Genomic DNA, 144,179 nt, shown 5'->3' with positions numbered 1-144,179 from the left:
CACATCATTCAAACAGTTTTAGAAACTTCAGTGTTTTCTATCCAAATATACTAATAATATGCATATATTAGCAACTGGACCTGAGTAGCAGGCAGTTTACTCTGGGCACCTTATTCATCCAAGCTACTCAATACTGCCCCCAGCCATAAGAAGTTTTGTTCTAAAGCTGTAACCGTACCCATTGGATGCAATGATCACAATATAGTGGCTATATCTAGGAAAGCCACATTTTCAAAACTGGACCTAAAATTGTGTATAAGAGATCGTCCAAATGATACATTTTTGGGGGGTCTGATACAATTAATAAGGTGCATCCAGATGCTACACTGAAATTGCTTCTTCCAATAATTGCTAAACATGCACCTGTTAAGAAACTGACTGTTAAGGCTCCATGGAATTGAAAAAATGCATGGTTGAAAGAGATGGCTACTAAGTCAGCTGCACATCTGACTGGCTGACTTACTGTGAATGAATTCATTATGTGACTAGATTCAACAACAACAAGAAGAACCTGTATTATGAAGCCAAGATCAATGACATGAAGAATAAAGGAAAACAACTTAAGTACAGAAAGGCAAATTCAGCTCTATCTTTCATTGAATCAGATGGCTTATTCATCACAAAACCATTTGATGTTGCCAATTAGTTTAATGATTATTTCATTGGCAAAGTGGGCAAACTTAGGCAGGAAATGCCAACAACGAATAGTGAGTCATTATATTCATGCATAAAGAAACAAATAATGAAAGAAATGCATTGCAAGTTTGAATTATTGTTATGCTCAATTAATGACAAACCTCCTGGCACTGACAACTTAGATGGAACGTTGCTGCCGGCTCTTAGCAAACTGTTGGGGAAAATGGTGCTTGACCAAATACAATTTCTCTGTAAACAAATTGACAACAGACTTTCAGAATGCTTATAGAGAAGGGCACTCAACTTGTAATGCACGGACACAAATGACTGATGATTGGTTGAAATAAATAGATAATAAGAAGATTGTGGGAGCTGAGACTTCAGTACAGCCTTTGATATTATTGACCATAACTAGGGCTGTGTCAGTCATGCAATTTTGTCAGCTGGTTATTGTCATGCAAAAGAGTGCCGGTCTCACTGTATTTGACCGTTAATTAACATAAATACGTTTAGCATCTCCAGGCCTCCCTGAATACAAGCCGCCGATGTGCACGCCTTTGGAACATGATTTTATTTCATATGATTGTATAGTAAGAAGAATATAGTTGAATTTAGCTGAATAAAATAGAAAGGATATTTTTCACCTTAATTATTAGGGCTCAAATCCCAACATCCGGTGAAATGGCAGAGCTTCAAATGATTATTTTTACTATGAATATTAAACTTTTGTGAAATCACACATGCAATACACCAAATTAAAGCTACACTTGTTGTTAATCCAGTCAACGTCTCAGATTTCAAAAAGGCTTGACGGCGAAAGCACACCATGTGATTATGTTAGGACAGTGCATAGCCACAGAACCATACAGCCATTTTCCAGCCAAGGAGAGGGCTCACAAAAGTCAGAAATAGAGATTAAATTAATCACTAACCTTTGATGATCTTCATCTGGTGGCTCTCCCAGGACTCCATGTTACATCATTTGTTTTGTTCAATAAAGTCCCTCTTTCTGTCCAAAAACCTCAGTTTAAATTGGCGTGTTATGTTCAGTAATGCATTGTCTCAAATAACATCAGTTGAAATTGCAGAGAGCCAAATCAAATTACAGAAATACTCATCATAAACATTGATGAAAGATACAAGTGTTATACATAGGATTAAAGATACACTTCTTGTTAATCCAGCCAATGTGTCAGATTTCAAAAAGGCTTTACGGCGAAAGCAAACCATGCTATTATCTGAGAATAGCACCCCATCAAACAAATTTTTTATTTTTTTTATTTCACCTTTATTTAACCAGGTAGGCTAGTTGAGAACAAGTTCTCATTTGCAACTGCGACCTGGCCAAGATAAAGCATAGCAGTGTGAGCATACAACAAAGAGTTACACATGGAGTAAACAATTAACAAGTCTATAACACAGTAGAAAACGAAGGGGGGGTCTATATACAATGTGTGCAAAAGGCATGAGGAGGTAGGCAAATAATTACAATTTTGCAGATTAACACTGGAGTGATAAAAGATCAGATGGTCATGTACAGGTAGAGATATTGGTGTGCAGAAGAGCAGAAAAGTAAATAAATAGAAACAGTACGGGGATGAGGTAGGTGAAAAGGGTGGGCTATTTACCAATAGACTATGTACAGCTGCAGCGATCGGTTAGCTGCTCAGATAGCTGATGTTTGAAGTTGGTGAGGGAGATAAAAGTCTCCAACTTCAGCGATTTTTGCAATTCGTTCCAGTCACAGGCAGCAGACAATCATAATTCAACCCACCAGGCACAACACGAAACTCAGAAATAAAGATATAATTCATGCCTTACCTACCTTTGACGTCCCATAAACATCACAAATGGTCCTTTTGTTCAATTAATTCCGTCGTTATATATCCAAAATGTCCATTTATTTGGCGCGTTTGATCCAGAAAAACACCGGTTCCAACTCGCGCCACATGACTACAAAATATCTCATAAATTAACTGTAATCTTTGTCCAAACATTTCAAACAACTTTCCTAATACAACTTTAGGTATTTTTTTTTAGTAAATAATCAATAGAATTTAAGACTGTGTTCAATACCGGAAGAAAACAAAGGTCGTGCGCGTTTCTATCAAACAGTACACTTCACTTGACCCTTGTTCTGGACAGCCGTACTTCTTCATTACTCAAAAGAAAAACATCAACTGATCTCTAAAGACGGGTGACATCCAGTGGAAGCGATAGGAACTGCAAGGAACTGCCTTAATTCTAAATTCCCAATGAAAACCCATTGAAAAAGAGAGTGACCTCAAATGTTTTTCCTGGATAGTTTGTCCGCGGGGTTTCGCCTGCCAAATACGTTCTGTTATACTCACAGACATCATTCAAACCGTTTTCCATCCAAATCTATTAATAATATGCATATCCTAGCTTCTGGGCCTGAGTAGCAGGCAGTTTACTTTGGACATGCTTTTCATCCGGATGTGAAAATACTGCCCAATAGCATAAGAAGTGGCTATGTTGAGCTTTAAAAGTGCTCATTTGAAAAAGGTCCTTTATTAGGTTTAGTTAATTGGCAACTTTAGTTGTGAATGATTCAACCAGTATAATGTCATAGAAATCAAAACGCATAAGGGCTGTAAGGTGCGACTATTGAAAGTAGCAAAAAAAGTTTGTGCTCTAATCAAGAGATCATATTTTCACCCATCAGACTCTTCTCAATATAACCTCAGCTTTACTAATATGTAAAATTAGTTTTGATTTAGAATGGCCGATTTATCAAATGGGCAGTATCAGGGGCAAGCGGAAAAAGACATTTCATAGGTATGCACTCGAATAGCGAATGGAAGCCACGTACTTTCCCACCGGTCTGTTTTGTAGGCTACTTTCAGATTGATAGCGGAGGATCATGTGCTTAATATGAGCAGCTGAGAAATAAATATTAGAACACTTATATCATTCCGCTCATCAACCGCTGTTTGAGGAGCGTGCTCTCACTGCCCCGACAGGTGATATTCCGTCTAAGCCATGAACTCTCCAACCTTGCAGCTACCCAGTGCTTAATTTGGGAAACCAAGTGAAATCTGTTCGGGAACATCGCAGCAAACATATTTCACTAAACTGAAAGCCTGTCTGTGTGCTCAAGAATGGAATAAAAGAGAGAGAGGAGATGGAAAAGCATGGTGGTGAGATACAGTATTCTGTATAGGTAATGGTTAAGGTAATGTGTAGGCTATTCAAATCCAAATTCACCAACGGTAAGCCACCCTGCACAATCAATGAACCAACAGCATCGCCTAGGGCTATACATTCTCTCCCAGACTCATGGATATACATGTTGGAGCATAGCACAAGTTAACCAGTCCATCCAGTATATGTAATAATACAGACCACACTCAAAGGTGATTACTCAAATGTGTTTAATTTTGGAGTATAGACTAGATCAATTATGTACCGGAAACATCTTAAATCAGTTTTGTTTAATGATTTATGCCACGCCTTATATGTGGTAAGCAGGGTTGGGTAGGTTACTTTCTAAATGTAATCTGTTACAGTTTGTAACGGTTCTCTTCTATCTCCTCCTCTGACGAAGAGGTGGAACAAGGATCGGACCAAAATGCAGCGTGATGATGATTCATGATATTTTAATAAAGGAAAAAACTATACATGAAATGTGAAAACCGAAACAGCCCTATCTGGTGCAAACACAAAGACAGGAACAATCACCCACAAACACACAGTGAAACCCAGGCTATCTAAATATGGTTCCCAATCAGAGACAATGACTAACACCTGCCTCTGATTGAGAACCATATCAGGCCAGACATAGAAATAGACAAACTAGACATGAAACATAGAAGGCCCACTCAGCTCACACCCTGACCAACCAAAACATACAAAGCAAACTATGGTCAGGGTGTGACAGTAACCCCCCCCCCCCCAAGGTGCGGGCTCCGGCCGCAAAACCTGAACCTATAGGGGAGGGTCTGGGTGGGCATCTGTCCGCGGTGGCGGCTCTGGTGCTGGACGTGGCCCCCACTTCACCGTTGTCTTAGTCCCCCACCTTGTCCGCTTCCGTGACCTCCTAGCCACGGCAACCCTACTTAATAACACGGGACAGAGGGGCAGCTCGGGACAGAGGGGCTCCTCAGACTCCGGCAGCACAGGAGAGGAGGAAGGCTCTGGCAGATCCTGGCTGACGGGCGGATCTGGAAGAGTCTGGCTGACTGGCGGATCTGGAAGAGTCTGGCTGACTGGCGGATCTGGAAGAGTCTGGCTGACTGGCGGATCTGGAAGAGTCTGGCTGACTGGCGGATCTGGAAGAGTCTGGCTGACTGGCTGCTCCATGCTGACTGGCGGCTCTGGCTGCTCCTTGCAGACTGGCAGCTCCTTGCAGACTGGCAGCTCCGGCTGCTCCATGCAGACTGGCAGCGCCGGGCTGCTCCATGCAGACTGGCATCTCCGGCTGCTCCATGCAGACTGGCAGCTCCGGCTGCTCCATGCAGACTGGCAGCTCTGGCAGCTCCTTGCAGACTGGCGGCTCCTTGCAGACTGGCAGCTCTGGCGGCTCCTTGCAGACTGGCAGCTCTGGCAGCTCCTTGCAGACTGGCAGCTCCTTGCAGACTGGCAGCTCCGGCTGCTCCATGCAGACTGGCAGCTCCGGCTGCTCCATGCAGACTGACAGCTCTGGCTACTCCATGAAGACTGACAGCTCTGGCTGCTCCATGCAGACTGACAGCTCTGGCTGCTCCATGCAGACTGACAGCTCTGGCTGCTCCAAACAGGCAGGAGACTCCGGCAACGCTGTAGAGGCGGAAGGCTCTGGCAGCGCTAAACAGGCGGGAGACTCCAGCAGCGCAGGAGAGGAGGAAGGCTCTGGCAGCGCTGGAGAGGCGAGGCGCACTGTAGGCCTGATGCGTGGTGCTGGCACTGGTGGTACTGGGCCGAGGACACACACAGGAAGCCTGGTGCGGGGAGCTGCCACCGGAGGGCTGGTGTGTGGAGGTGGTACTGAGTAGACCGGAACGTGCAGGCGCACTGGAGCTCTTGAGCACCGAGCCTGCCCAACCTTACCTGGTTGAATACTCCCAGTCGCTCTGCCAGTGCGGCAAGGTGGAATAGCCCGCACTGGGCTATGTAGGCGAACCGGGGACACCGTGCGCAAGGCTGGTGCCATGTAAGCCGGCCCAAGGAGACGCACTGGGGATCAGATGCGTAGAGCCGGCTTCATGGCATTTGGCTCGACGCTCAATCTAGCCCGGCCGATACGCGGAGCTGGAATATACCGCACCGGGCTATGCACCCGCACTGGGGACACCGTGTGCACCACTGCATAACATGGTGCCTGCCCGGTCTCTCTAGCCCCCCGGTAACCACAGGAAGTTGGCGTAGGTCTCCTACCTAGCGTCGCCATGCTCCATGGAGCCCCCCCAATACATTTTTGGGACTGACTCTCGGGCTTCCATCTGCTTCGCCGTGCTGCCTCCTCATACCTGCGCCTCGCAGCTTTCATCGCCTCCAGTTCTTCTTTGGGGCGGCGATATTCTCCAGGCTGAGTCCAGGGTCCTTCACCGTCCAGTTCGTCCTCCCATGTCCATTCCTTCTCTTGCTGCACCTTGGGGCGGCTACACTCCCCTGGTTTAGCCCAGGGTCCTCTCCTGTCGAGGATTTCCTCCCAAGTCCAGAAATTCTTGTCACGCTGCTCCTGCTGCTGTTGTTGCCTGTTACCACGCCACTTGGTCCTGTTGTGGTGGGTGATTCTGTAATGGTTCTCTTCTATCTCCTCCTCTGACGAAGAGGTGGAACAAGGATCGGACCAAAATGCAGCGTGATGATGATTCATGATATTTTAATAAAGGAAAAAACTATACATGAATAAACTACAAAATAATGAAATGTGAAAACCGAAACAGCCCTATCTGGTGCAAACACAGAGACAGGAACAATCACCCACAAACACACAGTGAAACCCAGGCTACCTAAATATGGTTCCCAATCAGAGACAATGACTAACACCTGCCTCTGATTGAGAACCATATCAGGCCAGACATAGAAATAGACAAACTAGACATGAAACATAGAATGCCCACTCAGCTCACACCCTGACCAACCAAAACATAGAAACATACAAAGCAAACTATGGTCAGGGTGTGACACAGTTTAGTTACCAATCCAAAATTGTAGTTAGTGACGTATCTTTTGGATTACCCAAACTCAGTAACAATCTGATTACTTTCCCCTTAAGAGGCACGAGAAGAAGACAAAAATGTACGTTACCAATTGAACGACATCTATTGCAGGATAATTCTATGTTAAAGTTTACATTCCTGGCCATATATAGATGTAAAATTTGACTTTATGGTTTGGTTATGTAGGCTTCTTTTTAACCCATCGCTTTCTACTACATATAATAATACAATTAAATTATTTAATTAATTTAATTAATTACAATTAAATTAAATCTTTACATTAAAAACCAAAGTTTATGAGAATTCCAGTCATTCCAATAAATGTAATACGCCTTGATCTTCAAGAATAGGACTTAGAAATATGGAAGTAGAGAGAGGCCAAATTGTTTTACTTGAGCATAACCCCAAAACTAAGGACTTATTAGCCAGCCCTACTCTGCTGTTTATTGTAAATGCTGCGCTCATGGAATGGCATGCTTTGAGCCCTACTGAAATGTACTGTATATGATGAACAGAGAGTAGCAGTAGCGTAAAAGAGTGGTTGGCGGGTGGTGGGTGGGACAAAATGCAAATAGTCCGGTTAGCCAATGTGCAGGAGCGCTGGTTGGTCAGCCCAATTGAGGTAGTATGTACATGAGTGTATAGTTATAGTGACTATGCATATATAAGAAACAGAGAGTAGCAGCAGCGTAAAAAAGGGATTGCGGGGGGTTGGGAGGGGGCTCACAATGCAAATAGTCAGAGTAGCCATTTGATTACCTGTTCAGGAGTCTTATGGCTTGGGGGTAAAAACTGTTGAGAAGCCTTTTTTGTCCTAGACTTGGCACTCCGGTACCGCTTGCCATGCGGTAGTAGAGAGAACAATCTTTGACTGGGGTGGCTGGGGTCTTCGACAATTTTTCCTTTGACACCGCCTGGTGTAGAGGTCCTGAATGGCAAGCAGCTTAGCCCCAGTGATGTACTGGGCCGTAGGCACTACCCTCTGTAGTGCCTTGCGGTCAGAGGCTGAGCAAATGATGGCAGTGATGCAACCACTCAGGCTCGAGATGTTGCAGCTGTAGAACCTTTTGAGAATCTCAGGACCCATGCCAAATCTTTTTAGTTTCCCGATGGGGAATAGGCTTTGTCGTGCCCTCTTCACAACTGTCTTGGTGTGTTTGGAACATTCTAGTTTGTTGGTGATGTGGACACCAAGGAACTTGAAGCTCTCAACCTGCTCCACTACTGCCCCGTCAATAACAATGGGGGTGTGCTCGGTCCTCCTTTTCCTGTAGTCCACAATCATCTCCTTAGTCTTGGTTATGTTGAGGGATAGGTTGTTATTTTGCCACCACATGGCCAGGTCTCTGACCTCCTCCCTATAGGCTGTCTCCTCGTTGTCGGTGATCAGGCTGTTGCGTTGTCTGCAAACTTAATGATGGTGTTGGAGTCGTAACAGGGAGTACAGGAGGGGACTGAGCACGCACCCCTGGGGAGCTCCAGTGTTGAGGATCAGCGTGGCAGATGTGTTGCCACCTACCCTCACCACCTGGGGGCGGCCCTTCAGGAAGTCCAGGATCCAGTTGCAGGGGGAGGTGTTTAGTCCCAGGATCCTTAGCTTAGTGATGAGCTTTGAGGGTACTATGGTGTTGAACGCTGAGTTGTAGTTAATGAATAGCATTCTCACATAAGTGTTCCTTTTGCCCAGGTGGGGAAGGGCAGTGTGGAGTGCAATAGAGATTGCATCATCTGTTTGAGCGGTATGCAAATTGGAGAGGGTCTAGGGTTTCTGGGATAATGGTGTTGATGTGAGCCATTACCAAACTTTCAAAGCACTTCATGGCTATGGACGTGGGTGCTACGGGTCTGTAGTCATTTAGGCAGGTTGCCATTGTGTTCTTGGGCACAGACTCAATCAGGGACATGTTGAAAATGTCAGTGAAGACACCTGCCAGTTGGTCAGCACACGTCCTGGTAATCCGTCTGGCTCCGCAGCCTTGTGTATGTTGACCTGTTTAAAGGTCTTACTCACGTCGACTACGGAGAGCATGATCACACAGTCATCCGGAACAGCTGATGCTCTCATGCATGCCTCAGTGTTGCTTGCCTTGAAGCGAGCATAGAAGTGATTTAGCTCGTCTGGTAGGCTCGTGTCACTGGGCAGCTCGTGGCTGTGCTTTCCTTTGTAGCCTGTAATACTTTGCAAGCCCTGCCACATAAGACGAGCGTCAGAGCCGGTGTAGTATGATTCAATCTTAGTCCTGCATTGACGCTTTGCCTGATTGATGGTTCGTCGCAGGGCATAGCAGGATTTCTTGTAAGCTTCCGGGTTCGAGTCCCGCACCTTGAAAGCGGCAGCTCTAGCCTTTAGCTCAGTGCGAATGTTGCCTGTAATCCATGGTTTCTGGTTGGGGTATGTACGTATAGTCACTGTGGGGACAACGTCCTCAATGCACTTATTGATAAGGCCAGTGACTGATGTGGTGTACTCCTCAATGCCATCGGAAGAATCCCGGAACATGTTCCAGTCTCTGATAGCAAAACAGTCCTGTAGTTTAGCATCTGCTTCATCTGACCACTTTTTCATAGACCGAGTCACTGGTGCTTCCTGTTAAAAAAAAATATTGGAAGCAGGAATCAGGAGGATAGAGTTGTGGTTGGATATTTGTTGTACCGCAGCTCTCTAGGCCCTCTACTGTTTTCTATTTTTACCAATGACCTGCCACTGGCATTAAACAAAGCCTGTGTGTCTATGTATGCTGATGTCTCAACCATATTCTCTACCGTTCAAAAGTTTGGGGTCAGTTAGAAATGTCCTTGTTTTTGAAAGAAAAGCAAAAAAAATTGTCCATGAAAATAACATAACATTTATCAGAAATAAAGTGTAGACATTGGTAATATTGTAAATGAGTATTGTAGCTGGAAACTGCTGATTTTAATGAATATCTACATAGGCGTACAGAGGCCCATTATCAGCAACCATCACTCCTGTGTTCCAATGGCATGTTGTGTTAGCTAATCCAAGTTTATAATTTAAAAGGCTAATTTATCATGAGAAAACCCTTTCGTACTTATGTTAGCACAGCTGAAAACTGTTGTACTGATTAAAGAAGCAATACAACTGGCCTTCTTTGGACTAGTTGAGTATCTGGAGCATCAGCATTTGTGGCTTTGATTACAGGCTCAAAATGTCCAGAAACAAAGACCTTTCTTCTGAAACTCATCAGTCTATTCAATGCTGGCCAGACTAGTTCTGGAGCTGGATTAGCCATAAGCTTTTAGGGAAAACATGACCACAGATAGAAACCAGTATCTTTGACTTTGCCATTTATTGTTAATGTCCAAAGTTTTGGCATCTTTCATTAGAGACATGCATTTTTGTACATTGTAATGGACACGTTGCTACCTTTGGTATGTAGGCTGCTGACAGGCTTTGTCTGTGGTACAGCAAAGCCAAATCAGCCCCTGCTCATGGTTCTCACAGGGGAAGTTTATCTGCACCAATCAAAGCAGTGAAGACTTAAATGGTCAAAACCATTCAACTTGGGGTGATGGGGGAGCAGAGTTGCAAAATGCAATCATAACACTCAATTATACCATACATAAAATTGTCAGATATACAGTATATATGTTTTAATACAGACTAGCTCAAAATAAGCACCTGTGCTACCACCGTAGCATACTCCTGGGCTACAATACCCGGGCCCACGACCGGTCTATCGATGTCACCGCATGAAGAGGAATAAACAGACTCACCCCATCGTGACGTCCCCCAAAGGCTAACTCTCTAGCCCTCGCTATCTCCCTGCTTGCTAATTCGGCCTGCTAACTGCTAGCTTGTCTAGCTCCGGTCCGCTAACTGCTACCTTGTTTAGCCCGGGCCTACGAACTGTTAGCTTGTTAGCACAGGCCTGCTAACCGTCTGAATCGCCGCGCCCCAAACACTCACTGGACCTATATTTACTTTCTGTCTCTTTTTGATTTTTAATTTGTTTATACCTTACGGAAACCTGCCTCACCCAATGTGATATAGAATCGCTATTATTTTTAATTTTTAGAACACACTCAAGAACCTCCAGAAGCTAACCAGCTAACTAGCTACAAGCTATTTAGTCATTGTTAGTTTTTTTTTTTACCTGGATAATACTCGCCAGTCCAGCTTCCCTGCCCCATCCACCGCTGCCCCCTGGACACTGATCTCTTGGCTACATAGCTGATGCACGCTGGACTGTCCATTAATCACGGTACTCCATTCTGCTTGTTTGTTTTATCTGTTGGCCCCGTTGCCTAGTCAATGCCATTTTACCTGCTGTTGTTGTGCTAGCTGATTAGCTGTTGTTGTCTCACCTACTGTTTTAGCTAGCTTTCCCAATTCAACACCTGTGATTACTGTATGCCTCGCTGTATGTCTCTTTCAAATGTCAATATGCCTTGTATACTGTTGTTCAGGTTAGTTATCATTGTTTTAGTTCACAATGGAGCCCCTAGTTCCACTCTTCACACCCCTGATAACTCCTTTGTCCCACCTCCCACACATGCGGTGACCTCACCCATTACAACCAGCATGTCCAGAGATACCACCTCTCTCATCATCACCCAGTGCCTGGGCTTACCTCCGCTGTACCCGCACCCCACCATACCCCTGTCTGCGCATTATGCCCTGAATATATTCTACCATGCCCAGAAACCTGCTCCTCTTATTCTCTGTCCCCAACGCTCTAGGCGACCAGTTTTGGTAGCCTTTAGCCGCACCCTCATACTACTCCTTCTCTGTTCCGCGGGTGATGTGGAGGTAAACCCAGGCCCTGCATGTCCCCAGGCACCCTCATTTGTTGACTTCTGTGATCGAAAAAGCCTTGGTTTCATGCATGTCAACATCAGAAGCCTCCTCCCTAAGTTTGTTTTACTCACTGCTTTAGCACACTCTGCTAACCCTGATGTCCTTGCTGTGTCTGAATCCTGGCTCAGGAAGGCCACCAAAAATTCAGAGATTTCCATACCCAACTATAACATCTTCCGTCAAGATAGAACTGCCAAAGGGGGAGGAGTTGCAGTCTACTGCAGAGATAGCCTGCAAAGTAATGTCATACTTTCCAGGTCCATACCCAAACAGTTCGAACTACTAATTTTGAAAATTACTCTCTCCAGAAATAAGTCTCTCACTGTTGCCGCCTGCTACCGACCCCCCTCAGCTCCCAGCTGTGCCCTGGACACCATTTGTGAATTGATCGCCCCCCATCTAGCTTCAGAGTTTGTTCTGTTAGGTGACCTAAACTGGGATATGCTTAACACCCCGGCAGTCCTACAATCTAAGCTAGATGCCCTCAATCTCACACAAATCATCAAGGAACCCACCAGGTACAACCCTAACTCTGTAAACAAGGGCACCCTCATAGACGTCATCCTGACCAACTGGCCCTCCAAATACACCTCCGCTGTCTTCAACCAGGATCTCAGCGATCACTGCCTCATTGCCTGTATCCGCTACGGAGCCGCAGTCAAACGACCACCCCTCATCACTGTCAAACGCTCCCTAAAACACTTCTGTGAGCAGGCCTTTCTAATCGACCTGGCCCGGGTATCCTGGAAGGACATTGACCTCATCCCGTCAGTTGAGGATGCCTGGTCATTCTTTAAAAATAACTTCCTCACCATTTTAGATAAGCATGCTCCGTTGAAAAAATGCAGAACTAAGAACAGATACAGCCCTTGGTTCACTCCAGACCTGACTGCCCTCGACCAGCACAAAAACATCCTGTGGCGGACTGCAATAGCATCGAATAGTCCCTGTGATATGCAACTGTTCAGGGAAGTCAGGAACCAATACACGCAGTCAGTCAGGAAAGCTAAGGCCAGCTTCTTCAGGCAGAAGTTTGCATCCTGTAGCTCCAACTCCAAAAAGTTCTGGGACACTGTGAAGTCCATGGAGAACAAGAGCACCTCCTCCCAGCTGCACACTGCACTGAGGCTAGGTAACACAGTCACCACCGATAAATCCATGATTATCGAAAACTTCAATAAGCATTTCTCAACGGCTGGCCATGCCTTCCGCCTGGCTACTCCAACCTCGGCCAACAGCTCCGCCACCCCCGCAGCTCCTCGCCCAAGCCTCTCCAGGTTCTCCTTTACCCAAATCCAGATAGCAGATGTTCTGAAAGAGCTGCAAAACCTGGACACGTACAAATCAGCTGGGCTTGACAATCTGGACCCTCTATTTCTGAAACTATCCGCCGCCATTGTCGCAACCCCTATTACCAGCCTGTTCAACCTCTCTTTCATATCGTCTGAGATCCCCAAGGATTGGAAAGCTGCCGCAGTCATCCCCCTCTTCAAAGGGGGAGACACCCTGGACCCAAACTGTTACAGACCTATATCCATCCTGCCCTGCCTATCTAAGGTCTTCGAAAGCCAAGTCAACAAACAGGTCACTGACCATCTCGAATCCCACCGTACCTTCTCCGCTGTGCAATCTGGTTTCCGAGCCGGTCACGGGTGCACCTCAGCCACACTCAAGGTACTAAACGATATCATAACCGCCATCGATAAAAGACAGTACTGTGCAGCCGTCTTCATCGACCTTGCCAAGGCTTTCGACTCTGTCAATCACCATATTCTTATCGGCATACTCAGTAGCCTCGGTTTTTCGGATGACTGCCTTGCCTGGTTCACCAATTACTTTGCAGACAGAGTTCAGTGTGTCAAATCGGAGGGCATGCTGTCCGGTCCTCTGGCAGTCTCTATGGGGGTGCCACAGGGTTCAATTCTCGGGCCGACTCTTTTCTCTGTATATATCAATGATGTTGCTCTTGCTGCGGGCGATTCCCTGATCCACCTCTACGCAGACGACACCATTCTATATACTTTCGGCCCGTCATTGGACACTGTGCTATCTAACCTCCAAACAAGCTTCAATGCCATACAACACTCCTTCCGTGGCCTCCAACTGCTCTTAAACGCTAGTAAAACCAAATGCATGCTTTTCAACCGATCGCTGCCTGCACCCGCATGCCCGACTAGCATCACCACCCTGGATGGTTCCGACCTTGAATATGTGGACATCTATAAGTACCTAGGTGTCTGGCTAGACTGCAAACTCTCCTTCCAGACTCATATCAAACATCTCCAATCGAAAATCAAATCAAGAGTCTGCTTTCTATTCCGCAACAAAGCCTCCTTCACTCACGCCGCCAAGCTTACCCTAGTAAAACGGACTATCCTACCGATCCTCGACTTCGGCGATGTCATCTACAAAATGGCTTCCAACACTCTACTCAGCAAACTGGATGTAGTCTATCACAGTGCCATCCGTTTTGTCACTAAAGCACCTTATACCACCCACCACTGCGACTTGTATGCTCTAGTCGGCTGGCCCTTGCTACATATTCGTCGCCAGACCCACTGGCTCCAGGTCATCTACAAGTCCATGCTAGCTAAAGCTCCGCCTTATCTCAGTTCACTGGTCACGATGGCAACACCCATCCGTAGCACGCGCTCCAGCAGGTGTATCTCACTGATCATCCCTAAAGCCAACACCTCATTTGGCCGCCTTTCGTTCCAGTACTCTGCTGCCTGTGACTGGAACGAATTGCAAAAATCGCTGAAGTTGGAGACTTTTATCTCCCTCACCAACTTCAAACATCAGCTATCTGAGCAGCTAACCGATCGCTGCAGCTGTACATAGTCTATTGGTAAATAGCCCACCCATTTTCACCTACCTCATCCCCATACTGTTTTTATTTATTTACTTTTCTGCTCTTTTGCACACCAATATCTCTACCTGTACATGACCATCTGATAATTTATCACTCCAGTGTTAATCTGCAAAATTGTAATTATTCGCCTACCTCCTCATGCCTTTTGCACACATTGTATATAGACTCCCCCTTTTTTTTCTACTGTGTTATTGACTTGTTAATTGTTTACTCCATGTGTAACTCTGTGTTGTATGCTCACACTGCTATGCTTTATCTTGGCCAGGTCGCAGTTGCAAATGAGAACTTGTTCTCAACTAGCCTACCTGGTTAAATAAAGGTGAAATTAAAAAATAAAAATAAAAAGTGAACATTTACAAATTATCCAATGGATTAGCTTGAGAAACAAAAGTGGAGGTGGAAAAACACAAGTTTACAAACTCTATTTTAATTTGCTCCATGGCTCAGGTGGCCAAGTCTAGGCTACAGCGAAAAGCTATTTGCCTCAGCTCAGTCGCAACTCGCGAAGCGGAAGAACTTGCAGATGTTTCTGATTAATTAATAAAAAACGCCATGCTGGTTGGTATCATTCAAATAACACCCAACATTGAAAATAATTTGCATGTTACAGTATATCAGAGCATTGATACCAAACAAATTTAAGTCCCCACTTTGGATTTTCCACTTCAAGCACAAATATACATCTGTGACTTTGACAAAAACGATATTGACTTCAATCGTCATGCAACATCATGGGTAAACTCTGGGCATCGTATTTCACCTGAGAAATAGTTCATTTTTGCTCTTTTGGTACTTCAAAGTAGCCTCTAAATTTGAACTGCCTTTCCGCTGTTGTTTTACCCCAAGTATTTTTGATCTTGCTATTATTGTGGTGCAATGTTCCTTTTTTTGTAATGCACTTTATATTATATGTTTTACTTTGTAATTGTCCTTGTGTGTCTTGAAAGGCGCAAGTAACATGTATTATTATTCTACGGGTGATTTTCATTTCAAGAGGCACAGTCAATCCCTCCCAGGTGGTGAGGACAAAGTTAAACATCCATAAATCACAATGGTTTGGGGTCAGCATTTTTATTTACTGGAGAGGAGGATTTAGTTAATGGCTTGTCATCAGTGTTATGATGGATTTGGAAATGTGTGGGATTTAAAACGAGAGTTTTAATGCGTCATTGGGAGACTTGTGTAGCAGCTTTCTTCTTCTCTTTCTTACCCTCCCCTGACCCCCCCCCCCCTCCCTCATTGTCCTGTGTCCCCACTGGCCTGCTCGACATCCTTTTGCCATAGTGTTTGATCCGAGAGTGACGGGCTGTGAAATTATGAGTCACAATAATGTAGCTGAAAGGTTCCCTGTCTAAGAGAGATGAGTGTGAATTAACACAAAAAAAGGAATTTCAGAATGCTTATAGGGACGTGACAAATACAGAGCATGGTTGACACCACCAATCTCCTCAGCCGGTAAAGTCTCAGTCAGAAACATGGTTAAGGAGTAATCTGGCATTGACACGATGATCGATTGTGTTCGGTTTTATTTGTTTTGCCACATGGATAATCAATTTTTTATTTATTTGAGTAAACATTCATTTTCTACAGTATAATTAGATGGCCCGCCTCTTATGCTGCTTGGTGATGCTGATGCCTTTTCTCACCCGTCTCTGTCTTGGCTGAATTTGCATGTCCCCGGCACTAACCCACACTCTGTCAGAGCTGATACATCACCAAAAGGTCAGCATAGGGAATCTCCCTGGGCGCAGTAGTAAGTGCCGCTGACTTTCCCCGGAACAGAAAAAACTGCCAACAATACCCCGGGAAGCCTGGGAGTTACACTGAGACTGCCTTTTTCTGCCACCTAGGCTGCTGACAGCATCACAACATTGCCCCGCAGGCCCCGTAAGAGCCGACTCAGGGAATCCCATTTATAAATGTAAATAAAAACAACTCGGGTCGTGATTCAGTAAACCTCTGTGACAGATTCAAATTTTCCTCATTATCATTCCCTGCGTGACTGGTTTTTAGCGTCCATGGCATTACTGAAATCCAAAGAGAAATTCTAAATATTATGTGGGACAAGAGATCATTTCCGATGTGCGGTCAAAGTTGCACTGCTAGTCCTGTGTTCGTTTTCTCTGCTCTTACCTCCTATTTGGGATCCATTCTTTTGTTTTAGGTGACAGCACTGACGTACCCCAACAGACACCAAATTGTGTATTAAATTAAGATGTAAAATCGTGACTCGGTAATTACAGAAAGCTCAGTTTGTTATCGGATTAGGTGTTTGAGCAGGGCGTTCTCAATTGGCTGAGATAGAGGTGAAGGAGAAGCTTAGACAAACTGTAATCCGCTGTGGCTGTGTCCATCCCACGTCTGCCTCAGTCTCTTCACTCCCCCCCCCCCCAGGGTTATTCGAGAACAACGCAGAGAGTGTGAACCACGGCATCACATATCATTGACTGGATGGGAATTGTGATTAAAGGTAACAGAACGTTTTATATCTGACACTACTAAAGATTGCATTGGAGTAAGACGAGAATAGGCTTCTTTGATGAAGTCCACCATCACAATTTTCAGAACCTATTTTAACCAATTTTCAGAACCAATTTTCAGAACCTAACTCCAAATAAAGTGAAGTGTGTTTGTTTTCCTCTCACAGCAGAGTAAACAAGACGAAGGCCTTTAAAAGTCCAACTGGAGCATAATGCATAAATTAACAGGCTCCCAAAGCAGTCAAAAGGTGTACACGAGAAAGCTTCCTTATTTGGTCTTAGCATAACATAAACATTTTAAATGTACATATTTTAGATGTATATTAACAGTTTTTATGGAAATGTGTGACCTGTTGTCAAAGAAGGTACTCAAATTTGACTAATTAACATTGTTAAAGCCATAATACATACGCATGAACCCTTTGAGCATACCTTGAACCCTCCCAGTGACAGAACTCCCTCTGGTGTTCTCAAGCTCTTAGAGAAATGATTTAGCCTGACTTGCCCACCCCAGCCCAACCTATATTTACCTACATTAACTTTGCTAACCAGCCTGTGGTTATTCCTCAACATGGCCACACAGCATTTTTGCATCTTGTGCTCATGAACAATAAATCACAAGGGAGGTTGACAACCTTAAATAATCATTTCCACGATCACATTACTGTGAAGCCCCTTGGGATTTATCTGGTACAATTTTCCTGCTTAAATTACCTGAGATCTTGTCAGTTGTGCATAGTCTGTGAACAAAATACTGATTAACAATGATGTATTAGTATGATGCTATGTCTGGAAATGGATATGATAACTAGATTTGTTATTCCATTCTTGCTAATCCCTGTAACCAATGACTGTGGTGATGCAACCTCATGTAATGATACCTACTGGAAGAAAAGGTACATTTAGTCAGTGCTACCCCTCCCAGTCTCTTGTTTCAACCTGTAGTCTGAACACTTGAGATTCCCACATTGAACCATATGGATGATTCCACGCCAGCTTGGCCCGCAAATATTTTTGACAATTCTACAATAGAAACTTCATCGGGCGGGAAGGATGTTTGATATGCTTTTTACATTTGTATCACAAACCATTTGTGTGGGGTAAAAAAACAAAAACATAATGAATGTGCTTTTTTTTAGACTTATACATGCCTCCTGTATGATGCTATGATCTGTACATCAAGATGATGCGGACATCTTGGTATCATTATACTCCTTGTATGTAGTCTGCTCTAAAATATGGAGTAGATTCTGAAGTAAGTAGTGTCTAGACTAGAGTCTGAAATACAATTATTCATATGGATTTATTCAACATTATGAATATGAACTCTAAAGTACCCTTTTCAATATTTGTAATTTTATTTTTAGACATTGTTTTAAACAAAATACTTTACAAGTACATCATATTTCCAGAGTGGGCGCTCCCCTACTTTTGAAGTAATTATCTATTATTTTAGCACCACCATGGGAAAATGGATTTGCTTAATGTGCAATCCTAAAGTAGGGCTTTGATTGGTTAATTACCTATAATGTCAATTTCTATGTATAAAATTGTTCCAAACACTATGTGTCACGCCTTGGTCTTAGTATTTTGTCTTTTCTTTATTTATTTGGTCAGGCCAGGGTGTGACATGGGTTTATTTTGTGGTGTGTTTTTGTATTGGGGTTTTAGTAGGTATTGGGATTGTAGCTGAGTAGGGTTGTCTAGGAAAGTCTATGGCTGCCTGAGGCGGTTCTCAATCAGAGTCAGGTGATTATCGTTGTCTCTGATTGGGAACCATATTTAAGGTAGCCCGGGTTTCACTGTGTGTTCGTGGGTGATTATTCCTGTCTCTGTGTTTGTTGTCACAAGATAGGCTGTATAGGTTTTCACGGTCCGTTTGTTGTTTTTGTATATTTAAGTTATTTCATGTCTAGTTCATTTTTTCATTAAAGAACATGAGTAACCACCACGCTGCATTTTGGTCCGCTTCTCCTTCTACAGACGAACGCAGTTACACTATGTTTTAAAATAAGCTAAATTAAAAAGGATACTTTTGAGATATGCATATTTGTATGTATCTTTTTATTCTTCTGAATCTAGATATACTCCATTATTTAGAACACACTTTACGGAGTATAATGACACCAAGATGTTGTCTGTATCATGTACGGTTCACGAAATATAGGTTCTTACAAGAGGCATGTATACAGTGCAGTCGGATAGGATTCAGACCCTTCCCTTTTTTCACATTCTTATTTACTTAGGTATTAAGACCGTTTGCTATGAGACTCGGAATTGTGCTCACGTTCATTCTGTTTTCACTGATCATCCTTGAGATGTTTATACAACTTGATTGGAGTCCACTTGTGGTAAATTCAATTGATTGGACATAATTGATCAATATAAGGTCCCACAGTTGACAGTGCATGTCAGAGCAAAAACCAAGCCATGAGGTCAAAGGAATTGTCCGTAGAGCTCTGAGACAGAATTGTGTCCGGATCTGGGGAAGGGTACCAAAATAAGTCTGCAGCATTGTGGCCCAGTGGCCTCCATCATTCTTAAATGGAAGAAGTTTGGAAACACCAAGACTCTTCATAGAGCTGGCCACCCGGCCAAGCTGAGCAATTGGTGGAGAAAGGACTTGGTCAGGGAGATGACCAAGTACGCGATGGTCTCACTGGCAGGGCTCCAGAATTCCTCTGTGTAGATGGGATAACCATCCAGAAGGACAACCATCTCTGCAGCACTCCACCAATCAGCCCTTTGTGGTAGAGAGGCCAGATGGAAGCCACTCCTCATTAAAAGGCACATAGATTTGCAAACATTTCTAAAAACCTGTTTTTGCTTTCTTATTATGGGGTATTGTGTGTAGATTGAGGAGGGGGAAAATCTATGTAATACATTTTTGAATATGGCTCTAACGTATCAAAATGTGGAAAAAGTCCAGGGGTCTGAAAGCTTTCCAAATGCTCTGTAGGTCTGCAAAATAATTGTGATAATTTTTTTTCAAAAATGTCAAACATCCTTCATCCCAATTAAGTTACTATGTGAGAATTGCCAGAACGATCTGAGATACCAAAAATATTTTCGGGCCACTTTGGGATGAAATCGCCCATATGTCCATAATGCTCAAGTAGATGTTTGGTGACAACACATTATCAAATCAAATCAAATGTTATTTGTCACATACACATGGTTAGCAGATGTTAATGCGAGTGTATGCTTGTGCTTCTAGTTCCGACAATGCAGTAATAACCAACAAGTAATCTAACTAACAATTCCAAAACTACTGTCTTATACACACAAGTGTAAGGGGATAAAGAATATGTACATAAAGATATATGAATGAGTGATGGTACAGAGCGGCATAGGCAAGATACAGTAGATGGTATCGAGTACAGTATATACATATGAGATGAGTATGTAAACAAAGTGGCATAGTTAAAGTGGCTAGTGACATAAAGATGCAGTAGATGATATAGAGTACAGTATATACATATGAGATTAATAATGTAGGGTATGTAAACATTATATTAGGTAGCATTGTTTAAAGTGTCACGAACCGGCTCAAAGCCCGTAACAAAAGGGAGACAACGTGGAGATAAGGCGTAACAAAATATATATTTATTAACTAAAGCAACTAAGGAAAATATACAATGGTGTGTGTAATCAGTAATCAGTAGTGTAAGTGAGTGTTTTGCATGCATGAATGTGATAATGCAGGGTGTTGAAAGATGTTGTCGCAAACAACCCAAAAACCACCAAGAAACACAAAATCCATAAAGGTGTCTGCATGGAGAGAGTCTCCTCCATGAATGGGGAAGTGGTGTATTTATCCTGAGAGACACCGGCACTCCAGGTGTTTCCCATGTAGCTGACGACCCTCCCAACTCCGCCCACCAGCATCCTAATAAGGAAATAACAGAGAGAGAATACGGCAGACAGAGTGGGAGGGTCGTCACAAAAGTGGCTAGTGATATATTTACATCATTTCCCATCAATTCCCATTATTAAAGTGGCTGGAGTTGAGTCAGTGTGTCGGCAGCAGCCACTCAATGTTAGTGGTAGCTGTTTAACAGTCTGATGGCCTTGAGATAGAAGCTGTTTTTCAGTCTCTCGGTCCCAGCTTTGATGCACCTGTACTGACCTCGCCTTCTGGATGATAGCGGGGTGAACAGGCAGTGGCTCGGGTGGTTGTTGTCCTTGATGATCTTTATGGCCTTCCTGTAACATCGGGTGGTGTAGGTGTCCTGGAGGGCAGGTAGTTTGCCCCCGGTGATGCATTGTGCAGACCTCACTACCCTCTGGAGAGCCTTACGGTTGTGGGCGGAGCAGTTGCCGTACCAGGCGGTGATACAGCCTGCCAGGATGCTCTCGATTGTGCATCTGTAGAAGTTTGTGAGTGCTTTGGTGACAAGCCAAATTTCTTCAGCCTCCTGAGGTTGAAGAGGCGCTGCTGCGCCTTCTTCACGATGCTGTCCGTGTGGGTGGACCAATTCAGTTTGTCTGTGATGTGTATGCCCAGGAACTTAAAACTTGCTACCCTCTCCACTACTGTTCCATCGATGTGGATAGGGGGGTGTTCCCTCTGCTGTTTCCTGAAGTCCACAATCATCTCCTTAGTTTTGTTGACGTTGAGTGTGAGGTTATTTTCCTGACACCACACTCCGAGGGCCCTCACCTCCTCCCTGTAGGCCGTCTCGTCGTTGTTGGTAATCAAGCCTACCACTGTTGTGTCGTCCGCAAACTTGATGATTGAGTTGGAGGCGTGCGTGGCCACGCAGTCGTGGGTGAACAGGGAGTACAGGAGAGGGCTCAGAACGCACCCTTGTGGGGCCCCAGTGTTGAGGATCAGCGGGGTGGAGATGTTGTTGCCTACCCTCACCACCTGGGGGTGGCCCGTCAGGAAGTCCAGTACCCAGTTGCACAGGGCGGGGTCGAGACCCAGGGTCTCAAGGGGCGGTAGTCGTTTAGCTCAGTTACCTTAGCTTTCTTGGGAACAGGAACAATGGTGGCCCTCTTGAAGCATGTGGGAACAGCAGACTGGGATAGGGATTGATTGAATATGTCCGTAAACACACCAGCCAGCTGGTCTGCGCATGCTCTGAGGGCGCGGCTGGGGGTGTCGTCTGGGCCTGCACGTTTAAATGTTTTACTCACCTCGGCTGCAGTGAAGGAGAGGCCATGACGGGGCTGGTTTTCTTTTTGTAATCCGTGATTGACTGTAGACCCTGCCACATACCTCTTGTGTCTGAGCCATTGAATTGAGATTCTACTTTGTCTCTATACTGACGCTTAGCTTGTTTGATTGACTTGTGGAGGGAATAGATACACTGTTTGTATTCGGTCGGTCACCTTGCCCTGATTAAAAGCAGTGGTTCGCGCTTTCAGTTTCACGCGAATGCTGCCATCAATCCACGGTTTCTGGTTTGGGAATGTTTTAATCGTTGCTATTTGGTTCCCATATATAGTATCATCTAGCATGCTCTTTAGAACTGAGATATGCATTGCTATTTCAGATAATGTTGGAAAATGTGATTATCAATTAGTTTGTTTTGATTGAGTATGACAGTGCACTATAAGGCTTCACCTGTGCCCTGTATAACATTTTCTTCAAGAGACCACCCATTCAGATATTTCCTTGTCATTATTGACAATCACGAGTCTACTAAGTAGTTGCCCTGATAGACCAGCAGAGATAAACTGGGCTCTATTTTTGACTAGCGTCAAACGCACGGTTTTCGACAATTTTTACTTTTACTTGAAAAAGCAAGCGCTCTACTATTTTCCAACCCTGCCGCCGGGTTTGGTCATTTACCTGCCTTATATCAGCTCACTTGCTCTTGGATGGGAGGGGTGGAAATATTTGAGGTGTGACCCCTAAAAACGTGTGCCAATGTTCCAATTTCAGACAGCGCTGCTGATAATGATTAAGACTGGTCTTAGCCGTGATGCAATTGTTTAAGGCATCGATTTTGCCAGTTGAGGCACACAGTAGCTTATTAATAAGTCGCCTATAACCAATGTTTTCTTAATATATCACGAGCAGCAAAACAGTCAACAGACATTCTTATTTTTTCTTTATATTGGACATAGGTTTTGTCTGTGCAGCTTCTGTGAAAAGTTTGGACTCATTAGGCCTATGTGCGAAAGGTGTCAGTGACTGTAGGAAGTATGTTTAGGAACATCAAGTTATTACAATAGACTGCTTATTGTTTTTCCTTTTCCATTTTGTAATTTTCCACTTTCTTGTTGGACCTAACTGTCAAATTGCAGGAATTCCAATCGCTGTCCTTGGTGCTGAATCAACTTGTAACCTAGGCCATTTGCCTGTTTGTTTTTGCTTACCTTCTACGTGGCAAAGTCACTAACAGGGCATATCAACAGCGATGTTAGGCTAATCTTATAATGTTTGGGCAATGTCCAATTGTCCATGGCTCGAACATGCAGTGCATTTTAGAAATGGGAGTGCAATGTTTGTAGACTAATATTTCCATTTTGAAGCCAATAATGAAAAACTAGATTGGCTAAAGGTTTGTAATAACTAGGCCTATTGTCGGGTTAGTGTTCTATTTAATAAACTATATTGTTTTAAAAAAATAGACAGATTGTTTTCTGTTCAATTTGTTTAAGAAACTAAATTAATACACTGACTCACCATCCATGGGTTTATAGTGAGAACGTACATGGCTCAAATGCATTGCAATTTTGTCTGCTATATCTGGAAATTTGCAAATATGATTTGTAAGGTTTCATGATGCTTATAAAACATTACATTTGTGAGCAGTATAATGGTGAGGGGACATTCCCACTAACGGTGTGCGCTGAGGGTAGGGAAGCATGTTCAGGGAGTGAGTGTTTTAATAAAATAAACGGAACATCAGAAAAAAAAAGAACCTCGAACAACGCACAGACATGAAACAGAAACACCCAAGGAAAGAACCAAGGGGAGTGACAGATATAGGGAAGGTAATCAGGGAGGTAATGGAGTCCAGGTGAGTCTGAGGATGCACAGGAGCGCGTAACGATGGTGACAAGTGTGCGACATAACAAGCAGAATGGTGACCTAGAGGCCGCAGTGGGAGCACACAGCACGTCCACTTTCTCATTATATTGGATCTTTATCCAGTTTGGATGTGCAAAAAACCCTCCAGAGTCTAAGTTGTCTTGTCTGTATTATACGACCACGGGGAGTAATTATGAAGATTGCAACTGTATTTAAACAGAGCCTAAGTTATTGTTTCGTTTTATTAGAATTTGATTAGAATTATACACAGTGTTTTTAGTCCTTATCAATAACCGAGTGAATGTAATATTGCTTATTGACTGTTTGGTGTGTACATGTCCAGTCTGCAATTTAGAGTAGGACTTTCCATACTGAAGCAACGCAATTAAAACAATGTAAACTGCAAACAGCAGGCAATTTAATGTACTAGGCTATAATGGACTAACATTGACATTGGAGTTGATGACAATGCAATGTATAAAAGACCATAAATACACATCTTGAAGTAAGCACATGTTTAGCCATGGAGCACGTTCTGATTGGCCAGTGAGGGGCCAAGCCTTGACACACCCACAACTTGTTAATCCATCAAAACGCAGCCCTTTCGCGCTACTGCACTCATAGTTATTTTTGTGGTGCAATGCCCCATTCGCAATAGCTAGAGCTTGCTTGCCATGTATTTGTGGGTAATCTGCCTTGGAACAGGTTCCTAAATATATGTTGTCATCTAGCCCCAAACCAGAGATTCAGCCAGTGCCCTCTAAGAATATCTGAACGCCGATCCTTCCAGGCATTCAATTAAAAATCAGCTGATGATTTGAAGACTGTGGTCTGTTGGTCTCATGAGTAAACCAAAAGAAACAGAAAACAGCATCTCCAACACACCTGCCCCTCCCTGCCTGGCTGCTGACTCAATAGTAATCTAGTCTGTCTCTGCCCTAAGGCTCCTCTCATGACTGATGATCGACATATGACGGACTCTTTCTCGTTATTCTCTTATTCAAGAAATCAACCTTGAACAACCCAGAAAAAAAACAATTCCTGGTCTTGTAAACATTGTCTGAATATTATTATTATTATTATTATTATTATTATTATTATTTTCTCAGAAAGTAGCTTGTAAGAAGCTCGGGAAGACATTAGCATATTGTTCTTTATGAAAGTCTTTCTGTACAAAAAAATATATGTTTACCAGGAGCAGCACTATATTGATATTGTGCACTGTAATGTTGTAGGCATAAAAAAAATTGTTGTAATTTATAAGCTTCACATTTGTATTCTGTATACAATGGATTTAGGTTTGACTGTCTTTCCCTTTAGCAATATCACCTGAGATCTTTAAAGGCACCATTCATGTGCGACATTAGCAGCCCTGTTTGTCTTGCTCTGTGTAAACGCTCAGCATTGTTATTGATGGACTGTAGGCTGTGAAACTGGTTTGATTACAACTGGTGCAAACTTCAGCATGATGTCCTTCTGGAAAGCCAATTTCAGCATACTGTGGATGATTAGTATTTTACTGCTGCAAGTTCATCATAAAACCCTGATCCATTCCTCAGCTCATCTGCAGCATGGCAAACACAGGCCTTAGCTGTGACACAAAAGATGCATCTAGATTTGTGTGTGTCTATGTAAATGTGTATGTGGATTTTCCCTGGTACTTCATGGCATAATAAAGTAGCAGTCAAAGGTTTGGACACACCTACTCATTCAAAGGTTTTTCTTTATTTTTTATATTTTCCACATTGTAGCATAATAGCAAAGACTTCAAACTACGAAATGACACATATGGAATTATGAAGGAACCAAAAAAGTGTTAAACAAGTCTAAATATATTTTAGATCTTAGATCCTTCAAAGTAGCCACCCTTTGCCTTGATGACAGTTTTGCACACTCTTGGCATTTTCTCAACCAGCTTCACCTGGAATGCTTTTCCAACACATGCTGAGCACTTGTTGGCTGCTTTTCCTTCATTCTGCAGTCAAACTTATCCCAAACCATCTCAATTGGGTTGAGGTTGGGTGATTGTGGATGCCAGATCATCTGATGCAGCACTGCATCAATCTTTTTCTTGGTCAAATAGGACTTACACAGCCTGGAGGTGTGTTGGGTCATTGTCCTGTTGAAAAACAAACAGTAGTCCCACTATGCGCAAACCAGATTGGATGGCGTATTCATTGTATTGTGATAACAAATCACAATACAATGAATGAGCCAAAATTATAGACAAGATATTTGATTCACTACAGACAATTCCTTAAAATGTGTTTGTATAAACAAAAAACCTAGTAATTCAGGAAATTTGCACCCATAAGGATGTCTGCCTCAACAACTATGTTTACACTACATTGTTTTGTTGGAATCTCCTTGAGTATGCTGCTTTCATCCCATCCCATCCACTGACTATGCAGAAACTCCCAAAACTCATGCAGACGACTGTGTAAATCAATATGGTCAAACCTAACGTAGGCTAATTCTAAATTGAGTGATTAAGAAGGGATTGATTGATTGGCATAGAACCTGATGGAGTATGCTAGAGACAGTATGCCTGCTACTAGAGACAGATGGTTAAGAGTGAAGTACTTTTTTTCCATAAATCCAACTGGGACTTGAACCCATGTCCCTCTGGTTTCTCCCAAGCAGACATGTTCTCCACAAGAGTTAACTCCCTTGGGGGAGCTTATCTAGGATGGCTACACTACTAATCCCTCTTTCTGGAGCTCATTAATTTCTGCCCACAAGTCAGATGTCCTGGCAGCCTCATCCCACTTTCAACACCAATGTAGCAAATCTAAGGAAAGGACACAAATCAAAACCTCTGGAGGATTTTGGAACACACCTATGATGGAGTGCTTGCTGCAGAATGCTGTTGTAGCCATGCTGGTTAAGTGTGCCTTGAATTCTAAATACATCACTGACAGTGTAACCAGCAAAGCACCTCAACACTGTCACACCTTCTCCTCCATGCTTCACGGTGGGAACCATACATGCGGAGATCATCCATTCACCTACTCTGCATCTCACAAAGAAATGGCAGTTGGATCCAAAAATCGCACATTTGGATTCAGAAGACCAAAGAACAGATTTTCACCGGTCTAATATTCATTGCTTGTGTTTCTTGGCCCAAGCAAGTCTCTTCTTATTTTTGGTGTCCTTTAGTAGTGGTTTCATTGCAGCAATTTGACCATGAAGGCCTGATTCACGCAGTCTCCTCTGAACAGTTGATGTTGAGCTGTGAAGCAACCAGTTTCATCATAGTGCTTGATGGTTTTCACAACTGCACTTTCAAAGTTCTTTAACTGTTCCGTTTTGACTTACCTTCATGTCTTAAAGTAATGATGGACTGTTGTTTCTCTTTGCTTCTTTGAGCTGTTCTTGCCATAATATGGACCTGGTTTTTTACCAAATAGGGATATCTTCTGTATACCACCCCTACCTTGGCAATGCTGATTTGGTAGCTTCCATGGGCTCCCGAGTGGCGCAGCGGTCTAAGGCACTGCATCTCAGTACCATAGGTTTGAATCCAGGCTGCGTCACATCCGGCCGTGATTGGGAGTCCCATAGGGCGGTGCACAATTGTCCCAGCGCCATCCGGGTTTAGCCAGGGTAGGCAGTCATTGTAAATAAGAATTTGTTCATAACTGACTTGCCTACTTAAATAATGGATCAATTTAAAAAAATGTAAATACATTGTCACAACACTACTGATTGGCTCAAACACTTTTTACATTTTTTTTAACCTTTATTTAACTAGGCAAGTCAGTTAAGAACAAATTCTTATTTTCAATGACAGCCTTGGAACAGTGGGTTAACTGCCTGTTCAGGGGCAGAACGACAGATTTGTACCTTGTCAGCTCGGGGATTTGAACTTGCAACCTTCCGGTTAGTAGTCCAACACTCTAACCACTAGGCTACCCTGCCACCCCACGTTAAGAAATTCCACAAATGCACACCTGTTAATTTAAATACATTCCAGGTGACTACCTCATGAAGCTGGTTTAGAAAATGCCAAGAGTGTGCAAAGCTGTCATCAAGGCAAAGGGTGGCTGCTTTGTAGAATCTCAAATATAAAATATTTGTTTATTTGTTTAACACGTTTTTGGATACTACATGATTCCATAGTTTTGATGTCTTCACTATTATTCTACAATGTCGAAAATAGTGTAAATAAAAGTAAACCCTGGTGTGTCCAAACATTTGACTGGTACTGTGTGCATAAAGGTAGTTGTTAATGTCATGATGTGTTGCAGCTCGCACCTTGTCTTGCACTCTGCATGCATATATTTATGAATCTAAATACATTTCCGGTCCCAGGAATCTGCTGCATGATCAAAATAAACATAGTAATATTCATGTCGCTGCAAGTAATATGTGAATAACAGCACTGTAATATACAGTAACTGTTCATCACTGAAGCGTACCAATGCTATTAGCTTGGCTTAGCTTTCCTGGCAGATACACACTCTCGAGCTCAGAGCATGCAGGGTATCGCAGTGGATTATGTGTCAAAAGTGTACAAAATTCACCATTAACAGGCATGAATTGACAAATAAATGGATATATGAAAAAGCACCTGTGGAAGCCCATGAACCATGGAATGACCACATCCTCCTAACAAACCCTGTCAGGATTTCAATGATCATTTAGCCGGGAGGTTGCACTATAGATTAGCTATTATATCTGACACAACTGATTGACACAATTCTACTTTCAGTTATATAGATGCAACACAACCATTACATTGAACAACATTTACAATCATAACCTTGATCAAACAGCAGCTGCACTTACATAACTGTATGATACAATATGTTTGTGTATCACATTAGAAATGCAAACATACAACTATGTATATACTAGGAATTATGTAATCAATGTTTTTATTCTGTATTGGAAAATAATACACTTATCTTCGTTTTCCCTCATATGAAATGCATTGTCAATCATCCCACTTTGTTTAAAGTCTGTGCCTTCCTTCTGTCTGTGACATTCATTGGAGTGAAAAGTCCTTTGCGTCTTTGGGAGATGGGGACCAGGTTGAGAAAATACTTCGAGACAAGGTTAGAAAATGTTCCACAGCCTGTTCTGTAGCTCTGAACTAGGACATCTCACGGGGATTCTGTGAGTCAGTGTTAGTTTACCTTCACAATGTTAATAGTAACAATGGCATGAACCGGGCATATCTGAAGGAGACGTTGGCAATGCTGATTTGGTAGCTTCAATTTCATAAACTCAGGTAACCTTGAGAGAACTGTTCTCACTCCAACAGCATCTGCACTTAATTTTTTGCTGTGCTTTACCTGATCAATTACAGTACCCTTCTACACACACCCTTGTCTGGTTCTGGGAATGTTTTACCTTTTATCTTTGTAATTCTGTCATTCCAGGTTTCACCTTATCTTCCATGTTCTCCTGGGATAATACATAATTCAGTTGGGATACTCTTCCTTTATCTTACTCTGGTACAGAAACAATAGTGCCGTTTCTTTTTACCACTGTCTTGAGTCGGTCTGGTTATTCACCAGGAAACCTTAAAACCTTGTTCCCACGTCCTGATCCCATTTTCCACACTTTTTTTTATCTTCAATCAATCACTCTTTCATTGCCCTCTCTGAGATAGACATCCGCTGGCGGAATATCTCTTCCATCTCTTTGTTCTTCCATTTGCGGATCTCAATCTTTCCCTCTGTCTCTTTTCTCTCTCCAACGGACACCTTCCCAGTTCCCCAGTGGTAGAATGAATGACCTGCCTGGTGAGTTATCTAAAGGTCTGCTGAGTTCAACCTCTGTGTCACTGAAGGACACCTTTTTAAAACAACTATTGGCTTTTCAAAGTTGTCGGATATTCTCAACATTCCCAAAGAACAAAGTTGAACATGGTGGACTTGTGATGTATGCAGGTACACTTGCTAAACAAATAGGTGTGATAACAGGTGTGATAATAAATCACAATACAATGAATGAGCCAAAATTATAGACAAGATATTTGATTCACTACAGACAATTCCTTAAAATGTGTTTGTATAAACAAAAAACCTAGTAATTCAGGAAATTTGCACCCATAAGGATGTCTGCCTCAACAACTATGTTTACACTACATTGTTTTGTTGGAATCTCCTTGAGTATGCTGCTTTCATCCCATCCCATCCACTGACTATGCAGAAACTCCCAAAACTCATGCAGACTACTGTGTAAATCAATATGGTCAAACCTAACCTAGGCTAATTCTAAATTGAGTGATTAAGAAGGGATTGATTGATTGGCATAGAACCTGATGGAGTATGCTAGAGACAGTATGCCTGCTACTAGAGACAGATGGTTAAGAGTGAAGTACTTTTTTCCATAAATCCAACTGGGACTTGAACCCATGTCCCTCTGGTTTCTCCCAAGCAGACATGTTCTCCACAAGAGTTAACTCCCTTGGGGGAGCTTATCTAGGATGGCTACACTACTAATCCCTCTTTCTGGAGCTCATTAATTTCTGCCCACAAGTCAGATGTCCTGGCAGCCTCATCCCACTTTCAACACCAATGTAGCAAATCTAAGGAAAGGACACAAATCAAAACCTCTGGAGGATTTTGGAACACACCTATGATGGAGTACTTGTATGCTTCAACTACACAATACATTAACAAATGTATGTCTCCTGACCAACAATTTGGTCAAATTCCCTAAACCAAATAATCTGATTCATTCTACTGTCCTTTTGAACTTTTGCCCTTGCTCGGACTCAGTGAGTGAAGTTAACCGACTTAACTCGCTACTGACTGTGGTTCCATTTCTGAATCATCATTGTATCATCGTCTGTCGATCAGTCCCTAAAAGCAGTCATCCCTAAAATGACATCAACATTGTCAGGATCCGCTCTGCCACAGAGGTAGCAAAGAGAAACGTCTCTGAGGGAGTGAGAGCTGTGATCTGATCAGACAGGATTTTCAGACCACAAGCTGGCTGCTGTCCATGTTACTACGTGAGGAAACGGTGCTGAATTTCTATGCGTCCTCGGCCAGTCCGTGGTGATGAACTGGCTAGCGATATGGCGAGTTCGGGCCCTGAAATCACAGTTTTCACTGGTGCGATTAAGTCATTGTGGTATCTAGTCTTGATCAATATTAATTTTAATATAATAGCCTATATTACATTTTCAATCTACATGTGTCAGAAAGGATACACACAGCCCCTCTCTGCACGATCCCCATCATATGGCCCTGAAAAAATAGTGGTTTACCTGTACAACATTTCCTCAAATGAATCCTATAATTGCGCACGTTAAAATAATCCTATAAAATCTCAAACATGTAAATTGAGCACAGTAATCCACTCCCTGCTGTGGGTTGGTTAATGTAGACGCTTCATCAACGCGCACGCATCATCATCCTAAATGGTGAGCTTTTCTTTCTATTTGATAAGGAGTCCTCCGTTTTGTGATGAAGGCTTTAATGTCAATACGACGTATTCTTTGATAGCAGTCAATACACTGTCTCCTAAAGCAGAACACCGCGCTCGATGGCATGATCGATGGCATGACAGTCATCGTTACCCTTATTTCCGATTTGTAATCCCATAAAGGCAGTACCATTTTGCCAATAGAAATTGGAGGTGGAAAGAGCTTGTTGGCCGGCTGCGGATTGTAGCTGTGGAGAGGCTATGTTAATACTCAGTGGACAGAGGGGCGCGATGCATGCGTAAACTGGCTCAAACCTCTCCTCAAAACGCCCCTCACTTCGCACCGGGGACCGCTGCCGGCCGCTCACTGCCTGTCAGTGCTGCACCGGACTTGCCTGGCTACCCAGACTCCTTGCTCCGGCCAAACGTTACGCCACGCCCACGGACGTTAATTTCTTCTCCGCGAACTACAGAGCAGCGGAATAATGTAGTGTGAGTCGTCAGGTTAGCACTGGACACCACCGACTGAAACTTCTAGGTCTTCGCTCCAAGGATGTATATCTGATACGGATATTCCTGCCTCAACAAGGCTACTAACGATCGAAATTTGGCCGCGGATATGCTGGACTCAGCAGATTAATTTACAATCACTGCCACTATATGGAAGGACGATTGTGTTCTGGAGAAAACATTTGGGAACAAGTATTTTCTGTCTGGGTCGAGTCATTTGACGCTAAAACGGAAGAAATGTCATACTTGGATATCCCACGCATAGATGCTACTCATTTGTGTGATAATATACGTGGGAACTAATTGCAACGCAACTGCCCTCCGCGGTGCAAGTGAGTGTTCTTTGAGCACCAAGTCCAGAAATATTGGGTGGTTGTGGTGCTTCTTCACTCTGCTACTGGGGAAGCAGACCGGCGGCAAATCGATGCATTTCTTGCTCAAATCTACTCGGGCTATTTACCTCGTTGCATAGCCTACTGGAGATTGACAGACAACGGAGAGGTAACATCGGGCTCGGGAATAGAGGTAACCATCTATCATCCTGATTTCATTGTTTTCTCATATGAAAGATTTAGAAATTCGGACAAAACCGAGTAAGAGAAAATTGTTAATTGTTTCTACAGATGTGCAAGTATTGTCACATTGAGCTGTTATGTGACAGTGGAGTTCCATGCGTAAATGCATTTCATGGAAGGCTTATACGAGGTGTGGATCAGGTGTGGTTTGTTTGACGTTGTGGGGGTCTACAACAGAATGCTGTGTAATGGTCTATGGATAGGCTATTGCACCATTCAAAAGTAAAACCTCATGTCATGACTCGTTCGCAGATATATGACTACTCTAGTCTCGTTTGATTATCTCACCACAAACAACCACAGGAAATGTAGATGTGGTTATTAGCAAGTTTGTTCCCCGATCCAGATATTTACTCGTAACATTATTTCACCCGGTCAGTCTTGATTTGTGACAAATACTGCATGCACTCTTACAGCACATCAAACTGCTTTGAGACTTTGTGAAATATGCTTCTTAAGTCAATGTCCTTTTCTAAATCGATTCGATCGTGTGTCAAGTGCACCATGGCCTATCGGAGATGGTAACCAAAAATGTGACGAGAGTATTGATGATGAAGAATACATTTGGAAATGATGTTCAACCATGTTGGCCGAACAGATCCTAGCCTACGTGTTTATTTATGTTGATCCTTTTCGAAAAGAAAGAAAAAGGGCGAGACCGTGTCTGTGAAATCGATCTTCAATCACGCTGCAATTCCACAAGACTATACAGGGTTTATGTTGGGACACTTATGTGCCTCACACAATCAATAGACACCCTGGGAGGAGGAAGTTCAGGAAATGCCTGTGCATATGAGTATTGTGATAAGTAGTGGAATAATTTAACGTCTTGTCTAGCCTTTTTATTTTGTATTGCAGACTGGTGGGCCTGTGTTTCTTTAATAATTATAAATTACGTTTAATCATTCGCTTCCATTGGCATTGCATAACGCAAGACCACTTTTAATGAATCCGTTCCACCTGAGCTAGTTGGTTGTTCGGCTAATGAAAGTAGGTGAGCCTGTGCATTCGGCTTTTGGCCACGGCCGAGGTCTCTCCTCCTCATTGCCCAATCATGGCAGTGTATTTTTCCACTGATGCAGCACCTAGCTCTGTATCCCTTGTACCGTAAATCCAGCAAGGATAATTCTGAATGTCAAGCTGCAGTGCCTGAGAATGTCTTATTTTGTACCGCAGGTAGGGGGCCACGGAGCACCAGCCACAGCTTGCAGGTCCCTCCTCACATGAGCTATAGTCCGTTATGCTTCACATAACTTTGTTCCCACAGATATAAGAACATTGTCAACGTGCTACTAAACAACCCAGGTCAGCTATTACATGCATGTTTGTCTGGCTAGCTACAGGTAACTGCCCCCCAAAAATGGAAACACTTGAGTAAATGAAGGATACAAAGTATGTTGAAAGCAGATGGTTCTACGGAGGTGTGGTTCCTGAGTTAATGAATCAATTAGCATCCCATCAGGCTTTATGGTCCTGCTACACTACAGCATTGAGGGAATGCTTCCTTTGAACTTAATGAAAGCTGCGCTACTGACCGTGTTATGCTCGCGTTGCGTCGCGTCCAACGGCAACGTCCAGGCTCAAGACTTGCCCGAGGTTCCTTTCTCCACGGCTGACCCAGCAGTTCATTCTGCCTCGTGAATTGAAATGAGGATAAATAAAGTTGATTTTGGTTGCGTTATGGCCTCGACTATAAACCACTGGTTATTTTACTAATATTCAGTCAAATCGAATCAAGAAGCTACTAGCTAGCAGAAACTCTAGCTACCTAGCTACATTGACTATGTTCACAATGTAAACAAAATCAACTTGTGCAATTAGAAGATAATTTAGTAAAACCACTAGCAACCCTTTAATGAGTACTTGCGAAAAGTTGGACCAAAGCTATTGTGCTTACACATAATGGATTAATATGGTACAGAACAGTAGGGTAAAATAGAATAAAGTCACTCTTGGCTTCTGCCCCTCTCAGCTCTCAAAACACACTCACTCTGTGTAGCAGGTAGATCGTCGCATTGACGCGCCCGTTGATGTTAAAGCAACGGAATGCATATAGTGTTGCTGAAGTGTTATGGTCATGTATAAAAATGCTGGGCAGGCCATTCATTTTGGTACCATGGCTATGCCCCCATAGGATGACAATGCCCCCATCCACAGGGCATGAGTGGTCACTGAATGGTGTGATGACCATTAAAGCGATGTTTAAATTATGCAGTATTTAGCAATCATAAAAAGAGTCTGGTAGCAGCAGTTGTGATGTGTGTGTTTTGGATGATATATCGTATCGTTTGGACAATTTTGCAATATCTTTGTGCTAGTTGGCTGTACCTTCACCAAAACATAGATTGTGCTCCATCTTCTTTTTAAAATAAGGAGCCAATTTGTTTTCCGCACTTTTATTTCCAGCACTGATCCTAACTTGTTTTCTCGTGGCTCTCTCTTGTCTCTCTGCAGCAGACATATGGTGAGAAATATGTTTTTAACATGGAATCACAATAAAAGTACAGTATCGAATCGTGAGAATCGCAATGTATATTGCATCGGCACCTAAGTATTGTGATAATATCGTATTGTGAGGTCCCTGGCAATTCCCAGCCCTATGTAGGATGTATGTATGTATGTGTGTGTGTGTGTGTGTGTGTGTGTACTAAGGTGTGGAGAATCAGTGCAGGTGGTCAGTTCAAGTGTTCAGCAGGCTGATGGATTGTAGATAGAAACTGTCTCTGAGACTGTTGGTATCAGACCTCATGCTCTGATACCGTCTGACCGATGGTAAGGGAATAATAGCTCATGGCTATGGTGTGTGGGGCCCTTCATGTAGATGGGTGGGAGCACGGTCCCAGTGATGATTCTGGAGCGGCGCCTGAGACAGGGTTTTCCACCAACATCAACAAAACCCCAAATGATGGAATTGTTCATGGAAGAAGGGTGTCTCATCCCTCCAATAGAGTTCCAGACACTTGTAGAATATATACCAAGGTGCATTGAAGCTGTTCTGGCTCATGGTGGCTCAACACCCTTTTAAGACACTTTATGTTGGTGTTTCCTCTATTTTGGAAGTTACATGTTGCCCTCTGCATTCTTGTATTGATCCCCTCCCTGTGTGTGTTAATGGGTAGGCTGATATTGGCTCTGGGTTGTTTAACAGCTGCCAAGGATCTGTGTGCATGTGTGGACTGTTATCTCCCTCCTTTTATCATTCTGCTGTGCCCTTGAGGTGACAAATAAGACTTGACATCGGAATATTGAGATACACTGACCTCAAATTGACAAAGAGTGTATGCGCTCCCGAGGCATCTCTCGAGATCTATTAGTGCTGTCTGGCGTTCTTTGTCCCGCGATGATGGATGGATATCTGACTTTCTGCAAGATTCTCTCTCTCTCCCACCGTCTAACCCTCTGTCTCTAAGACAGGTGACAGGCAGGGACAAATAAAATGACAGTGCCCTCCGCCCATGTAGGACATCATGCCGCCAGTCTGTGGCTGTCAGTGCCAGCATGGCTCTATAATAAGGCACATGGCTGCACCATCTGCTCCTGGTTTCACTATTTAAATGTGAGAATAGGCCTGGTGGAGCATCCTGGCCTTGGAAGGGTTTGTAAGGATTGTCCTGAAATCAGTTGGATTTTCCAGAAATAAGATTTACAGCTATAATTGTTTTACTTGAAGACCTTAACATGTGTGCTTCCATGGAATACAAAATCATGTCAAGACAAAAAGGAACGGTTTCGTTTTTTTCCCTGAAATGTCACAAAATGTATCTCTCTAAAATGAAGACAGTTTAACATTATTTAACTATAATCTCAGACCTACATCCAGATGAAAGGTGCGTGCATATTTGCATTTTGATGCATTTTGAAATTCATGTGTAGTGTTCTAAAATCGTTAGTTCTATGTTGAGCAGAGCCTATAGGCTACAGTTACCATGTCCACCGAGGTGCTAGATTTCAGCAGTTTTGGACAAATCATCTGATCTGTTCATAATGCAGGTGTTGGTTCCTGCTTAGCAAGCGCTTCTTAAACGGGTGTTCTTCCATCCAGTCCGTAAGGCCACGAATCATTTAAAGTCAAACTCAAGTCATGGGCTTATCAGTCCGGGTGGCATGTTTAGGGAGCACTTCAGAGGGGTAATTAAGTTTCGACTGGTGGGGAACCCCACCTGTCTTCGCCCTAAGGAACCCCCCCCCCCCCAGTGCCGGGGGGAAACCAAATCATGCCCCAAGATAGAGGCAAAAAGACAGAACTTCAGGAGTAACTGTATGCTAATGTAAAATGTGGTAAAGTGATGTTATCCTCAAAATGTGCAAGGGGTTTTCATCACACGTAAAAGTATGTTGAGATGGATGTGTCAGACACTTATTAATACTTTTCAGTTTTTTGTGAAGAGAGCTAGGGAAGTGCTAGAGTCTCCCGTGTCTCAGCAGCAGACTGAATGAAGTCTTATCATATACAGTACCTTGATGTAGCTGGCATCTTTGACAACGCTTCATGCCAGCTACGCCATGAAACCTGGCCTTCATTATCTGCTCCCGTGCTGATGGTTTCACAATGACTATGCTCTTACTAGCATGTGTTATTGATTCGATCCGTGCATCAGTTAAAATTAATCTAATTACATTCCTTTCGGACAAGGCTTTTCCAAATGTGTGTTATGGTTGGGTCTTCCCCAAAAGAAGGCACCGCACCAAATGGGTTTCTTTGAGGACATTTTTTTGATGCATTTCTCCCTGGGATTGAGACTGAAATGTCTACACTTACAGTAGGCTGGTAATCAGCATGGTGCTTTATGATAACGACAGAAAGTCTTCCTCCCCGATGAGCACAGGGAGCGTGATTTACAGGAAGTGTGTTTTATGCGTTTATAATTATGTTCTACAAAGACTAACGTCCCAGCCAGCAACCAGATCCCTTATTTAATGACACTGCTTTCCTTGTATGTCAGCTCCCCAGTGCTCATAGCACCCCTCCCATCACCAGTACCACCCCTTAACCCCTCAACCCCCCTCCACTCCATCCAGTACTTAACACCACTAAGGGTAGCTCTCCACAAGCACACTAAGCATTTCCACTATACTGCATCACAATGGACCTTTTCCGCTGTGGATCCACAATCAACCCAGCATGTAATTTACCAATTGATCCTTATCAAGCCCAAATAGACTGCTGTGGAAGTATATTTGACTAAGCTCCCCCATCTCTCTATTACCCCCCACTGTGATGGAACAGATGTGAAGACCAGGCTTATGACTGAAGTGTGGGGGGGTCTGTCGCTCCCCTATCTCACTCGAGAAATCAGCCTTTTACGATGGAAGCAGATTGATACTGTGCTTGAACTTTTTACACCTCTGAGTCTGAAAAGGCGGGCAGCAATTGCAGTGTCAATTTCATGGGCTCTCTGGTTATTGTTGGACCTAGAGCTGGGGACTGTAGCCTTCTGCATCTCATGTTGGCTGGTACCGTGGCTATGCAAGAAAGGAAAGAGACTGTGGCATCTCATAGTGTATCATTTTCAAATTTCCCCAAAACTTTTCCATTCGCAAATTCTTATTCCATATATTGTACAACTATTATTATCTCGCTAAGACACGTTCTTTTTAATTATGCCACTTGTCTATTTGACCTTTCTTATTCGTTTGGATGACATCAAAGCGAGAGGATCACGCGTCTATGGCACCTCACCGTTAAAATGTAACATTGTAATTGCAATCATTTGCTAGCAACCTTTTAGGAAGGCTCTCGTTTGATTCCTAATTACTAGCTAAGCAAACGAGGGTCTTTCAGTTCCATTGGGTTTGCCATTTTACACTGAGGTAGAGGTTAAGTATGGGAGTAATGACTTTGTGCTACTTATAAATATATGCTTACCTTATCTCATTAGGTTGGCTATAGAATATTAAATATCATTTACTGATGGAATATTGGGATTCAGAAAGTCCCATCCCCTGTCACAAGTCAACGTTAATTTCCTGCACCTCATTTATTTTATCTCAACAGTTCCTTCCTTTGACTTTATATCCTGGCCTGTATTCTGTGCTCTATTCTTGCCCGACCACCTCGCTCGCTCTCTCGCTCGCTCTCCCGCTCTGCTGTAACCACTGGCACAGACAGAACTAATCACTTGCCGAATCCCCTCTGGGGAACAGATCTGGCTCTGTGGGGCTACTCCTCCTCCTGGCTGCCGCATTCCGAGGTGACTCAATCCTGCTGCATCCTGCCTATCGAGCGTCCAGAATCTCAATCAGCCTGCTTCTGACCTCTGCTGTCAGGCATCTGGACCGGTGCCACTCACTGCCTAGTGAGATGGGGTATTAATGGATTGCTACTGTGCTGTGCCGGGCTGGGACAGACCTCACGGCCAGGTCTGCTTCTGTGCCGTGCACGTCCAAAGTCACATATCTCTGCCTGGACCTTATATATTAATCCTAGTGGGCACAGCACTTGGCCAGCAAATCAACCATGACACACAGCAAAACCTGTGAATATCAGTGTCCTCCCATCCCCCCCCCCCCCTCCCGCAGCCTAGTGCAGCCTGTCGGGTGGATTATATACAGTAAATAACAATGTTCTCTATAACCATCCGCTTCCTTTCCAATCAGACGGAGGGATAAGACGGTGGGATCTATACAGACCTATCCGGGTCAGTGTCACCAGGCAATGCTGCCACATCTGGGCCCGTGTACATCCAACCAGCCGCATTAGCATTAGTGCTGCCAAGGTTAGTGTGCCAGTCGAGAGGATTCCTGAGCTGAGACTTTAGTGACACACATCAGGTTGGGATAAGGGCCGGAAAAGGAGGCAGATGGAGGCAGACGTGGTTGTGCCAGGTTCATGATCAGGATTATACAGGCAGGATCACATGCCCCAACTGACTCGCGACAAAGAGCCTCGAGCAGATTGGTCCTGATCTAAATATAAAACAAAAAGCAGAGGATCTATTCATGAGCAGAGGATGAGGGTTGGACATGCACGATTAAGTAGGAGAGCTGCTGCTGTGGAAATGTCCCAACAAAGAGCAGTACTTGAGGCTGCGTTCCGTACAGTACTGTCTGTATCCCGCTTAACCCCTTCCCCCACAGTGCAACGCTCCAGGACGCTCGCCTCTCTCTTTGTTCTCCCTCCGGCTTTGCATCCAAACAGCTGCAAACATAAACAAAGCACCTATGATTGACAGAGCCTTTATGGAACACGATCTGGTTACTGAGAGGTTCTTGTCACGACAGTATTTTGACCCTGGCCCAGGTGAGAAATTACACATGTTGTGTTAGCACACACGCTGTACACTTTAGCAGCAGGCTAAACAACTACACAACCCGCTCCTCAAGCAGTGGCGGAATGCATCAGAGCGGTGGAGCGGCATTGTCCAAGTTGCCTGTTTACGTCTGTTTATGCAGATCTATGTGAGGAGGTGGATGCTGCGCTGGCACATTTCCCTGAGTCAGGGGGTCAATGTTCTCCATAGTGTCTCTGCCACATCCTCACATTGTTCCAGCGCCCTGCATATGATCCCTGTAACAGCTGTGTGGCTTGGCACAGGGTGGGTAGACCCTAGACATGCTTGAACCTGAGTGCTGTGCGGCACGTATTGAGGACAACTGTGGTGAATTATTCCATGCTAAACTATTGTACACTAGTTTACGTGGAGTGGTGATTCTACTGGGTGATGTAAATTGCATGTCTGTAATTAGGTCCCTCATGGGCCTTGGCTATCAGGCAGCAGATTACTTGTCTAGCTGGTTTGAGAAATACTTTGTCAGCATCTTTTTGTAGTTCAAGTCAGCTGAAATCAATAGCACTTTCTTGTTTTTTCTTACAATTCGGTAATTGGAGAGAAGATCCAGTCCAGAGCCCTGAATTGAGTTAGGTTAAGTCAAGTTAGGCCCCGGCAACAGAGGTTAGGAGGTCAGTAATGTTGTTGGAGGCCTCAGGAAGTCATGAGAGCCATCAGGCTGATCCAGAGTATTAGCTTAAGTTTTACTATATAGTAGTGTGTGTGTGTGTGTATATATATATATATATATTAGTGCATTTTTATCCATATGTTTTACTGCATACAGAATACATTCAAGTCAATCACAGATAGTGTCTGCTAACCAAGCACAACTCCAGGCTTCCCCCTGCGAGCTAAGGTTTGAAGAGACACCAACTCCAGGACACATCACAGGCATGGGCATGTACAGCTCGCAGTGAGTTAGGGTACTGTCAAAGTGACAAAGATCTGTTGGCAGATATCGCTCCACACATCGCTATGGTTAATGGGGGTGCATGCTTCAACAGGCTTATTTTCACTTGACTTTCATGGCCAGCCTGAATGGAGAAGCCACATTCCGTCTCCTCTTGATGTGTGACAGTATGTAATATTTTATACTCGTTATGAATCCCACTAGTTTATTTATGTGCCCCATGAAAGCTAGTGTTATTGTTATTGCAGTGTGAGATGCATTTAAAATAACATAGCATTTTAAAAAATGAAAGCAAAAAAATATTTTAACTCAGACTTATAAGCCATATTTTTGTAAGGCAAAATGGAAAGTTCCTATCACGTAAGGACCGTGTTTCACTTTTCATTTTTGTTCCCTCGGCTCAAATTAGCTATGATAATGTTGATGGTTAATTTAAATAGGTACACCAAGTGCACTCTATCAGAAGAATACCATTTGAATCTCAAACCTTCACATCTCAACTGTAAAAGGTTCCCGCTGCCTCTGGGTGGCTGTCTGCCAAGGGTAATATATGTTAATGGGGACATTGTTACATATTTAATAAGGGCCTTGTTTTATTCATAGGGCCCTTAGATATGCGTTGTTCCTGAGCAATAGGAGTGCTCTTTTCTACTCGTTCTTCCTAACCCATACGTAGACTCTTAGGAAAAAGTCGCAATTTCTTTGTTGGTTTGTGTTTTTTTGTTTGTCTTGACAACAAAAAAATATAAAACTCGATCACAATTTTTTTTAAATAAATATGTGCTATCTAGAACCTAAATGGTTCTTCAGCTGTCCCCATAGGATAACCTTTTGAAGAACCCTTTATGGTTCCAGGTATAACCCTTTTGGGTTCCATCTAGAACCCTTTCCACATACAGTTATACATGGAACCCAAAAGGGTTCTGCTATGGGGACAGCCAAAGAACCCCTATAGAACCTTTTTTTTGTAAGAGTGTATAGTTTGTTTATTAGGCCTAAAGTAGTTGAACCAACGACATCCGCTCCACTCTCGCTGGCTTAACTCGACTTAGATATAGGTCTCATGCTGTTAACCCCCATACTTGTTTTGACCTCTCTTCTTACTTCTCGTGTTTCATGGCCATAAGTGGCTGAGTTAGAGCTGAATCTGTCTGCCATTTTCACCACTTGAACTCTACTCTAAGTGCATGGTAACATATGGTCTATAATATGCCTTCCTGAGTGTGATCAGTGTGTCCTAACTGCTGTTATGTAAGACTATGTGTGTGTGTACATGACAGGCTCTCCCCTTGATGTATTCTGTTGCCTGGCTTCAAGTCCCTTCTCTCAGATGGGCTTGGCACTAACTCAACTGACCTGAGTGTGTGTAGCGGTCACATGACAGTCCTAGTTGTGCTGCTAGACTTGCAGAGATGTGATTCGTTCAGAGGGTGACATCTGTCTACTCTGCTCCCCCGTGAGAGAGCGGGAGAGGCCGTGGTGAGAGAGGGGAAATTACACTGTGATTTATTTCTATTTGGGGATATCTCACAGATTTTATTATTCTGTTTAATGCCCTGCCCTTTTCACAGAAATGAGAAGAAGCTTGAGAAATGGATGTTGGAATGTACACTGAGTGTACAAAACATGAAGAGCACATTCATAATATTGAGTTGTAGCCGCCCTTTTGCCCTTAGAGCAGCGTCAATTCGTCAGGGCATGGACAAGTGTTCCACACACAGGGATGCAGGTCCATGTTGATTCCAATGTGTCCCACAGTTGTCAAATTGGCTGGATGGCCTTTGGGTGGTGGGCCATTCTTGATACACACAGGAAACTGTTGAATGTGGAAAAACCTGGCAGCGTTGCAGTTTTTGACACAAACTGGGGCGCCTGGCACCTAATACCATTCCCTGTTCAAAGATACTTAAATATTTTGTCGTGCCCATTAACCCGCTGAATGGCACAGATACATGATCCATGTCTCAATGCTTAAATCCTTCTTTAACTTGTCTCCTCCCCTTCATCTACACTGAAGTGGATTTAACAAGTGAATTCAATAAGGGATCAAAGCTTTCACCTGGATTCACCTGGTCAGTCTATGTTATGGAAAGAGCAGGTGTTCCTAATGATTTATAAAGTCAGTTGATGTGTTAATGAGTAGATGATTAAGCGGTGTTGTCAGATGACTGGTTGATCATTCTCTCTAATGCAGCGACCTAGAAATGCTTAACTACCATTAAATGTATAATTTAATGAGTTTGAAGAACACAAAGTTAATCATTTAGTGGTTGTAATTTCCATACCTAAAATACAATTATTTCTAATGTATGTAGATACAGTGCATTCGGAAAGTATTCAGACCTCTTGACTTTTTCCACATTTTGTTAGTCTTATTTTAAAATGGATTAAATCAATCTGCACACTATACCATATAATGACCAAACAAAAACGGGTTTATAGATGTTTTTACAAATGTATTACACGGAACCCAAACCGGCTGCGCGCGTGTGCCATCGTGCGCAAATGTATTTTTTTCCCCCTACACCAAACGCGATCACGACAGGTTAAAATATCAAAACAAACTCTGAGCCAATTACATTAATTTGGGGACAGGTCGAAAAGCATTAAACATGTATGGCAATTTAGCTAGTTAGCTTGCACTATTTAGCTAGCTTGCTGTTGCTAGCTAATTTGTCCTGGGATAGAAACACTGAGTTGTTATTTTACCTTAAATGCACAAGGTCCTCTAAGCCGACAATTAATCCACACATAAAACGGTCAACTGAATCGTTTCTACTCATCTTTGAACTTATATAGTGATCTACACCTTCATAGTATTACCACGACGACCGGCAAAACAGTTCGTATTTCAATCACACACGTGGTACTTGTTTCTATAAAACGATGAGGAGATGGGAGAGGCAGGACTTGCAGCACACCTATATTTGGGGAATTTCTCCCACTCTTCTCTGTAAATCCTCTCAAGCTCTGTCAAGTTGGATGGGGAGCGTCGCTGCACAGCTATTTTCAAGTCTCTCCAGCGATGTTCAATCGGGTTTAAGTCCGTGCTCTAGCTGGGCCACTCAAGGATATTCAGAGACTTTTCCAGGCCACTCCTGTGACGTCTTGGTTGTGTGCTTAGGGTCATTGTCCTGTTGGAAGGTGAACTTTTGCCCCAGTTATAAGACCAGAGAATAGTATTTCTCATGGTCTGAGAGTCCTTTAGGTGCCTTTTTGCAAAATCTAAGTGGGTTAGGTTTTTAATGAGGAGTGGCTTCCATCTGGCCACTCTACCAAAAAGGCCTGATTGGTGGTGTGCTGCAGAGATGGTTGTCCTTCTGGAATGTTCTCCCATCTCAACAGAGGAACTCTGGAGCTCTGTCAGAGTGACCATCAGGTTCTTGGTCACCTCCCTGACCAAGGCCCTTCTCCCCCGATTGCTTAGTTTGGCCAGACGGCCAGCTCTAGGAAGAGTCTTAGTGGTTCCAAACGTCTTCCATTTAAGAATGATGGAGGCCAGTGTGTTCTTGGGGACCTTCAATGCTGAAGACATTTTTTGGTACCCTTCCCCAGATCTGTGCCCCGACACAATCCTGTCTCAGAGCTCTATGGACAATTGGTTTCACCTCATGTCTTGGTTTTTGCTCTGACATGCACTGTCAACTGTGGGACCTTTTATATAGACAGGTGTGTGCCTTTCCAAATCATGACCAATCAATTGAATTTACCATAGGTAGACTCCAATCAAGTTGTATATACATCTAGAGGAGGAGCAATGGAAACAGGATGCACCAGAGCTCAATTTTGAGTCTCGTAGCAAAGGGTCTGAATACTTATGTAAATAAGGTTTTTTATTTTTAAGAAATTCGCAAAAAAATCTAAAAACCCGTGTTTGGCTTTGTCATTATGTGGTATTGTGTGTAGAATGATTTTATAAAATGACATTTCATTTTAGAATAAGACTGTAACGTAACAAAATGTGATAAAAGGGAATGTGTCTGATTACATTTTGTTGCATAGTATATTAGACAAAGGTCAACACAAATATACTTTGAATACACCGTAACTACATTTGATGTATATTTATTCTAAATTACAAATATACTGAATTGGTATTTGAATTAGAATTCCTGTATTTTCTTTACAAAGAAACTGTATTTATGTGTTTCAAATTTCCTTTTACAAATGCACTTCCACCATGATTGACGAGGATCTTCTCAGCCAATGTTAACATGTTATTTACAAAGCAGCTGTAGATGGTTCAGCAACTTATACGGAGCACTCATAAGAACTGTGTACTATTAGTATTTCATACTTCAGTTGTTCACATTATGGTAATACATTAACGTTTCAATAAAATGTGTAAATTGTAATTGAACATCAAAACATTTGAATAAGGTAAATATGAGGAAGAATATAATATTATAAATCAAAACTTCAGCTGCAGAAAAGGATGCTGGGTAATGTGCAAATGTTTGCACATGCAAGTAGCTTTCAAATATATTTTGTGGACATTTTAAGTTAAATATTTTTTCGGGAAAGTATATTTTCTTTGGATATGAAAAAGTATACTCTCAGGAATCATGTTTTTTAGCTGTGCAGTATTACTTTAGTTCCTTGTTGCATACAAGATGGACTGTATGTTTTGGAAAGCATTTTACTCTGCATATTTGTTTTTTCTTTTCACTCGGCCATTTAAATCATTATTGTGGAGTCACTACAATGTTATTGATCCATCATCAGTTTTCTCCCATCACAGCCATTGAACTCTAACTGTTTTACGTTCACAATGGCCTCATGGTACAAAACCTGAACAGTTTCACTCCCGTCCTGCAGCTCAGTTCAGAAGGACGACTGGGTCTTTGATATGTTTAATACATAATCCATAGCATAATTATTATCTCGACCATGCTTGAGATATTCAATGTCTGATTTCATATTGTTACCGATCTATCAACCACTTCCCTTTTTATGAGGCTTTCAAAAGGCTCCCTAGTCTTTGTAGTTTTAATCTGTTCTTGAAATTAAATACTTGACTGACGGACCTTACAGATGTTACCTGGGGGACAGAGGACATGTTCGTCATAAAAAACTCCTGAACTAATTTAGGCTTGCCTAAACAAAGAAGCTGAATGCTTATGCAATGACTATATCTAATATGTATTATATTTTATATTATATTTTTTTTACTTTGACATTAAAGTAAATTACAATACAATTTGAATCCCACTTTTTAACCCAATTTAAAGGGGTATGAATGATTTTGCAAGGCACTATATAGAGTTTCATGGAGAAAAAAAAGTGATCCTTCAACGTAAAAACAACTCCAAGTGTATTTTGAATGAATATTCTAAATTTAAGTACAGTTTTAATTAGTGTTTTTAAGTTTAATGATAATGAGCATATAGTATACTTAAAGACTGAAAAACAATTAATTTAAAGTATTTTAGTAAGTGTATTGAAGGTTGCTAGTTTTTTTTCAGTCTTTTAGTATTCTAAAAATAAACTATCAAATCTAAAGTAAGCTTTTAACACGTGTATTGAAATGTGATGTTTAAAAAAGATATTTTCATATGCAATGACTATAAAGTTCACTTTTAATACGTATGTTAAAGTGTAAGCACCATGCCAATTTCTCTCTATAAAATGGGTCATAAGCTTAAAACTAGCAGCGATCCCATTCTGGAACTTTGATATGCCCATAGAGTATATTATGTTTAGGCTATTTTTTTCAATATATTGTTAATCCAAAATGGTGTTTTTCAATATTAATGTTTATTTTTCAATAGTCTTAAATTAAAGTGCTTTTCAAAAATCAAAATACTACTCGTGTTACAGAGCAAGCAGCACAGCTTCACACAACACGCATATTTGCTTTGCACCTACAGATGAAACTCTTACTTATTTCTTACTTATGCTTTTAGATGCAAATGTCAAACATATGTCAATTCTTCCTTCAAAGAACTATTCTATGGATTATATTTAGTGAAAATCCCCCAAATCCTGGTCTTTTTTTGTCCTGGTTTCGTGATGAATCACTCACATATAAAAGGTTAATCTGTCTGATTCAACCATTTTATATGGAGACTCTGTAAAAGGGGCACTCTAACTTCTGTAACCTCTACTAATTAACACCGCATGCGTGTCTAGTAATGGACGCTGACATTAAAGTTTGATGTGCCAATCTACGTGGCCTTTTTTTTATTGATGCACTTGATGTGATTTTAGGGTTTAGGCTGTACTTATGATTCTGAGAACTAGAATAAGCTCTGGCTGTATCTAGTTCTGTGATGGTATGACACATTCACACGAAAAGGAAAACTCTGCTATCGTCGAGATGCTGTGATTGACAGGCCGTGATATGGTGTAAGATGTTTAGTTTTTTTTACTGTGTGAGTATTTAAAATTTTTCCCTGTTTGGGTTATATTTCAGCCACACAGATCCACACCAAATATGAACGTTCATGACACATCAGGAATTACATAAGACACATGAGCACAGCTCCACTACATCCACTTGAAGTCAGAAGTTTACATACACATTAGCCAAATACATTTAAACTCTGTTTTTCACCATTTCTGACATTTAATCCTAGTAAAAATGATCTGCCTTAGGTCAGTTAGGATCACCACTTTAAGAATGTGAAATGTCAGAATAATAGAAGAGTCATTTATTTCAGTTTTTATATATTTCATCACATTCCCAGTGGGTCAGACGTTTGGATGACTTTTGGCCCATTCCTCCTGACAAAGCTGGTGTAACTGAGCCAGGTTAGTAGGCCTCCTTGCTCGCACACGCTTTTTCAGTTCTGCCCACAAATTTCCTATGGGATTTAGGTCAGGGCTTTGTAATGGCCACTCCAATACCTTGACTTTGACCCCAAGCATACTTCCAAAGGACAACAATGTCCATTTGGAAGACCCATTTGTGACCAAGCTTTAACTTCCTGACTGATGTCTTGATGTTGCTTCAATATATCTACATAATTTCCCCACCTCATGATGCCATCTATTTTGTGAAGTGCACCAGTCCCTCCTGCAGCAAAGCACCCCCACACCATGATGCTGCCACCCCCGTGCTTCACGGTTGGGATGGTGTTCTTCAGCTTGCAAGCCTCCCCCTTTTTCCTCCAAACATAACAATGGCAATTATGGCCAAACAGTTCTATTTCTGTTTCATCAGACCAGAGGACATTTCTCCAAAAAGTACAATCTTTGTCCCCATGTGCAGTTGCAAACCGTAGTCTAGCTTTTTTATGGTGGTTTTGGAGCAGTGGCTTCTAACTTGCTGAGCGGCCTTTCATGCTATGTCGATATAGGACTCGTTTTACTGTGGATATAGATACCTTTGTACCTGTTTCCACCAGCATCTTCACAAGGTCCTTTGTTGTTGTTTGGGAATTGATTTGCACTTTTCGCACCAAAGTACGTTCATCTCTAGGAGACCGAACATGTCTCCTTCCTGAGCGGTATGATGGCCGTGTGGTCCTATAGTGTTTCTACTTGCGTACTATTCTTTGTACAAATGAACATGGTACCTTCAGGTGTTTGTAAATTGTTCCCAAGGATGAACCAGACTTCTTCAATGTTTTTTCTGAGTTCTTGGCTGATTTCTTTTGATTTTCCCATGATGTGAAGCAAAGTTGCACTGAGTTTGAAGCTAGGCCTTGAAATACATCCACAGGTACACCTCCATTTGACCCAAATGATGTAAATTAGCCTATCAGAAGTTTCTAAAGCCATGACATTTTCTAGAATTTTCCAAGCTGTTTAAAGGCACAGTCAACTTTCTTGTGTCAAGCACAAAGTAGATGTCCTAACCGACTTGCAAAAACTATAGTTTGTTAGCAAGAAATGTGTGGAGTGGTTGAAAAATGAGTTTTAATGACTCCATCCTAAGTGTATGTAAACTTCCGACTTCGACTCTCTCCTCAATGCATCCTCTTTAGTGATCTGTTGATCACGACAGTGTTCTTTCTTATTGTAAGCAGGCATGAGCAGAGATCGGGCTCAACCAGTGCCTGAGCACCTGCCCTTTTGCCCAGACAGCTTGGTGGAGTTTTTGAAATAAATGAATAACTTTAGATTTCATTTTTGTGTCTTTTCATTTATGAGTTGCACATCAAATTAGCTAATTTCATAAGCTCTTGAATCTCAAGTATGGATCTGCGAGACTAGTAAGAGGCTAACCTAATGTAGCAGGGGTAAAATAAACACTCTTTTGGTCTTGATGAGAAAAATAAACTGTTGGAGGGTTTCTTCTGCACTGTTCAACCAATCCAGTAATAGTGGCCTTGTTAATATTCCAGATGGAAACAACTTCAGAGAGAAAGCTAGCAAACGTAACGTGGAAGTCGAGTCAAACTCAAATCAAATAAAAACTTGTCAAGGGAAAACTAAGCTTTGTCACGCCCTGATCGGTTTCACCTGTCCTTGTGCTCGTCTCCACCCTCCTCCAGGTGTTGCCCATCTCCTTATTATCCCCTGTGTATTTATACCTGTGTTCTGTCAGTTTGTTGCCAGTTTGTCTTGTTCGTTCAAGCTTACCAGCGTTGTTTCTTTCAGCTCCTATTATTTCCCAGCCTCTCTTTCCTCGTCTTCCTGGTTTTGACCTTTGCCTGTCCTGACCCTGTTCCTGCCCGCCTGACCACTCTGCCTGACCCTTAGCCTGACTGTCGCCCTGTACCTTTGCTTCACCTTTGGATTACTGAACTCTGCCTGTCCCTGACCCCAAGTCCGCCTGCCATCCTGTACCTTTGCCTTACCCTGGATTTTCGACCCCTGCCTGCCTTGACCTGTATTTGCCTGCCTCTGTTGCCACAATACATATTACAGTCTGCATCTGAGTCTTACCTTGATCTCTGATAGTACTGTCACGCCCGTCCTTATGCTTGTCTCTACCCTCCTCCAGGTGTCACCCATCTCCCCTATTATCCCCTGTGTATTTATACCTGTGTTCTCTGTCTGTTTGTGGCCAGTTCGTACTATCAGAGATCAACAGTTGGTTCTGTGATGAGGACTAACATTCAGCCTGGGCCCCAGCTGAGCCAAGCAGTCTCTTTCTATTAGTGACAGGAGCCTAGCTCTGCACATTGACACTTCTTCTCTGGTGACTTCATCATGCTTATGTACTGTAGTGAAACAACTTAACTTATCCTGAAACAGCTTTTCTTTTTTTTCTGTTAATGGGCATCACCGAGTGACAGTTGAAAGAGGCTAAGAAAAACTTCAAATGAGATTTGTTGCTCTACAAAGTCTACACACCGCAAACAAAGTGTTTGACGTATATTTTCTAGGTCCTTTTGACACAGCAAACTTTGCAGAGTTCTTACATTTCTCGCTGTCACAGCGGTTGGGGGGGGGGTGCTTCCATTGGCTGATCAAAGGGGAGGTGTGCGGTGACAGGGCCTCTGTTAGGAACCTGATCTGTTCCTGGATCACAGGGCTAGGAATGGGCTCTGCTTCCCCAGGAGCCACATATATGTGATTTGGGGCTAGCAGCTTCCATTGCAGTGAGGCTCCCAGGGTCTGTGTAGACACACTGCTGTGTATGTTTTTTTTCTCATACCCCCTCGGCAGGCTGACGATCTCTCTATTTTACTGGTACGCTGCCTGGGAAAGTGGATAACTTTCACTCGCTTTCATGCTGCTTTGCAAAGCATCGTGGGCACACACGCCTTGATGCAGATAACGTGTTAACAGAGCAATGTGTTGATATTGTATGTGGCAGTACCTTTTTTTATTAACCTAAATATTCCTTTTATCTTGCCCAACCAAGAAAAATAAACTGTGGACTGTCCCCTTCCTTCCCAAATTTAGATTTTACGATTCAGATGCTTTTTATCTGTCCAGTTCTTCTATTACTACTTGCAGCCTAAACCACTCAAGGTCATTGTCCCCTTTTTAAAGTAGCACGGTTGGAGGAGAGCCTACAATAGCAGTAGATAGACAACCTGTTTTCCGGTAATATTACCATTTATGAGGCTTTAAAAGATGCTTTATTGCTAAAGCTTGTATCAAGACGGCCCAGCTGTGTGAAAACGTTGAGGAGACGAGATGCCCGGTTAGATTTTTCACCAATACAGGCGAGACGGAACATAACTACACTGCGATAACAAATGAGTGGCCTTGGAAATGTGTGACCTGAGCATCACGGCGCAAACATACAGAATCCCCTGTCTGGCGTCTCACAATGAAGGCAATAAGTAGCAGATGTTCCCTGTGGTGGGCGACTGTTGATGTAAGGGATAAAAAGTGTGTTCTGGGGACAGGTATCTCTGACTGCCGATCTGATGGGACAGCAGGGAATGAAAGGCCCTCATCCCTTTCAAAGGAGAGATACTGGGATGTATTGCATACCTAAACTCACTCATTACCCCGGCAGCCCTTTGAGGCATTGCAGAGAGAGGTTGCAATACTGTACGAGTGCAACAGGAGTGTGTGATATGATATTCTAATGAAGGGAGCAACAATAAAATTACATGATTTCATCCTCTAGGTCAAGGAGGGCAAAGTACGGCTCGCCGGGCACTTCAATCCGGCCCACGAGACATTTACAAATACACACACATATATATGTATATGTGTTTTTATACCCCTTTTCTCCCCAATTTCATGGTATCCAATTGGTATATAGTCTTATAGTCTTTTCCCATCGCTGCAACTCCGGTACAGACTCGGGAGAGGCAAATTTCAACAACCATGCATCCTCCGAAACATGACCCAGTCAAGCTGCACTGCTTCTTGACACAATGCCCACTTAACTTAGAAGCCAGCCGCACCAATGTTGTCGGAAGAAACACCACACACCTGGCGACCGTGTCAGCGTGCATGCGCCTGGCCCGCCCGGAGTCACTAGAGCGCGATGGGACAAGGAAATCTCGGCCTGCCAAACCCTCTCCTAACGCTGGGCCAATTGTGCGCTGCCTCATGGGTCTCCCAGTCACTGCCAGCTGTGACAGAGCCTGGGATCGAATCCGGGTCTGTAGTGACGCGTCAAGCACTGCGATGCAGTACCTTAGATCGCTGCACCTCTCGGGAGGCCCCTGCAAATTGATTTTAACAAACAATTGGCCCTCCATTTAATTTTTTCATCCCGACGTGGCCCTCGAGCCAATAAGTTTATAAGAAAGTGGAGGAAGTGCATTCTGGTATCTTCTTTGACACCACACTCCCAAAAGAAAGTCTTGTAGGTTCTAGTTTTGTCTTATCTTGATTATTGTCCAGTTGTGTGGTCGAGTGCTGGAAGGAAAGACCTAGTTAAGCTGCAGCTGGCCCAGAACAGAGTGGCACAGCTTGCTGTTAATTGTTATCAGAGGGCTGAAGTAAATACTATGCATGCCAGTCTCTCTTGGCTAAGATTTGAGGAGAGACTGACTGCATCAGTAAGAAACATGAATGTGTTTAAAATCCCAAATTGTTTGCATAGTCAACTTACACACAGCTCTGACACACACACTTATGCCACCAGGGGTCTTTTCACAGTCCCCAAATCCAGAACAAATTCAAGAAAGCCTACAGTATTATATAGAACCATTATTGCATGGAACTCTGTTCCGTCTCATATTGCTCAAGTGAAAAGCATACCTGGTGTAAAAAAATAGATAAAGCAACATCTCACGGCACAACGCCTCTCCCCTATTTGACCTAGATAGTTTGTATGTATTGATATGTAGGCTACGTGTGCCTTTTTACAATTAATGTAGTTCTGTCCTTGAGCTGTTCTTGTCTATTAATGTTCAATATTATGTCATGTTTCCTGTGGACTCCAGGAAGAGTAGCTGCTGGTTTAGCAACAGCTAATGGAATTCATAATAAAATAGCAACAAAAAAAATAATTATCGCAATGAGGAGAACCTAATAAGAGCTTGAAAATGAATGCAATGAGAAACCAATGTTTTAGTTTCCCATATGCTTGTTGAACCACTGGGAGGGTAGTAGCACTCAGTGGGTGGAAAAGATTGATCAGAATGGCTGAGATGGTATGCCAGGCACATTCTCCAATTCAAAGGAACTGTATCTAACAGTTCTGACTCTTTGTGCTGTCATGCGTATGTCTGTGTGGTCTGATGGAGGCTGTACATACGTAGTCTGATGTGATGTGTGGACTAGAGGTTGACATGGGAACAGGATTATTCGGGATTCCATCAGGAATGGGAGTGAAGCTCTAGAGTCAAGTTTGGGACAGGATCGACGGTTCACAGGAATGGGCAGTACAGGTATAGTTATTTTATTTTGGGGGGGGGTAGTAATATGTAATGCATGGAGCATTGTGTATTTATACCTGTATTCTCTGTTGCCAGTTCGTCTTGTCAGGCCTAATCTGCGTGTTTTCCCGTCTCCCTGCAATCTAAAGTTTTGTTTCCCCGATTCTGACCATTCTGCCTACCCTGACCCTGAGCCCGCCTGCCATTCTGTACCTTCCTCACTCTGACCTGTTTACAAACATCTGCATGTCCTGACCACCAGCCTGCCTGCTGTTCTGTACCTTATTGACTCTGCCCTGGATTACGGACCTCTAGCCTGCCTTTGACCTGTCTTTTGCCTGCCCCCTGTTTGGGTCAATAATAATCTGTGACTCTAGCTGTCTGCATCTGGATCTTATCCTGAGTTCTGATAGTACAAACTGGCCATGACTGACCCAGCAGACACATACGAGCTCCTCAATGCTGTCTCCCTGCAAGTAGCCAACTCTTGGAAGACACGAGGAGTTACTGCAATGTCTTATGGAGGGACTCCATACCCTGGCAGAACGTCATAACCAGGCAGTGTATATTGTGGAGCTACAGGCCATTTCGTAGCTTCCTGCCCATTAAAAACCCAGGCTCATCAAGAAGGGGCGAGTACTCCGGTGTGCCATACAGATAACTTTTCCTCTCCCCTTAGTCACACCCCTTTCCATGCCATCCTGCTGTGGGGGAACCAGTCAATCTCTCCGGGTACTAGTTTTTTTGGACGCTACCCTGGCGTCCGAGCTGGTCATTCCCACTAAGCCCCTCTGAATTCCCATGGACTTTAGAGTGCTGGATGGGCACTCTATAGGCCGGGTCACTCACAATACCACTCCCATCAACCTACAAGTGTCAGGGAACCACAGCGAGGAAATCCAATTTATGCTGATTAAGTCTGCCTGGGATAAGGTTGTGGTATTGGGATTCTCTTGGCTCCAGTGACACAATCCCATCATAGACGAATGCTAGTGTCATTATGGGCTGTAGCCCGTTCTGCCACCCATTGTCTGATGTCAGTGCAGCCTGTCCCGGGACGTCTTCCTGTGGGCTCGGAAGTTGCCCCAGACCTCTCCGCCATTCCCGCGGATTACCAGGACCTCTGGGAGGTTTTTAGTAAGGTCCGGGTCACTTCACTTCCTCCGCACCGACCCTATGACTGCGGGATCCACCTTCTCCCAGGCACCACACCACCCTGGGGACGACTGTACCCTCTGTCGTGTCCGGAGACCATGGCTACGGAGACCTACATCGAGGACTCCCTGGCTGCAGGATGTATCCATCCTTCTGCCTCCCCTGCCCGTGTATCAACTACCGGGGCCTCAATGACATCACGGTGAAGAACCGCTACCCGCTACCACTCATTGCCTCGGCTTTCAAGCCACTCCAGGGGGCCACCGTTTTCTCCAAGTTGGACCTGGGAACGCCTACCATCTGGTGCAGATACAGGAAGGGGACGATTGGAAGACTGCCTTCAACACAGCCAGTGGCCACTACGAACACCTGGTCATGCCATTTGGACTTACCAACGCCCCTGCTGTGTTCCAGGCCCGGGTTAAAGACATTATCCGCAACATGTTGAACCGTTTCGTTTTTGTCTACCTCGATGACATCTTTGCTTTCTCCCACTCAGTTCAAGAACACATGATCCATGTCTGACAGGCCCTCCAGCGCCTCATGGAGAACCAGCTTTTTGTGAAAGCGGAGAAATGTGAATTCCATTGCTCCACCATCCACATCCTTGGTTACATCATCGCTGCAAGGAATGTACAAATGGATCCCTGGGAGATAAGAACAGTGATGGATTGGCCCCAGCCTATGTCCAGAGTGCAGTTGCAATGCTTCCTGGGATTTGCCAACTTCTATCGCCGGTTTATCCGGGGTTACAGCACCCTGGCTTCCCCCCTGTCTGCACTCACCTCTCTCAAGGTTCCGTTCACATGGTCCCAAGTTGCTGACTGGGCTTTTGGGACCTCAACCACCTCTTCACCACTGCTTCCATATTGGTTCATACTGGCCCATCCCGTCAGTCTCCCTCTCCTACTGACCAGGATCCAAGAGCATCAAGCCAGATGCGCTGTCACGCCACTATAGTCCCGCGGCTACACCCTCAGACCCCGAGACCAACCTTCCCACCTCGTGTTTGGCAATGGCAATCAGCTGGGGAATGTGGAAGCAGGTCAGTGGTAACCAGATAACCAGATGTTTGTGCCTGACGCTGTCCACTCTTCGGCTCCCATCGGATCCTGGCCTTTGTGCGACAACGCTTTAGGTGACCTACCATGGTCTCGGATGTTTCCGCGCTCGTCGCCGCCTGCACAGTCTGTGTGCAGAACAAGACTCCTCGGCAAGCTCCGGCTGGTCTTCTTTAAACACTGCCTGTCCCTCACCATCCCTGGTCTAACATATCACTGGACTTTGTCACAGGTCTTACCCGGTTTTCCAGAGCCGCCCACTTCATTCTTCTCCCCAAGCTAACCTCTGCCAAAGAGATGGACCAGCTCATGGTGCAGCACGTCTTCCGGATCCATGGGCTCCCGATGGACATGGTCTCCGCCCGGGAACCTCACTTCTCGTCCTGGTTCTGGAATGCGTTCTGCATGCTCATTGGGTCATCGGCCAGCCTGTCCTCCGGGTTCCACCGGCAGTCCAACGGTCAGTCGTAGAAAGCCAATCAAGACTTGGAAACAACTCTTCGAAGCCTTGTCTCCGACAACCCCACCACCTGGAGCCAGCAAGTCAGGTGGGTTGAAAACTCCCGCAACACCCTCCCCTGCTCTGCCACTGGGCTCTCTCCTTCTGAGTGTTCCATGGGGTGTCAGCCCACGCTCTTCCTGGACGAAGAGGTTGGCATATCCCCTCAGCCCAGATGTTTGTCCGCCACTGTCGCCATACCTGGAAGAGAGCCTGGTCGGCTCTTCTCAAGACCACTTCTGGGTATCGACGACAAGTGGACCGCCACCGAACCCTGGTTCCCCGGTATTGTCTCGGGCAGATGGTATGGTTGTCCACTCGTGACCTGCACCTCCAGGTGGAGTCCCGCAAACTTTCCCCTCGCTTTATCAGCCCTTTATTTCCAAAATCATTTGTCTTTTGTTGCCCCATACCCTCCGTATTCATCCCACTTTTCAATTGTCTAGGATTAAACCTATGTCTCACAGCCCTTTGTCTCCAGTTTCCAGTAGGACTGCCTTCATTGCCAAACTCTCCTAATTTGTTATCAGCTGTGTGTGCAGGCAACCCTCTCATGATCGCTGAGCAGCAGACAAACCGAGCAGTTGCTATGGCTGCTCACACACAGAGCAGACAGACAGATGAACGGCTAACGAAGGAAGTTATTTCTGATATGTGTGTAATAATTTGAACAGGGTGGGACTGCAGGCAGCCTAGCATTCAAGAGCATTGGGCCAGTAACCGAAAGGTTGCTGGTTCAAATCCCCAAGTGAACTAGGTGAACAATCATCTGTTAATGTATCTGTTAGCTAGGCATTTAACCCTAAATGCTCCTGTAATTCACTCTGGATAAGAGTGTCTGCTAAATGAAACAAAAATATAACTGTTGTTTGGCCATTGTGACCATCGTTATGTTTGGATAAAAATGAGGGAGGCTTGCACCATCCCATTTGTGAAGCACAGGGGTGGCAGCATCATGCTGTGGGGTGCTTTGCTGCAGGAGGGACTGGTACACTTCACAAAGTAGATGGCATCATGAGGAGGAAAATATATGTGGATTTATTGAAGCGACATCTCACGACATCAGTCAGGAAGTTAAAGCTTGGTTGCAAATGGGTCTTCCAAATGGACAATGACCCCAAGCATACTTCCAAAGTTGTGGCAAAATGGCATAAGGAAAGCAAAGTCCAGGTATTGGAGTGGCCATCACAAAGTCCTGACCTCAATCCTATTGAAATTTGTGGGCAGAATTGAAAAAGATTTTGCCAGCAAGGAGGCTAACAAACCTGACTCAGTTATACCAGCTCTGTCAGCAGGAATGGGCCAAAATTCACCCAACTTATTGTGGAAAGCTTGTGGAAGGCTACCGGAAACGTTTGACCCAAGTTAAACAATTTAAAGGCAACGCTACCAAATACTAATTGAGTATACGTAAATGTCTGACCCATTAGGAATGTGATGAAAGAAATAAAAGCTGAAATAAATCTCTCTACTATTATTCCGACATTTCACATTCTTAAAATAATGTGGTGCCCCTAACTGACCTAAAACAGGTCATTTTTACTAGGATTAAATGTCAGTAATTGTGAAAAACTGAGTTTAAATGTATTTGGCTAAGGTGTATGGAAACCTCCGACTTCAACTGTAGCTGTCCCTTCGTGGCAATACATTAATCCATGTCAACATCATCTCTGTTCATGCTGCCAACACTAAACACACATGCCTGCATACATTTACACGCAGTACACAAGCTATTATACACACACATGTATGCACACTGACACGCATACACTGAGTGTTCAAAACATTGCTCTTTCATGACATAGACTGACCAGGTGAATCCAGGTGAAATCTACTATCCCTTATTGATGTCACCTGTTAAATCAACTTCTGTCTCTGTAAATGAAGGGATGGAGACAGGTTAAAGGAGGATTTTTAAGCCTTGAGACAATTGAGGATTGCGTATGTGTGCCGTTCAGAGGGTGAATGGGAAAGACGAACCCTGCTGTGGGTTTTACGCTCAACAGTTTCCTGTGTGTCTCAAGAATGGTCCACCACCCAAAGGTCACCCAGCTAGCTAGACACAAATGTGGGATTGGAGTCAACATGACTCCAATCCCACAGCTTCCCTGTGGAACTATTTCGACACCTTGTAGAGTCCATGCCCCGACGAATTGAGGCTGTTCTGAGGGCAAACGGGGATGCATCTTAATATTAGGAAGATGTGCTTCTACACCTGCATTGCTTGCTGTTTGGGGCTTTAGGCTGGGTTTCTGTACTTTGACATCAGCTGATGTAAGAAGGGCTTTATAAATACATTTGATTGATTGATGTTCTTAATGTTTTGTACACTGTGTATTTATGCAAAAAGACTTGCAGAGAGGACCTGCCATCATCACAACACGTGAATTGTTATCAGCTCATGGTAACACCCCAGTCGCATCAAGGTGGTTGTTACTCCCTCAATACCACAGAGACAAGCCAAAATAGCTACCTACAGGCTATAACCTGTTGTCGAAGGCTTGAAGTATGTTCAAGGTTTCCCTTGGGTTTCACATGCTTGAATGTTGAAGTGTTCCTGTTGGATACAACATCAAACCCAACAGGTAGAATACATAGCCCAGTATGGTCTTCTTTTCGCTATCTACCCTATCTTTCTATTACCCTTTTCTCTCTCTTCCAACCATTCACACCCCTACATCAGAGCAGCCCTTGGACGGGAGGGGAGAGGTGTTAGGAGGTAAGGGGGGACGAGGAGGGACAGAGATGGAGCAGGAACACTGCTATTGTCTCGGGAACATTGTATAATGTTCAAGGCCCTTGTCGCCAACCGGCACTTTGTGTACATCTGTCTGTCATACGTTCCTTTCATCCTTGCATCTCCCCCCCCCTCTCCCCTCTTTATCCCCCCTCTTCGCACTGTGTCTCAGAACCAGAATACCATTAACCTTTCACTAATAGTGCTCCTCCAGAACCTGGAACACATTGTCAATCCACAGTTATTGTGTCTGAAATACATTTCCACAACACTCTGTAGTTGCTTAACTATTCAGTGCATCGCACAAGCCTCTGTTGAAGTTGTAGCACACTGTTTCTCCAATGCTTCTGCCATGACACATTTGGCGTGTGGAACATGCATGTGTGGACACAGAGCATTTGACATAATTTAAAAAGTAACTAATTGATTCCTTTCAGGTAAGTCAATCATTTTGGATTGAAAAGGTCAAGGTAGCTTAGCCAACCCAATTAAATATAAACCAAATTTGATCACATTTACATTTTCAGAAGTTGATTGATGTATTTATTGCCTATTTATTTGTGTTCCTAACCAGGTATGAATATATGTATATAACATTACCACCTTAGCCTGGCCAAAGGGGACAAGGCACATTGGCTGTAGCATAGCAGCTGCGGTGGTAATCGGTATTCTACAGTTGATCGGACTGGAAAAAAATCATCTTGTTTTCATCCCATACAGCATGTCAGATCGATAATGTTTAGGTGTAGGCTGCTGCAACATTTATTTTCTGGGAGTTGCCGTGCCCTACCTTTCCCCCTTTTTCTGAGTCAGACACAAAGAAACAAAAGCCATGGATCCAATTAATAAATCATAGAGGAACAAGGACAGCTCAGGGAGATTGCTAGTATTGTTGTTTTGCCGTGGTCTTGCCGTGGTTGCTGTCTGCATCACCACACCTTTAGTGGCAATCAAACACTTCAAATGTGATTGATCGCACCTTTTCCCACAAGCCCAGAGCTGGAGCCAGAAATATCAAAGAGAAAGAGCTCTCTACTTCACACAACATGGTCTCCCTTCTTTGTTCAAGGGCATCTGTTGGACATGTAGTTTTAGTCAGAACTAGAAGCACAAGCATTTCGCTACACTCGCAATAACATCTGCTAAACATGTGTATGTGACCAATAACATTTATTTGAATAGATGTGAACGTATCTGGTGTAATTTTCGAGCAAAAACAAAGGTGATTAATATGCAACACTTATTTTGGGAGAATTAAAAGGTCTTTCCGTTAGAAAGTAAATGTTAGGAAATAAAAATTCGAAGGGAGATATTTATTTTGGCTTAACCAGCACTCAGTTTTCCAACTCCCTTTTATAATGTTGACTATCAGCTTATTATACCCACCTAGGTACATGCGAGAGTTGTACTCCACCATGGTCGGTTTTTAATGCTTAAGTGAAAGGTTCACCCATTTTGAATGTTTATATTGTTTTTGTGCATCTCTGTGTGATGTTCTATCGATTCCCTAGGTCATTCCTAGTGTCGATTTTAGCATGTAAGTCTTGGTGGGGCAAACAAACACCCCAAAAATGGGGAGGCGTGCTAGCAAAGCCACTACAGATTGCAGACTCCTACATTGATAGCTGTAGCATCGCCTAAACAAACTGAACTAACTAGCTACTTTACATGCTCATATTGTCTTTAGTATTATTGAGTGTAGCTACGTTTGCTAGCTAGACAGCCAGCTAGCCAGCCCATAGACAGAGAGCATTGCATTGTGGGTTTTTGACTTGAGCTGCAACATATTTCCAAAATGATTTTCCATGTTGCTGCCAACCTTTATTATAACACCAAAATGGAACATTTGTTCACAGAAAATATTGCTATCACGTATTGGTGTTATTTAATATGGTCAATTAAATGATTGAGTTGTTGTTTGTGGATTTCTCCTTTAAAAGGTACAGTACATTAATAGGTTTGGAGTGAAGCCGCTAGATTTAAATAAGAAGACTTATCTACCAGAGCTGTAAAAGATGGCCGCGGTTATCACGTTGCAGTTCCTCCTAGATTGCCTATCACCTCACTGGAGGAAGATCAGGTGAGAGCTCTCATTTCCATGAGGCTCCTGTGGCTGATGGATGAGAGGGGGTGAGTAGTTAAGAGCTCCCTAGCACGGGTATCCACAGGAAAATGTTATTTACCCAACTTTTTGTGGCGTCGGTAGGTTCTGTCGCTTTTATTTTCAATCTGTGAAGCATTTGCACGTGATGTGTAATATGTCAACTATAACCAACTGAAGCACGTTTCCTCGCAATCAGCTGGAAGTGTTTGCCGTCGGGTTAGGCTCGGCCATAATGTGTAAGTGTTTGTCACGTGCGCATTGCATCAGTATTAAAGCTAAAAAACGGAGATACAAGTCTCACATTCCTACCTGTGAAAGAACCAACAATATGGACAACCAGTAAAGTATCATTCTTGTTCATCATTCTGCCTTGTAGAGCTTGTGAGAGCTAACGTTCCTGATCCAAATGCTCATTTCTGCCCGACGTAGAATTCTGTGCAATTCAACGTCAGGTCTTCAAGCTCGGGGATCAAGATGTGTATTGTACTGTTATGGAGGGGATGCTTGGTAGGGGCGAGTAGTGTAGGGTGCAATGGTGAGAGAGAAGAGGTTATCGTAGTGTGAGTTCAAGGCTCAGCAGTGCATGGTGTGTGAAGGTGAGACTGAACAGGAGGCTGCTACTCCTTTGCTGCTGCTACTCTTCCCCGCACATTGACACATTGACTCTGTACCGGTACCCTCTGTATACAGCCCCACTTGTTATTTACTGCTGTGCTTTAATTATTTGTTATTCTTATCTCTTACTTTTTTTTGTGATTTTCTTAAAACGGCATTGTTGTTTAAGGGCTTGTGAGTGAGCATTTCACTGTAAGGTTGTTGTATTCTGTTGTATTCGGCACTTGTGACAAATACATTTTGACTTGAAGGGAGGCAAACACACACACGCAGGCAGAGGAGATGCTCACTCTGACTAATGATTCTCAGATCACATGTGAATCCAGCCCCTTTTGAAAAGAGCTCCAATCTCTCCCATCCCCCCCCCATCCCTCACTCACTCTCACGCTCTGCTCCTCTATCACTGTGCCATAGAGGCATGCTGTTCAAACCGGTCTAGATGAGCATTTATGAAATCTCCCAAAAGAGATTGCCACTTTAGTCATTTTGAATAATTGATTACCATAATCACATATCAGTGATATTGATCGGTATCAATAGATGGGTCCAGAGTACAAGAGGATAAGATCAGACTGATTAACTATTAACAGATCCACTAACAGATTACCGATCAATAATTTACTCTGCAGCCCTCATGGTACTGAAGGGGCCAAATGACAATATACAAATGAAAGTGCTTGGAAGACATGTGAAGCAATGGATTAGGTAAGCGTATTGAAAGTTCCAGTTGGACTTCAGTCAGTAGATGGACCCAAATCTTTCTCGCCTGCCACAAATGTCATGTCTGACAAACTGTTGACAAGTGGTCCAAGAAGTAGCTCAAGTCCCGGAGCAGAAAATCGATTAGAGGAGAAAACGGAAACAAACCCAATGTGTTTTCTTTTGACCCATTTATCCTCTTTTCAGGGGGAAGACAAACTGTAGGCCATTGCTACAATTGATCACAGAGATCAATTGTCAAAATAATAATCAAACTCAACTCACGCAGGTGTGAGCCATGCCATAGATCCACAACATTACTGCAGGTGTCACTGTGTAAGTTGCCACAGGCTGTGTGTCAGATACATGTGCCTTAGTGATTGATTGCGTCATTACATGGTGTGGATTGATTGGCCCAGGCAGACCCATTGTGCATGTTTTGTTATTGAACATATTGCAGTAAAGGAGTTGCTGGATCATAGCAGGCACCTGATGCTAGCTAGTGAGTCAGGCAGGGGAGAATTTCTAATTAATGACCTATGTTAAAACATCTGTGCCTGCAGCCACCTGTATCCGTAAAGGGAAAACGGTAAACCTAATAGCTCAGGAGAGTCACACAGCAACTCTTTCAAAATGCTGGACAGGGTGAAGCTGCAGTCCGAAACAAATGATGTACAGTACATTCAGATATGGATGGTATGGGAATGGGGTGGTGAGTCAGATGGGGCAAAAGGTGAATGGTCGGCCAATGAGGGATGCGGCGTGCAATATGAACCCCTGTATTCCCATTGGAATTGCTCCGTCATGGCTGTCTATTGATTTCTGTAGTCTAATGCTGTATCCAGGTTGTGCAGCGATGGAGGGACTCCCAGCAGGGTGTATTTCTGTGGTGCAGCAAGGCCCCGAGGATCTGCATTAAGGAAGCTGGTGTGAAGGAAAAGAAGACGGATGTTTTTTTTTTTTTAAAGTCATTATACAGTAACTTGAAGAGTCCTTGTCTGCTCGTTGTCTGTTTTTTTTTCTTCCAATATCCTCCTATGAGGTGGAAATATGGTCATGAGTAAAAGATGATGTCTTCAACATGCAGTGTTGTGAGCTTGAGTGCACGACACATGAACTGTAATTATTTTGTTAATGATGTTAATTATTGTGCTAATCATCTATCACAGTAGACCAGTGTTTACTTGGCACCATTTATAATGCTGTGTGAATTTCAGTACTGTATCTGTTGCATGTGCACAGTGGGGTCTGAAATTATTGACACCCTTGATAAAGATGAGCAGCAATTAATGTAGAAAATAAATCATTCAAATACTGATCCAATACTGGGCCAAAAACACTATGTTGTGTGCTCCCCCCAAAATTGGGAAATTATATTATTGTATACTAATACAATTGCTCAAAAATGTAGGGGTCAAAATTCACACCCCTGTTTACAATGCATATCAATATCTCACGTTGGGAAGAAAACGGCACGGAACCTATTTCTTTAATATTTTATGAGTTGAGGAACCCATTTTAGGAGGGATCTTAGCCATTCCTCCATACAAAATCCTTACAGATCCTTGATATCCTTTGTCTCTAATTCAAACCACAGGTTTTTAAAGGGGCTGAAGTCCGGACACAATTTAGTTTTTTGCCAATTAACCATTTCTTCGTGGATGTTGATGTGTGCTTGTGATTATTGTCTTACTTTACTTTACCGACTTTATTGTCTCCGTGGGGAAATTTTGTTGCAGTGTCATGTCATTGCCAGCAGCATACCACCCTGCATCCCATTGCTGGCTTGCAGTGGGAGACCAGATGCTGCTGGCAGTGGTGTTGGAGGGCCAGTAGGAGGCACTCTTTCCTCTGGTCTAAAAAATATTACAATGCCCCAGGGCAGTGATTGGGGACACTGCTCTGTGTTGGGTGCTGTCTTTCGGATGAGATGTTAAACGGGTGTCCTGACTCTCTAAGGTCATTAAAGATCCCATGGCACTTATTGTAAGAGTAGGGGTGTTAACCCTGGTGTCCTGGCTAAAGTCCCAATCTGGCCCTCAAACCATCATGGCCACCTAATCATCCCCAGCTTACAATTGACTCATTCATCCCTCTTCTCTCCCCTGTAACTATTCCCCAGGTTGTTGCTGTAAATGAGAATGTGTTCTCAGTCAAACTTACCTGGTAAAAAAAAAAAACATGTTTTAAATACAAAAGTTGTATTTTCAATTTGTTTTGTAACAGTTACATGCCAATAAAAAGAGACTACCCTGCTGGCCTTACTGGGTTGATAGGAACATTAGCCCAAGCGGCACAAATGATTGTCTAGTTCTGTTTTTCCTGCCAAGGGGTGCCCTATACCTGCGCCCAGAGGGGAGTAGTTCAAAGTCCGGGTACAGGGGGTGGCTTGGGTCTAAAATGATTTTGTGAGCCTTGCAGAGGACCCTGACCATAAAGATCTCATCCAGGCACCTTGCTTGCTGTGGTGATAATCCTTCTCGGCATATTTCTCTGGCTGACAGTGGAATTGCCAAACCAACAATCAATACAAAAAGTTAAAATACTCTCAATGAAAGATTTGTAAAACAGAGTGAGTATAGTACAATTAACATTAAAAGATCCCAGCTTTTTAAGAAGTATAGTCTCTGTTGACCCTTTTGTAGATCAAGTCTGTACATTTACTCCACTGAGGCTTATTGTCCAAGAGGACACCCAGATATTTGTATTCGTCTACAATCTCCATGTTCTGACCTCTGATAGATGTTGCAGAGGTAGGTGGTTTAACCTTCCTGAAGTCTATGCAAATCCCTTTGGTCTTATTGGTATTGAGGACCAAGTGTGATTAATCACACCACTCTAAAATGTCATTTAGGCCCGGGCCATGGTGTTCCTCGTCATCCTGCAACAGGCTGATCAAGCCAGTGTCATCAGTGAACTTGTCTTGCTGGAAATGTCAGCCTCCTGGCAGAGGCAACCAGGGTTTTTTGGCTAAATACTGGGTAAAGTTCACAATGATGTTGACCTTAACAAAGGCCCCAGGGAATTATCAGGAAAAAGCAAAAGAGACCCATAACATCAAAGATCCATCACCATATTTTATAGTAAGTACGGGTTATTTTATTTTCATTGGTGTGTGTGTGGCCAAAGAGCTCTATTTTCATCTAACCAAAAGCACCGGTGCCAATCCAAGGTCCAATGCCTTTTTTAGCAAACTCCAGATGTTTACATTTGTTCGTTGACATGAAAGTAGAGCTCTTAGTAGATGCCAATCCCAGTGGTGGGATTGGCATCTAAATAAGGATGCATGAGCAGAAAAGAACCCCATACCTACTGTAAAATATGATGGTAGATCCTTGATGTTATGGGGCTATTTTTATGTTATGGGACTACATCTAGAAAAATGTATAAGCAATGCAGGTGTCATCTCAATATGTCATTTAGAGGAAATTCATGCCAACATATCTTTCCTCGCTGAAAATATCTACTATCATGCAAATGAAGTGGTAAAAAGGTGGATAAATATTATATCAGCAGAGGCCGGTCCCGTAGAGGCACCACTCATCCTGGAAGCATGTGTTCCTTTGCCAAAGCATTCCCTCCTTCCCCCTCCGCTCTCACTGTAGCTTGTTTGGAAGTGAGTGGCGGAGTTGCAGACTGTCACAGGGATGGGGATCCTCCATTGAGAGCGATCACTTGACTGGAACACCCCCCCCCCCCCCCCTCCCTCATACTTCTTCACCTCCAAGAAGAAAAGTGGAGCAAAAAAACATTATTAGTCTTGTGGCAGGAAGGTAACGGGACAGATACATAATGCAGGAAGCCTCGAGTTTGCCGGGGAGTCTAACGATGCGGGGCTGCAGTCAGACTAGTGATATTTAAAACTAGCTGGCTGCTGAGAGAGTGAGAGCCTGGCTGCTGACAGATGAAACCTTAACGCCGGCCCATCAGATGTTCTGCATGAGCCTCAGATCACCTACTGTTAGAGATGGGGCAGCACTGTGGCTTTTATTGGGGTGGGGTCAAGAGATAAGCTTTTGACCATTATAAATTATAAAAGGTGCAAGGAATACGTATCTCTTCACGGTGAAAGGTTTGAGAAACAAAATGCGGATCATGTCTATGCTCAGAGGTTTTAGCGTTGCCACATCTGATATGTCTCTCGAGCAAGCTTGACCATGGGTTGAAGGTTGAACACACCAGCTAAGAACTAGCATAAGACTCACACAGCCTCGACCCCCCCCCCACCCCCAAGCCATCCTAGCTGATATGTGAATACATCCCTCCAGAATAGCAGAATGGTTCAGTCCTTTCAAAGTAAATGCAGCCTGCAGTTATAATCGAACTCCAGGGGGTGGGGGGGGGGATTTCTGGTTGTGGATTGTTTCCATCCCCGTCGGGGTCCCTTGGAGAAACAGGTGGTTTTCTCTGTCTGCGTCACTAATCCCGCTGAGAGAAATAGTCTGTCACCGCAGTCATTTTCACAAACAATCTAGAATCTTCTGCCCCTTTTGCCACTGACAGCAAGCAATTCTGGTGATATTAGCTAACCTTCAGTCTATTGCCACTGTCACTTCTGAGCAACAAGAGCAGACAACATGCTCTGATTACATACACCCCATACACATGTTTGTGTCTGTAAAAATTGCTAAATGTTCCATCTCTTAAACAGATCATTGGGTAGTCAGTAAATTTTAGCTGGGCTCAAAATTGCCATTGAGCATATTGTTGTGGTTATATGTGGGGGTCGTAAGAAAATCATTTATTTTTTGTTGATTGCAGGTAGATGGGGGGGGGGGGGTGAAGACCCCTGTAACTGCTTCCCATTACTCTGCTGTTGGATGAGATTATTGACAGCTTGTGGGTATAAATATTGTCTAAATTGTGTGTGATCCCGCCTGCTCATGTCATTCCTTTTCCTGAACTGGCTAACAATTATGGCCTCAGGCAAGGGAGCAGAACTCCACCGCAAAGCTGCTGAGGGCATCACTACAAGTTATGTTCGTTTGTTGAATGGCATGTGCTTTAAGAAAATAAGTACAGTCCACCGTATGTGTTCAATGGGCCTATGATTCAAATTCAAGTGCCGAAATTGATTTTGACATCCACTCTCAGTCCTTTCCCGCCTCCCTCTTTATGTAACAATGTCATCCCCAAGGAGATGGACTATAGCTATGTGTGTGCAAGGTAATTGGCCATCTCACAGGGATACTGGAGGTAGACACTTTTAGCGGAATGTATGTTGATAAAGAGCTTTTAAGATGTGACAAGGTTGGAGGGTTTTGAAAGACTGTTCAATTTCAAACGGCATATTCTGTAATAGAGGTTTAGTGAATGTACATTGTATGTGGCTCTAATGGCTGTTTTATGTATGTTCCAACACCGCAGCCCATTATCGTGTCTGCTCACGTTGCCGGTCTGTAATGATGGGGTGCCTCACCAGGGTGCCCACTCTTCTGCCCGTCAAAGTCCCTATTAGTGGAGCTGATTCTGCTGTACGTGCGGCAGAGGGCACAGAGGCAGGGAGACACAGGGGTGTTCATTAAGCAACCACCTCGTTACACTGTCTAGAGCATACCGGACTGTTAGCTGAAGTGGTCCATCAGTCAATTTCTTGGGCTACTATACCTATTTTGCCAATTGGCCTGGACCCTTTTACTACACGGACCCCTGCTGATCCACCACGACTGGTCTGCCGACGTAACCACACGAAGGGGCCCTTCTGCTAGCCCGCTAGCCCCGGCCCGCTAGCTGTCTGAATCGCCGTGTCTCCAGCCCGTCAAGCTACTCATTGGACCCTATGATCACTCGGCTACGCATGCTCTCCCTAATGTCAATATGCCTTGTACATTGCTGTTTTGGTTAGTGATTATTGTCTTATTTCACTGTAGACTCCAGCCCAGAAACCTGCTCCTTTTACTCTCTGAACATACCGAACATACTAGACGACCAGTTCTTATAGCCCTTAGCCGTACCCTTATCCTACTCCTCCTCTGGTGATGTAAAGGTTAATCCAGGCCCTGCAGCACCTAGCTCCACTCCCATTCCCCAGGCGATCTCATTTGTTGACTTCTGTAACCGTAAAAGTCTTGGTTTCATGCATGTTAACATTAGAAGCCTCCTCCCGAAGTTTGTTTTATTCACTAATTTAGCACACTCTGCCAACCCGGATGTCCTAGCCCTGTTTGAATCCTGGCTCAGGAAGGCCACCAAAAACCCTGTAATTTCCATCCCTAACTATAACATTATCCGACAAGATATAACTGCTAAAGGGGGCGGAGTTGCAATCTACTGCAATCTACAATCTTCTGTCTTACTATCCAGGTCTGTGCCCAAACAATTTGAGCTTCTACTTTTAAAAATCCACCTTTTCAGAAGCAAGTCTCTCAACATTGCCGCTTGCTATAGGCCACCTTCTGCCCGCAGCTGTGCCCTGGACACCATATGTGAACTGATTTCCCCCCATCTATCTTCAGAGCTCGTGCTGTTAGGTGACCTAAACTGGGACATGCTTAACACCCTGGCCATCCTACAATCTAAGCTTGATGCCCTCAATCTCACACAAATTATCAATGAACCTACCAGGTACAATCCCAAATCTGTAAACATAGCCACCCTCATAGGTATAATCCTAACCAACCTGCCCTCCAAATACACCTCTGCTGTCTTCAACCAGGATTTCAGCGATCACTGCCTCATTGCCTGCACCTCCGGATGAAAACCGTGCCCAAAGTAAACTGCCTGGTCCTCAGGCCCAGAAGCTAGGATCAGACATCGAAATACTACCCCCAAGCCATAAGAAGTTTTAAGCATCTCCAATCCAAAATTAAATCTAGAATCGGCTTCCTATTTCGCAACAAAGCATCCTTCACTCATGCTGCCAAACATACCCTCTTAAAACTGACTCTCCTGGTGATCCTTGACTTCGGCGATGTCATTTACAAAATAGCCTCCAACACTCTACTCAACAAATTGGATGCAGTCTATCACAGTGCCATCCGTTTTGTCACCAAAGCCCCATATACTACCCACCACTGCGACCTGTATGCTCTCGTTGGTTGGCCCTCGCTTCATAAGTCTTTGCTAGGTAAAGCCCCGCCTATCTCAGCTCACTGGTCACCATAGCAGCACCCACCCGTAGCTCGCTTTCCAGCAGGTATATTTCACTGGACACTCCCAAAGACAATTCCTCCTTTAGCCAACTTTATTTCCAGTTCTCTGCTGCCAATGACTGGAACGAATAGCTAAAGTCACTGAAGCCTCATATCTCCCTTACTAACTTTAAGCAACAGCTGTCAGAGCAGCTCACAGAGCTCACACTGCACCTCTACATAGCCCATCTGTAAATAGCCCATCCAACCACCTCATCCCCATATTGTTATTTTTTATTATTTGCTCCATGGCACCCCAGTATCTCTACTTGCACATCTATCACTCCAGTGTTTAAATTGTAATTATTTCACCACTATGGCCTATTCATTGGCTTACCTCCCTTATCTTAAAAATGTATATTCTGTTATTGACTGTATGTTTGTTTATTCCATGTGTAACTCTCGTTGTTTGTGTCGCACTGCTTTGCTTTATCTTGTCCAGGTCACAGTTGTAAATTATAACTTTTTCTCAACTAGCCTACCTGGTGAAATAAATAATAAACACCACGATGCCCTACCAGGTGGAGAGGATAGCGGCTCGTCACAAAATAAATAAATGGATAAATGAGGACAGGTGCAGCCGAAAGGGAGGCTGATGCGAGGGATGGAGCGGGTGAGGGAGGGCCAGGATGTCTCAAGGTCGAGCTGTTTGCTGGAATGAGAGACTTAGGGGGGGGCTTTCTAAAAGAGGAACACTGTTTTGTTGTTCCAACATTGAGATGAAGGGGGTTCAGTCCTAATCAGCCTGAGGATGCAGGCTAGCTTAAGTCTTCCACCCTGGTGCACTCGGGCTGTCTCGGAGTGGAGAGAGTGAGGCCAAGTTTCTGGCATCCAGCGGCCACAGAGCTCCCGAAAGGTCAGGAGGATTTGCTATTAAATATAGTCCAGGCTGGAGGACCTTATGCCCCGTCTGATCGAATTAAGTTAATTTAGTGAACAAAATATCACAAGATGGCAAAGCACCTCCCCAACAATTTCATGGCAGAGAAAGTCAATGAAGAAATATAGTCCTACTTCCAAGTGCCTGAAAAGATTAATGGTTTCAAGAAGTTAAAGAAAGCTAGAATTGTTCCCAATCTCTGGTCTGTATTGTACAGATCAACTGAGTTCTCTGGTAAAAGTATAACCTTAATTGATTTTGAAATTGCATCTAGTTCATGCTGCTATTACAACTTAGGCTTGTCTCAACAGTAAGTTGAAAGACCGACTGAGTTCCCCAAAAACAAATAAATAAAAAAATGGCCTATTGATTATGGCACATAATCATCTGGTTAAAGAGCGACTGCCTTTAAAAAGCAACAAATCCCTTTAAAACTGCCTATGTGACATCAATATGAGTCAAGCAGTTATTCTATTGTCACAATTGACCACAAAGTGTAAATATTATAATTTTTGCCATAATCTCAGTCTGGTCTAAAACAGAGTTTTGAACATCCGTGATTTGATGATGTCCATTTGCCCACTGACATGGAGTGAAAAGCTGCGGAGATTACTCTCTATCCTGCCCAGCAGCTCTGACTGTTTACATAAGACAACACTTCACACATTTTTTTACTTGAGAACTTTTGCACCAAACACCTTAGTTAGATGTAAAATTGTGCAACTAAAACTGAATGAAAGACAGATTTCTTGAGTTATCTTATCATTTGAGGAAATTAATAAATAGGCTTCCGCAACTACAGTGTCTCATGGAGGACAAACATCATTAACCAAATGCAGAATCGGTCAGGAAACACACCTCCACGACAAATCTTTTTTTTTTCTAATGAGCAACAGAAAAACACGTGCCAATAGCGGTACTCAGTGTCTCTTTTTAAGGCTGGTTTATACATGGTCTAACAACATGTCTGTAGACCATTAGAATGCGACAAGTGTCGCTGGTCAATACAAAATGTAATTTATAATCCGGTGGAATGACTGTAGACTGTCCTGCGACTGATGGTTTTCCATGTCTCAGATGCGTAAAAAAAAAAATCAGGTTTGACTGTGTCTCAGCGTCTGTTGTCATGGTTACCAGCAACGAGTCAGTGCACACCCATAAAGAATGATAGAGGTCTCTAATGACCAGAAGGTTGTTTTAGTATGGGCAGCGCCATTGAGGGCTTCCATCATGCTTCCTCCATTTTAAAGTAGTCAAAGTTGTCAACTTAGTGGGGATATCTAAGCATTGTAACCTTAATGGTGCTGCCCATGCTGTCACAGAAAATACTTGTGTTTCTAACTCCAACAGTGCAGGAATAACTACCAATAATAATATACCCATAACCCAGATAAAATAAAATAAAAACAAGTTAAATAGGATGAGCCATGACTAGAAAACACTATATACTGTACATATAAAGTTGGTGAAACAGTATGCAAACATTATTAAAGTGACCAGTGTCCAATGCCTCTATGAACATAGGGCAGTAGTCTCTAAGGTGCAGGGTATTGTCCCAGGTGGTAGCTGGCTGGAACAGTGACTAAGGTTCAGAGGCAGGGTACTGGGTGGAAGGCTGGCTAGTGGTGACTGTTTAACAGTCTGATTGATGGCCTGGAGATAGCTGTTTCTCTGTCTCTTGCTCCCAGCTTTGATGCACCTCTACTGTCTCCATATGCTCAATGGTAGCGCGGTGAACAGGCCCTGGCTCAGTGGTCGAGGTCCTTGATGATCTGTGACAACGGGTCCTGTAGATGTCCTGGAGGGCAGGTGGTGTGCCACTGGTGTTGTGTTGGTCTGCACCACCCTTTGGAGAGCCCTGCGGTTGTGGAAGGTGCAATTGCTGTACGAGGCGGTGATACAGTCTGGCAGGATGCTTTCAATGGTGCAACACTATACATTTGTCAGGGCCTTAGGGGCCAATCCAAATTTCTTCAGCCTCCTGAGGTTGAAGAGGTGCTGTTGCTCCTTCTTCACCACATTGTCTGTGTGAAGAGACCATTTCCGTTCATTATCTATCATTACCATTCGGCTAAATATGTGTATACGACCAACAACATTTGTTTTTTATTATCATTATCAGGTAATTATCATTACCCTGTAAATGATGACCTTGTTGTGATTTATCTTCCTGTAATAATGAAGACAAATTAAGATGTCAGCTATGCTCTGGTCATTATTTGAACTAGCTAATGTTAGGAGATTCCCTAAAAACACGCCACTTTGCTACAGCTGTGACTGGAAGTGACTTTTTTTGTAACAGGTTAGGATAATTAGGTTAAGGTTAGGAAAGGGGTTAGCGAAAAGTCACTTTCGGTCGTAGCTGTATCAAAGTGGCCTGTTTTTAGGGAGTGCTAGCTAGCTAGCTAACAAGCTAGAAACTAACCAAAACATTGTTTAGAACATATACTGACATACTGAAGTAAAATCCAGCAATTATGTCATTTGGACCACCATGCTGTTGATGTCATACAGCCGGTCATGTTTGTGTATATACTTTTACGTAACGACAATGACAAGTTTGATGTTGGGTGGCAATAGAATGTTCATGATGTCACTGCGACAACTGTATACAGCAGAGATGGGAACGGTGTGACAGGAACAGAACTGTCTCCGCCAGACGTTCTGGATTGACTGCAGTAAGACCCAGAGACCTCTGTACTATCTAGCAGAAGAACAGAGAAACAGGCAAACCTCTCTTTCTTTTTCAACTCTCTTTTATTTTCTCTTTTACTGCACCTCCTGTGCTCACATTTTCTGTTTCTCCTTTGATCTTTGACACAATCGTCAAACTAGCAACCAGCAAAGACTGAGCCTTTCACTCAAACAGCATCATTCTTTATCCACGCCAAAATGTCTTATTATTCTGCCTGCTGTGGAGTTTTAATGAAATGGGGTTTAGATACATGGGTCTGGTGTGGGGCTAGAGCAGGCAGGCAGACAGAGAGAGGGGTTATATATAGACTAAATCATTAGTGGTGCAGTCAGAGTGAGAGGAGAGGCGATCTGGGCCTTGCTACAGCCACTGCCGAGACAGACCGGGAATAAGCTGAGGAGAGAGACGGTCCACTGCATTGTCTGAAAAACAGTCCTGTACCTCCATAGAGGTTTCAGAAACCATCCGCGCACACACATCTGGCAAATGACAGCCACAAGGAGGGAGGACATTAACTTGAAATAATCAGACCTAAAATAGACGCCAATCAGCCTAAAGTTATGCCGCTGGACGCTTGGGTTTGACGGTGTGTCAAGACCATTTTGCATACTTGTAATGAGGAGCAAATGTGATGCCTTTGCTAAAACATAGCTAAATTGTCCCCCTGCTTGCACAGTAGATTATTATCTGTTGGCAGTAATGCCGGGAAGTGTTCCCTTGGGATTTAGCTAGGCCCACATCTGCCGGTCAGTTATCAGCTGTCTTGCATCTGTCGCCTTGGTACCAAAGCTGGGGAAAAAACGCAGAGAAAAGATAAGAGTAGTACCATTTGCATCGCATGTGTTCACAGGCTCTTTAGCGTGACTTATTTGAAGGTATTATAGGGAGCACTAACCCATCAGTTTCACACCGAGTGCCTCACTCCTCAGGTTGGTCAGGGTTGTGTGACTTGGAACGCTGCTGTAATACGAGTGACTGGATTCGTATCACGCTGAGGCCATTGCTCTCCATCCCACCGATCACAAGCGTGAGCTCCAATTACAAAGCCTTCGTTTTGCTCAACACAAAGTAACATCTCTGCATCTATCTCCCCGCAGTGCTTCACAATGCTTCACCCACTGTTCTGGAATAAACCATAAGACTGGCTAGAGCCCACTCCAATCTGCAGACCTGTATAGGGAGCCTTGATGCACTCAGAATCACAATTGTCTCACTGAATGCCATATTAGAACCAACATGGTTTATCTTGGATGTATTTAAGTGTGTACTATGCATGGACTCCAGAATGAGCTTTTCAGTATATTTGTGACTGACTGATTCCTTTGTATGTTAAAAATCTAAATCTATAATCCTCTCCTCATGATCAGCTGCGTGAGGTCAACTATTCAGAGTTAAAATCAGCACTCTCAGAGGGTTCGATTCTCGCACAGCGTTGCATGTCCCTATGGACAGATAGATTAACCTCTGAGAGTGCTGATATATTAACCTTGATTAACCAGGATCGGTGTACCCCCCCGCGGGATGGTTGAACTAACATAGGCTAATGTGATTAGCATGAGATTGTAAGTAACAAGAACATTTCCCAGGACATAGACATATCTGATATGGGCAGAAAGCTTAAATTATTGTGAATCTAACTACACTGTCCAATTTACAGTAGCTATTACAGTGTAAGAATACCATGCTATTGTTTGAGGAGAGTGCACAGTTATGAACTTGAAAATGTATCAATAAACGAATTAGGCACATTTGGGCAGACTTGATACAACATTTGAACAGAAATGCAATGGTTCTTTGGATCAGTCTAAAACATTGCACCTACACTGCTACCATCTAGTGGCCAAAATCTAAATTGCACCTAACTGGAATAATGCATTATGGCCATTCTCTTGCATTTCAAAGATGATGAATGCCAAGAGAGTGCAAAGCTGTCATCATGGCTACTTTGAAGACTATATTTGTTTAACACTTTTTGGTTACTACATGATTCCATATGTGTTTTTACGTAGTTTTGATGTCTTCACTATTATTCTACAATGTAGAAAATAGTAAAATAAAGAAAAAACCCTGAATGAGTGTGTCCAAATTTTTGACTGGTACTGTATGTGCTTTATACACATACCCAGTCATGCGCTCACACATCAGTTTTCACACTTGCACACACACACATTTTAAATACTTTATTTGAATCCACCAATCAAATTTACAAAAAAAGGACCCAATCATTTTCAAAGGTCCCTGTATGCATGGCACTCAAGGGTACAGAAAGCACCTCCTTCACCAAAGAGCTAGGCTGCCCACCACAGCTAAAACAGAGCAGTACCTAGCCAATTGCTTTGCCCTAGTTTTTGTCAGGCCTGCAATGTGGAAGCCACACACTGCAAGCCTGTGTACGTGGCCGAGACTGCCGAATATCAGCGCCACCAGCTTGCACCTACACCAGAGGCTGTCCAAGAAAACAGAAAGCAGCTTATTGGCAAAGGCCTGCTCCATATAGTCGTCAAATGAACAGCCCACTTCCAAAATGAGCACCTCCCCCTGGCCTCCTCCTCAACAACAATATCTGACGTATTTGGCACACAGGAAAACACATCATCATCAACATCGAACCAGCTTCCCCTTATGCATATGTGCGGTTGGTGAGACCACTTTTCCCACCTTGCTGGCTATCAGGTCAACAAGATGGTCATGTTTAGCAATGTAAAACTCCTTGTATGAACAGCAGCCATTCACAACATGGGCAATGGACTCCATTACTTTTCACTCATGTAGAATACAAACTGGGTCATGGTTTGCAGGGTACCAGAGTGCTAGATTATATTTTGTTGGTAGAACTTGCAGCCTCGCTTTAACAGTAAAGGTGAGAATGCCCTTGCCAATGGCAGCATTCTAGTACATGGAATGAGAGACAGAGTGGTCAGCACAGTCCACACACACACACACACAGTCTCCCTTCCCTACTGTGCAGTATCGACCCATGCTGAAAGGCTGCAAGTTCGTAATGGAGAATTTGGAGAAAAGAGATGGTCTCGATTGGCTTAGGAGAACCAGCCCAAACCCAGAGGTGCTTCTAGAAGCTTACGCTTAGGCATGGGTGGCCAGAAATCCATCAATGCTTTTTAACCCAGCTTAATGTGGTCTCTATTTACTCTGGATACTCGTGCCTAAGTGGATATTTTCACACTGTCTCACAGACCCATGACAGGCACGTTTACCCAACACTCTCCACCCACGCTCCTCATCCTCGTACAGTAGCTGCCAGTATTTCCTGTCTGATGTTTGTGTTGTTGTTTGGAAAATTAACATCTTTATTGTCTGATCAAAGTAACCCACCGGCATTGTTATTCCGCTGGTTGACAGGGCTCTTGAGCTGACGGTTACATCTGATGAGCGGGTGATAAATCACTCACAGCTCCACCATGACCGGTCACCGAGCCCAGATGATAAACTTGGATTAGCTAACACAACGTGTCATTGGAACACAGGAGTGATGGTTGCTGATAATGGGCCTCTGTACGCCTATATAGATATTCCATTAAAAAAAATTAAAATCAGCCGTTTCCAGCTACAATAGTAATTTACAACATTAACAATGTCTACACTGTATTTCTGATCAAATTGATGTTATTTTAAAGGACAAAAAATTGAATTGTCTTTGAAAAACAAGGACATTTCTAAGTGACCCCAAACTTTTGAACGATAGATTACGCAAACACACAGTCTAGGATATTGATTAGAACTTAGTCCAATGAAACAGGTCCCTAGCGGGCCAACACAATATGACACGTGTTACACAAAATAGGGATTTCAAAAGAGAAAGAAAGAGCGAGAGTGCACGAGAGAAAAGCACACTTTGGGACATTTGAAAACTATGCTTAGTTTAACCCTGACCTTGCCCCGAACTGCCACTCTTATGGGTCAGAATATAATGACGTAATTACATTTCGACGGTCTCCGATGGGGTCTCTCCTCGTGGACCAAGTTCCGACCTCTCCTCCTGTTGTTACCGGGTGTAACTCTCTGATTGTTCACGCGATGTCAGTGTCCTTTCTCTTAGTGGTCTGTTTCCTCGCCCTTGTTCTGAAAGAGGGGTATTCTGAGGGCGGCTAATCAGCCATATAGGTGGTTCTAGCGTGGCAATGAAAACAGTGTAGACGCACGATTCCTTGGAGAGAATAACCGGGTGTTCCTGTTTGAATTCACCTTCTTAGACACAGCCACTCATCCGTAGCGTAGATTGTTAAAAGTTTCCTTTGTCTTCTTTCAACCTGGTGTTGCGTTTTGGGGTTACAACTAATCGGACCATGGCTGCAGCTCGTGGTCCCTAGTCATAATGTTAATTCTTAACTCGCATGTTTTACACCCTCAGGTCAGAAATGGCAGTTTCCGCCTTTAGGGTAAATTGTCTGGGCATAACTAGTTGCTAGGCAAGGTCTGGATTTTACTCAGATCCAATTTAGACAACTAACTTCACATTTCATCCTTATGTAAACGTTCTCTTTGATCTGGACATTTTCCACAGAACGTACAGTATGCAAACATCAAGGGCATATTGTGAAAATGGTTTTCAAACTTTTAATAACAGAACAAAAACTACATTGATTTTCATATTCCATCTATCGTCATTAGTACCATTTTGGCTGACAAAACATATTGTCCCAAAGTCCATTTATTGCATGTTACTGTTCAGAGGTAGCTTCTCCATAGACCCATCGGGGCGGCAAGTAGCCTAGTGGTTAGAGCCTTGGACTAGTAACCGAAAGTTTGCAAGATCGAGTCCCCAAGCTGATAAGGTAAAAATCTGATGTTCTGCCCCTGAACAAGGCAGTTAACCAACTGTTCCTAGGCTGTTGAAAATAAGAATTTGTTCTCAACTGACTTGCCTAGTTGAATAAAGGTCAAATAAAAACCATGCATTCCATACTGAGAGGACGAAGGGATATTGTCTGCTCCCTTAAGATTTACAATGGCTGTTGAGGGGTCCTAAAACCCACCCACCTCCATACCTCTCGATTTCTCCCTCTGCTGGTGGGTGAGAGATATATCTCTGTAGGATTATGGTCCACGGTAACCTGACCCGCACAGGCCAGTTACTCTGCAACTACCTAGCCTCTTGTTAGATCATGAAACCAATGAGAGCATATGGGGTTTTAATGAAAATGTTTTTATTTTTTATTGCAGATGCTAATGCGCGGTTGTTTAATTATGTTCATATTGATCAGAGAGGGAGAGAGGAGAGAATAAATATAGAGGGATGGTGGGAAAGATATTTGTAGATAAATACTCTGATGGAATAAAACTTCCTTCCTGTCTAGTTTGAAAGCAGGCCAGTGATGTGAATAACCCCAGAGTTAACCATCAGTCTCTTTGTTTGGGTTTTGTGCGAGTGAGTGTGTTATTTTCTTCTCCCTTTTTTAAAGTAAGGACTTGACAGTGCATCAGTGTATTATTACGCACTGTTTTTCTGCTCTGCATATGCAAATGAGGTCTGATACCCTAGGGGAATATTTCCGACAACATGTGCAAAAAGTTCTAAGCAGGAGTGCAAGTTGGGCAAGTTGGGCTGATTTGGAGTCGCTGCAGAGTTTAACTCGGCTCTCCCGCTGAGGTCAGCCGCGAAGGAACAGTTTAGAGGGAGACGTATCTGTCATGTACTCTAAGGTTGTACTGTAAATAGAATAGAATAAAGTTGAGAATGTTATAGTTAAGTCGAGCATATCCTATAAATTGATCAAATAAAACAGGATTGCGTACAGTCTGGTGTAGAGTGGAATCAGTTTGCTACTCCATTGTGGAATGTGTTTCGTCACACCACATAGCTGTTCTCTGATTTTGTTTTCATTGTTGTCTATAACCTACGCTATGTTGGCGTATTTTTTTTCTGAAACCATATCAAGGGTTAGTGTACAAAACATTATGAACACCTGCTCTTTCCATGATGTGGACTAAGTCCGTGTGAAAGCTACGATCCCAGGTTAAAGAAGGATGTTAAAGCTTTGGGACATGGCTTGTGTATGTGTGCCTTTCTGAGGGTAAATGGGCGAGACAAAAGATTTAAGTGCCTTTGAACGGGGTATGGTAGTAGGTGCCAGATGCACCGGTTTGTGTCAAGAACTGCAACACTGCTGAGTTTCTCTTGTCACCAGTTTCCAGTGTGTATCAAGAATGGTCCACTACCCAAAGGACATCCAGCCAGCTTGACACAACTGTGGGCCAGCATCCCTGTGGAATGCTTTCGACACCTTACTAATTGAGGCTGTTCTCAATATTGGGAAGGTGTTCTTAATGTTTTGTACACTCAGTGTATATAATGCTGTCTCTCTCTCTCTCACCCCCAGGTCAATGGACATCCTCCACAAGGGACCCAGTTGTTTCCTTTAGTCCCCAGTGCCGACATCCAGATGCTACTTAGGTAGTCCCCCTTACCCCCTGCTCAGCGGCACCCTGACCACATGTAAGCTGCACGTCTGCCCTTCTCTGCTAGGCCAACACAGCCCACACAGTCTTCATGAGGATCACGACCCTGCCAGACCACACCAGATAGAGGTATGTATATCAGTGCAGTGTACCTCGATACAGCTCGTCTTGAACAGCACTGCCAATCCTGGGATGTTACGCAGTGTGCATAATGGACAGACTTTCTTTTGAATATTGTAATGAGGCAGCAGTGGCTTGATGGTGGACAGCTGTCTTGGTCTTGGTCTTGATTTCAATGGTGTGAAGAGGCATGAAGGGGGAACGTTGACATATCCAAGACAAGAGACAGCTCCCTCACACTGCCAATCTGCTGGCCATCTGGCCCATAAATAGTGATGATTTTGAGGATTTAAGTCACAATCCAAATCCACGGACCTAACCCTAAACCACCAGTTGGTTTTTCGGGATCTAATTTCCCCAATAACTGAATTGATTGAATTTAAAGAAAGCCTTTCCCATTCCTGTTCATCTGAGGTTTAAGGGCTGATATTTACTTTTCACAACCGGTTGCAATGGCAGCACCTGCTACACCTTCCGTCTGGGACAGCTGTCCTTAGTGTTTAGAGGTTTAAGGTCAAAGGTCAGTGTCGTAGCCTCTATCAAGTACACGGACCTGCTGTAGCCTGTCCCCTGAGACAGCTGCCCCTGTCTGGCCTGGGGTCAAAAGTCACCCTAACACAAAGTGACAGGCATTTTAACAGGAAGTTAAACCTACCACAACACCATCACAACACCATACATAAGTAAAATCTGCTAGTCCATTAGCAAACTAAACTACTACTTGTAACATTGGAAAGAATACTGTAGCTGTGCCTATGTGCAGCCAGTGATTTATTTTGTGCCAGCCCATGCAATCTTAATTCATTCAGGCACTTTCAATGTTGCTTTAAAAGCCAGAAACATTGACACTCACCCTACATTTAGCGGGAAATCGATCACTGAACTAGCTGTAACAAAGAAGAGAAATGGGGATAATGCATGAAGATAACACAGTATGCAGTCTGAGTGAGTCATTTTGTAATTTGCCTGGATAGGTCTTGCAGAATTTCTCAGCTATTCTGAGACCTTGACATTTCTGTAAAAACAAGTAACGGACCTCAAAGTGCCCTTTTTGTATTTGCATGTTGTTACGGTTTTTAATTTAAGGAAAACACTGCGGTAGAAATGCCAACAGGTCATTTGGGGGCAGGTGGTGGTGTTAAATGTGCATGAATTGATATTTATGCTTCTTTGAGTTAATGGAGAAAAACAGAGAAGAAAAACAGATTCCCTTGGAATGATTTGAATATTGATTTCGATATTGACATTACAGAGGGGGTGGCTGGTTGGGTGGCTGGGTGGTGTTTAGGATGGATGCATGGATGGGTGCATGGGTGGATGCATAGGTGAATTGGTGGGGGGGTGGATTGTTTGATGTGTAGTACACGTAGGGCAGGTGATGAAGATCAGAGCGAGTAGGATAGCAGGATCCCATATGGAAAAGATATAGAAGAATTTAACAAGATTGCTTTATGTTCTACCTGGAACTTTTAAGTAAAACATATGACAGCAAGTACACTTAAAAGATTCAAAGAAGATTCTTGTAATATCTGACTTATACGGGTGGTTAAAATGTAGACATAACAAAAATGTTGCATGTATTATTTAAAAAAAAACTATGTCTCGTGCATGTTTTAAAGGAGCAACCACTGTATGTACATTTTCATGTTTGGAGTTTCCATGGTTAAGGTTAAGCAGCACCTCCTACTGGACAGTTGATTTATTTACAGCTATGCCTTTTGGTCTCCCAACCAGGGTTTTAACCAAGCCCATCCCTACTTAGGTTTTATATTTGTCACTGGCTACTACCAACGTGCTACCTTCTAAGGTCTCACATACATGTGACATGCACACAGTGTATACGGGCAGGGCACACAGGAGACTGGGGTTCAATTCCCTGATGGGGAGGAATAAGTAGGCTGACCTTGTAAATAATAATTTGTTCTTAACTGACTTGCCTAGGTAAATTGAATCTGGAGTGCCTGCGCTCATAAATTTCAGAGCGTTGTCAGTTTGTAAATTCAGATTGTTTTGCTCTCGGAGCATACACTGGACGTTTGGGCTGAGGAGTAGGGTTGATTTGAGTGTTCTGGCCTTTCAATGCCAGTCAAGCACCCAAGTTAATGTTGGCTAGCTTGCTAGCTACTTCCAGACACAAATGAGACCCCTCTGACCATTGTACTCGCCCTAGCAGAGCTGGTTAGAATGTTTTTGTGTTTACCAAAGGGTTGGTGACTAACTGTGCTGCTGGAAACAATTTAATTGCGCTTTTTTGCCGACGGTTACTGACACCGGCCATATTCAACGGGTGTCGAGCGCTCGTAAATTAATTATTCTTCGTTCTGGTACACTCAGACGAGAGTGCTCTGAAATCGGAGTACTGTAGATAGCCAGAGCAAATTTAAGAAAACACCCGAATGTCCACTGAGAACGCACAATAACTACACCCCAAGAACACAGTGGCGTCTATCATTCTTAACTGTAAGAAGTTTGGAACCACCAAGACTCTTCCAAGAGCTGGCCGCCTGGCTAAAGGGAGGTGACCGAGGGAGGGGAGGTGACCAAGAACCCAATGGCCGAGCTCTAGAGTTGCTCTGTGGAGATGGGAGAACCTTCCAGAAGGACAACCATCTTTGCGGCACTCCACCAATCTAAGCCTTTATGGTAGAGTAGCCAGAGAGAAGCCACTCCTCAGTAAAAGTCACAGGACAGCTCACTTGGAGTTTGCCAAAAGGCACCTAAAGACTCTCACACCATGAGACACAAGATTCTCTGGTCTGATTGATCCAAGATTAAACTCTTTGGCCTGAATGCCAAGTGTCACGTCTGGAGGAAACCTGGCACCATTCCTACGGTGAAACATGTTGGTGCTAGCATCATTCTGTGGGGATGTTTTTCAGCGGTAGGGACTGGGAGATTAGTCAAGATTGAGGGAAAGATGAACGTAGCAACGACAGAGAGATCCATGATGAAAACCTGCTCCAGAGTGCTCAGGACCTCAGACTGGGGGTGAAGGTTCACCTTTCAACATGACAATGACCCTAAGCACACAGCCAAGACCTTCGCATGAGTGGCTTTGGGACAAGTCTCTGAATATCTTTGAGTGGCAAAGACAGAACCCGGACGAACATCTCTGGCGAGACCTGAAAATAGCTGTGCAGCAACGCTCCCAATCCAACCTGACAGAGCTTGAGAGGATCTGCACAGAAGAATGGGAGAAACTCTCCAAATTCAGGTGTTCCAAGCTTGTAGCGTCATACCCAAGAACACTCGGCTGTAATTGCTGCCAAAGGTGTTTCAGCAACGTACTGAGTAAAGTGTCTGAAAACATATGTAAATGTGATATCTGATTGATGAGGACATACATTTTTTTTAAACAAATATTAGAAGAAGTCTGTTACCTAACAAAATGTGGAAAAAGTCTAGGTGTCTTTCCGAAGGCATTGTAAGTGAACACATATACAAATACACCACTGATATAAGGCAACACATACAAATACACCACTGATATAAGGCAACACATACAAATACACCACTGATATAAGGCAACACATACAAATACACCACTGATATAAGGCAACACATACAAATACACCACTGATATAAGGCAACACATACAAATACACCACTGATATAAGGCAACACATACAAATACACCACTGATATAAGGCAACACATACAAATACACCACTGATATAAGGCAACACATACAAATACACCACTGATATAAGGCAACACATACAAATACACCACTGATATAAGGCAACACATACAAATACACCACTGATATAAGGCAACACATACAAATACACCACTGATATAAGGCAACACATACAAATACACCACTGATATAAGGCAACACATACAAATACACCACTGATATAAGGCAACACATACAAATACACCACTGATATAAGGCAACACATACAAATACACCACTGATATAAGGCAACACATACAAATACACCACTGATATAAGGCAACACATACAAATACACCACTGATATAAGGCAACACATACAAATACACCACTGATATAAGGCAACACATACAAATACACCACTGATATAAGGCAACACATACAAATACACCACTGATATAAGGCAACACATACAAATACACCACTGATATAAGGCAACACATACAAATTCTTACCAGATTATTATTAGATGTTTTACAAGTCATTTTTTAGGATTCTTTTTCATATGGGATCTTATTTTGGAGATTATGATGGACGGATATGGGAGTTGAGCGCAAAGGTGATAGAGGATGAGAGATATGAAGGAATGTACTGTAGACGAGGGACATGTATAGATGGGTTCAGTGGGGCAGTGGGAGGAGGGTCTTGGAGACATGGACGAGTCTAGGCAGATATATCCAGAGAGGGAGTGTGTCTTCGCCCAGGGTAATTCACTGGGAGTTTCTGTGAAATGGAGCAAGTCTGCTGAAGCTGACAGAGATTATTCAAACATTTTCCGGGGAGTTGTGACAGAAGAGAGTGGTTTTGAAATCAGACTCAATCCATAATGTACTTGGTCCCATCACAGACTGCAGAGTTTTCCCTTGGGCACCCATGCAGCACAAATATAATCAAAGAAAACACAGGCAAAAACCGAAGGATATTTGCTACTGCGGGACAGGGGAGAAGTCATACATTCTCTATGCATTTTGTAGGTTTAGAAATACTAGTCAAATAGCATCGATTTACTTACGGTAGAGCCATGGAATCCATGATTTCAGCTCGATTTGCATAGGAACGTTTGATGAAGCATACTCAAGTGGATTTTATAATGCTCTGAGGCTGAAGGACTAGATATTTTTCACATGATGGAGGGATAGGAAGTAGGCAAACTGACAGGAAAAGGCCTACTTTTTATTCCAGCGTCACACGGATAAAATTCCCAGTTGTTCAGCCGCAGAGCAATTTGAAATGTTTGCTTGATTTCCATGTACGATAGTTGTAATACCTCGATGGTTTAGAGCATGGTTCTGGCAACAGCAGGGTTGTGTGTTTGATTCCCACATGGCCTAATACTGTGTCTTACTCTTTGACAGCTTTGTGAAGTGTCTGCTAAATGACCATATTTTTGGGATAGCATAGCATCATAGGCTATACACCATATGCCACATACCACCATATTCACTGTTATTTTTTTGATCCTCACTTTATGCAAGCTACAGTATTTTATCTGAGAGAACCATACAGTTATGCAGTGCTGTGAGAGTCAGATAAAGACTTCAAAGACTTGTGTCTTTAAAGGAACTGTGAGATTTGAGGAAGGATCTGACCATTCAAAGCCATTGAATATGTCTCACTATCTTTTATCCAACGTCATAACAGTAATAGTGTAACAGATGAAACGGCACACAGATTTAAAATTATAACCTAATCAGCAGTCTGAAAAGTATGCCAGTTATACAAAAATCGGTATGATTGAAATGTGCAAATTTAACCATGTCTGATTCAATGTAAAACAAAAACAATATTTTTTTCTACTTCACAATTCTACTACTTTCCTCTAGTTCGTCAGCTATGTGTGATGCTGATGCTGGCACATTGAGATGGAGTTGATAACCGCAACGTAATTCGCCAAGAGGGGATGAATTAACGGAACAATCAAAACAAAATAAAGCAGCGTATATCTTTAAACAGTTAATCTTATCTCTTCAAATAGAGGAGCCCTAGAGGGACAGCTGCATGCAGTGATCATGAATGGAGCTCAGTTAGCACTGCTGACTACCAAGTAGGGCCCCCGCCTCGCCTCTTCCAGCTAAAAGGGGCTTTCAAAGGGAACCCGGCTTCCCAGTGTCACCGCGGTAAAGTCCACAGCCAACAGAATGTTTTCTTGGTGTTTTGATTTCACATTCATTTAAGGCTTGCTGTGATGACTCTGCAGGAAATATACACACCCATAAATGATGATCAGTTCTGTTAGGTTGCGGTTGTCGTCTGCGTTACGGTTGTCGTCTGCGTTACGGTTGTAGGATGCTTTAGAGGTATTGTGAGAGAATCATTCAATCGCAGTGCTATGTGCTCGAGGCTGTAGCCCCATTAGACGCACTGAATCCCCTGTGTGGCTTAGATCTCGGTAGTGATCCCGGCCAACGTGGGGATGTGTGGCGAGGGGTCCGTCGTCTTTGAGCTACAATGCTGATTTTAGGGTTTCACCGCAAAACATTTGATCTCTAAAGGCTCCGGTCAAAGCTTGTTCTTTTGAAGGCTTACTGGGTTTATGGGACGGTAAGTCTACTGAACCCGGAGGATGTTTGCCTTGCAATAATCAAGTAATGTTGTACTCTAACTTAACCACTGGAACACACTGAAAATGGCTCCAAAATGCCCTCTGGGAAAGTCTTCACAGTGTCTAGCATCATGCAACACCCAGTTAATGTGAAGTGGGTGTGGTTATTCCTTTTATTTGACGAGCACAGATGGCGGGAAACTTTTTTGCCCTGTTTTCCCATTAAAACTGCATAATTGATGTCCCACAGCAAAGTTCATGATTAAAGGGATACTTTGGGATTTTAGCAGTGAGGCCCTTCGTAGCATTAGCACAATTACTGGAAGTCTATGGGATATCTACTCGCTTGCTGTAAATGTACTATATAGAATAGATTGGTATGTTGCCCCTCAGTGTTTGTGTGTCTCATGATATAACTCAGTAGCTGAGGCAGTGTGTCAAATGATTGATTCTCTGCGGTCTCCCACCTTCTGAGCACCGCCGCAGTCCATCTCAATCCTCGCAGACCCAAGCACAAACAACACAAGTCTCCAAATGTACAATATACTGGCTTTTGAAACCCAATCTCCTTCTCCTAGACCCCTGGTCTGCCTGTTCATCTGCGGTTGCTATGAGACAAACACCTTGGAGCATGCCTTGAGGGTCACCCTGACCAATAATAGAGATGCATGGCTCAGCGTCTTGCTGAAGCACTATGTTTTCTCCCTTTCCTGTCCATCCCTTTATCCGAGGAAGAGAGTGGTGGTGCGTAATGGGGTGTGTAAGACAGGCCTTTGGTTCATGGCCCTAATGGATAAGCTCCAGACCAGAGCCGCCTTCAGAACAAGCGCACAAACCGGAATCGTCTATTTACCCCAAAACAATTTAGAGAATATCAGCATCATACCGTCAGGTAGGGAAAAAAACACTGCGGTGATATTTAACTCATTACTTGCCACAGAAAACGATAACACGAGTGCACATCCGTCAAAACGTGTCAGCCAGACACGCAGGATGTGGTGCCACGTTGCCATGATAAATGAAAGTTTCATGCGACATGATTAATATCACGCAGCGATACGATTGTCATGGCAATTAAGTTATTGGCAAGTTGAGACGACAAACATCTGCATGTGCCAGATCTTCTCAGTCCGTTTGTGTGATGGGCCCTTCTGAGAAGGAGAAAGAATCACGCTGATATATTCCTGTATCGGTCCTCTTTGTAAGGTTATTGGTGTACTACTGTACTATGTTCTACCAGGCTCCTTTCATCTTGCCTCATGTTTCACATTATACTGTAGAAGCTTGGTAATTTATATGATTAAAAACGAATGATGCTCATGTTTTAACTACTTGGTATTTACACACGCCTGTAGCCTGTCTTGTACTATCAAGACCAGAATACATTAGTGCTCTTGTACAACTCTTCAGCATTAAAGTGAAAACATACTGACAGTAAGCAGAAGCCCGATTCCCTGAATAACAGAAGGACACTCTTTATCCTAGAGTGGAGGAAATGGCAGCCATCAAGTGTCGCCCAGACTGTCTTTACTCCATGCGTGGTGAACCGCCCTGGGTCTTGCTCCTATTCTCTTCTCCCTCAGCCCAATCCCTTAGACGGCGGGGCATCAGATCTCATTGACTGGGACCTCCCTGGGCCCCTGGGGCATTGCAGGCCGTTCCACTCCACAGCCGACAGCCTAATCCATCTCCATTGTGGGGAGGCATAGGAGTCAGAGAATTGTGTCTGAGCAGAGCAGAGTGGACACTCATCCTGTAAATAAGCTCTGGGATGTGGACTGTTTCCAGTGTCCACACCAAGATTCCCCAGAGAGCTGATGGCTGCTTGGCATTTCAAGCTCTCTACCTTGGAGAATTCTGCCCATATACTGTAACGATGTTTCCCGCTACAGCTGACAGGGCTGTGGTTTTAGTAAACATGATATAAGAGAGATCAGCCCTCATTCTTTGGACAGACTGTTTACCTTTAGATGATGGCAGATGGTGTTGTCTCACAACAACTTAGCCTGAGTGAGATGGGGAGAGTATGAGTGTGAGAGAGACATTTAACAGCATCCGTGTTATTTTGTAATTTACCTGCATTTCCTCTTATCAAGTTGAAAGTGGCCTGACCGCCATTAATTCAACAACGGAGCAGCATGCTCCTTGTTAGTCTTTATTTGTATGTACTGTATTCCCAGCGAAACGGCAATTTACAGTTGCTAATGGCTGTTGGCATGTCTTTAAAAGGACAGTTTTTTTCTGTTGTCTGGCAGTACAGTTAATTCCTTTTTAATTATGAGGAGCCAGCAGGTAAGCGTTTTTCAGAGCATCCATCATGCTGCCCTTTTTCATCCATTACGGTATGTACAGTATGGTGGCCTAAATGTCTCACACAGTGATTTGACCTTGAGAGTAACCGCACCAGTGCATACTGCACCTCCTATTCAAAAGATCAAATGTGTTGCAGAAAACAAAACAACAACAACAACAAAAAAGTCTTCCAGCGTGGCCTCCGTGGCTTTACTTTCGTTTGGTATTCATCATAGCGTTAGCCCCGTAATCCAAGGTACAGCTGGGAAATGTGTTGGTGAAATGAGATGCATATGGGCAGCAGCTCTGTGTCTGTTGACGCTGCATGGCTGATGGCCACTTCGTCGCACGAGAGAAGCCATACAATAACCTCATACTTCTCCTTTCCAATACCATTCCCTGGTTTTATTAAATTCACAGCACAGACAGGAAACAAAAGGCCTATTTAATGGCCTATGACAAATCCCATGCAGATCCTGGTGTATTAAGTTGTAAAGCTGAAAACTGTAACAGCGGAAATGCTATCATCATTACAGATGGAGCGTGTGTGTTTTAAGGTACATCGGCATGAACAAGGAATCACCACGATAAAAATATTAAAGTACCGTTTCACGGATATGCTTCATACGAGAAAGAGAGAGGATATCTATATATCTCGGCCATAGTCAGTTCATAGCACTTCATATCTGTCCCGCCACCTCAGATCATTTTCTATTTGTAATAAGACCAGCAATCTTCATTTAAAGAAAAAACAGTATCTGCCATACCTGGAAGCAGGGTAGATATGAGACACTGTGTGTTTCTGTGTTTGCACGTGTGTGTGTGTTTTTTTAGATAGCATATTAAAAAAATGTGTTCGTAAGTGTGTGGGTGGATGACTGCGTGCTTTTGCTACAATTGCATATGCATTGCCAGTTGGCGTCTTCTATATGGATACATTTCTGTTTTCACTCATATTGGAGATGTATGTAGCTATTTAAAAGACTGGCTTTTAGAGAATCCACAGAAGGTAGACCCACTGTGATAAACCCCTTATTAAACTGTGCAGCCAACTAACTTGGTCCAGGGATTGCATGTTGAGTTAAATGATTTGCTAAGCTATAATTACACAAACCTACTATTTGTCCTTATCTCTTCATTGGGCGTATTAGCACGACACGTGTATAATTCCCTAACATCTTCAAGAAGTTCCTATGAGGAGGAAAATAAGATACAAGCTGTTAAGAAAACTGGCTCTCTTGAAACATCACCTCAACCATATGCCTCTGCTAAACATTTAATTTGAGGTATTGCGCATTCATTTGAATGCATTCACATACATTTACTGGCTTTAATCACCTGAATGTACTTTGAACACTGCTGTTTTGCATCCTGATCATGGCTGATAGAGATATTTAATCTCAGTTTGACCACTGTGATAGCTAAACACATAGATATACATCTTGATTCACCTAGTGAATTCCCCACCTGGTGTCTCACATCCTGACCAGTGCCTCTCTCCTTTGCCTTGCAGTTTCCCAGAAAGCCGGAGGGAGGATGGACCGGCTGATCTTCTCCTTGTTGATGCTGGCCGTCTCCACCAGGGGGCAGCTGTGCCCCAAGCGCTGCATGTGCCAGAACCTATCCCCCTCACTGGCCATCCTCTGCGCTAAGACGGGCCTACTCTTCGTGCCCACCGTCATCGACCGGCGCACCGTGGAGCTGCGGCTCACTGAGAACTATATCACAGCCATAAGGAGGCGGGACTTTGCCAACATGACTAGTTTGATCCATCTGACATTGTCCCGCAACACCATAAGCCAGATCATGCCTTACACCTTCGAGGACCTCAAGCGGCTGCGAGCGCTGCACCTGGACAGCAACCGGCTGAGTGTGATCAGAGATGACCACTTTCGGGGGCTCACCAACCTTAGGCACCTGATCTTGGCCAACAACCAGCTGCACAATATCTCTCCACACGCCTTTGATGACTTCACAGGAACCCTGGAAGACCTGGACCTGTCCTACAACAACCTGGTGGACATCCCCTGGGAGACGATAGGCCGTCTAACCAACGTCAACACCCTTAACATGGACCATAACCTTATAGAGCACGTGCCACAAGGGATCTTCACCAACCTGCACAAGCTGGCGCGTCTGGACATGACGTCCAATAAGCTTAAGAAGATCCCACCGGATCCACTTTTTCTGCGCATCCCTGTCTACGCGAAAGCCAAAGGATCTCCTCAGTCGTCATTGGTGATGAGCTTTGGTGGAAACCCGCTCCACTGTAACTGTGAGCTGCTGTGGCTGAGGAGGCTGACCAGAGAAGACGACCTGGAGACCTGCGCCTCTCCTCCAGACCTCACAGCCAAGTACTTCTGGACCATCCCAGAGGAGGAGTTCATCTGTGAACCTCCGGTCATGACCAGGAAGTCTGCCAAGACCTTCACCATGGAGGGCCAGCCTACCAGTCTGAAGTGCAAGGCCAACGGAGACCCAGACCCAGAGATTCACTGGATTTCCCCCGAGGGCCGTCTGATATCCAATACGTCACGGACTGTCACCTTCAGCAACGGCAGCCTGGACATCAACATCACCTCCCTGAAGGACTCTGGAACCTTCACCTGCATTGCCTCCAACGCGGCGGGGGAGTCCACGGGCCAGGTGGAGCTGGTGGTCAACCTCCTCCCCCACCTGGCCAACAGCACCAACCGGCTACGGGAGCCCGACCCTGGTCCTTCAGACATCCTCACATCGGCCAAGTCCACCTCAACCACGGGCAACGACACCCGGAGGAACCAGGAGGGAAGGGTGCTGATGGCGGAGCTGACAGCTAGCTCAGTGCTGATCAAATGGCCATATCAGAACCACGTCCCTGGGATCAGGATGTACCAGGTTCAGTACAACAGTTCCATGGATGACACGCTCATATACAGGTGAGGATGGATAGGGATGTAAACATGGGTGATGGGGAAATAGTCTCTTGATTAGATTGAGTTAATAACTTTGAACAGTTTTTTTTTGTATTAATGACCTACTCAAGGTTTTATGATTAAATACCATTTTGACTCGCAGATGTACAATTACAAAATGTCTATCAGTAGCAATCATAAGAACACCAGAAACATTTCATCTTGTACAAATGTAAGTCATTATAATGAGATGATAATAAGGTGGTAATTACTCATCGTTTATTTGCGAGAGATAAACAAGGACACTTTTTCATTTGCTCTGAGAAAATGTTTCCTCTCTTCTCTTGTTATTTCTCTCCTTTGTTCTTGTTCCAAGGTAATACTTTTTTGTTTTGATGCTTCCGTCATTGCATACGTCAGGTCCAACATCAATTTATATCAATTTGTAGAGTTTGTATCGCTCTGATAGATGCTGATGGTTCCGCTCATTAATTATTTTGGTCCTCAAAAAGTATTGGTTTTCATTCAAGTCTCCTCACTTCTTACAGGGCCTGGCCCAGGGCTGTAATGCAGGCAACTTTCTTTTTTTCTTCTCTGATCAATGACAGCAGTCACCAAGGGAGAAAATTGATTTAGGATCTCATTTAGGGGCGTCCACGCCGGGATTCTTGGTGGCAACTCTTAGTGACCGAAGATAGGCAGGCCTGTCCCACTGTGGAAAATGCACAGCCACAGTGAGAGAAAGAGAGAACTTTTCCATCTTTGTTTCAAGGGAAACGTATTCCCCAAGCGGTGTCTGTTACCACGGGGAGTTGGAGGGATGATTTTGAATGCTGAACACGTAGAGGAGCATTGTGCACAGAGAGGCACAGTTTTGATTGTGGATAGTTTTAGAGCAGGTACACAGTTCATAGACTGATGCTTCTGTGCTCTGATGCACTCTGTCTCAGCGGATAGTGTGGGGGTGCCTAAACGAATGAACACGGCAGCTAATTAACGGAGTGGACAGGAGAGATGTTACTGTAGGTGAATTTATCTAGTACTAAGGACTTAAAATTGTCTCCCTGATTCTTGTTCCTCATTGACTAGTTGACTGATTTGTTTATTTGGGATGGGCAAGCAGTGAGCACACACACAGTTATGTAAACCTAGCATATTACAGTATGTATCTTTCACTTGTCTACACACCCACTGAAGGGTATGAGCACATAGTACACTCAAAGGCATTCAATACACTAATACAAACACACACCCACACAAACAAAGCAAGAACAGTACATTTCTTAAACAACTCATCATAAAAAACACATATTTCTTTGTTTTAGATGAATCAGAGGTTTTGTTCGACTCTAGGGCAGCAAAGCTTGCTTAAATTCAGCCTATGTCTTCCATATTGATTTGGAAGAAGAGAGGAATGTGCATAAGGGACATGTTTCAGGGGCGAGGAGCTCAAGCTAGCAACAACACCCCGAAGCTGTAATTTATAGACATTTTTCAAAAGCTGTGCAGAGGAATGGCGTAACAGCCACTGCCAGGTCCCAGTACACAACACGCCGCAGCCCCAAAATTATTACGAGCGAATCAGTATAATGCCCACAGGAACTAGGTCGACCAAACGAATGGTCCAGCCTGCCAGCTCGCTACGCATTAGGGCTATGGAAATGTCTGCCGGTACCCTTCTGCTGATTTGGCCCTTTGCAAATTAGCTGCTATGTTCACTTTGCTCTGTTCCAGCTCCTACTCAAAATGTGTCCGTGATCATTTTAGCCATTTCTGTAAAAAAAAAACTAAAAAAACATGTCATTTCAGCTTGATAGTCCTTCCCTTCATGTCCGTGGATCTGAAATGACTTGACAAATGCATTTCATACAGTGTAAATCAATGCCCTCTTTATCACATCATCAGCCAGAAAAATTTTTTACTATGAAAAGGAAGCCATCTGACAGTATTGGGACATGGCCCCAACCATTCCTCTGATGTAGGAATTGATTGATAGTTTATATCAGAAGCACCCGGGGCCGGCTGTGAGGACCATTGGGTTCCACTGTATATTTGCTGGCACAGTCACTTGGGCGGTACCCATCGATGGCATTGCTAGTGTATCCATGCGGGGTGTCACCAGGGAACAATGGGACCCAGCTGGACTTATGCAGTAGTCACTCTTCCTCAACTCCCCTTAACGCCTCAGTCCCTCTCTGGGGTGGGGCCCCGGTGAATAGAGGCCCCGCCACAATAGAATGGCACCGTCGCACACACGCACACTCCTTTCATGCCCTGCTTTCTAAATCACCTCGGCATGAGGTTCTATTAGGGATGGGCGGAAGAGCACTGGAGGGGGGAGAAAGGAAGAAGTGAGGAGAGAAAGAATGAGGGAACAGAGATTTTGTCGATGTGATGTCACGACTATCAGCTGAACCATATTACTAAGGGATGGACGTTTGTTCGGTCGTTTGAAATCGAGGAGCAGGCTCAGAATGTGTAAGTGCTTCTACTACATCTTCTACAGCTATATAGTATTCACAGTTGAATAGACTGCTAATCCACTTGTGTGCAAGTGGACTCATGTGAGAGGGAGGAAGGAAGGAAGGAAGGAAGGCATTTACTGTTTGCTCACTCATACCATTGGTTATTTGAATACTTTGTGATGACCAATGAGCTCACCGATCTACTCGCTTGACAGACTTGGGTCTGTTTACACTTGAGTGATTATTAGTATACATGCCACATTCCTTCACCTATTTATTTGGAGCCTTTGTTGGCTCTTCTGAGCTGGCATGTTTTTTTTGGGAGAGACAAAGCCATCGCATTGGGCACACACTGGTTCAATCATCGTTGTTTCCACGTCATTTCAATGAAATGGCCAACATGGAATAGATGTTGAATTGACGTCTTTGCCCAGCGGGATCTTTGGTATGCAACTATTTGCCCACTTGATGTGTACCTGCGATATCTCTCAGACAGTCCTTATAAGGACTATATATAGTCCGAAACAAATGAAAACACTGAACATTCTGAACAAAGGCTTGGCAAAGTATGATGCGTGGAGCAAAACGGAGCATTGCGTAAATGAATTCCCCAAATTATGGTTTTGACAAGACTCGGTTGTCAACAAGTTCATCCTATTTTCAAACGTGACGGCTAATTTCCTTTTGGTGCTGTACTTGAAGGCCCCCTGCAAAGAGGGCGCAATGACATGTTCACAGCATTGCCTTGTGAGAAATCAAAATAGAATCAAACAGAAGAGCATGACATTGCTGTACACAGCTTCTCCTGAGCAATGGGTTATACCATCAACGTAGTTGTCTCGCTGTGCATGATGGTGCAGCATATCGCCTGTACAGAGATGGCTAGATAGACAAAAGGCTAAATATGTAGGTTTTGGCTGAGGGAACAAGCCGGCTGAGGGAACAAGCCAGTCTGCCTTGTTCTTTTGTTAACCGCTCGTTACTATGCGGTCCTCTGTGTTGGAACTAACCACCAAACTTTAAGGCCAAAAGGATGACTTCATCCTGTCCACATAGTATGTAAGATCGGATCTCGCATGTAGATCTCGAATAGGGAATCGAGAAAGACAATGTTGTTGCCTGTCTTTTGATGGCCTATTTCAACAAAGAATGGCAACATAATGTTTTGTTGTTATCAGATGCCCACAACTGTAACATAAGCGATAAGGCAAACGCGCCTTGTATAAATCGACAGTCGAAGATTGAGTCAAAACACAAAAATCTCTATCATTAATCATCTCTAAAATGGTTGGTTTTAAGGTTTCCCAATACAAATGGAACCAGGCGTTGAGTTGAGAAGGTTGGTGTGTGGGACAGATGGTTATCCCAACCTGTTCTTCCTCATCTACCTGCCCACTTCAACGCTTTCTTCAAAGTTATATGCCGTGATGGCATTTTAAGTTATGTACAGCAGGAAAAAGGTGGGGATTCTGATAGGCTGCCATCACGTGTGATATCTCATTTGTATGCATACAGAGTGCTGAAGCTTTCAACTGGTGTTTGTGATATCGCACATGATATGCTCAGCTGCACATTACCATGTGGACTACACTTATACTCAGACACAGGCGTACAAGTGCAGACTCTCTCACTCACTCACTCACTCACTCACAGCTCTACTAACTACCATGCAACGTCTGACTCTAAATCTCTAAGCTTAGCCTTTTTCTTTTAAGTGTTCCTTCTTCTTCGTTGCTCCCATTTTCTATGACTGGCCTCTTAGAATCCGGTGATGTTCCCCCTTTTCCAGATTTATCCATCTTAGTGGATTCTCCTCACGTATGCCTCTGTTGGAAAGGGCAGCAAGGGGCCGATTGGCTTTATCCCCTACCAGAAGCACCAGACATGAACCCATCTGGTTGTCTCATCTCCGCCCCCCAAAAATCTCAGTTCCCTAAATGTATTCATGCATGCTACTCCGGCATGCATATCAATCAAATCAACTTACTTTCTTGACTATCATTATGCTGGAAAATAAATAGTAGACACCTCTCTGAAAATATATTATAGCAAGTTAGACGACTAGACTGCTGAGGATCAAGTGTTTAAAATCAACAGGAAATGAGCTGGAAATATGGACTGATTCCCTTGAATTCTGATGTGGGTGATAGGGGATTATTTTCAATTTGAAGCCAGACCTTTATCTCATGTGATAATATGAACTTGGCCAAGACCATGCATGAAGACAAGGAGGTACAGCATGTCATTAGGCTCCATGTAGTCGTTCTGGAAGCTGCACTCCATCAGAGGTGATTGGCAGATGGTTAATGTGTGAACCCGGGGATATAGCATGGAGAAGAGACTAGCCTAGATAGATAGTCTTCCCCTCCAGGCTAGTGACTCCCCCCCCCCCCCCCCCCATCGTGAATGATTGATGGGATGAGAGGACGTCTCCTTGCTGGAAGGCTGCAGGGTATGTACTATGTGGCCGGATGACCCATAACCCTAAAAACCACACACTGATATTCTTGTTTCAGCTCTGGTATGATCCTGAACTTAAGTTTATAGAAGGAATGTTGTGTCATTCTTAGGGCTGCAAAGTGAGGATATATTTATGGAAACATTTGAGGTTTACCAGTAAACTACCAGTATTTTTGTATCTTTCAAAGATTTTATGTAATATATCACAAGACATCTAGCGGGCATTTTTGGGTACGTAAGATTATTACATCTCTGGACATCTGTGCATTCTTATCGCATGTAAAATATGTAAAATCATGAAATAAAAAAAATGTAATAAACGCTCTAAAATATTACCTGAAAATATAAACCAAGAACTTACTGAATGCGAATACCTGTTGGGGTTTAATATGAGGGTTTCAGCATACAATATTATTTATTTATTTTACTATGTCAATATGTATTTGTTGTCAATGTTTTGGCATCAAACTGATGGCAGTTCGTCAATAGTTGGGCGAGTTGCAGGGGGAATTAAAAATAATGCCATTGTTGATTAGATGCTTTTTTTAAACCCTCCTGTTGTGTTTGTTTCATGTTAATTAATTCTGTGTTTCCGGTCCAAATTGACCTCCCCATTATAGCTGATTTATAAATCCATAATAGTATATATATTATCACCTTAGCTCTTTTTATCAACTTAAGTTCTTGTGAACATTACTAGTTTTGAACTTCTATTTGCTATTTATGGCCTGTAGGCCTCATTGACCTGAGGTCATACAACTCGTTTTTGAGTTTAAAAAAAGCATAAGGTATGGAATATTTTGACTATAACAAATACTCAGATGAAACGATCAGTTTCCTGGCCTCTCTCCTCCTCACCGGTGATTTGATCAAGAGCCTCACATATATTATATCGTTTTGTCATTGTGCTGCCACAGAATGAATTTTGAGCAAGGCCTCAAAAAAGCTTTATAAACCAGGGCTGTGAGAAAAGTTCTATATATTATTGAAACAATGTTGCGATTGTTTGTGAGAATGCCAACAGGTGTGGTTCCCATGGGGGAAAGATTCTATTGGGGAAGGTTCCCATGGGGGTTGCCATGGATGCCAAGAAGGGGTGTGTGTGTGTGTGTGTGTGTGTGTGTGTGTGTGTGTGTGTGTGTGTGTGTGTGTGTGCGCTCAAACACACATGCATGTGGGGGTCTGGGAGAGGAAGTCTCCATCTGATTAATGGGCATGTGCTTGAACTCAATTTTATACACTAATTGTAGTCTCACCCATTCATTTCTAATGACAAGTCATTTTTGACCAGGAACACCACAGGTGTACAAAAGCTAAATAAATCACCCATAATGTAGTGAAAATCATCTAAATGTATTTTATGTGTTCAGATGCCCTGTGTGGACAAAGTCATGGAACCTTATGACAATCAGATTACAGAGAGCAAACTTCGGTCCAATTCGACCGGAACACAACAGGAGGGTTAAATAAATGAGGCTATTTCCTTTTGAACCATATGGTCTATCTACTAGAAACTCATGGACAATTATGGACACAAAGTTATAGAACTAAAAATTGCCAAAGTTACTGAAGATATCGGGTAACTTTGGTAAATTACTGGTAGCTTTGTAACCCTAGTCATGGTATGTTTTGTCGATCAATGGGAGAATGTGTAAGCAGTGCGTTTCTCCCTAACCCTTCTACTGAGGCTGAGTCTTGCCAGTTGTTAGTTCACTTACGGCTCATGCCTTCCTTATTTACTTTGTAATTCTCTACTAATATGTGTGTACACACAAATGGCATTACGCACTTAGCTAATCATTAGGCCATTGTCCTCTAATTCAATGATTCACTTAGTATTAACTAATTGGATTACACCCCCTAACATCAACTGGGCATTCACACAAGTACCAAATACCTGCTTCAATGACTGCCAATTATACTCAACCCATGAAAAATAATGGATGTTATCAAGCGCTACAGTTCAAAAGAGTCACTTCGCTCTAGCTAGTTACATGGGCGCGAGTGAGGCCCTTTTGTACTGCACAGTCACCACAGTACTTTTTTCCATTCTCTCCTCCTCTGGTCCAAATCTAGCTGTGCTCAGCGAAAGGCCCGGTCACCTCCCCAGACCCATACTGATGTGCTGGTCCTTGGCATCTTGCTCAGAGTTTGCATCACCCTCCCCAAGCCCCAGGTCACTTTTTTTATTATCGGCGTCGACACGCCCCCCCCCTCCCCCCCATTTCCTCCATCCCCGAGTGTGTTTAGATTAATTAAGCAGACAGACATGCAACAGCCGTAGCGATAACAAGGGAGGGAGGGAGGCGCTGGCCCAGTTAGTGATTTTAATCACCGACAACAGGTCACTCTTTTTATAAAAGGAGTGAAGGCAGCAGAATGTGACAGAGATGCTGTTGAGTTACCTATTGATGGATATCATAACGGAGGTGACTACGTCATTGAATGAGGAGGATGGATCGAGTCGATGCACCGGAAATGATGGGTAAAGGCCAATGCGTTTGTCATTACCGTGTGGTAATAGGAACACTGTTCCATGTCTTCATGAACAGTCCATCATCTGAACACATATCAAATTCACACACATGCACAAACGCACGCATGCACACACACATGCACACACACATGCACACACACATGCACAAACGCACGCATGCACACACACATGCACAAACGCACGCATGCACACACACATGCACAAACGCACGCATGCACACACACACCCAGTCACATGCTTTCTCTCTCTCTTTCTTGCTCTCTCTCACAACCACACACACACACACACACACACACGCAGAACCCATCCAATTATCCTCCATGGGATTTTCAAACAATGTACTTTGTATCATAGATTAATACTATTAACAAATTAGAATCTCTATTTGATGCACCATGAACAACAGCATCCAATAGAGATTCTAATTTGCTTGGAAGAACTGCAACTCATTTGGCTATTTACATCAAACTAAGCATGACATTAATTTGGTTAGCAGGAATGTTATGAGAAGCAGTAGTAAAGTATGCTCCTGCTCTTTTAAGTGCAAATCCATCACAGAAACAGTTTGATTGAAATACTAATTTCTTTGGAAACACTCAAGCCTGCACTGTGAAGTAAAACAACCCCCCCCCCCCCTGAAAAAACTGCCTTTGTCTACTTGTCTTCTCCCTAAACATGTCTCACAATGATTTTAGGAAGTTTTCCAAGCAGATTTAATTCCTGAAGTACTCAATTATAGTAAGGCAATGTAGGCCAATGACCGCTGATAGTAGATCAATTCCTATACGCTCTTGGGGTGTTTCCGGGTGCTTTGGGGTGCCTCTTCTCAAAGCCTGAGCCCCTTAGTGATAGTGGGTAACTGGGATTTATCTGAAATGCATTAAGGTGTTCTGACCCCCCCCCTCCCCTTTTTCAACTCAAAGCCATTTCAAGTTATCGGGCAGATTTGAGGAAGCGTGGCAAGTGCCATATTTATCCTCCATTTATCAAATCTATCGATCCGCAACACGTCCACAGAGAGACATATACTGTCATTGTGTTCTATGTGTCCGAGCGGCTCCTACTGTAGGTTTGCTTTTCATTGCGGGTTGAATCTGACGTTTTACAGTTATGTCTCAACGTATTTTATGTTTGGAAACAATGAGAGAGGAATGGTCTCCATCTTGGGGCTCTGCTAAAAATGTATGGGCAGTTTGAGATGGCTGGAAATCATGCAAATCATAAGACTCTGAGTGGTGGCAGGAGTGTGTACCATGGGTTGAGGGCAGCCTAGCAGGGAGTCTCTCTGCCATGTGTTAACTGATGGGCCACTTATATAGCCTAAGCCAGATGGCCATCAGTGTAAGTGGGCTGAACTAGCCCTGTCTGCCACCTGAGGACCCGACAGAGGGAAGCAGGTGCTCTGGACAATTGTGTGTGTGGGTGTGAGGGGATGTGTGTGTTCCTGTGAGAGTGTGTATGGAGCACACAACAAAGACCTTCTGTGACTCACTCTCTCACACACACACACACACACACACACACCAAACATTGGGGAAGAGTAGAACTGTATTAACTGCCAGAACTACTAGAGCCAGTGTGACTCAGGTGCTGCAAAGACCAGGTCCTGACATCAACCAAGGGTGGTCACATGGCCCCTGTCATGTTTCCAGTTAGATGTTTCTGTGGCTTCTTGCCCCCTAGTGGTCAGATATTTTCCTTCCTATAATTGACTCATGTCATGTGACAAGGTTAGAGGCCTTTTGGAGGGGGTGTGATGACACAATGGCATAATGGTGCTACTAAATTCAGAGGTTTGTCACTTGACTACATACCTTCGTCTCCTGTATGCAATCCAAGTTATCTTACCTTTAGGTCTTCTTGCTCTCCTGAGAATCTTGAGGCTCTTGAAATGGAGTTGGTCGGCAGTGGTGAGCGCTTTGAGGAAGAATTGGGCCTACCTGCGGCGACAGTCGTAGTGGAGACTTCTAATGTTTGCCCTGAGAATCCTACCAGAGATTATTTTGGACCGGTTGGAGTGAGAGTTTTGGAACGAGTGCATTCCTGCTTTTAAGCCGACCCATATGTTGTGTCAAGCTGGGTAAAGGACAAACTGGGAATGGTTACATCTGTGAAAGTGTCGGGAAATGGAATTGTTTTGATTATTTAAAAAAAAAAATTTGGTATCTACCGCTTAGAGGAAGCGGGCGCTTTGAGTCACGCTGCTCGGGGCTCAACCTGTGGCGTGTTTTGCTCTCCAGGGCAAAGCACCACTCAAAGAAGTAATCCGTTGGGGTAGCGTTGAGTGTTGAGGTGGATCAAATTAAATGGATTATTCCTAGTGTTTGTGAGCCCGTCGTTTGGTGAGACGTAGACCCAATGGCAAGAAGGCACAGTCAGAGGGTTGGGATGGAGAAACTACTGTGTGCAACTGCCAACTGTGGGGGAGAACAAAATGTGCAATCCGCACTCCAACCTGTGGAAGGCAGCAATACGCAACACAGCGTTTATTCTGCCAGAAAGCCAAAGGAAGAAGAAGTAGAACACAAGGTTAGAGGTCATTAAAGTACAAGATGGTGCAAGAATATACACATTACATGTGTTGATTGACATGGTAATGGACCAATAGTATTAGAGAAAAGGTGAAAAAAACGTACCCCTCTGACACGGTACGGTACTTCGTGACGTCTCACGATGTAACTTACGGCATAATGTAACTCATTGTGTGCCGTACAGCCACTTTCCACCAGGGGTAGCACTTCTCTCGGAGTTTAAAAACAAGAAATGATCAATGGTTAGTGTAAAGTTAATTACTCATTAGTTCATCAATAGTTAATTCAATTGATAGTAAATATTTTGCATCATCACTGCGAGTCACCATGACTCTCAAAAGTCGCGACAGCCGCAGTTTACTTGTGAAGATAACATTAGCGCCACCCTAAAAACTCTATTCAAATTTGACACAAACCTTCAAATTGGTATGTAATGACACATTATATAAGCTCTTTATGGTGTTTTATAAACATTTTAGAGGTGATACGTTTGACAAGTCAGGTGAAAAAAAATTCCCCACACAACATATCTCCCCCTTTCGCTATCACTCAGTAGCTCAGAAGGCAATGGAGCTCCATTACCTTCTTCAGTCATGGGCAGCATGAAGGTCTCGTCATTGATTTAGCTTGATTTAGCTTTACAGTGGTATTCAGCTGGAAGTATTACATGTTTGGAGCGCTAAAATATGGTCATATGTACAGAACACTGCGATGTGTGGAAGTTTGCTAGTTATCACTAAGTCATTGGACGAAGGCCTTTTCTGTAGGGGGGGGGGGGGGGGGGGTCAGAATGTTAACATGTGTCACTTGCGGTACGGTTTTGGAAGTATAAGGACCTCATCTTTCATATCAGCGAGAAATAATTTTAAAAGAAAATAAAAAAGGTTAAATGAATACAAAACTTCATAGGGTTTAGTTAATGTTCTCACACGGCCATGTCTCCATGTTACAGCGCTTGTTTGCGGAAGACAGAGGGACCACCTGTGCTAATTAGCTGTCTAGCGGGCTCCGAATCAAATCAAATCAAATGTATTTATATAGCCCTTCGTACATCAGCTGATATCTCAAAGTGCTGTACAGAAACCCAGCCTAAAACCCCAAACAGCAAGCAATGCAGGTGTAGAAGCACGAGATTTGATTTGATTTGATTTGATTAGCGGGCTCCGAACACTTGTGTGCAATGGAAGAAGGCCGTCAGAAACGTGTTGTGACTGAAAAATTCTGCTGGCTTCAACTGTGATGAGAAGCCGTTTAAAACAGTGTTGAGCATGCGCATATTTTGCACTTGTGAAATGATTTTGATGTGACATGAAAGTAAAGGGCTTTATGTTTCTAGAACCGCATCGCAATTGAGAATCGATTCGCGTTTAGATGGAGTTTTAGCTGCCAGAGCCAGTCTATCTCTGAAAATAAGGAGTAAAGGTAGGCTCCTTAAAGAGTACATCTCAGCTGTTAGACTCCATTTACTGCATTGTATGATGGCTCTTTCTTTTGCATCGTGACTTTGGAGTTTGAATTATGTATTGCTCTGTATTTACACATGAATTTCTTAATTCTCACTCATATTTGATGGAGTATTTTTAGTTTCCTCCTGAATCATTAAAGTGGACTGCGATAATCTTGACTCCAGTACTATGATAAGGCATTTCAGTCATACCATACTGTAACGTGAAGAGGACAGAACAGACAAGTTCTGCCCATAGCAATTACTGTACACCATGCCAACTATTCAAGGTTAAAGCTAGACATTCCCCCAGCCTGCTCACTGTGCCCTCAGGGGGGCTCCTGGTACATTTTCTTTTTCATATAGTTTGGTAAATGTCCGGAGGTTTTTACGTTTCTGGAGTTGCGTTTCAATGTGTAGACATGTACCATGTTCACCATCTATGTCACTGTTAATTGACGATACCACTTTAGACCTATCTGTCAGACGGCCACGTATTTGGCTGGCGGGATTAACAGCGGCCAAGAAGAGGATAGGTGGTAACTGTGTTGTTCCATCTCGTCACCTCTTTGTCCACGTGTACCTGTTTTGTGTACCTTACTAAAAAAAACAATACAAACATTTGATCACAGAAAGAACAGACACATGAGTGGTGTATGCAATGTTAACTGCATAGCAATCAGAAAATGAGTACACGGAGATTAGCCGTAAAGTGATGTTAGTTATATATTAAGAGAATATTTGCGACGCTTTAATGGCGCTGTGCATCACCTAATTCGGGGTCTGATGTGTTTACACAGCTTAAATGGCATGCAAACAAAGTGTCCTCCCTGTATCATCATCGTGAGGCGAGGATCGCTAAATGCATTGTCAGCAGGGTCTCTTGCATGCAGTGCGGTACATGCAGACTCTAATTGCATGAAATGTGCCCTCTTACCATGACCGCCTACAGCGGTTGCCGAGAGGAAAGATACATTACTTTTATACCCTCTGTTGTTCTTAATCTCTCATCCCGCCGGTATGTACTGTATTCTCCATTTTTATCAGCCACCACACAATTAGCACTTACACAAATGTCCTCCTCTTCCAGTGGAGTAAAAACAGGAGAGAACACTGTCGAGAGCTACTGCATTCATCACTAGCCATTACTAATATGTCACGCTGTGGTGGCGTACAATCCATTAGAGACAAGGAGCGCTACAATAACGGTTTTACAAAGGTATAATTAGTTGTTCATTTTAATGAAAAACGAGAGATCGTGTTATTTTGCTTTTACTCTTGCGGCGGGTGAATATGCATTAGACAATATCGAGGGTGCACACGGATGACGACGGATCTGATGAAAAAAAATTCTTAATGGAGTTTTCATATGGCGGTGGCGGTCATGACGACTGTGATGATGGTAATTATTCGCATATTGACGGTGACGACCAGAAGCATATGACATAGATGACAGGCTTGACAGTAGTGACTGGTATCAGTAATGACATTATTGGCCCCTATAATTAGGATGGTGACGACGGCCGTGACAATTATCCCAAGGGGTTACCAGCCAACTCTCTCCGACTTGCTCAGAGTTTGGCAAACCATTCTGTGATTCTCCCCTCTGTATCGATAATCTGTCTGTCCGTTGGCCGGTGATGCGTGACGCGTCTCTCCGCCCTCTGCAACATGCTTGGAAGAGCTTGCATCACACCACATGAGCGAGGGAGTAAAGTCGACCCTTATCAGCGTGGCGCGAGCCCGCCGAACCCCCGCCATCTCAGTCCATAGATTTTTCAGACGGAGGGAAGGCAGGACTGACACTGGCAGATGGGCAGCAACACACATCCAACCGCACATCTCACCCAGATAACCCAACCCAGATAACCCAAATTTAACCCAAAGTAGAGTCCCCTACTGTAACCAATGTGTGCTTTTGTCTTTAACTTTGTGTGCTGTTGTCATCACAATCCCATCCGTGTAGCCCTGTCTCCCGGTCTACTGTGCCAGTGTGCTCCATGCCCGGGTGTTCCACGTGTTTGTCACTGAGGGGGCTTCTTTAATTCCCTCAAATGAGTCTGGCTGCCTCTGTGAAGATACGAGGCTCGTGGAGTCGACGCCACACTCTCTGCAGCTAAAAGGATCTCGCATCCTCCACAGGGGGTCTTATTATCCCTTCCTCTTCCATAAAGACAAGGAATTAGCCCGCCCCCAAAACACTGGGATGAGGGAACGCAGCGGTGCGGGAATATAAATAGCTCCTAATGCTGAGCACTGATATCAAAATTCCATTCATCCTACCTTTTGATTCGTACCCAATTCGTTTTAGCGAGATCCCCGATGGTTGGGTTTGTTTTTTGTGAGAGAGAGATAGTGACTGACAGTGTCTCATCTGGGGATAAAACGCTGAATGGCAGAGAGGCTGCTGGGTAAATGGAAATGTTTTGCTGTTAATGGTGGTAGACTCTGGGATCTCAAGGCTGTTGCATATATTTCACTGGTCTCTGATGTTTATCTCTTGCTGGTTGGTTGCTTTGCAACAGCATGAAAATGGTCAAGTTCGTTTTGCATGGCCCGGTGCCCCGGGTAGGGAGCGTTTCTATTGGTCCTAAAGTGAAATCTTCACCCACCTGGAGCACCGAGCCATGCAAAACAAACTCCACCACTGATTCAAAGGCTACATGCGAATGGGCCTTCCAATGGATCCCTATATATATATCTCTGGTGCTTTTATCTTCTGGTGCATACTAAAGGAATGCATAGTAGGTACTTCATCTGCACTGGGAATGGGACACACAGCGATTATGAGGGTAGTACAGATGCCACATTAAAATCCGGTTATACCTTGGATAGATATTTACTGCAGTGTTTCCCGGTTTGACAGTGTGTGTTTTAAGACATAAGCAGTATCTGTGTGTTTTACAGATGAGGTGAATGTTTTATTGCCGACGTCACAGGGATAGTAAAAGGAGAGACCTCTGGGTATTCATCTGAAGTCTTTTATCCACTCGGTGCGAGATGGCTCCAGTACACAGAAAAATAAGACAGACAAGGGCTCTGTCTTTAAGATGCACTGCGGGGTAGTCGGGGAGAGGAAGGGGTGGTTTGGAGAGAAATGGCAGCATCCTGCCATAGCCTGTAGGGAGAATTACAACATAGCTGTTTAGGCTCATATACAATAACATTCTCACACTTACCGTCTGCATCGCCAGAGGACTCTGACACACCACTCTGAGCCGGACTGACAGAACCAGGTTGCAGGGCAAAGGTCATCGCGCAACCATTTTGTGTTGAGGGCTGCGAAAATTAAATATTCACACGGATTCATTTCCTAACCAGTCCTATTTATTCCTATTTACCTAAAGCGCATATTGTCGAGCTTGAAGCGCCCTGTTGTCGACCCCTATTTAGTATCGCTCATCATATGATGCAGCTCTGAAGCGCTCACTCTGATTAGCATGGTGGGGAAACCTAGCATGGTTTACAGTGCTTCCTCTCCACCAGGTAGAGGGCACTGAGGTTAGCTCATGAATAAATGATGAAATAATTGCTGTCTGTTTGAGAGGCTGGTCATGCCTGTCCTACTCTCCCCTTGCCACAGTTCTCTCTGCTTGGCTGAGGCGCCGGCTCAGGCAGAGAGGCCTTGGGCGTGTTCTGTGCTGGTTAATTTCTCGTGGACAGATTTTCTCGTGGACGTAGAATTATGTGATTATGAGCAGCTGTAGTTATATGTACCTATATTTGTGGTGTGGTTTTCATATAAGCCCTTTTTTGGCTTCCAACCTCACCTGCACACCATTTTTTTTCTCTGTACTGTTTTGTCTTTCACTTCTTTTCTTTGGTGTGAATAAAGTTCCTGGTTTTGTGTTTGATTCATAGATTTTTTGGGGATGGATATGGATTAGGCAAATGCCGTGCTTAAACTAGGGAGATGATTACAAGCTCTGTGCGCAGTAGTTGTTGTACCTGTGTGGGAACACTGACGACGGACCGTTCGTTCTACATTTATATTTTCATTAAATGCCATGTTTCACATTAACACCCCCAAAACAATCATGTGTAGTGCATATATGTATCAATATGATATGTCACTTTTGTTTTTTGTTTTATTCAAGATTGGAAATTTGAGATAAAAACCACGCGGCTGTGCCGATGAACCGCTCTGGAACACTGCACCAGGTAGCTGTATCCCGAGTGGGTTGCTTTTTGACAATAAAGGTACCAGACTGTCTACAGACAATGTTTTTTAACCTAGAAGAAGACCCACGTGACAGGAGTAGGCACGAAGGAGTCGATCAGGATTGGCAAGAAGAATGTGGCGTTGTCCTGAAAGCATGGTAAGCCAATGTTAAGGAGTAAGTGTGAGGCTAGCTACAGTAGCTATCTTATTGGTTAGAAAGCTAGCTAGCTAACTTGTTGCATTTTACAGGCAGACTGTCAGTTTAACACATAACTAGCTAGATAATGAACTAAACTGCAATTATTGTAAACCATTATCTTGCTAACTACGGTAGATATATCTGTAAGATGTATAGCTAGAAGGAATGTGTCATGTGTCAGAAGTAATTAATGTTGACCAGCTACCTCACGCTAGCTAGATCCCGTTAGCCATCTATATCCTACAGATGTGTAACGTAAACTCACTCACTTTTGTACATCGCCTTGGTCTGTACAATTGACCTTATTTTTGTACCCAAAAAACGTAACACTTCCAGATAAACCTCAATATCAATACCAATGTTAAGCACAATTTCTACCCTTTCCAACAAAATTAATGACGAGACCTTCATGATGCCCATCTCTGCATAATTCAAGAAGGCAATGAGCTTCGTCGGGTCTTTTTAAAAATGTTGGGAGGGGAGAGAAGGCTACAAAGTGTTTTTGAAAGGGGGAAATATGTTGTGTGAAGAAAACGTTTTTTTCAACTAATCAACTTTAAAATGTCAATTAAACATAGTTTATGTAATGTCTCATCACATACCTGTTTGAAGGTTTGTGTCGAATTTGAAGAGGGATTTAGGGCTGCGTTAACGTTAGCCTCACAAGTGAACTGCAGCTGTTCCGGCTTTTGAGTGTCATGATGGCTCGCAGTAATGTCGTGCAAAAAATGCAATTGGCACCCTAGTCATGAAATATTAGTTTAATATTAGCAATAATTCTATTAATTTAGACAAATCATGAATAATAAAGCGTTCTTACAAGTGTATATGGTTAAGTATGATTTTAATCTGCGAGAGAACGGCTACCCCTGGTGGAAAGAGGCTGTACGGCACAAAATGAGTTGCAAATGCGTAGTGACACGTCACGATGTAACGTACAGCGTCAGAGGGGTCAGTTTTTTCATCTTTTCTCCAATACTGTTAGTCCATTACCATGTCAATCAACTCTGAATCGAAACATAGTTCAACACAGTCACTAACAGTCCCATTAGTTTTCATTGCAGCCTCGTTTGAATGTCGCGGTTATGCATATTTGTACGGAATGGGGTGAGTTTACGTTAGCCTACTTAATAAGCAATAGAGTAGATACTTAGAGTTAATAGGGTTGTCACTTAGCTAGGCCATATTTGAGTCAGTTTGGCTGCAAAATTGGGTCTCAAATCAGTTATTTAAGTTAACAGCCAGCTACAGTAAAATAAGGAGGAACATGATGCTGTGATGGAATGAGTCAAGGTAGCAATTGTTAGTGATATGAGACGTGGTGACATAATATATTTCACTTGGATGGTGTATTTTTTTATTAGCTCTATTGTTGTTATTTACAGACATGAATCAGGAAATAGGCAAACTGATACATGAATCCTAATTGCAGTTAAAAAAATGTTTTTTTATCTGCACGTTTGTCACCTGATGTCGCGGAGCCTGGTGGAGATAGATGCCACCATTCTACAAGGCACATATGTATATGCATCCAGGTTGAGGCTTGCTACCAGCAGGAACATGGAGTACAAGGACCTCTAGAGCCTTCCAACAAAGGACCTGCAATCTCTCCAGAGCGCAGAGAAGTAAGCTCGACTCGTAATAGTATACTTGATGCACTCTGTTCATCTCCTTTACTATGGCAGTCTGCCTATGTGATCAGGGCCAGGCCCACTGGTTGGATTGGATTTAATGTACTCACTCAAACTCATTCTCTCGCCTCCCCTGTAAAAGTCTCACAGATTTGTGTAAAAACTAACTTGTGTGTCCATCCCTCTGTCCCCAGGTGAGTCTTCTGGGCTATGGAACTCTAGAACAGCAGATCACAAAAAACTGCCACCCTGTTGTCAGCTATCCACAGATGCTTCCTTTAAGAAGGGATTGACCAAATGCGATAAAGTTTTGTATAAGCAATTCATTTTCACTTTTTGAATTGTTAGATTAAAAACAATAACTTATTCGTAGCATGTTTGTCACATTGGTCTTTCTTTTTTTTAACTCCTGTGTTAACTTCAACATCAAGGTAGCACTTAGTTTCTGATTCAAAAGGTCAAATACCTTTTAAATCGTGTGTATCAGACACGCCATACACGCGTGTCAACTAAAATATACTGTATATCCCAGTCAAGATTGAAGAATGGGTGAAATGGACGAAGTGAATATAAGTCGATGCTTTTCCCCATAGTTCTTTGTATGAATTTGAGAGGAGACATTCAATACACGTTGACAGAATGGCTGTGAGAGAGAGCCTGTTGCTGTGCTCCCAGGTAAGGCCCTGGCTTCCAGTAGCACTGAAGGCCCCAGTATTCAGTCAGGCAGCTTGAAGATGTGTGTCACCATCCAGGCCCATGAGACGGCATGACAATAAATTAATGTGTACCTTTCATCAGCAAAGCCATTTTAGCATTTACTGCACATGATGCTGAACAATTCAACCCATTTGTTAGTGTCACTGATCCACTGCATATGAAAATTCCCTTATATTCAGTTCCTATTGAACATACTTCTTTCAGAAATAAATGTTATAGTTTGATTAAATTACATACGGGCCCTGGAATAAAGCAACGGCTTTATTCCAGGGCCCGTATTTAGTGTCTAAAGAGCATGAATGGGTGATCGAGGACCAGCTCCCCCTTGTCAATGTAATCATATTCATTGAGGCAAAAAAGTATTTAGTCAGCCACCATAATTTGCAAATAAGTTCATAAAAAATCCTACAATGTGATTTTCTTAATTTTTTTCCCTATTTCGTCTGTCATAGTTGAAGTGTACCTATGATGAAAATTGCAGGTCTTTTTAAGTGGGAGAACTTGCACAATTGGTGGCTGACTAAATACTTTTTTGCCCCATTGTAGAAGCCAAAACTGATCCTAAGTCAGTACTGCTATTCTAAGATGCTTTGTGAATATGGGCCCTGGTCTGTCTGTAGCATCCTGCTTTCTGTGACCCAACTCCCTCGCCACCTGAAATGCAACAACAACATTAATAAGAATTAGCCTAGTCAGTCAGCAACTTAGCTGATTAACAAAACATTAAGATAAATGTGCACATGCCTAGTCAGCCAAACAACAAGCCTAATGTCAGTAAAATCTGGAGAGGCATTTAGAAGTATTGCCAACTTTTTTCAGTTGCATCCACAGGCTTCATAGTCAGTAACTATTCTTTTTAAAATATAGCTAGCAATTATATAGCTAGCTAGTTATTTTCTAGAAGCCTATTTAGGTAGGCTAAGGTGAACCAAACTCAAAGTGATGGTGGGAATTAATTAACTTAGCTAGTTTTCCACCCAGAAGTTTCAATCTAGCGAACTAGTTAAAAATCTCTTAAGGATCGGGGTCCCGCTAGCGGGACAACTTCCGGTGAAACTGGAGGGCGCGCAATTTAAATAAATTCTAAGAAATATTTAGGTACATATAAGTGTCTTATGTCGGCTGAAAGCTTAAATTCTTGCTAATCGAACTGCACTGTCCGATTTACAGCGAAAAACATACCATGCGATTGTTTGAGTACGGCGCCCCACATCAAAATATTTTTCCACCAGCACAGGTTTCATACATTCACATATAAAGATTAAATATTCACTTACTTTTTGAAAATCTTCCTCTGATTTGCCATCCAAAGGGTCCAAGCTATAACATGTTTACAGATTTACTCCTCAGATACCATAAAATGTAATCAAACTATAATATTTATTTCAGAAAGAAGTGTGTTCAATAGGAAACTGATTTTAGCAGGTGCGTAATTTCTTCATGGCGCGCCCAAACACGGATTTCTAAAACTGTTATTTCTTATTTGTATTTGAAGTTACAAGCCTGAAACCTTGAACATTGGCTTCCACGGGGTGTCAGCAGTCTTAGGAATTGCATCCAGGGATAATTTACAATATGACCTTTCTCTTGCCTTTCTAAGAGGATGGTCTCTCAAAAATCGTTTTTTTATTATTTTAACATTTCTACAAACTTCAAAGTGTTTTCTTTCCAATGGTACCAATTATATGCATATCCTGGCCTCAGGGCCTGAGCAACAGGAAGTTTACTTTGGGCACGTCATTCAGGCAGAAATGGAGAAAAAAGGGGCCTAGCCCTAAGATGTTTTAATGGCATTTTTCTCAACTTCATCAATCAGATGGATAGCTAGCAAATATATTTGTTTTTCCTTGCATCTACAGTAAAGCTGCCTGATACAGTGGGCCAGTTGATAGTAATGTAGAATGAATGATACAGCTAGCTAACTGCAATGCCAATGGCTAGCCAGAGTTCATCTGAAATGTATACTTACCGGAGAACAACAGTGCACACTTTGTCCACTGCCAGTCCTATCAACCGCTTGCTGAACATGGTTGTATGAAGACATTTTCTACATACATCGCTTGGTGTATGTTGCTAGTTTGCGAGCATGCGAAATCGTCCTCTTTGCCAGTCAAACATTTGATGCACAACTGTTGCAGTGGCTTAACCTGATGGGTCAGGTGTTCTGCTAGCGGAACCCCACGACAACATTCCGCTGAAAAGGCAGCGCGCGACATTCAAAAATATTTTTGGGAAATATGTAACTTTCACACATTAACAAGTCCAATACAGCAAATGAAAGATACAGCGAAAGCACAACATATAATTATGTTAGCTCATAGCCAAGTCAAAAAAACACAGCCATTTTTCCAGCCAAAGATAGCCATCACAAAAAGCAGAAATAGATACAATTAATCACTAACCTTTGATGATCTTCATCAGATGACACTCATAAGACATCATGTTACACAATACATGGATGTTTTTGTTCGATAATGTGTATATTTATATCCAAAAATCCCAGTTTACATTGGCGCGTTACGTGCAGTAATGTTTTGATTCCAAAACATCCATTGGTTTTGCAGAAATACTCATAATAAACATTGATAAAAGATGCAAGTGTTATTTACCGAATTAAAGATAGACTTATCCTCTATGCAACCACTGTGTCAGATTTTTTTTTAAACGTTACGGAAAAAGCATAATCTGAGAACGGCTCCATCTTAGAGTCAACATTTGTTCGAAAAAACACTAAATATTCACTTAATTTTGATGATCTTCATCAGAAGGAACTCCCAGGAATCCCAGTTCGACAATAAATGACTGATTTGTTCCATAAAGGCCATCATTTAGCCGCTAGCCCAGTAATCCATCTTCATGAGGCGCGAGCATTTTCTCCATGACAAAAACTCAAAAAGTGATGTTACAGGTCGTAGAAACAAGTCAAATGATGTATGCAATCCATCTTTAGGATGTTTTTAACATTAATCATCAGTAAGGTTCCAACCGGAGAATTTCATTGTCTGAAGAAAAGCATTGGAACAAGAGAGTATGCTCTCGTGACCACGCGTCATGAGACCGAGGCTCTCTGCCAGACCACTCACTAAAAGAGGTCTCATGAGCTCCTCCTTTATAGTAGAATCCTAAAACGTGGATCTAAAGACGGTGACATCTAGTGGAAGCCCTAGGAAGTGCAAGCACATCCATAAATATCAGGGATTTGAATAGGCATTGTTTTGAAAATTGACTTCTCACTTCCTGTTTGGATTTCTTCTCAGGGTTTTGCCTGCCATAAGTGTTCTGTTATACTCACAGACATCATTCAAACAGTTTTAGAAACTTCAGAGTGTTTTCTTTCAAATACAAATAATAATATGCATATATTAGCATCTGGAACAGAGTAGGAGGCAGTTCACTCCGAGCACACTATTCATCCAAAAGTGAAAATGCTGCCCCCTATCCCAAAAGAGTTTTAAACGATGGGATGGAGTGGACACTCTAAGATTCAAAATATATGTGTTGAAAACATTCAGTACTCACTCAATCATCCATTACTACTGCTTGGCGCCTGTCCACCCGGATCGTAAATACAGGTAAAATTAGCATAAGGGAGGGGCTTGGCCGAGAGTTCCCTTTTGTGTGGGAAGAGAGTTCCCTTTTGTGTGGGAATTTCACAGCACATACCCCCAGAGGTTTAACAGGAAGTGACAACTTTTATTTCTGGGTAACCAAGATTATGTGCTGGCTAACTGTCTCTTCTGCCTGCTCATCACCACAGTGGGGGCCAACCAACATCATTAATGCATCAGACCCCTGCTTACAGGTGAAGGGAGAGCTTGGTAGGCAGGAGTGGGCATTTCCCTTTATCCATGACCAGCTTCCTCACCACAGACAGGCCCTTTTAGTCAAACACACAACATTATGGACAGAATTCTGTCTGTGCTAAGGATCAGGAGGGTAGAGGCCTAGTTCAGAAGGGAAACGGAGAGAAGGTATAGGCTCTGCTACACACAGACTGATTGTCCCTGCCTGTGCTCTTTGTTCTGGGGCCCGGTGGCAGCGTTTCCCTGATGTTCTGAGAGGAATGAATAATGGGGCGTGGCATGGAGTCTCTGTGGCAACCAGGCCTGTCGGCACAATACAGCCACTTTCACACACTTAGAGAAGCTGACAGGTGTGTGTGTGTGTGTGTGTGTGTGTGTGTGTGTGTATATGCATGTGCGTTCATCCGCACGTGCATCTTTATGTGCTTGTGTAGAGATATCTGTGTAACCTTGAGAGCAGCGGCACTAACAGTATTTCAATTTTTACTATTTTATCAATCAACTTCTATTTGAATCATTGACTCATCAGTATTAAATGGATGTTTGTAACTCATTTAAAATGCAGTGGAAATGCAGCCTGATGCGTGGAGATTTAAGAAGGGATTAGTGTTTGTGTGTTGGTCCTAATCTGTCCCCAAACAGAGCTTCTCAATGACCCTGAACTGGCTAAGGAAATACCAGGGGAAAATAACTTCAGCCCCATGAATCAAAATGTAAATCCTCAAACTCAAACTTTTTATGAAGAATCTTGTCTTTCTCTAATTGAGTTCACCTCTGGCTTGTCTATCCTCCCAACCTGGTATAATGAATCCTGTCAAGCACATTTATTTTACAAAGAGCATTACATATTTCCCATCTGAATTCCATTCTGGGGCCGCCTGACGCGTACCTGATAGGAATGGGACAACACAAGAGAGTCAGAGGAATTGACTGTCACTTATCCTTAACCTTCCTTTTGTAAAAGCCCATTTGGGGAAACTGGTAGCACAGCCTTGAGAGAGTGTGTGTGTGTATATCTATCTATCTATCTATCTCTCTGTGTGTGTGCACATGTGCAATGATTCAAAGTTGCATGCACTACCACTCTCCCTAATCCCTCAGTCAATGGGGGCTGGTTAGTAACCTATTCAGGTGTGCCTGAGACGACAGCTAGCTCTGATAATTGTATAAATAAATGAGCATGGTGTGTAAGCATACATACCTCACTAGCGATACGCCTTTAATTCCCACTGCTTCCCCGATACGCCATCATCCATGATGCAATTTTTTAGGTCAGTGTTTCTCCGCCAGACTGCATGCCAATCATTCAGGAAATTATACAGTGCATCCCTACAGATGGGATTATGTGGGAAGGAAATGTCGGTTTTTGTCATATTTTTGTGTTCATACTTATTCCTCTTGAGAAAACATGGAGGCTGATTTTAGTAAGAGCTACCACCAATATTAAATAAGTGTATGTCACAGGAAGAAAGACTGCACCTGTAGCACAAATTAATTATCACCCCAGACCAAGTTCTATATATACATACGATACCAGTCAAATGTTTGAACACTTCCAACTCATTCAAGGGTTTTTCTTTATTTTTACTGTTTTCTACATTGAAGAATAATAGTGAAAACATCAAAACTATGAAATAACACATATGGAATCATGTAGTAACCAAAAAAAGTGATTTAAATTCTTCAAAGTAGCCACCCTTTGCCTTGATGACAGCATTGCGCTGCAATGGCATTCTCTCAACCAGCTTCACCTGGAATGCTTTTCCAGCAGTCTTGAAGGAGTTCCCACATATGCCGAGCACTTGTTGGCTGCTTTTCCTTCACTCTGCGGCCCAACTCATCCCAAATCTCAATTGGGTTGAGTTTGGGTGATTGTGGAGGCCATGTCATCTGATGCAGCACTCCATCACTGTCATTCTTGGTCAAATAGCCTTTACACTGCCTGAAAGTCTGTTGGGTCATTGTCCTGTAGAAAAACAAATTATAGTCCCACTAAGTCCAAACCAGATGGGATGGCGTATCGCTGTGATAGCCATGCTGGTTGAGTGCCTTGAATTCTAAGTAAATCACAGACAGTGTCACCAGCAAAGTCCCCCTACACCATCACACGTCCTCCTCCATGCTTCACGGTGGGAACTACACATGTGGAGATCATTCATTCACTTACTCTGCGTCTCACAAAGACACGGCATTGGAAACAAAAATTTGGACTCATCAGACCTAAGGACAGATTTCCACCGGTCTAATGTCCGTTGCTCGTGTTTCATTGCACAAACAAGTCTCTTCTTATTATTGGTGTCCTTTAGTAGTGGTTTCTTTGCAGAATTTCAACCTTGAAGGCCTGATTCACACAGTCTCCTCTGAACAGTTGATGTTGAGATATGTCTGTTACTTGAACTCTGTGAAGCATTTATTTGGGCTGCAATTTCTGAGGCTGGCAACTCGAATTAACTTATCCTCTGCAGCAGAGGTAACTCTGGGTTTTCCTTTCCTGTGGCGGTCGTCATGAGAGGCAGTTTCATCAGTTTCATCAGCGATTGATGTTGTTTGCGACTGCACTTGAATAAACTTTCAAACTTTCAAAGTCCGGGTTGATTGACCTTCATGTCTTAAGGTAATGATGGCCTGTCATTTCTCTTTGCTTATTTGAGCTGTTCTTGCCATAATATGGACTTGGTCATGAAGCTGGTTGAGAGAATGCCAAGAGTGTGCAAAGCTGTCATCAAGGAAAAGGGTAGCAACTTTGAAGAATCTCAAATATAAAATATATTTTAGTTACTACATGATTCTATATGTGTTATTTCATAGTTGTGATGTCTTCACTAATATTCTACAATGTATAACACAGTAAAAATAAGGAAAAACCCTTGAATGAGTAAGTGTGTCCAAACTTTTGACTGGTACTCTAATTTAATACATGCTCTGTCATATCTCCTGTCTTAGGGGATCAAGACCTTTTTATTTTTTTATTTTTTTTATTTCACCTTTATTTAACCAGGTAGGCTAGTTGAGAACAAGTTCTCATTTGCAACTGCGACCTGGCCAAGATAAAGCATAGCAGTGTGAGCATACAACAAAGAGTTACACATGGAGTAAACAATTAACAAGTCAATAACACAGTAGAAAACGAAGGGGGGGTCTATATACAATGTGTGCAAAAGGCATGAGGAGGTAGGCAAATAATTACAATTTTGCAGATTAACACTGGAGTGATAAAAGATCAGATGGTCATGTACAGGTAGAGATATTGGTGTGCAGAAGAGCAGAAAAGTAAATAAATAGAAACAGTACGGGGATGAGGTAGGTGAAAAGGGTGGGCTATTTACCAATAGACTATGTACAGCTGCAGCGATCGGTTAGCTGCTCAGATAGCTGATGTTTGAAGTTGGTGAGGGAGATAAAAGTCTCCAACTTCAGCGATTTTTGCAATTCGTTCCAGTCACAGGCAGCAGAGTACTGGAACGAAAGGCGGCCAAATGAGGTGTTGGCTTTAGGGATGATCAGTGAGATACACCTGCTGGAGCGCGTGCTACGGATGGGTGTTGCCATCGTGACCTCTCTTACTATAGGCCAATGTTGTATACTGTATGTTGTTTAGAGTATGCATATGTGGTGCATTTAAATAATTATATTAGGAAATTGGTTTTTAACACCTACCAAATAAGGATTTATCAATATTAGTGATCCAACGATGCATTTTGGGATCAACAAGCTGATTGTCGTAGTTATTTACCAAGAAGCAGCATTTCATTTGCATTCCATTTCAAGCTTCATTCGTCTCATCAGGCTCTTCACTTAGAGATTTCAATCAGCCTCGAAAAAAAAATACAAAATGAAGAAATAGCAGTTTCATTTCTCTGCCCTAAATTTCCCACAAAGAGAATAATTTGCTTCCCTATTCACAATCGGCACCAGGCTTCATTGTGGAGTAATTTAATTTGGGGTAACTGCCGCAATGATGTTTCATGAATCAGGAATCCGTCCCCCTGCATCTCTCCAATACCTTTTTTTCTACTCCTTTTTGTAACTATGTTCATGTGTTTTACACCTAAAGTGTCTAATCTCTAATAGCCTATTCCAGAGCTGCCACGTCCATGATAAATCCCGCAATAAACCAAAGCACAAAAACACCAGATAAAAGGTCCTCTACACAGCCCAGATCAAGGTGACTTTGTTCAGCATTGTGCCATGAGGATTCTAAAGGCAGTCTGGATGTCATCCCTATACAGAGAGAGAGAGAGAGACGGAATGAGGCAGACTCTGGGCTTCCAGTCAAAATGACAGGCAAACGTGAGGCAAATAAGAGGACTTATTAGTCATAGAGCACCTCCTCCTCCCTGCCACACTTTAATAGGATCCAGGATTGAGATCTTCTTTTTCCCCCTACAGACCATAACATTAACTATTAAAGGAGAGAGGAAGAGAAAGGGGGGACAGACAGAGAGAGAGATGGAGAAAGAGAGAAAAAAATTGTCTTTGCTGACTCGTGGAGTAATTAGAAGACTTTTCCGTGATCCTAGTTGGATTAGGATAATTCTTCCTCAAACAGGTGCTCTCGTTTTAGTAGTCGATAGGTTGGAGGAGTTCCCGAGCCAAACGGCCACCTCGGGGGATCCGCAATTAATAAACAAATGTCTTCTAGCACTGTCTTTCACCTTTTTAATAGGAATACACTCAACCAATTTCCTGCCAATGTAAGTGTGATAGTGATTCAAACGGAAGAACATTATATCAGCTAAAACCTATTTAAATTCCTATATTCTCCAATTCCCGTTAAGGCCTTTTGTGTTACATGTGAAAGAGGAATTCCCTTGGACTCAGACATCTGATATTAGTGTAGCCAAGATTGTCTGTAAGAGCATTAGCTACAATGACTCTTAAAAAATTGGGGTTAAGACCAAGGCTAAGGTTGGTGGATTTGAACCTTTCATAACCTTGTAGTTGACACGTCACTTCTCTAGCTGGTGCTGGATTGAGAAAAGCCTCTAGAAGAAGATGCAAAGATAATCTGGGTGAATAAAGATTAGGAAGAGGTTGCAGTGGCAGCAATAACATTTCTGTCTGGATGTCAGGGTTACGATTATTGTTGCTTTTCCCATGTACTTCATTTTGTCAATTCACATAAGTGAATTCATTTTCTTGGATGCAATAGATTTTTTGGGAAGTGCAAACAACTCAGAGAATATTTCCTATTGAATTATGTCTGGTTTGCGCAACAGCTTCCTCTGCTAGTAGAACATGTATTTGACAAATTATATTTACAAAAGAAATTCTGTCCTTAGTGTAAATGTTAAACCTCCAGCCAGAAAAGTTAGAATATTTCTTGGTTTATATTGAATAGGGGTTCTAATGATCTCCTGCTCAAGCTGGAGGCACCTTGTGATTTAACACTGTACTGAGCAATGCACATTCTCAGTCACTGTGTCTCGGTGGAGGACATTTCGGGATGGACAGCTCAGTACTGTAGTAACAAGGTCCTAGCCTAAGTCACCCGTTCTTTCAACCCTGTCAACAATTTATTCTCCATGTCTTCAAAAATAATGGTTAACATTAAATGATTATAAATTGATTTGAACAAAAGTCCAGGGGAGTTTTCTTAACTTATATGAAGTGTTCTACCTCAAGCAAGGCGGCTTAATGAGATGACACTGGGCATTGTTTACCAACTCAGCTTTTAGAGCTGTTGAAGTGAATTTAAAATGTCAAGACTTGTTAGCCAGATAACGATACACACGTAATGAAAATGGGAGATTTGGAAGCTTTTGGGAGTTATGCGAATGGAGACTGACATTTAATCACAGCTCAAGATGTCGCTGGCATCATATTTAATGACCGTCGGCCTCTCCTTTTTCCCCTAATGAAAGAGTTCCGGACGTATGCGGAAAATCCACTGCTCACTTATACTGTCAGAAATCACACGCGTGACCACACACTATCAAAGTGCCTTTCAGTGGTCTATACTACAGTGTTGCCCGACTTTGTTTTCTGTCACAACAGTCTGCATATTGTTGTCATTGCAAAGGTCGGATTCACCAGAATATTATCACGGGGGAACGGTGTCTGCCAACGACTGCATAGTTTTATTGTCTCCTCGTTCATATCTTCTTTCCTGACCTTGTCCATGATAGTGCCGGACAGCTGCAGGAATGGGTCAAGATCATTGGCATAATCTAGAAAAGTGGAGCGATCCTGAAAAATTACCTGACAAATGGAATCCAATCGTATACAGTAGTTTCAGTTTAGTGCTGAAAGGGGTGATTTCCGAATGAAAAGGTATGGCACCAAAAGGAAAATGAGATTTCTTACCTCCCGATGTTGATAGGCTCTACAGTGCTTCTGAAGCCTACATGCACCCTATTATCTGCTAGTGTTGGCACCTATAGGGCACATGCTTTACTCCTTGGATGGACATTGACCTCAACATGCTCTTCCTCTACAAACTCATTGGACCAGGGTTAAGATGATTGACTGTGGATGTGAGTCAACGCTTCAGAGAATCCACAAGGGACCCTTACACTGATTACTTTCATCCATAATATATTCCATGTTACACATTTCTGATAAATCCATTTTATGGCCCTTGAATATTGATTTTGAGGTTTGTCATTATGATTGTCCCACTAGTAAGCCCGAATGGGCTATTCCAGTTTGATCGCACCACTCATCTCAAACCAAGGGTTGTACCATAACTCTTATAATACTGTGGAACAATTTTTTAAGATAAAAAGTATGTCTTAGCAAGTAACTATCCATATTGATTCACATAGCCCTATAGACAAGTCCAGTATCTACACTACCTTTTGTTACTCAGAAATAATCATATTTTGAACATATGTCCCACCTACAGAGTATTTGTTCCTGTACATATATCGTGTCAGTCATCAATCCTAAAACATGTTCCTCTCTCTAATCAATAGAATGATCCCGTCCACCAGTCAGGACTTCCTGGTTCGTGACCTGGTGTCAGGGCGTGAGTACGACCTGTGTGTCCTGGCGGTCTACGACGACGGCATCACCTCGTTGACGGCCACGCGGCAGGTGGGCTGTGTCCAGTTCATCACGGAGACCGAGTACAGCCAGTGCCAGGCCCTTCACAGCCAGTTCCTGGGCGGCACCATGATCATCATTATCGGTGGCATCATCGTGGCCTCCGTGCTCGTCTTCATCATCATCCTCATGATCCGCTACAAGGTCTACAGCCACCAGGGCATGGACACAGGTAAGGTGGGCACCATGGACAACATCTGTGCCCAGACCAATGGAGGACAGGCTGGGGGACAGGTGTCCCACTCTGGGTCTAAAGTTACAGAGAGCCAGGAGGAGCAACAGGCTCATGCCTTAGCTGGGGTGGGAGGGGGGCCAGGGACAGGGGGAGGGGGGGGTGTGAGTGGAGCGGCATCACCTAATGCCACCCAAAAGGACTCTAACACCATGGCGCTGGTGGTTGACTGTGAGAATGCGGTACAGATCTCAGACATGACTGCTGAGGACCTGCTGTCGCCTAGTAAGAGGCGTCACTCCAGGACTGCCATTGAGATGAAGAGGAGAGCTTCGCTCACACCCAAAGAGGCCACCAATGTGAATGCGGGGGGAAGTAAGTACTTGAGCGATAGAGACAGATACAAATGGTTGCGAATGGGGTTAATGAGAGAGTGGCAGTGAATGACCCCATTTTTTTTTACCGTTTTCAATGTGGTATCTCTATGGCATGTCTGAAACATCTGGCTTGTAATTCATTTTTATTCCTTCTGTGACCTAGAGTAGGTATTGGCAGCTAGAGCTCTGCCACTGAACATGAGTCCATTGCCTAGCCCAACCCAGCACACCTCATTGCAGCACATGAAACGCCAATTCGGAGACATGTAATTGCTAAGAACAGTGCTATTCTACTGACACAATGGGCCACAGACAAGTATATTTTGAACAGCCTCTCCAGAGTGAGAAACTTGGATACATTGTTCCAATCGGATAATTGCACTTTCTGAATGAGTGACCATGGATTTCCAGAGCCTTGGCCTTGTAAATCACTAAATCAATATGGTGAATTAAATCAGGGTCAGGGAGAGACAGGCCCTCTCTTTCAATAGCGTCAATCACTCAGTGCAGCTGCAAAATACATTTTGGTTGAAATTAAGGGACATAATGAACCAAAGTGATCAATCTAGACTGAGGATAATTTGTCAATGAAAACTGTTGAGTTTGGCTGCCCTTGAACCTACCAAAACCTTTGCAGCCAACCACGTTCTCACAGTCATTGCTGTGTAAGGCACACTTTGCACTGCAATGCAGATAATGAATTCCCTAATGGTGCTGCAGTGAAAAATCACTCTATACATGTACATTCTGCAATCATAATTTACTTTCACCGGTAGAATCGTATGCGACACACAACCAGTAAGTGCAAGGCTACCATGAGATCGCAGTCACTTTGCCCGGATCCCATATCAGATCTGTGCCAAAAACCTGTGTAGCTCCCGTGTGGGACAAAACGGTGCCAATTTGGTACCGATGACACCGGGCCATGAATCACATTCCCACGGCCATGTCCGCAGGCTCCCGAGTGCTGTGTCCCTGAGACGAAGGCTGAGGGATGCACTGCGCCGTGTCCAGCCTGGCTGTCACTAACTCTACCCGCCTCATCTCTCACCTCTATTTGTCTCTTCCACCAGACACGCCGGCGCCCGCGGCTGCCGACGACGACAAGAGGGCTCACAGAGACTGGAGCGACTTTAAAATTTGATGACTCCTTCTGCTTCTCGGTGAGAAGCAGCCATCAACCTCCAAGAGTAATGGTGCCCTTCTTTCCCTGTTCCTTCTTTCCCTGTTCCTCTCCATTAATCTACTTGAGAGAAGAAGATAAGAGAGGGGGGAGGGGGGGGGTCTTTAGTGTAAGACAGATGAATAGATACAAACTGAGACAGAGAGATGGCTGTGTGAGAGAGAAAAATATCACTTAGTCAGAGCTAACATATTACTAGCCACGTTACTGCCAGAGACCTCCCTCAGGAGTCTGTTCCCACACATATGCCATATTCAGCGAGACTAATTGCAGAGGACACACCCTTAACACTCAGTGCTGCACTTTGATAGCAGCAGACATCCAAACATCATAATGCAAAAACATGAATTACAATTACTTCCATTTTCATCCTACCCCAATACACTGCAGCAGCAATACAAAATCGATCATAGCACAGTGGCAATTACAAACAAACACACAATCTGATCCACCAACCAGTCAAAATCATCATTATAAAGTCAAATTACCCTTCAAACAATTGCACATTTTTTCATGATCAGTTGTGATTATTGTCATGCATTCAACTCGATCAGTAACCATTGCTCGTGTTTGTGTCTTTCAGAATATTCCAGGGTTCCACGAAACAAGGCGATTAGATGATAAATCAGGAACATTTTTAGGACTTCTGTCGGACTTCCTCTTTGCGACCCCGGAGTTCACACTGTATCCATGGACCCTTCCATGAAAACACACCTAGATGGATTTAATAAAGGACTCAATTCACCATCATAATCTATTGGAGTGGAACTAGACGGGCCAAAGGCCTCACCGGTGGCTTTTGAAACGTATTGCCTTGTATCCCTTTGTGGCTGACTGTCTGTGTATCCGCTGTCATTACCACAGCACTACTACTGTTCCTGGACCTGTACTTGGACCAGGACTTGCCAATACCTGGACCTGTTCATGCACCTGGATCTATTCCTGGACCTGCTCATACTGTACCTTATTTGACCTGACTGTCTTCAGGCTCAGGATGGGGACCCAGCCTAAGGTGAGTGTACACAGGATCATGTACTCTATGTGGGTTGACCAGGAAACACTCCCTGGTCAGGTCACAAGGTCAGAAAACCCTCCAGGACTTACTCATGATTTAAACAAGTTGACCATATACTTCAATCAAGCCAGCCACAGATACAGTGGCTTGCGAAAGTATTCACCCCCTTTGGCATTTTTCCTATTTGTTGCTTTACAACCTGGAATTAAAATAGATTTTCTTCGAGGTTTGTATCATTTGATTACACAACATGCCTACCACTTTGAAAATGCTAAATATGTTTTAACGAGAAACAAACAAGAAATAAGACACAAAAATAAAAACTTTTTTATGCATTGAAAATGCATAACTATTCACTATTCTCAATTGGATTGAGTTCTGGGCTTTGACTAGGCCCTTCCAAGACGTTTAAATATATTCCCCTTAAACCACTCAAGTGTTGCTTTAGCAGTATACTTAGGGCCATTGTCCTGCTGGAAGATTAACCTCCATCCCAGTCTCAAATCTCTGGAAGACTGAAACAGGTTTCCCTCAAGAATATTAGTGTATTTGAAAGTGGTCCTCTGGACAGATACTCCAATCTCTTCTGTGGAGCTTTGCAGCTCCTTCAGGGTTATCCTTGGTCTCTTTGTTGCCTCTCTGATTAATGCCCTTCTTGCCTGGTCTCTGTGTTTTGGTGGGTGGCCCTCTCTTGCAGGTTTGTTTTGGTGACATATTCTTTCCATTGTTTGATAATGGATTTAATGGTGCTCTGTGGAATGTTCAAAGTTTGGGATAATTTTTTTATAACCCAACCCTGATCTGTAATTCTGTTTGGAGAGCTCCTTGGTCTTCGTGGTGCCCCTTGCTATGTGGTGTTGCAGACTCTAGGGCCTTTCAGGACAGGTGTATATACACTGAGATCATGTGACAGACCATGTAACACTTAGATTGCACACAGGTGGACTTTTTAAAAACTAATTATGTGACTCCTGGAGGTAATTGGTTGCACCAGATCTTGTTTAGGGGCTTCATAGCAAAGGGGGTGAATACATATGCGCGCACCACTTTTCCATTCTTTAAAAAAAAAAAAAGTAATTTTTTTATTTTGTGTATGTCCATTACGTGAAATCCAAATAAAAATCTATTTAAATTACTGGTTGTAACGCAACAAAATATGAAAAACGCCAAGGGGGATGAATACTTTTGCAAGTCACTGTAGCTCTGAGATGAAGGAGAGTGATGAAAAATGAAACTAAAATCAGAAAGCTAATTTAGGGTTGTGTGTGAGTGTGTGTTCTGTGTTGTATTTAGCCAACCATGTTAGAAGATCCAGACAGTTCCAGTCTGATTAGCTTGTGGTTACAGACAGGAGAAGGGGGATGTTTGAGTATAAAGTGGTTATTCTGGAGGAGGAAAACCACTCCAACCCAATCTTTCTCCCAGAGACATCTCATGTTTGCCTCCCATCTCCCGCCGTCTCCTCCCTGCCCCTTCCACTGGTTCCTCTGGCTTAACTAAGAACCTGGCTAAACGGACGGGAGATAATTATGGGTAGACAGGCAATTAAGGAGTCAAATTTTGTAAGCGATCAGCGCAATTAGGTCCTGAACACACTGATGGAGGAACACAGTGGGAGAGGATCCTAGACGCATCACTACATCTGTCTGGAGCTAATCCTACTTTCTCTTTCAACTCTTTTTAAAAATGTATTCATCTATTAGGATGGCCATTGGCCAATGCCAATGGCGACAGCTAGTTTTACTGGGATCCGACACATAACTAAACAGACTAAATAGTTTACAATTGACTTACCTGTGCATCTATCAGTTACACATACATGTCAGTACATACATACAAGTAGGTTACATGGGGAAGAGGCGTAGTGCCATGAGGTGTTGCTTTATTTGTTTTTTGAAACCAGATTTGCCGTTCACTTGCGCTATATAAGATGGAAAAGAGTTCTATGCACTCATGGCTCTGTATAATGCTGTACGTTTCCTTGAATTTGTTCTGAACCTGGGGCTTGTGAAAAGACCCCTGGTGGCATGTTTGGAAACACCTACTCATTCAAGGGTTTTTCAGCATATGTGTGAACTCCTTCAAGACTGTTGGAAAAGCATTCCAGGAGACGACCTCATGAAGCTGGTTGAGAGAATGCCAAGAGTGTGCAAAGCTGTCATCAAGGCAAAGGGTGGCTACTTTGAAGAATCTCAAATATGTTTTGATTTGTTTAACACTTATTTGGTTACTACATGATTCCATGTGTTATTTCATAGTTTTGATGTCTTCACTATTATTCTTCAATGTAGAAAATAGTCCAAATAAGGAAAAACCCTTGAATGAGTAGGTGTGTCCAACATTTTGACTGGAACTGTATATACATATCTACCTCAATTGCATTTACCCCTGCACTTCGACTTGGTACTGGTAACTTTTGACTGGTACTGTACAGCCGTGACCAAAAGTTTTGAGAATGACACAAATAGTAATTTTCAAAGTCTGCTGCCTCAGTTTGTATGATGGCAATTTGCATATACTCCAGAATGTTATGAAGAGTGATCAGATGAATTGCAAATTCCCTCTTTGTCATGCACATGAACTGAATCCTGCAAAAACATTTCCACTGTATTTCAAGCCTGCCACAACAGGATCAGCTGACATCATGTCTCTCGTTAACACAGGTGTGAGTGTTGACGAGGACAAGGCTGAAGATCACTCTGTCATGCTGATTGAGTTCGAATAACAGACTGGACGCTTCAAAAGGAGGGTGGTGCTTGGAATCATTGTTCTTCCTCTGTCAGCCATGGTTACCTGCAAGGAAACATGTGCCGTCATCATTGCTTTGCACAAAAAGGGCTTCACAGGCAAGGATATTGCTGCCAGTAAGATTGCACCTTTTTATTATTATTTTTTATTTATTTCACCTTTATTTAACCAGGTAGGCTAGTTGAGAACAAGTTCTCATTTGCAACTGCGACCTGGCCAAGATAAAGCATAGCAGTGTGAGCAGACAACAAAGAGTTACACATGGAGTAAACAATTAACAAGTCAATAACACAGTAGAAAACAAAGGGGGAGTCTATATACAATGTGTGCAAAAGGCATGAGGTAGGCAAATAATTACAATTTTGCAGATTAACACTGGAGTGATGAATGATCAGATGGTCATGTACAGGTAGAGATATTGGTGTGCAAAAGAGCAGAAAAGTAAATAAATAAAAACAGTATGGGGATGAGGTAGGTGAAAAAGGGTGGGCTATTTACCAATAGACTATGTACAGCTGCAGTGATCGGTTAGCTGCTCAGATAGCTGATGTTTGAAGTTGGTGAGGGAGATAAAAGTCTCCAACTTCAGCGATTTCTGCAATTCGTTCCAGTCCAGTCACAGGCAGAGTACTGGAACGAAAGGCGGCCAAATGAGGTGTTGGCTTTAGGGATGATCAGTGAGATACACTTGCTGGAGCGCGTGCTACGGATGGGTGTTGCCATCGTGACCAGTGAACTGAGATAAGGCGGAGCTTTACCTAGCATGGACTTGTAGATGACCTGGAGCCAGTGGGTCTGGCGACGAATATGTAGCGAGGGCCAGCCGACTAGCGCATACAAGTCGCAGTGGTGGGTGGTATAAGGTGCTTTAGTGACAAAACGGATGGCACTGTGATAGACTGCATCCATTTTGCTGAGTAGAGTGTTGGAAGCCATTTTGTAGATGACATCGCCGAAGTCGAGGATCGGTAGGATAGTCAGTTTTACTAGGGTAAGCTTGGCGGCGTGAGTGAAGGAGGCTTTGTTGCGTAATAGAAAGCCGACTCTTGATTTGATTTTCGATTGGAGATGTTTGATATGAGTCTGGAAGGAGAGTTTGCAGTCTAGCCAGACACCTAGGTACTTATAGACGTCCACATATTCTAGGTCGGAACCATCCAGGGTGGTGATGCTAGTCGGGCATGCGGGTGCAGGCAGCGACCGGTTGAAAAGCATGCATTTGGTTTTACTAGCGTTTAAGAGCAGTTGGAGGCCACGGAAGGAGTGTTGTATGGCATTGAAGCTTGTTTGGAGGTTAGATAGCACAGTGTCCAATGACGGGCCGAAAGTATATAGAATGGTGTTGTCTGCGTAGAGGTGGATCAGGGAGTCGCCCGCAGCAAGAGCAACATCATTGATATACACAGAGAAAAGAGTCGGCCCGAGAATTGAACCCTGTGGCACCCCCATAGAGACTGCCAGAGGACCGGACAGCATGTCCTCCGATTTGACACACTGAACTCTGTCTGCAAAGTAATTGGTGAACCAGGCAAGGCAGTCATCCGAAAAACCAAGGCTACTGAGTCTGCCGATAAGAATATGGTGATTGACAGAGTCGAAACACTTGGCAAGGTCGATGAAGACGGCTGCACAGTACTGTCTTTTATCGATGGCGGTTATGATATCGTTTAGTACCTTGAGTGTGGCTGAGGTGCACCCATGACCGGCTCGGAAACCAGATAGCACAGCGGAGAAGGTACGGTGGGATTCGAGATGGTCAGTGACCTGTTTGTTGACTTGGCTTTCGAAGACCTTAGATAGGCAGGGCAGGATGGATATAGGTCTGTAGCAGTTTGGGTCCAGGGTGTCTCCCCCTTTGAAGAGGGGGATGACTGCGGCATCTTTCCAATCCTTGGGGATCTCAGACGATGTGAAAGAGAGGTTGAACAGGCTGGTAATAGGGGTTGCGACAATGGTGGCAGATAGTTTCAGAAATAGAGGGTCCAGATTGTCAAGCCCAGCTGATTTGTACGGGTCCAGGTTTTGCAGCTCTTTCAGAACATCTGCTATCTGGATTTGGGTAAAGGAGAACCTGGAGAGGCTTGGGCGAAGAGCTGCGGGGGGGGCGGAGCTGTTGGCCGAGGTTGAAGTAGCCAGGCGGAAGGCATGGCCAGCCGTTGAGAAATGCTTATTGAAGTTTTCGATAATCATGGATTTATCAGTGGTGACCGTGTTACCTAGCCTCAGTGCAGTGGGCAGCTGGGAGGAGGTGCTCTTGTTCTCCATGGACTTCACAGTGTCCCAGAACTTTTTGGAGTTGGAGCTACAGGATGCAAACTTCTGCCTGAAGAAGCTGGCCTTAGCTTTCCTGACTGACTGCGTGTATTGGTTCCGGACTTCCCTGAACAGTTGCATATCACGGGGACTATTCGATGCTATTGCAGTCCGCCACAGGATGTTTTTGTGCTGGTCGAGGGCAGTCAGGTCTGGGGTGAACCAAGGGCTGTATCTGTTCTTAGTTCTGCATTTTTCAATAAATCAACCATTTATCGGATCATCAAGAACTTCAAGGAGAGCGGTTCAATTGTTGTGAAGAAGGCTTCAGGGCGCCCAAGAAAGTCCAGCAAGTGCCAGGAATGTCTCCTAAAGTTGATTCAGCTGCGGGATCGGGGCACCACCAGTACAGAGCTTGCTCAGGATTGGCAGCAGGCAGGTGTGAGTGCATCTGCACGCACAGTGAGGCGAAGACTTTTGGAGGATGGCCTGGTGTCAAGAAGGGCAGCAACGAAGTCACTTCTCTTCAGGAAAAACATCAGGAACAGACTGATATTCTGCAAAAGGTACAGGGATTGGACTGCTGAGGACTGGGGTCAAGTCATTTTCTCTGATGAATCCCCTTTCCGATTGTTTGGGGCATCCGGAAAAAAGCTTGTCCGGAGAAGACAAGGTGAGCGCTACCATCATCCTGTGTCATGTAACCAGTAAAGCACCCTGAGACCATTCATGTGTGGGGTTGCTTCTCAGCCAAGGGAGTGGGCTCACTCACAATTTTGCCTTAGAACACAGCCATGAATAAAGAATGGTACCAACACATCCTCCGAGAGCAACTTCTCCCAACCATCCAGGAACAGTTTGGGGATGAACAATGCCTTTTCGAGGCATGATGGAGCACCTTCCCATAAGGGAACTCGGGGAACAAAACATTGATATTTTGGGCCCATGGCCAGGAAACTCCAGACCTTAATCCCATTGAGAACTTGTGGTCAATGCTCAAAAGGCGGGTGGACAAACAAAACCCCACAAATTCCAAGCAATGATTATGCAAGAATGGGCTGCCATCAGTCAGGATGTGGCCCATTAGTTAATTGACAGCATGCCAGGGTGGATTGCAGAGGTCTTGAAAAAGAAGGGTCAACACTGCAAATATTGACTCTTTGCATCAACTTCATGTAATTGTCAATAAAAGCCTTTGACACGTATGAAATGTTTGTAATTATACTTCAGTATTCCATAGTAACATCTGACAAAAATATGTAAAGACACTGAAGCAGCAAACTGTGTGGGCATTAATATTTGTGTAATTCTCAAAACTTTTGGCCATGACCATACGTTTTCTCAACAACCCAGAATAACTTTACAAAATTCAAACTTGTAATTATTTTCTTTCATTATTAGTACAACGGCTCACTGTTAGTTGTTGGCATTTCCCACATTTCCCACATTTGCCCACTTTGACAATAAAGTAAACATTCAAATAATTGGCAACATCAAATGGTTTTGTGATGAATAAGCCATCTGATTCAATTAACTTTTTTTGCCTTTCTGCCCCCCCACCCCCCCCCCCCCACACACATTTTTTTTTTTTACATCATTGATCTTGACTTCATAATACAGTTTCGTCACATACTTTATTAATTTGCAGTAAGTCAGCCAGTCAGATGTGCAGCCAGACTTATTAGCCACTCCTTTCCCCCCCCATCTCTTTCAACCGTACAGTTTGTCAACTCCTCATCAAACAAGTGCATGTTTATTAATAATTGGAAGAAGCAAATTAGGCCTACAAATATTTTTAACCTCATCCACAAGAGTGACAGCAAAACATTTTGTATGTTTTTATACACTATTTTAGACCCAACTGTTGAATCCTTGGCTTTCCTGGATATAGCCACTATATTGTGATCATTGCATTCAATGGGTACGGATACAGCTGTAGAAGTTCTACAGTATTCGTAAAAATGTGATCAATACATGTTGATGATCTTGTTCCTGTAGTGTTTGTAAACACAGCACTGGTTACAGTGAGAAGCTTCCTCTTGAGCGGACAGCTTGATGAAAACCATCCAATATTCAGGTCCTCAAGAAAGTAGGCCTCTCTGTTTACGTCACATACACTACCAAGAGTTTCACACACATTATTTAGATATAGACTGTTAGCACTTAGTGGCCTTTAGCAACACCCCAAAAGAAAATGCTTTAGATGTTCCAGGTGAACCTGCAACCACAACACTTCAATAACACTTGATATGGCTTTGAATGTATACAGCAACACCTCCCCCATAAGCATTCCTGTCTCTTCCATAGGTGTTATTCTTGTATTGCTACTGATGTATCATCAAATGAATTATCTAAGTGAGTCTCAGAAATGGCTAATGTATTAACATTATCTGATGTTAGCAAGTTATTGATTTAATGAACCTTATTTCTAAGGCTACATATATTAAAATGGTCTATTTTCCGGCATTTTCCTGGGTAACTTATCAGAGATAGACATAATATGCTCAAAAAAAGAAACATTCAGCAGTCCATCAATAAGTTGGTGTATGTAAGTGTGTGTGTGCTGCGGGGTTGAAGCTACGAACCCGAGGTTTGGCTCTCTCATCCCTTCCAGGCATTTGGGAGGGAGGGTGGACAATGAGCCTGTCATAGCAGATGTAAGCAATGTCCCCACACAGTCTGGAAGCTTTCATGGTTGGGATAAGTTCTTTCCTCTTCTGGCGCACAGCTACAGGATTGTTCTTGTTGAGGAAGATATACGTTCCTCTCAAGTTCTTGACTCTTTCCAGAACAGCTGCCTTGTCCTTGAACGTCATGAACTTGACCACTATCGGCCTGAGCCTGTCACCTGGACCTCAATCTTCCTGTGGTCCATATTCAGTTTCTCCGAGGATTTCCCTCACATTGTCCTTAGACTCCGTCCAGGTCTCATGTGGAGATTCTGCATTTCTGTCCATAACCATGTTTTTACGCCTTGATTGTCCCTCGAGATAATCTGATTTCTCTGTCATTGTTATCATGATTCACACACAGAACTGACGTCATCTTGCCTTTCTCCTGTTTAAACTCACTGAGCTGACCCTGGGAGAACTGCAAACTGTTCTTCAGATCCTGGACCTCTCTGATCAAGTCGTCCATTATTTTATTAGTGGACTCCACCAGTGTTTGGACAAAACACTTGAAGCTATTTTGTTGTTGTTGTAAAAACAACTTGCAGCACTATATTTGTTTGTATTTGTTATTTTTCAAAATAAGAGCCTGAAACTATGTCTAAGGACTGTTGACACCTTAGGGAATCCCTAGAAAAAGGAATCTGGTTGATATCCCTTTAAATGGTGGATAGGCATGCATAGGAACAGAAGGGTTTCAAAATAAGAGGCACTTCCTGATTGGATTTTCCTCATGTTTTCACCTGCAATATCAGTTCTGTTATACTCACAGACAATATTTTTACAGTTTTGGAAACTTTAGAGTGTTGTCTATCCTGATCTGTCAATTATATGCATATTCTAGCATCTGATCCTGAGAAATAGGCTGTTTACTTTGGGAACGTTATTTTTCCAAACATAAAAATAGTGCCCCCTAGCTTCAAGAGGTTTAAAAGATCCTTCACCTGTGATAGAAAGACACCGCTGTCCTCAACAGCACTCCTGCCAGCTTTGGTCTTTGTCATGGTAGCAACGTAGGTTATGCTGTTGCTCCTCGCAGTTCCAGAAGGGCAGGTTGCAGGTAAGATTGAAAACAACAACTAACAGCAGCGATCTAGACAGCCACAAGCCCGGCTTTACCGTAGCATGTTTAGTAAACCAACCAGTATAGTTCCATGCTGAGCGCGGCTATGGCTGTGTTCATTAGGGTAAATGTTGTGCTTTTTTGTGTTTGGCTGTGCTGACTTGAAACATTTTGTTTACTTAAGTCAATAAATACGTTTCTTGAAGGACATGCATGTGGTTGGTCATTTCCGGGACGCCTTACGAGGTCATACTTAATTATTCTCACATCAAAGATAGGACAGTGCTTTCTAGAGATTTAGCCAGTCATCTTGTCATAGCTTAGGTCTATGTTGTCTTAGATCACTGCAGTGGTCATAGTATATCAGTGTACAGCCAAACACGGATGAATCCCATTAACGTTTGATCCCACAACTAATTTGAAGTTGATTTCTTTCCCTCGCTCACCATGTGTTCAGACAGGCCTGTGTCTCTGTGATGGCACTTCTACAATTTGTACAACAAGGTGATTACACAGTGATCTGGCCCTATCGTGTGATGGAGAGGAGGGATGTTGCAGTGAAAGGGCCTCTGCTATTACATATCGGATTTCTGAAACAAAGCAAGGGAGGTATGCATAATTGATAATAGCAGCTAGTTCTTGCCACAGATGTTAACCTTGCCATCAATTCCCCTGTGAAGTCTTTCTTTTACCTGCTAACATCTGAGAGCATAGAAGCGTGTCGAGAAGGGAGGGAAAATGAGCAGGACAGTTCTGGAGCGTCGCTGTATGTCCTAACAAATAGTTTCATCATACTCTCACTCTGATGGCTTTAGCCTTTGATAGTTGAGAGTAAACTCACCCGTACTATATTTTATCAGCAAACTAATGTTGTGCCTGTCTGATTAATAAAATGTCAGTGGCGGGTGGACAGGTGCTTTTGTTTGTATTCTGTGTTGGATATTAATGTGGGGAGGGTTGAGGTGTAGTGATGTGTGAAATCAGGGGACCCCATTGCTCTTAGCCCTCACCGTTCCCCGAGTGGACAGGGACAAATGGAAAGGCTCAGTCGGCCGTCAGCGCCAAGGCCTGGGCCATGAAATCACTATTGATCAACCCATATCTCACCATCAAGCAGGAGTTTGAGAAATTGGACTGGTTTAAGGTTAGACTTGAAAGAGATGAGATGAGGCGAAGATGGATGTGTGTTCAAAGAGCCTGGTATCGTAAATATTCTGTCTCACAAAATGACATGAGGATTGGCAAACAGAACCACTGTAAAAGGATCGTAACCGTGCTGCTGGTGTAATTTCATAGTTAGTGTTTGGCTATTCAAGCAAGGGAGATGTGGAGACAATCTGTAGGATACGTGTGCGGGCTGTGTTTGTTTTCCAACATACCTGTGTGTTTGCTTTTTGTGAGAACACCATCCTACAAAACAAAGACCACACAAACAAAAAGCAGATGATGCTTTACATATCACAACCACTGCCAAATGTAATTAATTACTGCTGTACCAAGAGGCCGGCAAATGTCAGCAGAGGAATTTATTTTGCTAATTTTGCAGCTTTCTTTATTGCCATTGCTGTGTGTTTGCTTTGATCGAGGCCGTAGTTTCTGCCTTCTGTGTGTGTGTGAGGCACTGGGCCTCGGGACGCACTGCAGCTCAATTTAAACTCAGCACTAATTCCAAACAATGGCGAAGGCATTGATTCTGTTTCTTTTTGTCACACAGCCCGTCTGCGACCAGAAAAATATGTTTGTATACCGAGTGGCAATTCCATTCTTGTCTCTTCGCGTTTGTATTGAGCGAGAACAGAATTGAGTTAGGGGTTTTTCTGCCTCTCCTTAAAGTTGTATTTTCTAGCTACGTGTTCTCTGATCCTTATTGCTCTGGAGACAACAACAAAAAATGATCACAACAACAATCAAAATTCCTCACGGATTGACATCACAACTAGATTGCTATCAACCATTGTGCTAAAATAGGCCTTGGAGAAATCAATGACATGTTGTATGGCTTGATGGCGCCCATCTTCCAATCCTCCCACACTTAGCATTATGTTTTGTCAAGTTTCCAGCCTCGTTTCTCTGGCAATTATAGAGTATAGCTACGTGGCAAGTCATTGCTCCATGCTGATGACGCAGCGATGAGCATGTTACCCAATGTATCAGCAGCGGCATGGCGCCTGATGATCACAGGTCCCTGGCATCAATAAACAGGTTGTTTTGAGTGAGATCACAGAGGTCTCCCCCACTAATGGAAGTCAAGAACAGCGGGCTAAATGGTCTGTGCTGAACTGTCTGGAAGCTCAACCATGGCATCACTATGCAGACATTATGCAAACAAGTTCTCTGTTGTTTGTTGGGAGACAGAATGATGTTCGACTCAGATATCATGGGGCAGAAGCGAGGCGGCAGGGGACATAAGGTTGTAGGCTCTATTTGTTTTCATTTTGTCACTTTATCATGTTCTTCTGAGCAGGGCAAATGTAGAGGAGGCTACTGAGATTCACAATACCAGAGTTATGGTTTTATTAAACAGACATTGCCGGTTCTGATGACTAAGAGACATACCTAAAAACCAAGGGCAAAATACTGTTGATGTTATCACTCGCCCTCAACGCAGACAATGTGAAACAGCAATAACAACATCCCATGTAAAAAGGTGAGATGATGAAGGTTGGTATGGAGAATAAATGACGGTCTCCCCCTGAACAGTTTATGGGTTGGCCGGCAGAGGATCGCAGTGGATGCCGTTCGGAGAGAGATTTGTGTGGCAGACACACTGAGGTGATTCATATCAGACGATGATTGGGCGATTGCCCCGGGGGCGGTGTTCACTCCAGAGTTCAGCCGGTCCCAATTGATTTCTGCTGCTCAGGCCACATTTAATTGCATAATCAATACGTGCTGATGAGAAACAAAGTGTGATGATGGGAATCATAATCAGGGTTGCAAAATAAGAGTCGGACAATGTGTATCGCACTGACCCCTCCGTGGAATACACTTTCTCAGGACAGGAGAGCCGCCATGCCATGACCCCGGGACAGCAATGCTGGTCCAATATCCTTTCTCCTGGATGGTAAAGAAGATCATATTTTTAGCTCAATAGTGCATGCTCAGCACAATGAAGCATGCTTTGTTTGTAAATGGCTGTAGATGAAGCTATTTCACATACAATCGCTGTCAATAGCGTTTCTGGAGATGTGTCATGCAACACCATGAATGATTTGGAGCAAAGTAAGCTACAGTATGATGCTATAATTCAGTGTACAAATAGGTCTCCTGTGCTCAGTTTGATACGTCGACTTTTATAGTGTTTAAGGAAATACAGGAATATATTTCTGCACTTTTGCTGAATCCAAGCGCTTCATACTATGTGGTTGTGCTTTAAGAGAGACTCTCCTGCTGTGCCAACAAGAGAGTAGTACAGATAGGCGGGTATTGCTTTGTGTAGACGCTAGCTGAATTTATCAATGCTCCCACGCTGGGAGGGAGAGGCAGAGAACGCCCATGGTCACTAAGGTCCTGGAGCGGATTACATCACACTTAAAGCCATACATTTTTCACAGGATAAAACCCGCTATAGACTAGTCCTGAACGTGAACGTGAATATGAATGTAGAATGTATTTGGTTCAAGTCACGTGTTACAGTACACTTTGCGATGAAGGAGTAATGGCCCCTATGTTTTGAATGGGCAATCTATTTCTGCCTTGTGAAGTCAGCGTAAAGTGCCTGAAAACACTTTCATGCAGTTGTGTTTTTTTTACATAAACATCATGCTAGTACATTCAGCCAACTGAGAAGCAAAAAAAACGTACCCTCTCAACTCCTTCACTTTATAGGCCTCAGTCCACTCAGGGCTTTCAGCGTCAAACATGTTAGCCTGACACAAGGGATCAGCATTTCCAAAATGGCATCCATCATTGTAGCTATTGCTCTTGCACCTCTTCCGCCTCTTCTCCTCTCCAATACAAACCACCTGCAGTGCCAGCTATATCCAGGTGCCATACGTGTCCACCAGAGAGCCTATATCCAGCACCATTTTTCAAAGTGCCTAGTTCCATATGTAGATGTAAGCCGAAGTATTATATTTGAAAATGTCTGCCAGGCTTGTGTTCAGCTCACCACCTGCCATGCATCCAGAGCCATGATATTCCCAACCCGCGGGAGGCTTAGTCAGACTACCGTGAGGGCTGGGCTTGTCTGAGCTGACCGGCTTAGCTCCTATCACTCTTCTGTGGACAGTGCGTGAGACATTGAGGATGAGTCTAAGGCTGAGGAGTCCCAAATGTAATCTTGCACTATACTGGAAAAGCATCTGTTCACTTCAATGGCTGTTTAATGGCACTGGTTTGTTGTTTTATAATCCTGTTTCGTTTCATGGCCACGTAGGCAGACCCGCCACGGTTTGGCCAGTGCTGTTAGGGAGGCTGCCAGTCATTTACATTTGTATCAAACAGCAGTAGAGCACAACACGGATCCAAACAGAGGGCATTGTCCAAGCTCGGTGGTCGTATGGCTGCCAGTGTTTGTGAAGCTTCCTGTGTTTGTATTAGACACACAGGTTATTCAACTGATGTACTTTGGTCTATTGTCATCATGGAAATGTTTGAATGTTCTCGGTTTCATTAAATAAAGCCTTAGTATGGCAGGGATTCAATGACTCGAACACTGGTCAAGGAGAAACAGTGTCATCACCATACTTCAGGGGCTACAATGTTGGCTGATCTTCATGAAGCCCTTTCAATGATCAACCTGGATTAAGTGGACTTGTATGTGTGGTCAATCGTAAACTAATGAAAGGGCAAAATAGTACATATTCCTCACTGATTTCGCTGTCTCTCTCTTCTCTCTGCAGGTCTGGGCCGAGTTTACCCCATCTGGACTCCCGAGGACAGAAGGATATAAAGGAGGAAGAACTAACAGGGACTAAGCAAACTGAACCGCATGTCTGTGCATCACCACCACCTCTTCGTCACCATGGTCTTCATCACCCTGTGTTGCGTTTTTTTTTTTTCTTCTCACCTTTGAGCCGAACCCAGTGAGAACGGAATCAAAACAGGCAGACTCAGACAAAAAGCTCAGAGCTGGGGACTCACCTTCTTCTGTGTTCTCCGTCACTTTTTAGTTGGCTTTATCTTTTGTATCTGTACATAACGCAATTCCAAATCTTATAGTTTTGTACATGTAATTTTTATGGTGTGTGAAATTTTTCTAATAAAATAAAAAAGTGGATTGATTCCCTAGAGACTAAACAGGCCTGTTTGTGGCTGATGATTTACTGTCTGTTACACCTGCTTCTCTCCTCTTGTATTCCCCCTATACAAACCTAGTACTGTACACCCACACCCTATCCCCGCCTTGCCTATCTCTGCTTCATGGCACCGCAAAGCCAATAACATGTGTTACCTGATGGTTGTAGCACAATGGCAATCAATCCAGATTACTTTAGAGGGAGAAAGGGATCCCAGAGGTAAAAAATAAATTAGGTTTGAATCATCCCATAGCATCCAGCCCTTTATATATATTACCCCACCAGTTCTACAGCCTTCTCCATATAGACACATTCAGCATCAGGGTTAGCCTCTCTCCCCCACCAGTAGGCTTTAAATTCTGCCAACTCAATTCCACTGACTTCTTTTTATGTTTTTCCCCCTGACCCTCAAAGCCGACATGAATTTAAACACTGCAATTTGCACAGAATCTCTTGTGGTGGTTTTCACCATCTGGTGCAGTGAATCTGATCCAGGTCAGGCATTTAACCAACAGAATGCTTTGCGTGAGTTGGATATCTTATTGAAAGTGCTAAAGCCTGCCTTTCGTGGCTGTTTATAGCTATCCTAAAGTCCTCCTTAAGGCTTGCTGTGGGTGATGTGTGCCATGAGAGTAATGACTGTCTGCCATTGTGCTAAATCATCATTTTTGCTGTTATTACATACATCACAAAATGGAGTAATCATCACTATTTCCTCATGGCAAGAGATCGAATGATTTCACTGTCATTAATACAGGGGAACATCGAGATGCCGAGAGAGGGGGTTGCCCAGAAGAAATGAAATGTTATCAGTCACTCTGGGAGTTAAAGTGAGTTTGAAAAATGTCTCGCCTTTATATGTATTCCAGTCAGGAAACCCTATTTTGGAGTTTCTCATACACCCTATATTTTCCCATTTCCCCCCCCCCCCCCCACCCACAGACAGTACTGGTTTCTAGTCGACGGAATGAGAGACAGAAGTGATGGTAAAAGGCCATGTCTAATGGATTTCTTGAGGAATTAATTTTGTGGCTCGATAACAGTACTTTTGTAATGTTCACTTCTGCAAATGTGGGCCAATGGTCATAGAGGAAATCTGCACTTATCAGCTAACTGGAGACGTCTGTCTGTGAAACGGTAAATTCCCATTCTTGAATGTGATGTTACACTCGGTAGCATACCTACAGTTGAAGTCGGAAGTTTACATTACACTTAGGTTGGAGTCATTAAAACACATTTTTTTAAACACTCCGCAAATTTCATGTTAACAAACTATAGTTTTGGCCAGTCTGTTAAGATATCTACTTTGTGCATGACACAAGTAATTTTTCCAACAATTGCTTCCAGACAGATTATTTCACTGTATCACAATTCCAGTTTACATACACTAATTTGACTGTGCCTTTAAACAGCTGGGAAAATTGCAGAAAAGTATGTCATGTCTTAAGAAGCTTCTGATAGGCTAAATGACATAATTTGAGTCAATTGGAGGTGTATGTATGTGGATGTATTTCAAGGCCTACCTTCAAACTCAGTGCCTCTTTGCTTGACATCATGGGTAAATCAAAAGAAATCAGCCAATACCTCTGAAAATAATTGTAGACCTCCACAAGTCTGGTTCATCCTTGGGAGCAATTTCCAAACACCTGAAGGTACCACATTCATCTGTACAAACAATAGTACGCAATTATAAACACCTTGGGACCACTCAGCCATCATACAGCTAAGGAAGGAGACGCGTTCTGTCTCCTAGAGATGAACATACTTTGGTGCGAAAGAGAACTGAAAAAGTGTGTGCGAGCAAGGAGGCCTACAAACCTGACTCAGTTACACCAGCTCTGTCATTAGGAATGGGCCAAAATTCACCCAACTTATTGTGGGAAGCTTGTGGAAGGCTACCTGAAACGTTTGACCCAAGTTAAAGTGCAATGCTACCAAATACTAATTGAGTGTATGTAAACGGCTGAATACGATGAAAGAAATAAAAGCTGAAATAAATCACTCTACTATTATTTGGACATTTCATATTCTTAAAATAAAGTGGTGATCCTAACTGACGTAAGACAGTGAATATTTATAGGATTTAATGTCAGGAATTGTGAAAAACTGAGTTTAAATGTATTTGGCTAAGATGTATGTAAACGTCCGACTTCAACTGTAGTGAAAGTAATAGACTGGCTCTACTCAACATTGGTGCTGACTGCGTGAGCTAGATATTTATGTTGTACTATAAGTCATTCTTTATACAGATTGGGAAAACAAATGGTTCCTTAAAACCCCTTGACACATATATTACCAGTCAAAAGTTTGGACACACCTACTCATTCAAGGGGTTTTATTTATTTTTTACTATTTTCTACATTCTACGAGTAATAGTGAAGACATCAAATCTATGAAATAACACATATGGTAAAATATAGTTACCAAAAAGTGTTAAACAAATCAAAATATATTGTATATTTGAGAATCTTTAAAGTAGCCACTCTTTGCCTTGATGACAGATTTGCACTCTTGGCATTCTCTCAACCAGCTTCATGAGTCACCTGGAATGTATTTCAATTAACAGGTGTGCCTTGTTAATGCGTTGGAGACAATCAGTTGTGTTGTGACAAGGTAGGGGTGGAATACAGAAGGTGGCCCTATTTGGTAAAAGACCAAGTCCATATTATTGCAGGAACAGCTCAAATAAGCAAAGAGAAATGACAGTCTATCATTAGTTTAATTAAAACATGAAGGTCAGTCAATACGGAAAATAAAATGTAAAGTTTCAACTGCAGTCGCTAAAATCATCAAGCACTATGATGAAACTGTCTCTCATGAGGACCACCATAGGAAAGGAAGACCCAGAGTTACCTCTGCTGCAGAGCATAAGTTCATTTGAGTTACAAGCCTCAGAAATTACAGCCCAAATAAATGCCTCAGACTTCAAGTAAGAGACAGGTCTCAACATCAACTGTTCAAAGGAGACTGCGTGAATCAGGACTTCATGGTCAAATTGCTGCAAAGAAACCACAAGTAAAAGACACCAATAAGAAGAAGAGACTTGCTTAGGCCAAGAAACATGGGCAATGGACCGGTGGAAATCTGTCCTTAGGTCTGATGAGTCCAAAATTGAGATTTTTGGTTCCAACCGCTGAGTCTTTGTGAGACAGAGTAGGTGAACGGATGATCTCTGCATGTGTAGTTCCCACTGTGAATCATGGAGGAGGAGGTGTGATGGTGTGGGGGTGCTTTGCTGGAGACACTGATTTATTTAGAATTCAAAGCACACTTGACCAGCATGGCTACCACGGCATTCTGCAGCGATACTCCATCCCATCTGGTTTGCGCTTAGTGGGACTATAATTTGTTTTCAACAGGACAATGACCCAAAACACACATCCAGGCTGTGTAAGGGTTATTTGACAAGAAAGGAAAGTGATTGAGTGCTGCCTCAGATGACCTGGCTTCCACAATCACCCAACATCAACCCAATTGAGATGGTTTGGGGTGAGTTGGACAACAGAGTGAAGGGAAAGCAGCCAAAAAGTGCTCAGCACATTTGGGAACTCCTTCAAGAACTTTGGAAAAGCATTTCAGGTGAAGCTGGTTGAGAGAATGCCATCAAGGCAAAGGGTGGCTACTTTGAAAAATGTCAAATATAAAATATATTGTTTCGTTTAACACTTTTTTGCTTACTACATCATTCCATGTGTGTTATTTCATATGTGATGTCTTCACTATTATTCTAAAATTTGGAAAATATAAAAAAATTAAGAAAAACCCTTGAATGAGTAGGTGTTTCCAAACTTTTGACTGGTACCGTACGAACACACAGGTGTAGGGGACCATTCTATGGTGGTCCCTGCAGCGTACGCTCGAACCCGTGTGATTAGAACACTTTAGAACATCCATTTACGATTGATGCAAGAGTCAGTGTTTGAGCTGGTCACACAGTTCTCATTTTACACAAACACAGTTTTTACAACGTTATGTCCACAATGTGAGCAGTTTTTGTTTGGATGCAAGGCCTAGGAACAGTGGGTTAACTGCCTGTTCAGGGGCAGAATGACAGATTTGTACCTTGTCAGCTCGGGGATATGAACCTCTCGGTTACTAGTCCAACACTCAAACCACTAGGCTACCCTGCCGCCCCAAATACATTATGCTCCATACATACACTGCCTGCGGAAAGTATTCAGAACCCTTGACTTTTTCCACATTTTTGTTAATGTTGGAAACAGCTGATTTTTAAGGAATATCTACAGAGGCCCATTATCAGCAACCATCCCTCCTGTGTTCCAATGGCATGTTGTGTTACCTAATCCAAGTTTATAATTTTAAAAGGCTAACTGATCATTAGAAAACCCTTTTGCAATTATGTTAGCACAGCTGAAAACTGTTGTACTGATTAAAGAAGCAATAAAACTGTCCTTCTTTAGACTAGTTGAGTATCTGGAGCATCAGCATTTGTGGGTTCGATTACTGGCTCAAAAGCCATTTACAACATAAAAAATGTCTACACTGTATTTCTGACCAATTTGATGTTATTTTAATGGGCAACAAATTTGCTTTTCTTTCAAAAACAAGGACATTTCTTAGTGACCCCAAACTTTTGAACTGTAGTGTAAGTATTCAGACCTTTTACTCAGTACTTTGTTGAAGCACCTTTGGAAGCGATTACAGCCGCAAGTCTTCTTGGGTATGACACAACAAGCTTGGCTCACCTGTATTTGGGGAGTTTCTTCCATTCTTTCCAGCAGATCCTATCAAGCTCTGTCAGGTTGGTGCACAGCTATTTTCAGGTCTCTCCAGAGATGTTTGATCCTGTTGAAGTTCGGGCTCTGGCTGGGCCACTCAAGGACATTAAGAGACTTGTCCCGAAGCCATTCCTGTGTTGTCTTAGCTGTGTGCTTAGGGTTGTTGCCCTTCACACCATTCTGAGGCCCTGAGCGCACCAGAGCAGGTTTTCATCAAGGATCTCTATGTACTATACTCTGTTCATCTTTGCCTTGATCCTGACTAGTCTCCCAGTCCCTGCCACTGAAAAACATCCCACAGCATGATGCTGCCACCACCATGCTTCACCGTAGGGAATGTGCCAGGCTTCCTCCAGAATTGATTGTTGACATTCAGGTGAAAGAGTTCAATCTTGGTTTCATCAGACCAGAGAATCTTGTTTCTCATGGTCTGAGTCTTTAGGTACTTTTTGGCAAACACCAAGCAGGATGTTATGTGCCTTTTACTAAGGAGTGGCTTCCGTCTGGCCACTCTACCATAATGGCCGAATTGGTGCTGCAGAGTGCTGCAGAGAGGGTTGTCCTTCTGGAAGGTTGTCCCATCTCCACAGAGGAACTCTAGAGCTCTGTCAAGAGTGACCATTGTGGTCTTTGTCACCTGCCTAACCAAGGCCCTTCTCCCACGATTGCTCAGCTTGGCCAGTCGGCCAATTCTGGGATGGATCTTGGTGGTTCCAAACTTAAGGAGGCCACTGTGTTCTTGGGGACCTTCAATGCTGCAGACATTTTTTCATACCCTTCCCAAGATTTGTGCCTCGACACAATCCTGTCTCGAAGCTCTACGGACCATTCCTTCTACCTCATAGCTTGGTTTTTGCTCTGACATGCACTGTCAACTGTGGGATCTTATATAGACAGGTGTGTGCCTTTCCAAATCCTGTCCAATCAATGGAATTTACGGCAGGAGGACTCCAAGTTGTAGAAACATCACAGATTATCGATGCACCTGAGCTCAATGTCGACTCTCATATCAAAGGGTCTGAATACTTACGTAAATAAGGTATTTCTGTTTTATATTTTTAATACATTTTCAAACATTTCAAAAAATATATATTTGGTCATTATGGGTTATGGTGTACAGATTGCTAAGGATTTTTATTTATTTAATACATTTTAGAATATGGCTGTGACCTAACAAAATGTGTGTCACGATCGTCGTATGGAGTAGACCAAAGCGCAGCCTGGTTAGAATACATTCTTCTTTATTGTAGGAAGAACATGAAGAACACTTAAAAACAACAAAACGACTAAGATGACCGTGACCGCTATAGAAACACTGTGCTAACGTGCAACATAACAGACAATAACCCACAAAATACCCAAAGAAGATGGCTGCCTAAATATGGTTCCCAATCAGAGACAACGATAACACCTGCCTCTAATTGAGAACCAATCTAGGCAACCATAGATCTACATAAACATCTAGATGGAAACAACCTCATAAATCTACAAAACCCCTAGACAGTACAAAAACCCTAGAAGAGACAAAACACACATACCAACCTCGCCACACCCTGACCTAACCAAAATATATAAAGAAAACAAAGAATACTCAGGTAAGGGCGTGACAATGTGGAAAAAGTCAAGTGGTCTGAGTACTTTTCCGAAGGCACTGTACATACATGCACACATACATACATATGGTGTGCTACACTAGAAATGACAACACGATATAGAGAAACTATAATGATACTGTAAAAAGGCACTTACATCGATAGGAACGTACAAAGTTATTATTAGTAGTGAAGGCAATGTGGGAGCCAGCCGGAAAATGTGCCAGGGAAGAAAATGTTTGTGCTTGGGCTCTCATCGAAGAGAGAAGTTTGTCCTGCTTCGTAAGGCCTCAAACATAAATTGTCCGCAACAGTGAAATGGCATACTTCTGTGAATTAATAAGGAGGCGGAACAACATCTCAATTCAAACATGCTGTGGGATGTTTTTCAGCGGCAGGGACTGGGAGACTAGTCAGGATCAAGGCAAAGATGAACAGAGTAAAGTACATAAAGTTTAAACATAGCCTGTACTGTAGATAATTAGTAGGCAGCGTGCCATGGTTTGAGGGCAGTGTGAGTGAACTGCCCTGTTGCGTAACAATCATATTTTGGAACAGTGAGAGCATTCTGACATCACGCACATAAAAAAACTAAAACTGGGGCGACCGTTAGAGATATTTGGAACTCAAGTGTGAAAAGGTTCATGGCTATCTTCAAGTTAAACCTTTATCACATTGTCACCAAATTCACTGCTCACACAACATCCCTCAAAGCTTTTTCAAAACAAGTTATTTCCTGGATTCCTTCTCAGTTTAACTGGGCCTTGAGGGTAGAGTGGATTGGTTGGCATAAAAATGGGCCATGTGATTTCCACACAGTTAAACCTACTTGTTAAGGACCTTGGCAAACCTCAAACACTATCAGCCTCTCTCGTGTCCCATCTTAAGAGATTGTTTCATTTTATTTCTAATGGAAAAAGTCTATTAAGTGTTCAAGGATGTTAGATGCTGTAACTCCGGAGTTGAAGAATGAGGTTCTTTGTGAAATGAACCAATTGTTGAGAAATTGTCAACGGTGAGAAGGCCGATGTTTAGTGTATTGCATCAAAAAAGCAGTGAGAGTTACAATATTCTGAGAAGCCAAATGAAGAACAGGCCTGTTAAGGTCAGACATCACAGGCTGAAATGATATTTGTGCATCTATAACTGAACAAAAAATGAAAACGTAACATGTGAAGTGTTGGTCCCAAAGATCCCACAAATGTTCCATACGCAAAATAAAGCTTACTTCTCTAAAATGTTTAGCATAACTTTGTTCACATCCCTGTTAGTGAGCATTTCTCCTTTGCCAAGATAATCCATCCACCTGACAGGTGTGGCATATCAAGAAGCTGATTAAGCAGCATGATCATTACATTGTGCTGGGGACAATAAAAGGCCACTCTAAAATGTGCTGTTTTATCACACAACACAATACCACAGGTATCTCAAGTTTTGTGGAAGCGTGCAAGTGCCATGCTTACTGCAGGAATGTTCACCAGAGCTGTTGCCAGAGAATGCAATGTTCATTTCTCTACTATAAGCCGTCTCCAATATCGTTTTAGAGAAAATGGCAGTACGTCCAACCGGCCTAACAATTGCAGACCATGTGTAACCACGCCATCCCAGGATCTCCATATTCGACTTCTTCACCTGCGGGATCATCTGAGGGGGCATTTCTGTTGTGTGGAAAAACTCATTCTGAATGAATCGGCCTGGCTCCCAAGTGGGTGGGCCTTTGCCCAGTCATGTGAAATCCATAGAATAGGGCCTAAATGTATTTTATAACACCTTTATTTAACCAGGCAAGTCAGTTAAGAACAAATTCTTATTTTCAATGAACAGTGGGTTAACTGCCTGTTCAGGGGCAGAAGA

The 144,179-nt window shown here is 43.2% G+C and overlaps 1 protein-coding gene across 4 annotated transcripts; it reads left to right on the top strand.

The window, feature by feature from the left end:
• The first annotated feature begins 28,819 nt into the window (after positions 1-28,819).
• zgc:172282 (leucine-rich repeat and fibronectin type III domain-containing protein 1-like protein) lies at positions 28,820-135,995 on the top strand. Of its 4 annotated transcripts, none has more exons than XM_031790485.1 (7): positions 28,820-32,380; positions 78,713-78,920; positions 88,938-90,342; positions 119,145-119,446; positions 120,897-120,986; positions 121,590-122,018; positions 135,599-135,995. In XM_031790485.1, exons 3-5 carry the CDS (start codon positions 88,961-88,963, stop codon positions 120,965-120,967), a joined length of 1,755 nt encoding a protein of 584 aa, XP_031646345.1. In that variant the 5' UTR covers positions 28,820-32,380; positions 78,713-78,920; positions 88,938-88,960; the 3' UTR covers positions 120,968-120,986; positions 121,590-122,018; positions 135,599-135,995. The 4 variants fall into 4 exon arrangements, with proteins under 4 accessions (XP_031646345.1, XP_031646344.1, XP_031646343.1 ...); XM_031790484.1 differs by having other exon boundaries at positions 120,897-121,013; XM_031790483.1 differs by having other exon boundaries at positions 119,145-119,821.
• The last annotated feature ends 8,184 nt before the right edge of the window (positions 135,996-144,179 follow it).

The sequence above is a fragment of the Oncorhynchus kisutch genome, linkage group LG15, assembly GCF_002021735.2.
Source record: "Oncorhynchus kisutch isolate 150728-3 linkage group LG15, Okis_V2, whole genome shotgun sequence".
Taxonomy (NCBI): domain Eukaryota; kingdom Metazoa; phylum Chordata; class Actinopteri; order Salmoniformes; family Salmonidae; genus Oncorhynchus; species Oncorhynchus kisutch.
This window is presented reverse-complemented; position numbering and strand designations above follow the sequence as displayed.

Bases quoted from the DNA above. Each gene is read 5' to 3' on its own strand.
- zgc:172282 (XM_031790483.1), top strand. From the start codon at position 88,961: ATGGACCGGCTGATCTTCTCCTTGTTGATGCTGGCCGTCTCCACCAGG. The intron at 90,343-119,144 runs GTGAGGATGGAT...TCTAATCAATAG, and splicing joins GATGACACGCTCATATACAG to AATGATCCCGTCCACCAGTC. The intron at 119,822-120,896 runs GTAAGTACTTGA...CTCTTCCACCAG, and splicing joins CAATGTGAATGCGGGGGGAA to ACACGCCGGCGCCCGCGGCT.